Genomic DNA, 121,896 nt, shown 5'->3' with positions numbered 1-121,896 from the left:
TTTTGGAGCATGTGGAAAGTGACATTCTGTTGGGACTGACTTATACATGCTGAGAGTGCTAAGTGACAGGAGGTCACACACTGCAGCGGGCCTGGCAGGCTGGCCACCTCAGCGTAAACAGCTTAGAGCAGGAATGGTCCCCAAGATGAGGTAATTTGCTAGTGGGCTCGGAAAATGTGGCTATGCTCACAGTTAAACTATATCACAATGAAAGGCTAGAGATCAGGACATAAAGGGAAAAGGTGCATGGGGCAAAGTCCAGGAGAAATCAGATATGAGCATCCAGCTGCTGTTCCCAGAGAGAGTACGTCTCTCAGCAATGCATACAAAGTGCCAGCCATGAAGGAGGAGGCTCTCACGAGCTCCAGGGTCCAGGGCTTTTATCGTAGTTCAGTGACACAGTTAGGCAGACCTCTGTTGAGTGACCAGTGCTCACAGAAATCAAACTGATACAGTGAGGCCTGGGATCTCCGGCACATAAAAGCAGGTTGTCACTGCAGGTCTCGGCTAACTCCTAGGCCCAAGGCTCCTCTAGGCAGGATATCCAAAGCTTCAGAGCCCGTCCTCGGCCGTTCTCTTGTGAACGTGCAGTCTGAGTAGCTCCGAGTTGCTTATTTAACCCTTCGCTGCACAAACCATCAAGACTTTTGAATTAGGGCACAGGCATAGGAATTAGTCACGTGCATATGAATGCAGCACTCTACAAATGCAGCCTCTGTCTCCCTCTCTCCTCTGTCTCCTTTGTCTTCCTCTGTCTCTCTCTCATATACGCATATACATGTACAAACACACCAGTGGGGGACCACGTATACCCCAAGCTGACCTCTCACTTGCTATGTAGCTGAGGCCGACCTTGAAATCCTGATCCTCCTGCCTCTGTCTTCCAAGTGCTGAGATTACAGGCACGAACCACCATACCTGGCTTATATCTCACATTTTATGTATGTGTATTTTTTTTCTAGGTAGGATTTCACAGTTTTTCTCATATAATCAGTACACCACAATTCCAAAAAGTTAAGAATCTAGATTGAGGTTGGCAAGATAATGGAATAGAAGGCCATAGGCCATAGACCAACTTTATCACAATATACAGTTTATAAAGATTTAACAAAAACTCTAGGAACTAACTGAAAGTCACCAAACCCAACAAAGTACGTAGGAAAGAACGAATAGGTAAGTCTCCATGGCTTTCACAGTCTTCTACAAGCCAGACAGCTCTGTGTGACCAGGAAAGGTGCCCAGTTCTTGTTTCTTCTTTTGGAAGGAAAGAATGGAACGTGTGCCAACTTTCTGTCTTTCTGGGAATCTTCCCAAGGATTGGTTTTTATCTTGTCTGATTCTAGTTGTAACTAGTAAAGTCCAGGAGCCCCTGGGAACAAGGGGACTCCTGGTGGCAACTACCTACCTATCTGCAGTACTGCGTGTAGACACCAGAGGGAGCCAGAAGCTCAGATTTGCAGAACCCCCTCCACAGCGGGTATGGGTACACACAGAGAAGCTCCAGAGAAAACAAGAGAGGCACAAGGAGCCTCTACCTGGGCCGACAGTGGAAGTCTGTGAAGACTAGGCCAAGTGTTTCTTCAAATGCTCATGAGCCATCAAAGTAACACTGCATACGGTATAACGGGGAAACACAGCCCAAAGGACCAAGATAAATCTTCTGAGATCTACTTTCTCTAACACATAATTCAAAAACCTTGTTTGAAAAGAGCTCAGTGAACTATAGAACTGAGTCAACCAAAGGAAATACGGATACGAGTGCAAGACTAAAATGAGAATATCAACAAAAGGGGACACCACAGACAGGAACCTGACATCCGGGCCCTGAAGACTACAATAGCTGAAGACCGCACTAGACGGGCTCGGCAGCAGCGTCCAGCAGGTAGTGACCTCCAAGAAAGTCACTAGACATGGTCAAGTAGAGAAGCACGCCACTTCTCACTGCTGTGACCAAAACACCCACTGAATTTTCGGCCTAAGGGAGGACGGTGTATTGTCTCCGCGTGCATGTGCATATGCTTGCGGAAGACCTAGTCTACCGCGGTGGGAAGGCATGGTGGACCACGGCAGTTCTTACGGGGTGGCAGCCACCAGGAAGAGGGCATCCTGGCACTTCCCAAGCTTTCTCTTCTTCCCCATGGGAGGGCACCACCTACATCCTGGGGCTTGTCCTCTCACTTAATACCCTCTGGAAATACCCTCACAGATAAACCCAGGGCCTTCCTGCACTGTCTTCTAGGTTTCTTGGTTTTCTTTTTTGTTGTTGTTGTTTGGTTTTTTTTTGTTTGTTTGTTTTGTTTTTGTTTTTTCGAGACAGGGTTTCTCTGCATCTTTAGAGCCTGTCCTGGAACTAGCTCTTGTAGACCAGGCTGGTCTCGAACTCACAGAGATCCGCCTGCCTCTGCCTCCCGAGTGCTGGGATTAAAGGCGTGCGCCACCACCGCCCGGCTGGTTTCTTGGTTTTCTGTGTTTGTTTTTTGTTTTTTAAAGACAGACTGACCATGTGGCCCTGGCTCGCCTAAAACTTGCTAGACAGACTAGGTTGGTTTTGGAGTGGGAATCCTGCGTCCGCTACCCCTGAGTGCTGAGATTACACACATGTATCGCCACACCCTGCTTTTCTTGGTGATTCTAAATCTAATCAAGTAGACAGTGCAGTGCAGAGTGAGTTCAAGGCCAGCCTAAGCTAAGTACCCCAGTGAAACTAGGTCTCAAACATTAAAAGTCAGATGGTAAAGCATTTCTACAGAAGCATAAGGACCTTAGTTCAGATCCCCAACACCACTGAGAAAAAGCTGGGTACGGCGGCATGCACCTTTAATCCCAGCACTGGGGAGCTGCCAGCAGGAAGATCCATCCATCCCAGCAGCTTGCTAGCTGGCTAGGCAGGCACTGAGTGGGTGGATACCCTGTGTCAAAACAAAAGGGGAGGAGCACTTGAGGAAGATATCTGACCTCACCCTCTGGTTTCTACGTGTGTGTGCGCGCGTGCGCGCACACACACACACACACACACACACACACACACACACACGCAAATAAAAGTATAAAAGGCCTGGTAATATAGTTCTGCAATACAGTGCTGGCCTTGAATGTACAAAGCCCTAGGTTTAGTCTTCAGAACTGCAAAACAAATATCTAAAAAATAATAATAAACAACCAAAATAGGACATTTATGATATTTCTTTTAGAAGATAAATCTTACTATGCTGAATTTGAATACATCCCTGAAAGTTACTTGGACAGTATTTAGGATTCTTCCAACAACAAAAATGTGTCAGGTCAACATGTCTCATGTCTAAACACTCTTCATAAGAAAGTGTGGCAGAACAAGTTATTAGAAAGCAGAGCTCTCCTGAGTCTCCCCTTCTTGCCACAGCATAACCTTCCGTGCTGAGTACTGGCAGACGTGGCGCTAACAAGTCCCTGGCACATTTGAAAGCATAGTACTTGGGATTGGGAAGATAGCCCAGTCAGTAAGGCTACTGCCACAAAAGCACCCGAGTTCCACCCCCAGAACTCACATAAAAAAAATTCAGGTGTGGCGGTGTATGCCTGTAACCCCAGTGTTGGAGAGCGGAGACAGGCAGGTCCCTGGGGCTTGCTGGCCAACCAGCCTAGCCTAACTAGAGAGTCCCAGACCAATGAGAGACCTTGTCTGAGTAAACAAAGGAGGTGGCTCCCGAGGAATGGATGACACCTGAGATGGACCACTGGTCTCTGCATACATACACAAATGGGGGAACCCATGTGAACATACTTACACATGCACATACGCGAGCACTAAGAATAGGGCACCCACTAGCTTACCGGGAAGACGACTGCCCATCCAGCAAACATCTGAACAACGCCTTTGTTGCAACCTTTTCCTCCCACTCGAATGTGAAGTCGGTAATTTGCCTGTGATGGCTCATAGTTTCAGCTGTTTAGCTTTCTTCCTGGCAGTGAGGAACTAATGTCGTTTTTCTCTAATCAGAGAGGATCTTTAAGAAGCCTGCTTCACATTTCTTGCATGATTATGTTCTGCCTATGCTGCGATCTTAAGAATTTTACATCTTAAATTACAGACTCTCTCAATTGGAGACTATAAATTTAATTATCACCTGTTAAGAGTGAATTAAGGAAAGAAAAAGAAATCTCCCAGGCCTGAGGCTGCAATATGGCCTCACCGGAGCTCTAGACCACCTTTTGGTGGCTGCCATTTTCTGTTAGCTGTGCAGATATTCCTGGTTTCAAACTGGAAAGCCAGTTTCAAAACTATTTTTTTATTTGAAACTTTCCATATCAAGCGATGATCATTAAGAAGAATAACATTGTTTTACATGTCCCCAAAACTTGATACTCAGTGGAAAACAGAACCAAGTAGCCAAATATTTCTATAATGTGGGAGTATTCAGCGTTTGCCTTGATGTCATTTCTTAGTCCTGGGCACTCAAGCAGGCAGTAGAGCAGCCTGTCACTCAGCGCCGTCACTTCCTGTTCCAGCTCATTAAACCTGGCTTTCCTAGAAGCATACAATCCACATGGAGAGCTCTGCCAGTCAGAAAAATCAGCCCCCAAGGAGGCAGGGGTTGATCTGCACCTCTGAGGGGCATGAAGGCCACAGTAAATTGCCACTTCCACAGGAAGCCATGTTTTGTAGGTTGACAGGGTGAAGGCAGAAGGCGCAGGCATTTGTGTTTAGACTTTACAGTTGGGAGTTTGTTTTATATCGATTGGCTTCTCTTTAGCTGCCAGAGGATGAAGAGAGTTCAGAAGTTCAGCTAAGATGGCAATTATAAATATATATATATATATATATATTTATATATACACACATATATCTATGTCACACATACATATATATGTATAATCGCATAGATATACACATACATATCTCTCTCCCTACACACACACACACACACACACACATCTATATTGATGTTTTTCTCTCTTCTCTAAAGGAAAGAAATCCCAAGTAATCTAACCATGTGGTCAGCTTCATTCAGAACTTCGGATCTTACAAGAATTTGCTTCCCCTTTCTTTACTGCTAAAACTCCTAGGTCTCCAGAATCACCTCACAAATTCACCGTGAGCATCGAGGACTCTCGCTCCTGACAAGCCACATGGCCACTTTAGCTAATACCGGAGAGAAACAACTTTTGGGCATACTTTGGCTCATCATTTCAGCTGTCTGGTTGGCACTTCTATTTCTCAGCCCGAGGGGAAGCAGTGCATCGCAGTGAGGACCATGCAGTCTGCTCACCTCACTGCTGCTGGGAAGCAGAAGCAGAGTTAAATCCACCCCACAGTGACCGTCCTTCCTTCCTTCCTTCCACCTGTCCTTGCCTCCTAAAAGTTTTACCAACAGTGACAGGCTGGCAACCAAGCCTTTAGTATATGGAGAACATTTAAGATTCAAACCACAACACTATTGAATGCTCCCATGGAAACCAAAATAAAATAACATCCCAACAGAAATGAGAGTGCTTGAAGCGATACAGCTGGCACCGAAGGGCCACAGTCACCTTAACCTTGTCGAGGAAGAAAACACAGACGAGAGGGTTTGTCCACTCAGCTCTCTCCTAAGTGTGAGTGAGACACTTGAGATGGCAGAGGCTTTACTTAGCTTTCAGGAGCACGCTGCCATCCGTCGACACTGGAAGAGCTTATACCATCTTTTCTCTCTTGGTTCTCAAGTGGGGGTAAAACGCCTGCTGTTGTCGGGGTGATGTGAGCTAGTCATCACCCAAGAAAGGGAACTTGCTTGCTCTTCGAAAACGCCTTTCTCTGCGAAGCCATTTGGACTGCACCTGTGGAAGGTTTTTCTTCTTTGCCCCATGTCACACCCTTCTGCCCCATCACTATATACAAACTATGTTCTGTGTTTCTAATGTGTTTGCAGCTCCCCCTTTCTCACTAAGCTCTAAACTTCCCAGCCCAGGGTCTGAGTCGTCCTCTCCCACGTCCCCACAGCTAATCAGCCAGCTTGCAGAGGAAGGACACATGACAGTACCAGCAGCAGGACTGGAGGCTAAGGTGATGACAGCCATCCTGATGAAGGTTGGAAGCAAATGTGTTAATAACTCACCCTTCCTATCTGGCGGCTAACCTCTGCCCTCTGTACTTGGTATTGGTCCTGTACTCTGAGAGGGACGTGCCTCTAGAGATGCCATCCTCTTTGGGATATATAGTTTGTCTGCAATATGATGTCTATTGTGATAGCCCTCAAATGGTTCCCCAGATTAAACTAAATGTAACGTGCCGGTCTAAGTAGCAACCTTTCGGTAACTAGCTGCTCTTCCTGTGATACAGTATGCCATCACAGGCCTTGAGAGAAGACTTTAAAACCCCATGCGATTCTGCTAATGCCTTTAATCCCAGCACTCAGGAGGCGGAGACAGGTGGATCTTTGAATTCAAAGGTAGCCTGGTCTACAGATTGAATTCCAGGACAGTCAGAGCTACACAGAGAAACCCTATCTCCAAAAAGCCAAAAACAAATAAAACCAAACAACAACAACAACAACAAAAACCCAATTCCCCCAAAACACAACAACCAAAATAAAAAAAAAAAAAAAACCTCATCAGCATGCAAGGGGCAAGATTCTGACTAGAGACTGAGGGGATGAGTCAAATGATACAAAGGACTCTGAACAGGAAAGGTTGGGCTGTGAAGTCCTCTCAAAAAGGATTTCTCCCCACTTCTCTTTTTATCTGTTTCACATGTCATTTTACTTCCAGATGTCAGAACGTTAACAACTGCCAATTTCTGACAAAGATAAAAGTTCTGAGAATGTGGCTGTTTCTACATGTTGGTCAGTCTCTAAAGTGGTAAACACTTCCGTCCCAAAATGAACCACGTACTTTGCTTTGGTAGAGACAAATTCCAGTCTTTATTACTGAAAGGAAAGAAAAAAGAGGAAGAAGCAGAACAGGAAGAGAAGAGGAGAAGGAAGAGAAAAGGAGGAAAGGGAAAGAGGAGGAAGATGAGGAGCAGGTGTTGGTGGTAGCCACAAAATTGAGGGTATCATATTCCACTTTTGGGTTCCCTGGGTCATTATCCTAGTGTGGACTTGATCTAAGAGCACCAAGCTCAAGCCTTTAGTAGACAAGAAGTACCTTGGTGGGGGTTTCTGTTTGAGTTGCAAGTTGGGCTCACAGAAAAGTAATTAGAAACTAGCTTGGCTAGGGACAAGAAAAAGCCTTGCAATGAGAGATGGGAGCCAAGGGTTGTGCTTGCAATCTGCTCTCCTAACAAGCCCAGGGACCAAGAGCAAATACTTAAACCCTCATCTGTGAAGCAAAGGAGGAGACGAGGATGGTTTCTAAGGCTTCCTCGAGCACAGCCAATTTTAATTATCTAAACATTTTTCCTTAAGTCAGTGATCAGTTCATTCAATTATCTACTTGTATGCCTTCAATGAACATAAAGGAAGAAGTAAAATTAACATCCCCTCAAGAGTTTACCAGTAGTGGGCACCAGGCAGGCTTTACTGATGACAGTTGCTTATCCATCCACTCACCTTCCAAATGGAATTCCAGGGAGCCGGCAATGGGAAGGAAGAGAAACACTGACGACACGATGAGGAGGAAGAGAGGGTGCGTGATTGCGTCATCTCACTGACGGTGCAGCGTTTATTTATTTGGGGATCTGAGAGTTTAGCTGAGGGCTGCATGCTGAAGAGGCAGGTGTTCTACTGAGCTATATACCTACACTGCCTCTCCCACCCACCCACCCACCCACCCATCCATCCATCTATCTATTGGCAGGACCTTACTTACTAAACTACTCAGAGTAGTTCTCCTGTCTCAGCTTTTCCAAATGGCTGAGAATTATAGGCACCCACCACAACCCCTGGCTCACCAATATTTGCCAAGTGCCTACCATTTGCCAGGGACTATACTGAATATTGGAAGACAGGTCCTCTGATGAAACTTGTTATCTCATGCACATTCTAGGTAGAAAGGACAGGTTAACAAGGAAATGAAACCCATATTAAGTTCTGGGAAGAAAACAGAATAATAAAAGTGAGAAAAAAACAACTGAATATGATAGACACAGCCATTAGTGGAAAGGCAAGGAGGAAGGTCTTTGACCGTGGTGGTGGTTGGCTGAGCTCAGACTGCAAGGTAGATGACAATTAGGATAGTGGCCTGGTTACACACACACACACACACACACACACACGTACACACACACACATACACACACGCACACTGGTCAAACTGACAGAAGCCACAATACACACACACATCAAATTGACAGAAGACACACACACACACACACACACACACACGTACACACACACACATACACACACACACACTGGTCAAACTGACAGAATACACACACACACACACACACACTGGTCAAATTGACAGAAGCCAGCATCATCCGCTAAGAGGAAACTTCAGCTGAGAGACTGGCCTGTGGGCAAGGCTGGAATTACCCCTGGGTAGGCTGTCTTGGGTTGTGTAAGAAAGCAAGCCGAAACAGCAGTCCTCTGTGCTTTCTGCTTATCCTGCCTCTAGGCTCCTGCCCTGCTTGAGTTCCTGCTTTCATTTCAAGACAGAGTGGAAGCCTGCTTGGTGAAACACACCCTTTCTTCCTCCACGTTGCTTTTGGTAATGATGTCTGTATTACAGCAACAGAGAACAAACTAAGACAGACACCAGCAAAGAGGGGAGGTTAATGGTCCGGTTAGGAAGCAAATTAATTTTGAGACTGGAAAGGGCTGTGGTTGGAACTTAAAAAGAAAACAAAAGGTTATTTCTGGAAAGTAAAGACCCAAGCAGAACCGAATTGAATGCGATTTTGCCCCTTAGGGGACTGCTGGCAATCTAGAAACCATTTAAATTGTCAAGATTGGAGAGAGGGGTACCGCTGCTGAGATTGAGAAAATCCAGACTATTTTAACCCAGATGGTGGTTTATTCATTATGTTTTAAACCCGTGTTCTCAAGAACCTCATTTTTTCCTTTCCCGTGGGGATAAAATAAGAAATGTCAAGTATTTCATTCATTTACAGCCTTGGGAAATCCCACCACAGAGGTTTAAGGAACTTCGGATAGTTCTGGAAAGTTCCATAGTACACAGACGGGAAAGGTCTGGGGAGTCTCGGGTTAAGATAAGCGCAAAGTAAGGTTAACATAGCCGTGTTTCAGTTAAACACCACGGTAAAGAAGGGTCCCAAAGACGAGGTCAAAGATGCCCTCCAGGACTGCAAAGCTCTGCTCCGGTGGAGTCCAGGCCTTTCCGGCTCTAGCCAGGGGCACCAGCTCTGCCCTCGGACCCCAGGGAAACCTGGTCTGGCATCCTGGCCCACAGCAGCCACTCACCTTGGCCAGCCAGCCGGGTAGAAGCCCCGCCCCCTCACGCGGCCCCCACGCGGTCTCTGGGCGTTCCCCACGTGTTCTTCAGGGCACAGCACACGGCCCCGCCCAGAACCAGGTGGGCGGGAATCGCCGGGCCTATTTGCATATTCATGAGGTGGAGTTGCGTCGCCTGAGGGGTAAACCTTGGAGAGTCGTCCTGAAGAGGTCTTCCTGAAGAGACCTGCGGCCCTGCCCGGAAAGCGGAAAGCGTCATTGGTTATCCGTAAGCCTGAGGGGCGGGTTTTCCTAGCAAAAGCCGTTGGCTGCAACTACTGGCCGAGGTGAAGGAGGCAGAGGCGAAGGAGCCTGAGGTGAAGGCCGAAGCCTCCGGTGTCCACACCCGAGGAGGCCGAGGTGAAGGCCTGAAGGCCGAAGCCTCCCAGGGTCGCGGGAGGAAGGCATTCGGGTGGGGTTCTGTGAGGCTTCTCTGTTGCTCTTTTTCCTTGGGAGGCTTGATTTGGAAGTATTTCGTGGAAGTGGAAAGCCCTCTGAGGAGAAGTAGAATCGGGGCCAAGAGCGGAGGAGGACCTGAGGAGGACCAGAAGCATCAGGTAACACAGTTTTCTACCCTGGATGGTGAAAAATTTCACACGCTAAAAACAAAGAGGAGAGAGTAGGGAGAACTAGACTGGTACACCTTGAGTTTCCACAATGAATAGCTCTTGGTTGTTTTAATTGGAACAGGAGACCACTATGTTAAGTGAAATAAACCAGACTCAGAAAGATAAATATTATGTTTTCCCACATACTGGAATCGAGTCATATATGGCATGGGATTTAGGTTGACACCTTGTCCTTTTCCTCTGTCCTGTCGTCACTACTCCTGTGGTTGTTCCTGTGTTCCAGCACCAGTTTTTGAAGAGACTGTCCTTACAGCAGGCAGGCAGGCAGGCAGGCAGGTAGGCAGGCAGGCAGGCACTGAAACACTAGTCAGAACTTATATCTTGTTCTACAAACACAGGGTAGGATGGGGGGGAAGAAGAGGGAGGAGAGAGAGAGGAGGGGCAGGGATGGGGAGAAGGAGGGGAGGGAGGAGAGGGAAGCATAGGGCACAAGTGCAAGAGAGTGAAATAGCTCCCATGAGACAGCAAGACAGCAAGTACTGGGAATGGTGTGACTATTTGAAACCTCAGACAGCCCAACCCCCAGTGACACACCTCCTCCAACAAGGCCATACTGCCTGATCCTTCCCAAAGAGTTCCACCAACTGGGGACCAAACATTTAACTATAGGAGCTGGTGTTCTCATTCTCACCCAAGTATCACAGATAATGAGTCAAAACAAAACAGGTATTCTCTGAGAGAGGATGATCTCTTAAGTTCATACATATTTCCTGGGGGCTCTGGGCTTGTGAGCTCAAAAATTAATTGGGTTGTACTTGGATAGGAGACCTCCATAAAACAGTTGTTCAAAGAGAGAGAAATAGCAATAACAGAGTAATTAGAAGTTAAAAGGATTTTGCCTATTTTGAAAAATCATTTGGGTCTTTTTAGTATCTTGAAATAAACTTCTAATCCCAGAAAGAGGCTATAATATTTAAAAACAAGGGAGTAAGTCATGTGCATGAAGTGAAACCAGAGGAGAATTTCATCTGGGGAGTCACTATTATAGTACTCCTTTATTGGGTGTCCAACTTCTTGTGTTTTAGACTCTGGGTAAACCAATGATTTTTTGGGATTTGGGTTTTCTAATCTACAAAGATAGGTATTTTAAATAAATTATATTTAGTGTTCTCTAACTTAAAATTTTATCATTTTCCTGGAACATTAATTCTTTTTCTAAAATATTTATTTTGTGTATATATGCATGTGTCTTTATGAGTTTATATGTACGTGTGTGTTTGGACGTCCATGGAAGCTGGAAGAGGGCAGAAGGGCTACTTGGAGCTGGAGTTACAGCATGCAGTTGTGTGAGCCTGAAGTCATAGGATTTAAACTCATGGCTGAGAAATAAGTACTCTTTACTGCTGTGCCATCTCTCTAGCCATTTGGCCCAAGCTCTTTCTTTTCCTATAGAGTTTCCTCATTGAGTCAGGAGATATTGAGTAACTATTTTGTTGCAGAACTGTAGTGATTCTAAGAATTAAAAATTCATCTAAACAATACACAAAAGTCACAAGATTATGTGATTTAACTAGTGTCCAGTAGATACAAAACAATAAGCATGAAAAGTGGATTAGAATCCAAGTATATTGGCACATGATTGAAATCCCAACACTTAGGAGGCTGAGGCAGGAGGATCATGAATTTGAAACCTGCCTTGGTTGCATGGTAAGGCCTTGTCTCCAAAGCAAAACAAGTATATTTATATTTAGTGGTTACCAGGGATTGATAGAAGGCAAGAATGGGAAACTGCTAACAGAAATGTGGCTTCTTTTAGAGGTGACGAATTAGTGTTGATGGTTACATGACTTGGTAAATACACTAAAACCCTTTGAATTGCACTTTTAAAAACCTTTAAAACCAGGCTGTGGTGGCACATTCCTTTAATCCCAGCATTTGGGGGATAAAGGCAGGCGATCTTTGTGAGTTCAAGCCCTGTCTGGTCTACAAAGCAAGTTTCAGGATTGCCAAGGCTACACACACAGAGAAACCCTGTATCGAAAAAAACCAAACCAAAACAAAAAACCCTTTAAAAATACCAAGCACTTGGCGGAGGTGGTAATGGAAACTAAACCATCTTCAGTAGATAAGTAAGACTTTGAAGTAGAAGAGGATGTTTCTGATCAGGAGAATATTGTGAAAGCCTAAAGTCAGAGAGTAGAGGTAAACAATATACTAATGGCCAGTGCACAGAAGACAAGGGAAATGACTGACGAGGTTGGGGAGGCATGAGGCAGGCAGATCTTAACCATGGTGAAGTTTTTCTGAGGACAGTGGGAGAGCTATGTAAGAACTGTAGTTTGGAAATAATATATAATCAAGGTTGTGATTAGAAAAGTCTGGCTGTAGAATGAGACAACAGAGATGGCAGAGTGCAGCAATGGATAGATGGGTTGTTGGAGGAATTCAGGCAGGAGACAAACCTAATCTGATCTGAAGTAGAAATGTCAGGCCCAGCATGGTGGCATACACTTGTAATCCCAGCACTTGAGAACTGGAGGCAGCAGAACCACCTCAAGTTCAAGGCTGTCTGGGCTACATAGCAAGTTCCAGGAAGTTGGGGCCATGTAGTGAGAGCCTATAAAAACAACAGTAGAGGGATGGAGAGATGGCTCAGTGGTTAAGAGCACTGACTGCTCTTCCAGAGGACCCAGGTTCAATTCCCAGCACCCACATGGCAGCTCACAACTGTCTGTAACTTCAGTTCTTGGGGAAATGATACCCTCACACCAGTGTACATTAAATAAATTATAAAAAAAACCCCAAAAACAGCAGTAGCAGCATCAACACTAACCACAAAAGAAGACACCCCCCCCCATAGAAGCTGACAACAATGTAGAGAAAGTGAGTAGTTGATACATTTGAGAACTACTAAGTTGATTGAACAAAGAAATAAGAAAAGGCAGAGTTGAGTCATACATTTTCAGATTGAATTATTGTTTCATGATGAGGGGCAAGAATTCACATTTGGATGTGCTAAGGACATCAAAGTGGGGATTTGTCTAATGGACAGAATTGTAGGTCAGTAACTCCCAGAGTGACCTGGGTTGGGCATATACATGTTTAGAAATGAAAAAAATAGAAGACACTAGGACAGAAGCTTTTGGAATACTAAAATGCCGGAGGAAAGTAGGCCAGAGAAAAGACGGGAGGACAGTGGGAGGGAACTGCTAGTCTGGAGAAACACCAGCCGGAGGCTAATGCTTCTGGGAATTGAACCCCAGTTCTTTGAAAGAGCAGCCAGTGCCCTTAAATGCTGGGTCTTCTCTCAAGCCTGCCTTCCTTATTTCTTAAAATGTAAGGGAGGCAATAGTTGTGTTGGGCCAGACTTGACAGTTACGTTCTGAAGACAACAAAAGAAAACAGCCTTTAAGGACTACTCAAGAACCATCAGGTAGATTTCAGACGCATATAAAATATTGTAATAGTGTCACCTAGTGCTGTTTTGAAGAAATAATTCAAGAGAAATTAAATAGTTTCTGCTTATAGTCTCTATCACCACCTTGTGGCACTGTCTTCAAATAATTCTAACCTCTTATTTGTAAAAAAAAACCTTCCAGAGCCTTGCCTTAATTGGTAATATAACAGGTAACAGCCCTGGGTGAGCCAGAGTGGAATTTCTTTAAATGGGTTATTACAAGTAAGATCCAAATCGAAATAATTTAAGATCTTCAGAAAGAAAATAGAAGATTTACTTTTAAAAAAATTCCACTGAAAAATACACTTTTAATTCATAACTTTTAAAACTTTTTAAAATGATGATTTAGTCTTTGAGTATAAATTTGGGTCCCCCCCCAGCTTCATTAACTTTTTAATTGTGATCTATTATGCATAATGTGTAATCAGTCATGTGAGCCATTCTCAGTGTACAGTCTAGCAATGCTCAGCTGTCATGTGACAAAGCCAACCATTTACCATTTCCAAAATATTTCATCGTAGTGAATAGAAACCTCTGTCCTACTGAATTCCACCGCTCTATCCCCACCACAGCTTTGATAACCTCTCTTGTACCTTTTGTTTGCATTTTTGCTTAATTTATTGTAGGTACTCATATGTGAGATCATATATTTGTTCTTCTGTACCTGGCTTTGCTTTTATTATTTTTTTAAACATAGTATTGTGCTTGCAAGGTTCCATTGTGGCATGTAATTTCATCCTTTTCTGTAGATTGAGTAGCCCATATATATAATATATATATATATCACATTTTTGTTTATCCATTCATCTATTCCCCCCATGCCCCCCCTTTTTTTAAAAGATGATGCGATGTTATCTAGGCTGACTTCAAACTCCTAGACTGAGCTGATTGCCTTAGCTTCCAGTGTTGCTGGGCCTACATGCCACTGCCCCTGGCTGTTTGTCCATTTGTCTATTGATCGACTTTTGGATTGTTTCCACCTTTTGACTGTATGAAGAATGCTGCTATGAGAGTTGATGAACAAGTATTTGAGACCCTCCCTGCTTCTTCCCTTCCTTGTTTATTTCTTTTGGCTATATACTTAGAAACGATAATGCTGCATACTAGGGTATTAAGAAACTGAAAAACTTCATACTGTGTTCTGGGTTGCTTTACATCTGAACCAGAAATGTATAAAGACTTTAATTCTCCATCTCTTCACCAACACCTGTTACTTTCATTTTTTGAATAGGTTTTGAGTTTTGTAAACAAATAAGAAGTTAGTCTAAGAAATGTTTTTGAGCCCTGCTGTGCACAAGAAGACAGTTACTGTTTGAGGGAATAACAAAGATAAATGAGATATATTGCATCTTTAGGGGACTTTCTTCTGAGAATGTGTTTATGAATAAGTAGATTATCTTACAGTTTTTTGTGTGGTTGAAAAATTAATACAGAGACTTCATACCAGATTTAGAAAACGCTTGTAGTGAAAACTTAAATGATTCTTAAAATTACTTGCCAAGTTATAGTTGATTTGGAAAGTTCAAAATAAGAATTTTTCTAATTCAGATTTTTATAATTTTTGATAAGGACAGGTAGAACTATTTTAGCTTCATTCTCCCTTTGTGTTTTCAAAATTGAGCTTGGTAAATTTCTCTTGAAACAGGAAAGTCTGGGAAACAGTCTATCCTTAAACTTACTTGACTTTAAGTTTTGATTTTAAAATCAGTTTCATCTTTGGAAAGACAAGATAGGAAATATTATGTTAGGCCAAATCTCTAATTAATTTTTTAACAGGTTAAAATTGTTGAAAGAATCCTGACTCACTCTCATGATGACTACTGCTCAGCTCGCTCACAACACCAGAACACTAGAAGCATCTAAGGTATTTGTTAAGAATTAAAAGAAAATCAATAGCCACTTAGTGAGTTACTTAATTTAAAATTTTGTTAGCAGTGGTTTTATCAGTTAATTGGTACATACTCTGGGAAAGTATGTCTACATTTTAATGCCTAATGGACAGGGGGATATTTGGAAAATTAAGACCAATTACACAATGACTTACTGGGTGCTTATTTCATGTTTACTAGAGTAAAAGGAATCAGAAACAAAGAGATGTTCAAAGAGAATGGTCCTTCGTTAGACATCTGCTTCCTGAAGCAATTAGGAAACTTGTGATGTAATTTTCAGAACTAAATAGGAGAGCACTGTGAGAAGCTTTGATGCTAGGAATCTGGGCGAGACTGTGTTAGTCACTTCCTGTGTGGTGATAGCATATGAAATAATAAACTTAAGAGGAAGAAGGGTTTGTTTTGGCTCACAGTTTGAGAAGTTGATTCTATTGTTTTTGACTCAGTATCAAAGCAGAACATCATGGGGACATGTAGGGGAAAATACAGTAGAACAAGGTGGCATACCCATGGTGGCCAGGAACGGGGTGGGAGTGGGAGGAGATTCACTTGATAATCTAATGTCTTTTCATTAGATTCTACCTCTTAAAAGGTCTACCATCTCTCAGTAGCACAACAGGTTGATGACCATGTCTTCAATTTTGGGGGACATTTATGATTCAGACTTAACAGACTACAGTATGTCAGGCCAGTTGCTGGATATACCCAGGCTGATTTAGCATATCCCAGAACAGTCATTAATTCATCATTTATTTATTTAGGTTCAATATATACTATATATGTAATAATGTATTGTTTTATGAGAAGATACAAAAATGATCTTTATCTTAAAAGTTCGTAATCTGATTAAGAAAAATAAGATTCATGTAATTAAGTTAATATACATATATGTATAAATATTTACATATATATGAAGAAGAGTGAGAGACCCCAGGAGAATTGTTACAAGCTTGAGACCAGTTTTACTACATAGTGAGTTCTAGGTCACCTTAAGCCAGATTGAGATGCTGTCTCTACCTCAGAACCCATAAGAGAATACAGTAATTCAGACTGTAGCAATTTAGGGATTTTGTATACTCTGAAATGATGAAAAAGCTCATAGAGGAGAGAGAATTTCTTGAGGAAACATAGCCTATGCCTTGGCTCATAATAAATAAGCATGGCATGTTTTAGGGAAAGCTACTTTTTCTGTAGTAAAACACTCATGTTAGCCAGGAGAAGGAAACAAAATGGAATAGGAAATTGGGGAACAGATTAATTTGGATCTTAAAATCTAGGCTAAAGAACTGATGCTTTATTCTGTAGTCAGTGCAAGGTCAGAGGTTTGTTTGATTAGAAGAGTGAATATAGACTTGTTTCAAGGAGTATTAAATTATAGGAGAGAGAGAGAGTAAGAAAAAAGTTTGGAGTTGAAGGAGAAATCAGGCTTAAAGCAAGCAGTCATCTTTCTGGCTTTGCTCCAGTGTACTCCCCAAGGCAACACCTAATCTCATCTAGGTTCTTAAATGTGTACTCCCTCCTGGGGGAAACGTTGAGCTGGGTGTGTAAACTGCAGTCAGCGTGGCAGGCATTTTTCTCACTCTAAATTAAACAAATTGACTTTTTTGCTTCGACTGTACCTTTGTTTGGGTTACATGAAGTGCTTTTCCCAGTAAATTTCAAGTGACAGTACGGTTCTGTTATCTCATACTACAAACAATGATAATAACTACAGAAGTCAATATTTATTCAGCACTTAACTATGTGCTGGGCATTGTGCCAAGGGCATTATGTTATTATTCAATTAAATCTCTCAGAAAGGAAGAAACTGAGCAGGGCAGTAGTAGCACACACCTTTAGTCCCAGCACGCAGGAGGCAGAGGCAGGCGGATCTCCGAGTTCTAGGCCAGCCTGGTCTACAGACTGAGTTCCGGGACTGCCAAGGCTACACAGAGAAACCCTGTCTCAAAAAATGAAGGAAGGAAGGAAGGAAGGAAGGAAGGAAGGAAGGAAGGAAGGAAAGAAAAGAAAGAAAGAAAGAAAGAAAGAAAACCTGAAGCTCCAGGTCACACAACTTAGTAGTTAAATTGTCAGCAGCAACATGCTTTACTACCAAAACATGATAATGCTTTCTATTTCAAACTATAGTATTTTCATATATTAGATACACAAAAACATCACCAGTAACATTTAAATTATTAGACTAGCTTAGGTAAAGGGAAATATCCCTGGAGTAATAAAATTGCAGAGGCTTTTCCAGCCATCGGTCTTTCTTACCACAAATGGCCTTTTACTACCTGTATTTAATGTCTTTATACTTTCAAATTATTTAGCTTCACAAATGAGTTATTCATATCACTTTGCCATTTTGGAGTGTTTTTTAGTGAGTTATTATGTGCATTCCATGTCAGCTATTACCCAATTACTTGAAACCCTAACTTTTCAGGATCTATAGGTTCAAAACCCCCAATTTTGTTTTTACTTTTTAGAAGTACAGTACATAGTCAAAGTTCACTATGTAGTTTAGGTTGGGTATGAGTTTATAGTCCTTCTGCTGGATTACAGGTGTGAACAACCATGCCTGGCTTCAATTAAAATACCTTTAAACTAATCACTGAATATAATGTGATTTGTCAAAAACATAAAGTGATAACTCATTGTCATTATATAGACTACTAAAAGAAGATACATTCTTACATGTGGCAAAAATCACATCTAGAATGTACAGAAGGTGTGTGTGTGTTGTCCATTTGTCTCTATGTGTACTCATGCATGTACACTTTTTGGAAGTTCTTTTTTATCTAAAGATGTTTGTGGGTAGTAACTACTTCTAATTAACTTTATTAGAATTATTAGAAGTCCAGCTGTTGAGCTGTATAATATAGTAAAAGGACACTAGTAACTTGCCAACTTTATGATATGGTAAATCACTATTTTTCTAGACTTTCCTTTAGCGCCTATGACATATGTACATTTAGTTAAATGAGTTCTAAAGTCTTTTTAATTTAAAAATACTGTGCAGAGCTCCCCCAAATTAGATTAAATAAGTTTTAATTTGATGAATGTTACTTTTCTATTGCCATGATAAGACACCATGACGAAGGCAGTTCATAGAAGGAAGAGTTTAGTGGGGGCTTACAGTTTCAGAGGATGAGTCCGTGGCCCTCATGGCTGGGAGCATATCAGTAGGCAGGTGTGGCACTGGAGCAGTAGCTAAGAGCTTATGTAGTGATATTTTATTTGTATTTTAATAAATAAAGCTTGCCTGAGGATCAGATTGCAAAGCTAAGCCACTAGAGGCCAGGGAGTGGTGGTAACACCTTTAATCGCAGGACTCAGGAGACAGAAGCGTATTGATCTCTGTGAGTTCAAGGCTACCCTGGGTTACACAGGATTGATCCAGAGGTGGTGGTTCACACCTTTAATCTCAGTGTTGGGGAGTCACACACCTCTAATCCCAGCACCAGGGAGGTGGAGTCAGGAGCAATATGGCTGGGTGTAGAGAGGAATATAAAGGGGAAGAGACAGGAACTCAGTGGATTGTGGAGTCTGAGGATTTGTGGAGACAGGATCTGAATATTTGGTAGAGGTAAAAGATTGGCTTCTTTACTTTTCTGATCTTAAGCTCATTTTAAGCTTGAACCCCAGTATTTGTCTCTGGGTTTTTATTATTCATACTACAAGCTTACATTCTGGTCAATAAGTATGAGAGAGAGAGAGAGAGAGAGAGAGAGAGAGAGAGAGAGAGAGAGAGAGAGAGAGAGAGAGAGATATGCACTCTAACTGGGAATGACCATAGGTTGTTGAAACCTCACAGCACACCCTCAATGATGTAACTCCTTCCACTAGGAACAAAGATTTCAAACATGATCCTATGAGGGTAGTCTCATTTAAATCACCACATTGAGGAACTTGAAAGAGGGTTTTATTACATTAATTTATTTATTAATTTTATTTATTGTGTATGAGTGCACATGCTTATTTATATTATATTTATTTATATGTGTACTGGCTATTATGTCAACTTGAAATGTTAGAGTCATTAGAGAGTAGGGAGCCTCAATTAAGAAAATGCCTCTAAACACAAACTGAGGGAATTCTGGAAATGGAAAATCTGGTGGAATTACAGGAATTACAGATGCAAGCAGAACCAACAGAATGCAAGAGATGGAAGAAAGAATTTCAAGCATTGAAGATACGATAGAGGAAACAGATTCATTGGTCAAGGAAAATGTTAAAAAAAACAAATTCTTAACACAAAACATCCAGGAAATCTGGGATACCATAGAAAGAAAAACCTAAGAATAATAGTGATAGAAGAAGGAGAAAACTTCCAGCTCAGAGGCACAGAAAATATATTGAGTAAAATCATAGAAGAAAAGTTCCAATCTAAAGGATATGCCTATGAAGGTATAAGAAGCTTATAGAACACCAAATAGATGACCAAAAAAAGTCCTCTCTCTATATACTAAAACACTGTAAACATACAGAATAAAAGGAAAAAGGCTAAGTAACATATAAAGGCAGACCTATCAGAATTATACCCGACTTCTCAATGGAAACTCTGAAAGCCAGAAGGTCCTGAACAGGCAGAAGGTTTTGCAGACCCTAAGAGACCAAGGATGCCAACTCAGACTACTATACTATACCATCAATCATCACAGATGGATAAAATAAGATATTCCATGACAAAACCAGATTTAAAAAATACTTATGTATAAATCCAGACTTACAGAAAGTACTAGAAGAAAAACTCCAAGCCAAGGAAGTTAGCTGTATTTGTGAAAACACAGGCAATAGAAAACCTCGCACCAGCAAACCCCAAAGAAAGGAAACACACACACACGTGCACACGCATACGCACACACCCACACTATCATCACCACCACCAAAACCAAAAGTAACAGGAATTAACAATCACTGGTCATTAATATCTCTTACTATCAGTGGACTCAATTCACCTTTAAAAGAACACAGGTTAACAGAATGGGTATGAAAATAGAATCCATCCTTCTGTATATAAGAAACACACCTCAACCTCAAAGACAGACATTACCTCAGAGTAAAAGGTTGGGAAAATGGACCTAAGAAACTAGCTGGTGTAGCTATCCTAATATCTAACAAAGTAGACTTCAAACTAAAATTAATCAAAAGAGATTAGAGGAAGACATTTTATATTCATCACAGGAAAAATCCTTAAAGATAAAGTCTCAATTCTGAACATCTATGCACCAAATACAAGGGCACTCACATTTAGAAATATTACTAAAGCTTAAATCACACATCAAAACCCACACACTAATAATGGGAGACTTCAACACCCTACTCCTACCAATGGACAGGTCAGCCACACAGAAACTTAGCAGAGAAATAAGGAAATTTGTTGGGTAGTGGTGGCACATGCCTTTAATCCCAGCACTCAGGAGGCCAAGGCAGGTGGATCCCTGTGAATTCAATGCCAGCCTGGGCTGCAGAGCAAGTACCAGGACAGGTTCCAAAGCTACAAAGAAAAACCCTATCTTAAAAAACAAAACAAAACAAACAAACAAAAAAAAGCCCAGGCGGGGGGGGGGGGGAACTAACAGATGTTATGACTTAAATGGACTTAATAGTTATCTATAGACCATTCCACCCAAACATAAAAGATTATACTTTCTTCTCAGCTTCTCAGCACCTCATGGAACCTTCTCTAAAATTGACCACATACACAGTAACAAAGCAAACCTCAACAGATTAAAAAAAGAAACTGGAATAACCCCTGTATCTTATCAGATCGCCATGGCTTAAAGTTAGAATTCAACACACTAATTGCAGAAAGTCTACAAACTCATGGAAATTGAACAATGCTCGACTGAATCATTACTGGGTCAAAGAAGAAATAAAGACTTCCTAGAATTCAATGAAAATGAAAGAACAACATGCCTAAACTTATTGGATACCATGAAAGCAGTGCTAAGAGGAAAGTTCATAGCACTAAATGCCTACATAAAGAACTTGGAGAAAGCTCACACTAGCAACTTAATAGCACACCTGGAAGCTCTAGAACAAAAAGAAGCAAACTCACTCAAGAGGTGTAGAGGCCAGGAAATAATCAAATTGAGGGCTGAAATCAGTAACATAGAAACAAAAAGAACAATACAAAGAATCAGTTCTTTGAGAAAGTCAGAAAGATAGACAAACCCTTATCCAAACTAACCAAAAGGCAGAAAGAGAATATCCAAATTAGTAAATCAGAAATGAAAAGGCGATATAACAACAGTCACTGAGGAAATCCAGAGAATCATTAGGTCATGCTTCAAAAACCTGTACTCCACAAAATTGGAAAATGTAAAAAAAAAGACAATTTTCTGGATAGGTATCATATACCAAAATTAAATCAAGACCAGATAACCAATTTAAATAGACCTATAGCTCCTAAGGAAATAGAAGCAGTCACCAAAAGTCTCCCAACCAAATAAAGCTCAGAGCCAGATAGTTTCAGCGCAGAATTCTACCAGAATTTCAAAGAAAGTCTAATACCAATACTCCTCAAATTGTTCCACAGAATAGAAACAGAAGGAATATTGTCAAACTCTTTTTATGAGGCAACAGTTACCCTGATACAAAACCACACAAAGACACAATTAAGGAAGAATTACAGACCAATCTTCCTCAGGAACATTGATGCAAAAATACTGGCAAACAGAATCCAAGAACACATCAAAAAAAATCATCCACCATGATCAAGAAGGCTTTATCCCAGAGATGCAAGGATGGTTTGACATATGAAAATCGGTCCATGTTATCCACCATATAAAAAAACTGAAAGAAAGCCCGGCAGTGGTGGTGCATGCCTTTAATCCCAGCATTTGGGATTAAAGGCATGATCTCTGTGAGTTTGAGCCAGCCTGGTCTACAAGAGCTAGTTCCAGGATAGGCTCCAAAGGCTACAGAGAAACCCTGTCTTGAAAAACCAAAAAAAAAAAAAAAAAAAAAAGAAAGAAAAAAACCCCACATGATCACCTATTAGATGCTGAAAAAGCCTTCAACAAAAATCCAACACTCCTTCATGATAAAGGTCTTGGAGAGATCAAGTATACAAGGAACATACCTAAACATAATAAAAGTAATATACAACAAGCCAACAGCCAACATCAAATTAAGTGGAGAGAAATGCAAAGTGATTCCACTAAAATCAGAAATAAGACAAGGTTGTCTAATCTCTCCATTTCTATTCATTATAGTACTGGAAGTTCTAGCTAGAGCAATAAGACATCAAAAGGAGATTAAGGGGATACAAATTGGAAAGGAAGAAGTCAAACATTCAATATTTGCAGATGATATGATAGTGTACATAAGTGACCCCCAAAACTCTACCAGGGAACTCCTACAGCTGATAAACACCTTCAGTAATGTGGTAGGATACAAGATTAACTAAAAAAAAAATCAGTAGCCCTCCTTTATAAAAATTATAAATAGTCTGAGAAAGAAATCAGAAAAACATCACCCTTTACAATAGCCAAAAATAACATAAATATCTTGGATTAACTCTAACCAAGTAAGTGAAAGACCTGTATGAGAAGAACTTTAAGTATTTAAAGAAAGAAATTGAAGAAGATATCAGAAAGATTTACCATGCTCATGGATGGGTAGGATCAACAGAATAAAAATGACAGTCTTACCAAAAGCAATCTACAGATTCAGTGCAATCCTCATCAAAATCCTTACACAATTCTTCACAGACCTCTAAAGAGCAATACTCAACTTTATATGGAAAAACAAAAAACCCAGTATAGCCAAAAAATGCTGTACAATAAAGGAACTTTTGGAGGTATCACCATCCCTGACTTCAATCTCTACTATAGAGCTATAGTAATTAAAAACAGCTTGGCATAAAAACTGACAACGTGGATCAATGGAATCAAGTTGAATACCCTGATGTTAATCCACACACTTATGAACACCTGATTTTTGATAAGCCAAATTATACAATGGAAGAAAAGAAAGCATCTTCAACCCATGGTGCTGGCATAACTGGATGTTGAAATGTAGAAGAATCCAAATAGATCAATATCTATCCTTATACACAAAACTCAAGTTCAAACAGACCAAGGACCTCAACATAAATCTAATTACACTAAACCTGATAGAAGAGAAAGTGGGAAGTAGCCTTGAACACATGGGCACAGGAGCCCACTCCTAAATATAACACCAGTAGCACAAACACTGAGAACAATTAATAAATGGGACTTCCTGAAACTTAGAAACTTCTGTAAGGCAAAGGACATGGTCAATAAGACAAAAACGGCAGCCTACAGAATGGGAAAAGATCTTAACCTACCCCACATCAGACAGAGGACTGATCTCCAAAATATATAAAGACCTCAAGAAACTAGACATCAAAATACCAAATAATCCAATTCAAAAATGGGGTACAAATCTAAACAGAATTCACAACAGAGGAATATAAAATGGCTGAGAAGCACTTAAAGAAATGTTCAAAATCCTTAGCCATCAGGGAAATGCGATCAAAATGACTCTGAGATACCATCTTACATCTTACATCTTTGTCAGAATGGCTAAGATCAAAAACAGCAATGATAGCTTATGCTGGAGAGGTTGTGGAGTAAAAGGAACACTCCTCTACTGCTAGTGGGAGTGCTAGCTTGTATAGCCACTTAGGAAATCAGTATGGCAGGTTTCTCAGAGAACTGGGAATCAGTCTTAATATCCAGCAATACCACTCTTGGACATACACCCAAAGGATGCTCACTGATACCACAAATACATTTGCTCAACTATGTTCATAGCAGCATTATTTGTAGTAGCCAGGACCTGGAAACAACCTAGATGCCCCTCGACCAAAGGATGGATGAGGAAGATGTGGTACATTTACACAATGGCATATTACTCAGCAGTAAAACACAATGACATCTTTAAATTTGCAGGCAAATGAATGGAACTAGAAAAAAGCACTCTGAGTGAGGTAACCCAGACCAAGAAAGACAAACATGGTATGTACTCATAAGTGGATATTGGACACGAAGCACAGTATAACCATGCTACAATACACAACCCCAGAGAAGCTAGGTAAAAAGAAGGACACTAAGAGGATCACACATGGAGAGCCCCAGGAAGGGAAATAGTTAAGATCTCCTGTGCCACCTGAGAAGGGGAATAGAAGGGAGAGGATAGGGGATGGGAACATGAGTGCTCAAGTTGGACGAGGTGAGGGAGAGATGGAGAGGGGAAGCAATGAAGGAAATATCTTGATAGAGGGAGCCATTATGGGATTAGGGAGAAACCAGGTGCTAGAGAAATTCCCAAGAATCCACAAGGATGATCCTAGCTAAGACTCCTAAAAGTAATGGGGAGGTGCCTGAACTGGCCTTCCCCTATAATCAGATTACTAACTATCCTAATTGTTATCATAGAACCTACATCCAGTAACTGGAAGCAGATGCAGTGATCCATAGCCAAGCACTGGGCCCAGCTCCTAGAGCTTAGAAGAGAGGGAGGAGGGACCATATGAGCAAGGGGGAATCAAGATCATGACTGGGAAAACCACAGAGACAGCTGACCTGAGCTAGTGGGAGCTCATGGACCCTGACACCCAGGGATCCTGCATAGGATTAAACTAAGCCCTCTGAATGTGGGTGACAGTTATGTGGTTTGATCTGTTGGGGGAGGGCCCTAACAGTGGGACCAGAACTTATCCTGGGTGCATGAAGTGATTTTTTGGACCTCATTCCCTGTGGAGGGATACCTTGCTCAGCCTGGATATATAGGGGAGGGGCTTGTTCCTGCCTCACCTTGGTATACCAGACATTGTTACTCCCCAAGAGAGGCCTTACCTCCTCTGAGGAGTGGATAGAGGTGGGATAGGGGGAGGTGAGGGTGGAAGAAGTGGGGAGGTGGAACTGGGACTAGTATATAAATTTAAAAAAAAAAATTAAAAAATGCCTCTCTAGCTGGGTGGTGGTGGCACACGCCTTTATTCTCAGCACTCTGGAGGCAGAGCAAGGTGGATCTCTGAGTTCAAGACCAGCCTGATCTATAGAGTAAGTTTTAGCACAAGCAGAACTGCAGAAGGAAACTCTGTCTTGAAAAATAATAAAATAGGAGATTGGAGGGAATAAGGAGAAGAAGAAAACACTTCTGTAAGATTGGGCTGTAAGCAGACCTTAATTAGTAGGCATTTTCTTTCTTCTTCTTCTTTTTTTTTTTTTTTTTTTTTTTTTTTTTTGTTTTTCGAGACAGAGTTTCTCTGTGGCTTTGGAGTTTGGAGCCTGTCCTGGAACTAGTTCTTGTAGACCAGGCTGGCCTCGAACTCACAGAGATCCGTCTGCCTCTGCCTCCCGGGTGCTGGGATTAAAGGCATGTGCCACCACCGCCCGGCTAGGCATTTTCTTAATTAGTGTTTGATAGGGAGGTTTTATAAGAAAGCAGGCTGAGCAAGCCACAAGGAAACAAGCCAGTAAGCATCACCCCTCCATGACCTGCATCAACTCCTGCCTCCAGGTTCCTGCCCTGCTTGAGTTCCTGTCCTGACCTCCTTCAGTGATGAGCAGTGCTGTGGAAGCATAAGACAAGTAAACCCTTTCCTCCCCATGTTGGAGTTGGTCATGGTGTGTCATCACAGAAGTAGAAACCCTAACTAAGAAATTGAGTAAGGAGGGTGAGCAGTGTGCCATGTGTACTTGCATAGATCAGTTGCTGGCTTGCATCGGTGAATTTCTTTCCACTTTGTGGATCCTGGGGATGGAGCTAAGGCCATCAAATGTGGTGCCCTTATACAAGGAACAATTTTGCTGGCCTGGAAAGAGAAATTCTAGCGTGTTTATTTCTAAAGTTCTGATGACATACATTAGTGTAGTCTCATTCTAGTAACAACAGCTCAGAGAGCTTATTCTGTTGCTACATTTTGGAATTTCCCTAACTTAACCAAATACATTGTATTATTTGGAGATTTTCTTTTAACAAAATGTTCTAGGGATGACTTGGTCTTAAAAAGAACTTTGTGAGCTTTTTAGGACCTAGTACTTTGCCGTTTGTAATCTTGGCAAGGCTCAGCAGTTCTCTAAAATATTTCTGGTAGTCCCAAAGACAGAATTTAAAAAATATTTAATTAAAAATTAAATTTATTATCAAACTTTCATGGATCTACCGTTGCTTTAAAGATTAAATACAGCTTTTTTAGTATAGTGTCCTAGATTTGGAGCATCTTGACTTCTCTTTGATTCTCTCCCATATCTACCCTTCTTAAACACTCAGCATTGGTTATCTTGATCTGACAGTCATGCCCCTGATATGACTACAACATTTCTGCCCCCTTGCCTGTACTAGTAGCATTCCTTGTCTTTGCCACTTGTCTGTAGGGCCCAGTGTAGTCTCAGTTTCCCACAGCTTTCCTACTCAAGTCAACCACTGCTCCTGTCTTGCATGTGCAGCCTCTGCTCCTCCTGTCTTTCATGTGCAAACTCTAGTGTCTATCCGTTCATTTGATACCCAGCCTCTGCTCTTTTAGTCCAAGTCTTTTCTCTCTCTCCACCTGGGTTGTAAATTCCATTAGAGTACATACATTCTCTTTTGGTTTTCTTCTTTTATTATTTTTTTTCCAGACAGTATTTCTCTGTGTATCCTTGTCTGTCCTGGAACTTGCTTTGTAATTGATGTTTTACAAATTAACAGAGTAATACATAACAAGTGAAGCTACACACATGCACACATGCACACATGCACACATGCATGCAGACACAAACCAAACCAATAACAAAACCAAAACCAAAGCAAAAATGATTGAAATAGGGACCATAGAAGCATTTTATAGACTTTAGTCTATTTAATCCTCTATAAAGTAGGTTTTAGTATTATGCCTATTTACAGATAAAAGGATTGAGGTAGAAAAAAGATGGATCAATGCAGAATCAGGTACCTGCAACAATTTATAAGCAATAGAGTTTTATTGTAACACAATTACCTATTTACAGTGTCTGCATCTTCTTTTATGTTGCAGGGAGAGAATTAACTGCAGAACCTAAAATATTCACTATCTGGACATCAACTATACAAGGTTGCTGACCTCTGCCCAAATCATAAATCATGATAGTAACACAATAATGATTTGGACCTGGCTGTTGGGATGCAGAGTCTGTGCCCTTAACCTCTTCATTACACTGCCTCCCTCTTACCAGTCTACTCTCAAGTGACTAGGGCCTGTAACTTTACATTCTGCAAGCATGAGGGACTGAGTTTGATCCTAGGCATTGTGCACACTTATAATCCCAGCACTGGGGAAGTGGAGACAGGTGATCCCTGGTGCTTACTGGGATTCACCTAATTAGTGAATCCCAGGACAGTAAAAGACCCTGTAACAACAACAAAAAAAAACCCCACACCTTAGGGGTAGCCTTTGGTGTTCACATGCATGTGTATATACATGGTTGTATAACTACATGTATGTCCTTGCACACACAGGAGCATACATATAGCACAGAGAAAACTTTTCTTGCTTCTTTTCATGCTTTTAAAAAATTGTTTATAAAAAGAGACAGTTTGGTGGTTTATATATGGCATATGATAGAGGGAGAAAAGTCAAAGATGAATGAAATTCAAAACCTGGTAACTGGAATAATAAATGATTTACTTGTCTAGAAATGAAACTGGGCACCATTCTTAGAGTAGCAGAGATAAATTGAATTTCAGGGTCTATAAAGCAGTATAGGAACAGATGTCCAGATATTAAAAGTGTAGGCAGAGAACATAGGTTGGAAATTGAAGTCTCTACAGGCTGGAACTGAAGCTGTGAGAAGAAGCGAGGTTATCCGAGAGAACTGAGTAGAGGGGAGGACTGAAAACAGACTCCTGAGGACAGCTGGTTAAGAAAGAAAGGAAAAAGGAAAAAAAGAAGGAAAGAAGGAAGGAGGAAAGAGAGAGAGAGAAAGAGGGAGAGACAGAAGGAGGGAGGAAGGGAGGGAAAGAAAGAAAAAAGGAAGGAAGAAAGAAAAGAAAAATGGACGGGGTGTAGTGGTGCACTCTTCAATCCCAGCCCTTGGGAGGCAGAGACAGGACCTTTGAGTTGGAGGTCAGCCTGATCTACAGAGTGAATTCTGAATTCCGGCCAGCCAGGGCTACACGGGGAGACCTTATTCAAACAAACAAACAAATGAGACTCAGGCGTTAGGGTGGGGTGGGAGTCAGGTGTGTACGGAGGGATGAGAGCTGAAATAGTTTCAGCAGGTAGAAGTTTAGCTCAGTAACAGGTTTTTGTTCAGCATGGAACAAGGTTCTAGGTTTGATTCCCAGTTCTGCCAAAACAACAAAACAAAATAGTGTTAAGGTAACTTGTGGGAGAAATACAGATACAGTGTAAAATGCTGCCAAGAAGCTACACATTGATATGGGACAGGAAGAAGCAGCGGTGAGATAGATGGACATAGGTACTTTGGAGAGAGCAGTGTAAATAATCGAGTAAAATTCAGACTCCAGAGAAGCCTGAGGTGAGTGTGAAGTTAGATGATTGTATGAGGTTATATAGAGTAAAACTTCCTATTTTGCCTTAGATCAATGGATCATTGAAATAAATTGTTTTAGTCCTGAATTATTTGTGTAATTGCCTGCCTTTCTGTTCTGCCTTGCTTGTGAGAAGATCTATTTTAACAGAGTATCCAGAGCCCTGTTTTCTTTTGATTACCTATAAATGTATCAGATTTGAAATCTTAAAAGTCTTTCCATCTGATCTGTGGCAATTGCTTGGTGGGCTGAATATAGTCATGAATACTGATTTTTTTCTTCTTTGTTTTTCTTCCAGAGCACAATTTTCCCAGCCCAAATCACTAATGAACATGAGTCACTGATAATGGTGAAGAAACTTTTTGTTACTTCCATCTCATGTATAACATATTTGAGGGGCCTGTTCCCAGAGAGCTCTTATAGAGATCGCCATCTGGATGGTAAAGTTGAATTAAATGATTGTTTTGGCTAGTGTCCCTTTTCTACTTAGCAGGAGCAAACCTTCTCTCTTTCACAGAGTGCATTCATTCTAACTCAGGGGCATGTTCTTCAGAATCAATTTAATAATTCATTTTCCACTTTAATTTTGCTGTTTGTTTTGGTTTTACTTATAGGAGCCATTCACTTCTAGCTAGCTATCAAATGAAAAAAAGAAACGTATAGAGCTAAGTTTAGTAATTCTAAGCCATCCCTATAAAAGTCAGAACAAAAATCTGACTTAATGGTGAAGATTTACATTATTTTGTGCCTCAGTTGAATTTGTCCTTTGAGGTATGCATTTTTGCCCTGAGGAAGTTCAAAGAAATCCGTTAAGAAACTTCTCCTTATTAACATATATAAATATGCCTGGGAGAGGCAAATCCATTTGTTGATTAGTATGGTTATTTAGACAGTTATTTTAATCAGTTATGTTCTTTTTACAATAGCCAGTCCTACCTCTTCGTTTATTATTATTATTATTATTATTATTATTATTATTATTATTATTATTATTATTATTATTGGTGTGTGTGTATCTCATGTATAGACATATGCGACCATGGAGGTTAAGGACCAATTTTAGTCAGTTCTGTCCTTTCATTGTGGTTTCCTCAGGAGTGAACTCATCCTGTGTAGCAAGTGTTGTGTTCTTTTAAAAATGCTACGGAGTCCCAGGCGGCAGCTGTAGGCAAGCAGCAAATGCTATAAAGTCCCAAATGGTGGTAGCAGGCCATGTGGCGGCAGACAGTGGACCCTGCGAGCAGCCAGTCCCAGACAGAGATGGCTGCCGGTCCCTGAGCAGTGGCTGGTCCCAGGCAGGGAGACACATGGCGGGCTGCGGGCTGGCAGAAGACAGAGACATGGTGAGGTTGAATATTTATTCAAGGGAGTTATGAAGGGGGAAGGGAGGGGAGAGGGAGAGAGAGAGGGGGGAAACAGAGAAGTAGGGAAAGAGGCAGAGGCGAAGCTGCCTCTCCGAGAGGAAGATGGAAAAGAGAGCAAGCTCAGGCCGGAAGCTGAAGATCAGCCTGCCTCAGCGGATGGGGAGGGAATGGGCATGGCTTGTCTCTTAAAGGGACAGGGACCAAAACCATAACATTCCCAGGTCTTCCTTATAATAAAAAGCAGGAGATTAGACACCACAGTTTGAAGGAATTGGGGCGGCAAATTCTCAAGACTGCTTCCTGCTGATTGTGGGCCTCGTCTTTGGGGGAGGGAACCTGAGAGAAGGCTGGGTGCTGGTCGCATCCTGGCATAGCTGGTCTCTTTGCTTCTGACTGGTGTCTGTGGTATGGAAATGTCTGGTGTCTCTAAGGTATTGGCAGAACAAAGAACAAAGTTAAATTAAGGAAAAAAATTTAAGATCAGGGAATTGAGGGGGATGTATCTGACCTGTTTAAGGTGGATTTTTTAATTCGGCTCCCTGGAACTCACGAGAACTCCTTGGGTTTGTGAAAACAGAAGTTTTAGACATATAATGACTGTAGCATAAGAGATAAATTTGATTTGAAATTTGTTTGGTGAGGTAATCTGGGAAAACCTCTCAGCTATCAAACTGTCAGAGATCTTTGAGAAGGATAAAGTTTTACTTGAGTTACTGATTAAAAGATGACAGAGAACTTACTTGGTTGGCACCCAGAGCTTCTCTTTTTAGGTCCTTCACAGTCGCTGAAGGTTGCACTTGACCTTTGTTGGTTAGCGCAGGCCTGCCAGGCTCCAGAAGACCCTGTGGGCTAAGAAATCTGTAGGAAGACAGGCCTACCTTGACCTGAGCAGCTAGGCTGTCAATTCCAGCGATCCTGTCCACTGAGCCATCTCATTGGCCCCAAGTTCTTTTTTTTTTTTTTTTTTTTTTGGTTTTTTCGAGACAGGGTTTCCCTGTAGTTTCTAGAGTCTGTCCTGGAACTAGCTCTTGTAGACCAGGCTGGCCTCAAACTCAGAGATCCGCCTGCCTCTGCCTCCCAAGTGCTGGGATTAAAGGCATGCGCCACCACCGCCCGGCTGGCCCTAAGTTCTTTAACTCTTACTTTTTCTGTTTCTTTGTGACCTTAAATTTACCCTATTATGACTTTATATTTCAAGCTGTATCTGGCTCCTTAGAATAAATTGTACCAGAGGCTCTTCAGTTTTTCAAAATCTTATGATTTGTTTGAAAACCTGAGTTGTGGGTCACATGTGGTGGTGTATATTTTTAATTCCAGCACTCAGGAAGAGGCAGGAAGAGCTCTGAGTTCAAGGTCAGTCTGGTTGATGTACAGAATCCTAGCCCAACCAGGGCTACATAGATGACCCTGTCTTAAAAATACCAATCAATCCAGATATTGTGGTGCTCGCCTTTAATCCTGGTACTTGGGAGGTAGGTGGATCTCATGAGTTCAAGGCCAGCCTAAGCTACAAAGTGAATTATAGGGTAGCCAGAACTGTTTTGAGACAGAAATTTTGTCTCAAAAAAACAAAACAAAACAAAAACAAACCCCAAATCAAAACAAAACAAAAATCTAGCAAGATGGCTTATCTGGTAAAGGTGTTTACCATCAAGCCTGATAACCTGAGTTCAGTCCGCAGAACTCACATAGTGGAAGGAGAAAACTAGCTCTCCAAGTTGTCCTCTTACCTCTCCATATGCGCTGTAGCACCAACTGGTAGGCTAGAGAGATGGCTCAGTAGTTAAAATCACTCTTCCAGAGGACCTGGTTCAACTCCCAGCATGCACATGGTACATCATAACCATCGGTAACTCTAGCTCCAGGGGATGCAACACTCTATTCTGGCTTCTCTAGCACCAGACACCCATATGGTGTACAGACATACATGCAGGTAAGACACCCATACACATAATGAAAATAAAATAAAATTTTAAAAAGCTTTGTTGTAACAAGATTAGTCTTGTTGACTAATCACTAAAATGGGAACTATCATTTGGGAAATATAGAGAACCACACATTTCCTTTTAAAGATGCTACTTTTTCAAAATTTAATTTGAAATTTCTCATGTTTATATTTAATAATATACCATGGCTTCATTCCAGTGTAATTTTCTTAGCAATATTGATTCACCAAATGAACACTAGTGAAATGCATGTTTGCTGTAAACACATAAGCTTGGGACTTGTAATCATGGCACCTTTCTTTGTGTTAATGACTTCTTTAAACTTATGGGATTGAATCTTACAGATCTGTTTACAGGTATCATATAATTAGTTTCCCCTCCTGTTTGGAACACAGAATTATAAAATAAGACATGCTTTGGGAAATTAAATACTTGTTATATGTAAATTACTACTGTTGACAAAAAAACAAGAAAAACACAGCTCTTAACCTCAAAAGTTAAAAGAGATAGTTTATTCTCGAGCCAAATATGAGCGATTAAAATTTATGTTGCTGCCAAAACCAAATTCCATGTTCTAGTATGGAAGTAGTTTTATGAAGTTCTTATAGTAACAGAAAAAGAAAGTCACTAATCAAGACACTTTTCAAACACTTTTATGGTAGGGGGTATAGCAAAGTGGGGAAATGTCTGCTTATTAGCCTTAGGTGCTGTCTGCTGACAGTTTCAACTTTTATGTTGGTGTAAGCTAGCAAGTCTGTCAGTACATTCCCCAAAAGACTCACCTAATATACCCAAGAATGTTATCTCATAAACAGGTAGGCAATAAATGGGTATTAAGGAGACTAGTGACAGCATAAAATATTTGTAGTTAGACTCTGGACCTGCAACATTCCAAGCTTTCCACAATCATTGAAGTTTTAATCAGTCAGCCTTGTAAAGGGCAGCTTCTTTCTAGGAGTTTTGGCTCATACTTCTCTAGGCATGGAGACAAAACCATTTCTCATAGTTTCATTTTTTATGACTGTTATAGTAGAAGTGAGTCTTCCTCAATGTTTTTGTATTTAAAGTGACGTGTCACAAAAATGTTCAAATGTAGGTGGAATTTTTCATTGGGACCACTGGCCAGCTCCCAAATAACCACAAAGAGACTTATTAATTATATATGATCGCCCTATAGCGTAGGCTTATTACTAACTAGCTCTTTCAACTTAAATTAACCCATATTTCTTATCTACACTCTACTACGTGGTGGTACTTTTTTTCAGCATGTTCATCTTGCTTTTCTCCTCATCCTCTGAGACTCTGCCCTCCTTCTTCCCTGCACTCTTTTGGTCTGAAAGTCCTGCCTAACTTCTGCCTGCCCAGCTATTGGCCAATAAGCTATTTATTAACCAATGAGAGTATTACGTATTCACTGTGTACAGAAAGATTGTTCCATATTCCATGTTTGTACAACACTCTTCTTTTTAATAATCTCTAAGTATTTGTCAAATTAGGATAATTTTCATATCCCTCAACAATAGTGGAAGTGATGTTAACTTTAGTATAGGAAAACAATATGAAAAGATGAAAGACAGAGAGCTGGTGACTCATCAGATATAAAAGTACTTGCTGCCAGAGGTAATGATAATAAATTCAATCTCTGAGACCAACACAGCAACACAGCACAGTAAGTTGTTTAACTGCTACACATGCAACGTGGCACACACTTTTGCACTTGTATATACATATACACAAATCCATAAATTAATAAGTATTTCAAAATTCAAGAAGCTCCTGTTAAATCATATATGAGTCAATGATTTTATACTAATTTTAACCCAAAATAATGTCTTTCTTTTCTTTCCTGTTATGAAAAAGTAGTTATATTTCACATGGAAATGCTTGAGAATAATATGTACATTTGTGTTTAATTTTTTTCACTGAGAGGAAAAGAAATAATAAAGAATTAAATTTGGACTATGTTTAAATTGTCAGTTGAGATTTATCTCAGTGACACCTTAGATTTCTTAGAAGGAAACAACGAAGTAATAGAAACCAACTTTGCAATAAACGCGGTTGGGCTACACTGTAGAATGGGAAGTCTGCCAAAGTGCTTCCAAAATTCGTACTGAGATAATTATTAACATAGAATTTATTTTTAAAGTAGGTATTTAGAAATTTAAAAATGTACCTGGTGGTGGTGGTGAATACCTTAATCCAAGCTTTCAGGAGGCAGAGACAGGTGGATCTCTGTGAGTTCGAGGCCAGCCTGCTTTATAGAGTGAGTTCCAGGACAGCCAAGGCTACACAGAGAAACCATGTCTTTAAAAATGAGAGAGAGAGAGAGAAAGAGAGAGAGAGAGAGAGAGAGAGAGAGAGAGAGAGAGAGAGAGAGAGAGAGAGAGAGAGAACAAATGCAGGAAATTCACTGTTGGCATGGATTTTTCAGTACAATAGTTGTGTTTCTATTTTTTTAGACCTCAGTTTAAAAATTCTCCGGGAAGACAAAAAGTGCCCTGGGTCATTACATATTATTAAATGGTAAGCAAATTCTGTAAAATTTGAACAATATTTTTTTGTCATGGCTGAAATTACCCATAAGACTTTATTTTGTAAAATCATTTCCTTAAACCACTTTTCTTAGTCCTCTTTCCTGGAAAACGTAGCAGCTATTCAGTATTATTTTAAACTATTGATTTAGTTTTAGAAGAAAATGGACTTCTATAAAGAAAAAAATTCTAAATTTGATTATTCATCTTAGGTATATCTGTGTACTAACATTGTGGTGACGGGAAGAGAAAAGACTCTGTGCTTCAGAACTGCTTGTCTATTTTTATAATATTCCATTAACATATGGAAAAGTATTGGGAGAATTAAAATGTGACTAAACAGAAAAGGCAAAATGATTGTTAATTTATATACTTCAAAATAGAAGTACAAACTAATTATATACTTGGATTTATTTTTTTGGCTAGTGACATTGGATATTTATTTCTTTGCAGGATTCAAGGTTGTTTTGATGCTTTGGAAAAGAGATACGTAAGAATGTTTTAAAATTTACATCAGGATTAAAGACTGTCTTTTATCCTTTAAAAAAGTTTAAAAAGTGTTTTGACTTTGTGTCTTGTAGTATTTAACAGTGCCTACCTTTGTATTCACCAGTCAACTTTCTTTTATTTTGTCTTTGTTGTCCCAGTGATGTCTCCCTTAACATCAATTAGAAACTAAAGTTCCATTCTTCTCTTTATATACTCATATCTTTTTAACCACAAAATTTCCTCTGAAGTCACTGGACAAGATCCACAGGATGTGGGTTAGGGAAGACGAGAATCTGGTAGCACATTGAACATGTTCATAATAGTGGTAATTCAGTTTGCAGAAGGGAAAGGAAAAAATAGTTAAATAATGAGTTTTTACTCTATTTTATTTTATTCTATAACTCATGTATAACTAATTTTTTAAAAACACAGCTCAAATTTTACATACAAATGATTGCTCATGCTTCCCTAAACAATTATGAAGAGTGTGAAAAATGAAGGTGTGGGGGCTGGAGAAATGGCCCAGTGGTTAAGAGCACTGCCTGCTCCTCCAGAGGACCCAGGTTCAATTCCCAGCACCCACATGGCAGCTTGCAGCTGTCTGTAGCTCCAATTCAAGAGAATCTGACATCATTATACCAATGCGCATGAAATAAAGTTAAATAAAATTTAAAAAAAACAAAAAACAAAACCGAAGGCTCTAGGCCTGGTTGACGAGATCAGATGCGTATAAATGAAACTGCTGCCTTTATGCTCCCTTCGCTCTTTCTTGTGTCTTTACTCTTCAGCTCCAGTTTAAGAACTGTTGGGGTGACTAAGCTTTTATTTAATTATTTAGTGTAGTTATACATTCCCTCTCTTGAGTGAAGTTATTATTCACAATTTATTCCATGTTGACCTAGAGGATATACAGAGATATACAAAGATAAGACAGATAAGGGAAGGGCCTATAGACTGTAACAGAAGGTGAGTAGTGCCCATGTGAGTGTTGATGGTTGGCAGTTACACACTTGCCCAGCTGTACCTGTTGCTAAACTATTGGCCAGTACTTCTGTATGAATGGGAAGTTGCTTTTTGGAGTCCTTGTGTGAATTCCTACCAACACTTTCCTCCTTGCCCCACCAGAGTTTCTTTTGAGACTTTCCAGACTTCTATAAAGGTCACCAATTAAAAGAGTCTAAAAGTTGTTCATAGGAACCCAACTTGAGAGCTAAGTTTGCACCCTTTCTGATTGGTCAGTACTTTTGTCATATTGGACTTGATGTTTTCCATGTCAGTTTGATACTTAAAAATGCAGAGAGATTTTGACATCACCCTATCACAGTATAAGTAAAAAACAGTACTACTCCTAACTGCATGCCAAAGGAAAGGTGGAGAATTTATGCATCAGGAAAACAGAACAATAGAGGGGCTCAACCCAGCAGAGAAATTTAAGGGGAATCTTTATAAGAAAGAATCTTTGGGGATGAGTACAGGACAGCTTCACACATCCTAGTCTAGTGCTGTGCCAGCAAGCTGTATCTCTAGCTTAAGAAGAAATGACTATTGATCTTTGAAGCCTCTGAGCACTTGGACAAGTTGAGAAGGGGTTGAGGGTCATCACAGGTTTTAACAACATTAGCAACATATCCTGGGTGTTCATCATCCAGAGGCATTACAATGTAAGCAGGCATTCTTGGGCTGGAGAGATAGCTCAGTGGTTAGAAGCACTTGTTGCTCTTGTAGAGGACCAGAATTCAATTTCTAGCCCCCACATGGTGATTCATAACCATCCATCTAATTCCAGGGGCTCTAAGAGTTACACACATGGTGCACATACATATATGCAGACAAAATATTCATGCTCATAAAAATAAATTTAAAAATAATAATACTAAAAAAGATCAGCATTCTATAGTCAGTCTGAGGTGAATCCTGATTTTGTTATTTACATCTTTGTGACTTTGGGCAAGCAACCTACCACAATATCTTATTTTTTCAACAAAAATGTGTTATAACAGAACCTACCTTGTGAAAGTTATTTTTGAAATGGAGTGATTTAGAGGCAGGCAGGATGGGTCAGCAGATAAAGGTACTTGTCAAACAAGCCTGCGATCTACTGATCCTTGGAATGTATGTAAAAATGGAAGGAGAAAATTGACTCCACAAAGTTGTCCTCTGACTTTTACATTCTATGGAATGTGCACTCCAAACACTTGAATTTTACACACACACACAGAAATAATAAATGAAACTTTTAAATTAAAAAATATCGAGTGAGTTAATAATAGAAAACAGTAGTTGAACTGTTCTGGGAACATGAAAACACAAACTCTGGAGCTGGAGAGTTGGCTTAATAGTTAAGAATACTGGTTGCTCTTCCGGAGGACCAGCCTCCAGCATCCAGCTACTAGCATCAGTAACTAGTTTCAGGGGACCTGACACCCTCTTCTGGCCTTTGGGCACTTCATGCAATACTGCACAGATATACATGCAGACAAGAACCTATACACATAAGTAAATATGTCTTAAAAAAATTAAAGAATAGGCAAAACCTTAGATACAGATGTGCCCAATCCACAGTTTGTGGGCCGTGTGGCTCAGGATAACTATGAATGTGGTCCAATTCAAATTTGTCAACAAATAAAATATCAGACGGTCGTGGTTTTTGTAATTCAGTTATGTGGTTTTCCAGTGTGCACTTTGTAGACGAGAGTGTCGTTTCACAGCCTCTTACATGGTATTGACATTATGTTTGATTGCTAGTGTTTTATAATTTTTCTCATATGATCTTATTGCAGGGAGTATATAAAATTAAGTAGTTCAGTGGGAGATTGGGGCAGAAAGATCATGATCAAGGCTATCCAGGCTATGAAACAAGACCCTGTTTCTTTAAAAACAAAAAAATGTAGTTTCAAGTTTTGATTAACTAGAGCCCTTGGAAGATGTTCTGTTGAAGAACATGATATTAATAATTATAAAACTCTAGGTGCTTTTTATTTTATGGTAAATTTGAATTCTTTAAAATAAGCATATGTATGTTAAAATAATTCTTATAAAAGGAATTATATAATTTTCCTCCTTATCCTCACTCTCATCGTGTACAGTCCCGCCCACTTTCCACACTACATTCTTACAGAAACTGAAGTCTGATCATGTTATTATTTACGCCTAAAAATTTTCCAAGAATTTTAAAATAAAGTTTAAAGTCCTTCAAATAATCAAGAAGGTCTGAAGGATCCCTGTTTTCTTTCCAAAACAGCCCCTCACTCTCATGTTCGAGCTACATAAAGACTCTAGAGCATAACAGTTACTTTATCTTCACACATACTGTTCCTCTTGCCTGAAAAATTCTGTTCCAGACCCCATGTGTATGTCCTGCCTAACTCCAGTTTGTCCTTTTTTTCCTGCAGCTAAAATTGTCCCCGTCCGGTGTTCTCCTTATACCTTGTGTTGTTTCTTCACAGAAAAAAAAAAAAAAAAAAAAAAAAAAAAACCATGAATGTAATAGTGTATCCATGTGATTTTTTTCTTAATGTTTGTCTCCCTTGCTAGTCTGCATGTTTCTTGAGATCAGTGATCAGATTTTTAATGTATAATTAAAAAGTTATTACATTTTATAATGCAATAAACGATTAACAGTTTTACTATGTGGCTATGAAAATCAGTTATATACAAAAATAGCCACATGGTGGCACTAAAGAGTTTTAGTCAATTGCTATAGAATTAATGGTCCTCAAATTTTATATTTTAGGTTTAAAAATTTATCATAGACTTGATTGTATATATGTCTATATATTCAAAAATTTGTTAAAGCTGAGAAAATGTCTTTATGTTTGTGTGGAATATAGAGAGACAAGAATTTGTAAGATATGTCAGACTCTCTAATATTTTTAACTTGCTAAATCAGTTTCAAAAGTACTTTTAAGAGATTCTTGTGGTACAATTAATTTTGAGCAATAATGAATTGTTTTGCATATAGTTGGTTCCCAAATTAGAAAAATAACAGCTCTTTTTGGTATCCTTCTTCTGTCCCAGTAAAGATAGTGTTTGTAATAGACATTGTTTGAATAAGGAAAATTATTAGTTCCTTTTTCTGGCCTTCTGAATATTTTCCCACCCAAGTGTTTGGAACCTCTCTGAAGTAATATTTGAATTAGTCTCCATCAGAAATGACAATACAATAGTACAACCATATAATAACACAGTTTTCTTTTCTCTTGAAGCTTCACATGGCAGTGCTAACAGTAAGTATATACGTGAAGACTAAATCTCTGACTCTGCATTGACTTTTGGCAAGTGAAGCATTTAGACAGTAATCTTTCTCTTTCTCCCTTTTTGAGATTTATGGCATTTTAACATTTAAAAATTGAATATATCAATCAGGAGGGGTGGCAGACGCCTTTAATCCCAACACTCAAGAAGCAGAAGCAGGCAGATCTCTGTGAGTTCAAAATCAGTTTGGTCTACAGAGTGAGTTCCAGAACAGCCAGAACTACACAGAGAAACCCTGTCTCAAAAAACAAAAACAAACAAGCAAAAATTTGGATATATCATAGCTTTAGTAAGATATTATAAATATTCAGTATATTTCTTTGACATATCACATGAGAGAACATATAGAATATACCATTATGGACACAGTTTCATTTTTTTTTAGTTATGTAACAGATTTAAAGTTTATTGTTTTTGAAGTTTTTTTGGACTTTTTTTGAAATTTTATATACCCATGGGTATAAAATGATGGTAGAAAATTGAGATACCATTGATAATGTATATTAATTATTTAACTATTTTATAGTTCAGTCATATCTGTAATTTTACTTACGGATACTTTACATCAATTTTAAGGAACTTTCTTGAGGGATGGAGAGATGGTTCAGAGGTCAAGAGCACTGACTGCTCTTCCAGAGGTCTTAAGTTTAATTCCCAACAACCACATGGTGGCTTACAACCATCTATAAGGTCTGGTGCTCTCTTCTGCTGTGCAGGCATACATGCAGGCAAAACACTTTATAGCTTAGTAAATCTTAAAAAAGAAACTTTCTCATATTTAGTGTTCATAGATAGTTCTAAAGATTCTGTGTTCTTGCTGGGTGTGGTGACACATGCTTTTAATTCTAGAACTTGGAGGCAGAGGTAGGCAGATCTTTGTGAATTAGAGGACAGCCAGGTCTACAGAGTTCTAGGACAGCCAGGGATACACAGAGAAACCCTGTCTTGAAAAAAATAAAAGATTCTGTGTTCTTAATAAAATGAAGGTTAATCCTATCTCTAGCTTGAAATATGCCAGGTAGTACTCAGTTAACAGCACAAATTGAACCCTTTACATAGACAGTGTATTCAATGAGCAGTAATCTAGTAAATTTTGGAAATTAAATACTCTATATTTTCTCTTAAACAGCTGTACACAAATCCCAAGGAACCTGAGGTAAGATGGTAATATATAGATGGTAATGCATGTATCATATATAGGTATGTTTATCTGAATTGAGGCTGTAGATTGTTACTAGACAACCACAGGAACAGAACAGTTTATTGTGAACTTTATATTTTATTGTATATGGAACCAGACTTTTATTATGTAATTTTTTTTAGAACCTGTGTAAGAGTGTTAGAAAAAAAGAAAAACAACATTGATTAGAGCTGATACTTTTCTGTAACATGTCAACATTAATCACAAATGTTCAATGACCATACTTTATCTATTTTAATTATTTCTTTTTATGATCTTTTGGAAAAATAAAAGATTCAGAATAATTCTGAGCTCTTTACCACCAGAATTCTCCTTGTTGATGTTTTTACAGACTTTGAGAACATTAGTTTTCTTTCTTTCTTTCTTTCTTTCTTTCTTTCTTTCTTTCTTTCTTTCTTTCTTCCTTCCTTCCTTCCTTCCTTCTTTCCTTCCTTCCTTCTTTCCTTCCTTCCTTCCTTCCTTCCTTCCTTCCTCCCTCCCTTTCTTCCTTCCTTTCTTTCTTTCTTTTTTAAATTTAATTTAAATTTTTTTAAGGCAGGGTTTCTCTGTGTATCTCTGATTGTTCTGGAACTTGCTCTGTAGACCAGGCTGGCCTCGAACTCACAGAGATCTACCTGCCACTGCCTCCCAAGTGCTGTTATTAAAGTTGTGCACCTCCTCCACACTGGGCTTGAGAGCATTAGTCTTTACTCCTATCTTTAGATTCTCCAACTTGCTTAGTGATTCCTAAACTTCGCTGGCCTGCTGGTATTCAAGTCTTTTGTGAAAGCCTCTTCGACTCACTGTAATAACTTCTATCTTTTCTAAAGTTCTTTCCCAGAAGAGCCCCACAGTTTAACCCTCTCAGTTGATTCATATATTTCCTAAGACTATTTGGAGTTCTTGAGGATAAGGGTGTTTGTTGTTTTCTACCTTTCAGAGTGCCTAGAACAGCCTTAAACAAGTTACTGCACCACTTTCATGACTTTTGTACCTGTGACAGAGATGGAGTGAGAAAGCCCTTTGGCTTTTCATTCTCTTTTGTCTCTCTCCTAGCTTTCTTTTCTTTTTTTCCCCTCGCTTTGAATTTTCCTTCTCTAAGCCTGTGGGTTTAGTTTAACTGGTGATATATAAGACTAAATTGTTTTTAAGTTCTTAGTATTTTCTCTTTGCAAGATTACAAATAACCATGTAAGTAAAGAGGGAAATGGCTGCACACAAGTAAGTGTGTAGCAATTCCTTTATGGCCAAACTGGTTTTAGGTTCTGCTTCCTGAATCTCTCTCCCCAACCTTCTGTTTTTAGAATTCACTGTGTAGCTAAGGATCACCTTGAACTTTAGATCCTCCTGCCTCCACCAAATGCCTTAGTTGTTTATGTGAGCGTGTTGAGATTACAAAGCACCACATGCCTGGTTTTCTCCATCCTAGGGATGGAACCTGGTCTTTGTGTATGCTCGATAAGCCCTCCACCACCTGAGCTCCATCCGACCCCTGATTTTTTTCTCCAAGCTCTCTATGACTCAACGAAAATATTTTGAATACTTAACCAGTTATATGCTATAGTAGCAGTCCCTAAGTACTAGGTTTTCATGGCACACCTCTCATTACTAAAAAATGATAGAATAGTTGAGTCTTTAAAAAAAACTGAAGCTGGGCAGTGGTGGCACACGCCTTTAATCCCAGCACTTGGTCTCTAAGAGCTAGTTTCAGGACAGGCTCCAAAGCTACAGAGAAACCCTGTCTCGAAAAACAAAAAATAAAAAGTAAAACAAACAAAAATAAAAATAAAGATCTTCAAACACTACAGGTTAATTTAAAAACAAAACAAACCAACTCAAAACAAAGTATTTGTATTAGTTACTTTTCTGTTGACATGATAAAACACTGTCACCAAAAGAACTTAGAGAAAGTTTATTTGGGCTTACAGTTTTTGAGAAATGAGTTCCTTTTGGCAGGGAGGAATAACAAGTAACAGGCATGGCAGCAGGAACAGGAAGCTGAGAGCTTACAACTTCAACCACAAACAAAGCAGAGAGAGCAAACTGGAAGAAGCAATGAGGTTATAAGCTACCAAAGTCCACCCCCAATGGTACATTTCTTCCAGCAAGGTTCCTCCTGAAGGTTCCACAACATTTCTAAACAATGCCACCAACTGGGGACCAAGTTCAAATACCTAAGATTATAAGGGACATTTCTCATTCAAATCACCATAGCAATGATGATTACAGTATCACTACTACAATAGTTCTACAGTGTTCTTGGCTACTGCCTAACATCAAGGCACTGAGAAAATTGTGTAGCTCTCTGATCTTATTCTCATAAATACTCATGAAACAACATTTTCAGATAAACAGTATCTGGCTTTTATTGATACTGTGCCAAAGGTTTGAGTCATACCCCTGAAAGGATAACCTTCCACAAACAAAATGGCACAAAATAAAACTATTCTTGTTTATTTGGAAGAAAAATAGACTTTACCCATGGTGTTAAAATTAACAGCACTCCTGAGAAGAATAGATCATAGTACAATAATTGAACCATAGATTAAATCCAAATGTGTTTAGTTCAGAAGTAACAGAATTGGGATCAGTGTACACAATTGTGGTACATTTGCACTTACAGTTTTGTTCTGATTGCTTTCTTTAAAGAGATAACTTAAGCCAGGCAGTGATGGCACACACCTTTAATTCCAGCATTCAGGAGGCAGAGGCAGAGGCAGGTGGATCTCTGTGAGTTAGAGGCCAGCCTGGTCTACAAGAGCTAGTTCCATTGCAGCTAGGACTGTTAGACCGAGAAACCCTGTCTCAAAAAACGAAAACAAAATCAAAACAAAAGAGAGATAACCTGAGAAAAGTAACTAAATTAGTGTAAAGTTATAATGAGCTTTTTTCTACAAGCACAGACTGAAATGTAGGAGAATATTAATAAGGCACATAAGTCTTAACTTGTTATAAATAATTAAGAACTATGTGTATGAGTTTTGTGAGACTAGCAATCTTACTGTTTTATTATAGTCCTCAGAATTGAACTCAACCCTGGCTTTTTTTAAAACATTATTTTGAGTTTGGGTATCTCGTTATGTTAACCTTAAACTGTGATTCCCTGCCTCAGCATACTGATTAGCTGGGGATGCAAGTATGTGTTATCTATACCTGACCTAATTTGTACTTTCAAAAACTATTGACTAGACAACAGAGAATAAAGAGCACATGGATTTGTGATCCACTTTGGAGACAGACTTGAGAAGTCTTTCTAGTAGATTTGAATGTAGAGTGAGAAGAAGCCTGAGCATGTTTGAAACTATCAAGAATTACACTTTTAAATAATTATTCTTTAAATTTGTATGCATTTGTGTCTACTTGTCTGTATGTGCATCGTGTGTGCAGTGCCCTTAGATGCCAGCAGTGGGTGTCAGGTCCCCGGAACTGGAGTTCCAGGTAGTTTTGAGCCTCCTGATACAGGTGCTGGGAATTGAACCCAACTCCTTTGTAAGTAATAAGTGTTTTTAACCAGAGCCTTCTCTCCACCCTTGCGATTAACATCTTTTGTAAAGCAGTTATATATCTCTACAGTAAAACAATCAGTTTAGGAGTCACATAATAAAAAATTACCAACTCCTTAAAGGTCCCTTTTATTTACAAAATACATTCTCATCGTATTAAGAGGCTAGAGTTGACTAGAAATGTGGGCAGGCAAGAAAAATAGGCATTGTTTGCTTAAAAATTACACTTACCACTGGCTAAGAGGACACTGTGTATCTAGCCATCCAGGGGGAACCTGTTGCTTTTAGGCACCTGCAGCTATGTCTAATCTGACCCATCTCTTCTATTGTATTCACAAAACAGCCTTCTGAGCTTCCTTTGATTTTGTCCAAATAGGCTGACCAGTTATAAAAGCAATTCTCTTTTAAAATTAACTTATTACAATCAGTCTTTTAGGTTCAGGCAGTATGAGCCAATTTCCCAGGACCTGCTCACCTGTGATTAAGTTGTATGCTAAAGTATAAGATTAGCAGATCTATGAGACCAAATCGTAGAGAAAGGTAACAGGAACACTAAAGCTGCTCTTGGTTACTCTAACATCCTCAATTCCACATTGTCAAGGATTTATTCTGAACCAGATGAATGAAGGTCATATTCTGTGTTCTGATTTCGACTTATACTCTATCTGCCTTTAGCACCTTCAGCTCTGTCTACAAACTATAAATTTATCTGAGTGAAACATTTATTTTTAAGCAGAAATCTTTTAAATTAATTTTTATTTTATTTATCCATGTATATGTGCGTGTGCACGGGTGTGGGTGGCAAGAGCGGGGAGATCAGAGGACAACTTTCAGGAGTCAGTTCTTCCACTGAAGGTCCCTGGATTAAAAATTGGGTCATCAGGCTTGCACTGTAAACACTTTTTAAAAAATTTATTATACATAGTGTTCTGTCTGCACGTCTACCTGCAGGCCAGAAGAGGGTACCAGATCTTATTACAGATGTTGAGAGCCACTATGTGGTTGCTGGGAATTGAACTCAGGACCTCTGGAAGAATAACCAGTGCTCTTAACCTCTGAGCCATGTCACCAGCCTGAAAAGAACTGGTTTATTTTCAATAGTATATATTTCTTATGAGGAAATTTGTTCCCTATATTCTACCAAACCCTTAAGAGCAGATAGCAGTAATAGTTTTTAGTGCAGGAAATAAGACTTGATACTATAAACCATAGTTCCTTTTTCCATTTTTTAAATTCTTGTTGCCATTCACACTTCCCCTAAATTACCACAATGACTTTCTAGCTGTTCTTATGACTTCTCTGTCTGTATTCCTTCCTTTCTCCCTTCTTCCTTCCTTCCCTTCCTTCCATTTTCCTTCCCTCCCTCCCACCCTCCCTTTCTTTTCCTTTTCTTGAGACATGGTCTCTCTATGTATCCCTGGCTGTCCTGGAACATGCTATGTAAACCAGGCTGGCTCCAAACTCGCAGAGATCTGCCTTCCTTTGTGTTCCAAATGCTGGAATTAAAGGCACATGCCACCACACCTGGTTCTTCCCTGTCTGTCATAATCACTGCTCTTTTGTTTTCAAGCAACACCATGACCAAGGTAATTCTTGTAAGAAAAAAAAAACATTTAATTGGGGCTTGCTTACAGTTCCAGAGGTTTAGTCTGCTATCATCATGGTGAGGGGCATATCAGAATGCAAGGGAGTGCTGGAGCAGTAGTTGATAGCTACATCCTGATCCAAGAGGGAGTGGGGAGATATAGACAGACACTGGGCCTGGTATCACTGGTGACACACTTCCTCCAACAAGGTCACACCTCCTAACCTTTCTAATCCTTTCAAATAGTTCCACTCCCTCACTGGTGACTAAGCATTCAAACATATGAGTCTATGAGGGCCATTTTTATTCAAACCAACATACTGTCTGTATTCTTAAGGCATACAGATGATCAGGTCCTGGGATCACTGACCTATTTAAACCTTCAATAGACTTTGATGATCTTAGAATAAAATCCAAAATCCTTACTGCTGCAAACAGTTTCACAACCACACCTCTCATTTCCAGCTAGCTGGCTTCTTTTTGGACTCTAAAAAAAATTCCTTCTCAATTAAGAGCTCTTACATTACTGCTCTGTCTAGACAAGGCACTGCCCCACATGTCTGTATATGACTGACATGTCATGAGGCTCATCTCAAAATACCACATCTTCAGGCAAGTCTTCCTTGGCCCCTCTGAATCTAGCACTTCTTTCTCTGTTATGTACTTCCTACCACAGCTTTATTTTTGTTTTTTTTTTTTTTCGAGACAGGGTTTCCCTGTAGTTTCTAGAGCCTGTCCTGGAACTAGCTCTTGTAGACCAGGCTGGCCTCGAACTCAGAGATCCGCCTGCCTCTGCCTCCCGAGTGCTGGGATTAAAGGCGTGCGCCACCACCATCCGGCTTCTACCACAGCTTTATATTGTTCATAACACCTATTTTATCTGAAATTACCTTTTCTTTGTTTATAAGCTAGAAGCTTTGTAGATTTGGTGGGATAAAAACTTTTCTGCCTTGTTCACCTTCCAGCTCAAAGTAGACATTTGATAAAATATTCATTACATGAATGAATAATTCCTCAACTGGTAAAATTTAATGGAAATATTTGCTACCTAACTTAATTTTAGCTGAGAGGAGGGACATTAAATTATCATTATACCTGGAACCATTACTCCTGGGTAAAGCAATGCTGTGAGACAAACATCCAAAGGAAGCATCAATGAAATGTTCCTTTTTATCGGGTAAAAATGGGGTTTTGTTTCAAAATTAACTTCTTTCTTTGTTCTCTTTGTTTTTTCTAGAAAGTAACTGAGATATACCAATTCAAATTCAAATATACAGAAAAGGGAACCACTATGGACTTTGACAGGTAGAATCTAATTGTTTAATGAACTCAAGAAATGTATAGGAGTAAAGTAAAATAAGTTTCTATATGGCCAGAGGAAAGCCTTAAATCATTTTCTCATAAGCTCTATAAACCCCACTACTATGAGTAGAAATGATAATAGTTGTTTTAACATCTGAAGTCTATAGACTAAGCTGGTAGGAGTAGAGGCAATGGTGGATGTCATGGCTCTTAAAATTATGTTAATAAAGGGACTGGAGAAATGGCTCAGTGGTTAAGAAAACACTCTTCCAGAGGACCTGATTTTGATTATAAGCACCTATATCATACGGCTTACAACCGTCTATAACTCCAGCTCCAGGGGAGTCATGCCTTTGAGGACACCTCTGAGGACACCTGTACTCATGTGCACATACCAACATGCAGACACACCTACACATAACTAAAAATAATAATAAATAAATATTGAAAACCAAACAACATATAATTAAAATATATTAATAAGGCTGTCAACATGATGTTAGGTAAAGAACCTATATGACTGTCTCTGGCTATTGTTTCAGTGGCTTTGTTGATATTAATCTGTTGGCTCTGTTGATCCTTTTCATCTTTAATGTCAACAGATTAATTTGCCTACATATACTGTCATCTGGTTATCCATACACATACCATTTTCTGTGTGTCACTCTTTGGGAAACTCATATGCACTGTGTTTCCTATCAAGTCTTAAAATCTGTGTTTTAGATACAATAACAAGTCAAAGAGCAAAACCAAGGAAGACCCTTGTGCACATGGAATGTTTGTTAAGGAACAACGTTCTTCTATCAGAAGCTTTTGACTTCAGTCAACAGGCATGGTGATCTAAGGACTGCTGATGAAATGTAATAGAAGTAGATGAAATAGATACTACTAGTAGGAAAGGGCTTCCAATAAGGGAGGTGGATACCCTGAAAGAAACAATTCTGAAGAAAAAAATTGGCAAAAATGCTGCCTTTTCTCTAGTTCTCCTGGAGAGCTGAGGGTTTCTCTCCAGTACTGTCGTAGGGTTTCTATTGCTGTGAAGAGACACCATGACCATGGCAGCTCATATAAATGATACATTTAATTGGGGTGACTCACAGTTTCAGAAGTTCAGTCCATTATCATCATGATGGGGAACATGGTGGCATGCAGGTAGACATGGTGCTGAGTAGTAGCTGAGAGTCCTACATCTTGATCTTGCAGGCAACAGGAAGACAACTGAGACACTGAGCAGTATCCTGAGCATAGGAAACCTCAAAGCTCACTCCCACAGTAACACACTTCCTCCAACAAGGCCACACCCACTCCAACAAAGCCACACCTCCTAATAGTGCCACTCCCTATGAGATTATGGGGGGCAATTATATTTGAACTACCACACTCACTTCCTTAATTTTCCTCTCATTTTTGAGACTTGCAGAAAGTACTCATATATAAGAAGAAAAGTCAGTTCCAGAAAGGAGATTAAAAGTATTAGCCACATTTAACTAGTATTTATATACTATTTTCTTGGAGGCATTGTCTCTAGTGGCTCAGGCTGACCTTGAACTTAACATGTGGCAAGGTTTGCTCTACGAAGCCCAGCTGCAAACCATGTATTTCACACTCTCCCCCACCACAAACAGTTGATCTTACTCTCCAAAACTCCAATATACATATTTTTAGCAACCAGATTAACCTTTTTTGTTTGTGTTAGGGACACATATTGAAAGGTTAGCAGTAAAGCAAATGGATAAATCTTTCCAATATTAAGGAAATGAGAAGTTAATAATAGCATATATTTCTAGAATGATTGCTTAAATGAGGGTCCTGAATATGATCTGATGTTTCCTTGGGCCCCATGGGCTATTATGTTTATATTCCTTCATTCTGACTGATTAAAAATCCTAGTAGACAAAACTTTTAGTTGTTGGAAATTGATAGAGGGGCTAAAATATCTACTTAGTATATGTTTACGTAGTGATTTTTCACTTTCTCCAAAAATCAGGGAAAGACCTAACAATTTAATTACTTGGATGATTTTTCATCACTTAGTGCCCATATGTGCAAGGTACTGCAAATAAATTGCAGGTGTAGCTCATCCTTGAAAGTACTTAAATGTGAGACTAATTGGGAAGAAATCTTTGGAGGGAAATGAAGATTTTGAATTAGAAGATAATTAGCTGAACTCTCATTTATTAGTTCAGCAAATATTTACTAAGTAGCTAGAGAACAAGCCTAGTGGTGTGGAAATGAAAGAGTTAGCCATTCATAGTCTGTATGGAGACAAATAATTCTTTGAGAGGAAGGGGAAGAGTATAGGGAAGACTTCCTTGAAGAGATGAGATGGCACATGAGCTAGATAGGTGCAGCAGGGCATCAGAAGAGAAACAGCACAGTACAGCTGAAGTCAATAGCATCTGCAAATACTTGTGGTCGGAACAAATTGGAGCGTAGCTGCAGGGGAGGGTAGAGGTGAAAATAATTAGTTGTATGTACACCATTTCTTTTATTTGATTGTGTGATGGAGGTAATAGATGAGTTTTAAGCAAGAAGGTGACATGAACAGACTCTCCTATTGGGAGTATTAATTTATGGAGAATGTCTTGCAGTGTAGACAAAAAGAAATAAGAATATATGCTTTAGCAATCCATGCAAGAATGAGGAGGGGATTTCTTTGAGAGACAATCATATGGTAGATAAGTGTAGCACTAGTGACTGATTTCATGCTTGGAGAGCTGCAGAAATGTGCATAAGCTTATCTCACAAATGGGCTAACTGACCTAGAATAGGTGCAAATGGTTTGACTGAGGTCATTCAGCTGGTTAACAGCGCAACTGATACTAGTTGCTAGGTCACCTAATCACAAGACCATTATTCTCTTTACTATGAGATGTGGTTATTTGAAAGCCAAAATTTTAAAATGATCATATTTAAAATGCCTTAGTGGTGTTTGTTATTCAGAAATCTTTTACATGTACATTACAGAAAGTACTATCATTCGTTAAGTTACCTCTTAAAAATTGTCTACAAAAATGTCCTCATGTTTAATTTATTAGATGACATAGTCAATAGTTGTATTGTTTTGAAGTATATTGTAAATATTATATATGATTGAAAGTACCACTTTTCTGTGATTATAGTAGTAGTACAAGCTTCGAAAGTGGGACAAACAGTGATGATATTAAGAAGGCCTGTTCCCTACTAATCCGTCAATTGTATATACTGATGCAGAACCTTGGACCCCTTCCTAATGATGTTATACTTACCATGAGACTCCATTATTATAATTCAGGTAGGTAAAGACCTTTGGTCAAATTCCTTCTTAATTGCTTAAGTGATGTTGTCTGTAAGTAGAAGGATTTTATAAGCATTCGAAAGATGTTTGTATTATATGTGAAGTATTACTGTCACTTGTTCTATTGAAACTTAATTTTTTCTGCCCTTTCTGCAGTGACACCATATGATTACCAACCCCCTGGTTTTAAAGAAGGGGGTAACTCACACTTCCTGCTGTTTGATGGGGAGCCTGTGAGCCTTCGCATGGGCTCAGTCTCCTCTGGCTTTCACAGCATGAAAGTAAAAGTTACAACCGAGGCCACCAGAATGCTTGATGGGGAGAACAGTCCCACTCAGGAGAATGGCACTACCGAGATAGCCCATCAGGGTCTTGACTGTGATGAGGAAGAAGAGGACGGCAGCAACCAAGTAAGGCCAAGTTTTAGTGACCCTTCACTGCTCCACTTAACACAGCTGACATTTTTCAGTGTGCGTTCAGGTCATGTCACAGTAGCAGAGTCCAGCGGAGCATGGCGTGTATGAAACCTGGAACAAAACGAGCCTCTGACGTCAAGGACTTTTTAGTAAAAAAAAAAAAAAAGTCTTCCAGAAGGAAATACATGTTTCTTATTGTCTAGCAATAAGAAAAAAAATCACAGTGTGCTTGATTTTTTTTAAGGTACCTATATATTTATTTTGTTTTTTGTCACATTTCAAAAATGACGTATTTTTAGTACTTAAAATATTTTAAGTATCTGGCAAGTTTATACTCAATAAAAGTATACATTAACTCTTGATTACTGTAGTAACTGGGCACAAGGGGGTTAGGTAAAAAATTTTTACAGATTAACCTGAATTAGAGGGGAAAAAAAAGAATGAAACCAACTTCTATGTCAAGCATTGCGATTTGATCATTGGGGAAAGCTGAAGGGTTGGTGGGCTTGCAGCCAGTGGGGCTGATAAAGGCATTGCTTAGAGCACTTGACTTTGTTTCTGTAGAGACTTAAAGCGGAGGCCTTGGCCATTGTCTGGATAATAATGTTTGCTTTGTGCTGACATCGTAGTTAAAAGATTCTGAAACAAAATTATTTTCAGGCTGTTTAGTGGGAAGGGATATTATAAAAATAATTCAGGAGGTATTTTGAAATTGAAACAACTTTTTTGTTTTTTTGCCTTAGAATCCTACTTTAAAAAGATGACTATAGGGGCTGTAGAGATGGCTTAGGAGTTAAGAGCACTCGTCCAGAGGACCCAGCATCCACATGGCAGCTCACAACTGTCTGTAACTCCAGTTCCAGGGGATCTGACACCCTGTTCTGGCCTCTGTGACTACCAGGCATACACATGCTGAACAGACATATATGCAGGCAAAACACCAATAATAATAATAACAATAATTGTTATTATTGTTATTATTACAGAAATATTTTTGGATGACTATGCTGGGTAGCTTCTAAAAGTACCTTCCAAATATTTAATTCTGCATTGTATTTAGTATATGGAATGGGAGGTAGTCCTAGTTTCAATTCAATAAATATGACAAATGTAACTAACAATAGGGTTTTTGTTGTTGTTGTTGTTGTTTTTCGAGACAGGATTTCTATGTAGCTTTGGAGCCTGTCCTGGAACTTGTTTTGTAGACCAGGCTGGCCTCGAACTCACAGAGATTCTCCTATCTCTGCTTCCTGAGTCCTGGGACCACAGACAGCCTAAACACTAGGATTTTTTTTTCTTTATTTTTCTTTTTTTAGGTTTTTCACAATGTTGGGTATGAAAATAACTAGATTCTGGTACAATTTTTTCTTTTGATTCTATGCCAAGGGATATATAGCTAACATGGAAAAGCTAGTAATAATAATAACAATACCACCACAACAATACTAATGGTTAAGAAAAGAATGAGAATGTTTTAGATTTTTATTTTTAAGAAAAAATTAGGGCTTAGTGTGATGGCACATGCCTTTAATCCCAGTGCTTGGGAGACAGAGGCAGAGGACTCTCTATGAGTTCAAGACCAGCCTGGTCTACATAGTGAGTTCCACGAGAGCCAAGGCTACATAGAGAAACCGTGTCTCAAAACAAACAAATAAACAAAAAACAAAAACAAAAACACGAAAGAAAGAGAGAGAAAGAAAGGAAATTTTTTTCAAGGGACTGGAGAAATGGCTCATGGTTCAGAGCTCATACTGCTCACAGAAGACCTGAGCTTCACTTCCAGCAGCTGTGTTTGGTAGTTCACAACCTTCCATAACTTCAACCTCAAGGGCATCTGTCACCTCTAGCCTCCATGGGCACCTGCGCTCACATGTACATACCTGTCCATACAGACACATATCCTTTGTATGTGTGTGAGTGTGTGTGTGTGTGTGAATGTGAATACTTTCTTTATAGGATACACATAATTAAACATAAATAAAAGAATAAATAAATTAAAAGGTTTACATGGTTACATGGTTCTACATGCTTCCAACTGTAAAAAAGCAAGAATAAGAGAAGTTCAAGACTATCCTAAGCTACATAATATGTCTGAGCTATCTGAGACCATGTTTCAGAAAGCCAAAAGGAAAAAAAAAAGAGATTTTCTTTTTTCTCTCTTTTGCCAAATAAATGTAAGCAGGACAGTCTGACAGGGGAAACTGTATTTACAAGGATCTATTTGTGGTAACTTGGTTAATGCAGTTTCCTCTCTTAGTGATCTAGTTATGTTAGAGAATTTAGTAGGTTAAGTCCTATTGACATTTTCCTACTAAGTATTTCTATTGTTTTTCTTCCTAGAAAGTATTCACAATTATACACATATTCACACAAATACATGGAACATTTACCTTAAAACCAACAAAAGGTTTTTGAGAAAGTTCTTTCTCTATAGCTCTGATGGTTCTTTGTAATTTCACCCTCTATGAGAATGCAAACATATATAGTAGTAATCAAAATCAAGAGTAATCAAAATCAAGTACTCTGTGATCTCTGTCTTTTGCTTGACTGTCAAAAATGTGATTTAATTACTGTGCATATTTATTTCATTTCCAACGGTGTGACCTACTCTCTTGTTTGTTTGGGGTTTTGTTTTTTATTTTTGTTGTTATTGAGACAGAATCTTGCTATGTAGCCCTGATTAACCTGGAATTTGCACTATAGACCAGACTGGCCTAGAACTCATGGGCATCTGCCTGCTTTTACCTCTCTAGTGCTGGGATTAAGTGTTTGTCCTATAACACTCAGATTGGCCCTTGTTTTTGTTTGAGACAGAATCTGTGTTGCCTAACCTAATCTCAGTTTCCTGACTTCAAATGATCCCTGGGTCTATGGAGATATGCTTTAGCCTCTCATGTAGTGGAACCAGAAATAGGTGTCACTAAGCCTGGCTAGTATTTTACTAGTTTTTCTTCCTTCTTTCCTCTCCCCTCCCTGCCCCTTTTGTTAATAAGGTCCCCCTCATCTAGATATTGTAGTCTAGCTGATCTTTTTTTTGTTGTTGTTGTTTTGTTTTGTTTTGTTTTCGAGACAGGGTTTCTCTGTAGCTTTGGAGCCTGTCCTGGAACTAGCTCTTGTAGACCAGGCTGACCTCGAACTCACAAATATCCACCTGTTTCTGCCTCCTGAGTGCTGAGATTAAAGGTGTGTACTGCATTTATATGCACACTTCCTGGTACACATGCAGGAGTGTCTGTAGGAAATATACTGGCTTAGTCACTGTTGACTGTGAAGAGACGACATGAAGTGTCTCTGTGACAAGACAGTTTATAAAATAAAGCATTTAATTGGGGGCTTATGTGCAGTTCCAGAAGGTTAATCCATTATCATCATGACAGGGTGCATTGCAGCATTCAGGCAGACTCTGGAACAGTGTTTGAGAGCTACATCCTGATCCATAAAGAGAAAGAGACCAAGCCTCGAATGGGCTTTTGAAACTGCAAAGCCTATCCCTAGTGACACACTTCTTCCAACAAGGTCCTACCTCCTAATTGGTCTGATTCTTCTCAAATAATGCTGCTCCCTGATGTATAAGCATACAATATATGAGCCTATGGGGGTCATTCTTTTCAAACCACCACAGACTTGCACATTTTAAACTTTGATTAAAAAGCACAAAATAGTGCTGTACCTGTATTTATTGTACCAACAGTGGAAGAGAGATCTTGTATTCTTGCAGGTACTTATTGCTTGAATTTATGTTTTTTTGTAGTCTGCTTGACATGCTAACACCGCATGATTTTAGTATATTCCCTTATTGCTGATGCTCGAGCATCTTTTCATTAGTCATCCTAGTTTTCTGGCGCATATGAGTTATCTTTCTTCACTGTTGTAAAAATGTTTGGGGGGTTAGAGTGATAGCTCAGTGGCTAACACTGTGTACTGCTCTTCCAGAGTACCTGAATTCAGTTTCCAGCATCCATGTTCAGGTGGCTCACAACTGCCTGTAACTCTAGCTCCAAAGGGACCTGTTGTCTAGCCTTTGAGGGTACCTGTATTCATGTGCATGTGCACATGCACACACACACAGATACACATAATTAAAAGAAAAAATATTCTTATAATCATTCTTTTTTACTCGGTTGTGTTGTAATAATTTGTCTACATTTGTGGCTTGTCTTCTCACTTTCTTTAAAAGGCCTTTTGGGAAAGAAAAGCTGTTTATTTAATGTCTCTTCTGATACCCTTAAGAAATCTTTCTCTATTTAAGATGATGAGTAATAATCTAATATATCTGCTTCTTGAAGTTTATTTTATTTATTTTATTTATGATATGAGATAGATCAGACCTCTTGACAGTTTTAAGTCAAAGTATTATATACATGCAGAAAAATATATGTCTCAGTAAATACCCACAATGTTGGGACATGGGTGAGTCTAGGAAGGTAGCTATACTCACCACTATACCACCAACATAAGCAAGATGTCCAGGGAGTTGGATTCCCTCAAGTGCCAAGAGTGAGAGCCTCCTTAAATTGTGCTTCTTGGATTATTGCTAGTCTCACCATGTCTTGGCACTACTGAATAATCTGATAACAACATCAGTCACATCAAGAAGTAGGGTACTACCTCCTGCTTAGATACAGTTTTAACCTCACAGTTGCTATGCTAGTTAACAAGAACATTGCCATCCATCCTTCTGTTAGCAGATATTTGTTCATTTTATTGCTGGTGTACATTTGAATATGCTTCAACTTGGGGTCATTGGGACCAATACTTCTGAGACTTATGGAACATGTTTTTCAGTCGGATACACACACATTTCTAGTGGGAGTCAGATTGATAGGAGTAGAACTGCTAGGTCAAAGGATATGTGTGCAGTTAGCTTTGATAGGTAGTGAAAAGCAGCTTCCAAAGTGCTTTTGCCAAGAGTTACATTCCTTCATATAGCTGTGGCCATGACACATCTTCATCTCCTTTGACTATTTCCATCACTTTTTTCAGGTATGTTTTGTATACCGAGTGTGTTTCATCTTGTTAGTGATAAGAATTCTGGTGAGTATGCAGTGGTATGGTGAGCGTGCAGCGGTATGGTGAGCGTGCAGCGGTATGTTGTTGTGACTTTAATGTTCATTTTTCTTTTCCTACTGAACCAGCACATTTGTCTGACTTACTGATATGTGGGAATTATATAGAAACATTGTACATAGAAGTAATTTGCAAAACGTGTGTAGTAAAATCTTATTTAACTTTATAAATTTCTTTTTAACTGTTTTGTGGAGATGTTTTATGAACAGTTCTTTTTAAAAGAAATATAAAACTATCTCTTGACCACTGTTCACCATTATTTACAATAAAGTACATAATACGTAACTGAATGGCGATTGGTACTATAAGATTATTTTCTTGACTTCTGTTGAATGAGTAATCCAAGTACTGGAAAGAAGTTACTCAGGGTTAAAAAAAAATGTGTGGATCAGTAATTTATATTACCAAAATTTTGAGCAGAATTTTTTAATTTTAAAAGAATCCAATTTGTTAGTCTTTTCAATTACAGTCAGCATCTTAGAATACTGCTTAAGAAATATTTGTTTAGGAAACTTAGACAGGAATCCAGTGCCTTCTTTTGGGCATTGTGGGCACCACCCACTCATATATACACAGAAAAAATTTAAATACTTAAAGAAAATAAGTACTTGTTTACTCCAGAGTTTACAGAGATCTACTCTCTATGACTTCTCTAAAAGGGAGGGGACAGTACCTACAGGAAAAGAAGTAGTTTGTTTGTTCTTTGTTTATGGGGGGTAGAGTCATTCCATAGTAGAGAATGTGTTAAGCACCCTTGAGGAACTGGTTTCAGTTTGCCCCAGTACTGGAATAGAGGTTGAGGGGAACAGAAATAAAAATCACTATAAATATTTATGTATAAATATATATACACATATGTATATACATATGAACACATATGAACATATAGTACCTGACACTGTGGAGTTATTTATGAATGCTCACGATTTAGAAATGTATTATGTTTCTGTAGTTGTTTCTTTTATATCAAGTGCTATTTGAGTCCCATTTTTTTTTATTATACATGCCCCAAATCAGTATTTTTATCAGTCTTTTCAAAAAGTCATCTTTTGTTTTGTTTTTGAGGCAGTTTTCTCTGTGTAGCCTTTACAATTCCAGAACTCGCAGACCAGGCTGACCTCAGGTTCAAAGACTGACCTGTCTCTGGTTCCATAGTGCTGAGATTAAAGGTGTGTGTCATGACCCACCTGGCTAAAAAGTCATGTTTTGATTGTGTTGTTCACATCTGTTGCTTCTGTTTTCTACTTAGCTCATGGTTTCTTTTATCTTTGTCTTCTCTGACTTCACATTGATCTTTCCATCAATGTACAGACCTGTATACTACAGGTTATTCATTTTATTATATAGCACTGCATATGTACAGATTCCTCGTAGTTCCATCCATGTACAGACCTGCATACCCATCTTAGTCACTGTGAAGAGACACCATGACCAAGGCAACTCTTATAAAAAGAAAGCATTTAATTGAGGCTTGCTTACAGTTTCAGGTTAGTCCATTATTATCTTGGCAGGGAGTAGCTGAGAGCTACATCCTGGTTTGCAAGCAGAGAGGATTCTGGACCTAGCATGGGCTCTTTGAAACCTCAAAGTCCATGTGACCACAGTGGCACACTTCCTCCAACAAGGCCACACCGCCTAATCCCTCTAATCCTTTCAAATAATGCCACTCCCGATAACTAAATGCGCGTGTGTGCGCATGCGTGCACACACACACACACACACACACACACACACACACACACACACTCTCTCAAATCTAGAGTCTCCATATGAGTGAATACATGGCATTTGTTTTTCTGAGTCTGTAATTTGCTTAGCATAAAATACTCCAGTTATATGAGCTAGTGGGAGCCATTCTTATTCAAACCACCACAGTACCATAGTACCATCAATGTACAGACTTGTATTACATACAGGTCTCTCGTATTCCTCTTCAAATAGAATTTCAACGTCTGACCAAACATCATTTTTCTCTCATGCTCTTTATCTGTGGCACTATCACTCTTCTGAGCAGCCTTCCCAAGAACATATTCAACCTTTATTTTCTCCTTGCACTGCATATCCTTTTGGATTTGTTTCCGTCTGATTATGCTTTGAAATACTTGTCAAGCCTGGCCCCACCACAGCTGTGCTGACTGAACTGTGTGAGGCATTCTTAGTGACAGATACCTACAGATCCTGATTGGGTCTCTCTTAACATCCAGTCTGTCTTTAAGAGGGCCAGATAATGAAATTAATTAAAATAATTAAAATGGTAATTATAATTTTCACATACTTCAAGTGTATTTTTTATGTAGTTTCAGTGCCTCTGAAAGGATCTAGTGGATGAAAATAGCAGTTGTGAGCAGAGCAGATAGCTGGGGAGGAGGTTGATTTTGGCTCTTTGGTTAGTTTTGGTGTTGAGAACGGAATCCAGGCCTTGTACATGTTAGGTTTATGTTCTACTACTGAGCTTTATCCATAGTCTGAGAAAAACTTTTTGTTTGTTTGTTTTTCGAGACAGGGTTTCTCTGTGTAACAGTTCTAACTGTCCTGGAACTCACTCTGTAGACCAGGCTGATCTTGAACTCACAGAGATCCACCAGCCTCTGCCTCCCGAGTGCTGGGATGAAAGGCATGCGGCATCACAACCTAGCTGAAAGAACTTTTTAAAATAATACATTAACAACATTAAAGTATTTTAAAAATTCAAATCTTTTAGTTGTTCTACTGTTCTATCAAAACAAATTTTACTTTTGTGTGCCCCATCCTTTCCAATATTTTCCGATGGATAGACTTATTTGTATATTATTTCAATCATGGCGTATATAGTTTTATTTAGCACTGATGTTATATGTCCTACCCTAGTCTTTTTATGTGAAGTTCACTGACTTTGTTGGTTCATTTGAATTTTCTGCTATTTCTCACTTTAAAATATTTAGGCTGGCATACTTGATTGTTAAATATTCCCCAGTACTGTGTATTTTACGGGCTTGGTTTGCAGGCTGGCATTATTGAGAACTGATGAAACCTTTTAAGAGGTGGAGCCTAGTAAGAGGTCCGTGGGTCACTGAGGCATGCCTTTGAAAATTATCCTCTTTTTTGCTTCCTGGTAATGAAGTGAACAATCTGTCCTGCCACATGCTCCCACTATGATGTACTCCTTGCCACAGGCCCAAAGTGGGACCACCAATCAGTCAGGTACTAGAGCCTCCAAAGCTGTAAATCAGAATCAACCATTTCTTAGTGACAGAGAGCTAGGTTAATTCCTGATAATGGTGTTATAATAGCATTGTAATAAATGCCTTTACAGGTGTGAAAGCTCCTTTCCTTATTTTCTATTGGATACACAGTGGCAAGAATGAAATTTACAGGGTTTCATCATGTAGCTCTAGCTAACCAGGAATTCACTAATAGATCAGACTAGTTTCAAATTACAAGATCTGTCTGCCTCTGCCTCTCAAGTGCTGAAACTAAAAGCATATCCCAGCATGCCCAGCTGGTATTTTGATACAGGGCTCAATGTATAACTCAGGCTGGCCTGGAGCTAACTTTGTATATAGGCCATGTTGACCTTCAACTGGAGCTCCTTCTACTTTAGTTTATCCTAGTGCTGGGATTACAGCCATATACTAGCCCTCCCCCCCTTTTAATTGCTGCTGGGGATTGAACCCAGGATATTACATATGCCAAACAGTCACCTTTTCATTGAGGTTACAACCCCTTATAAATCTTTTTTGAAAAGATTTGTCTGTTTTTATTTTGTATATGTGGGCATTTTCCTGCATGTATGCTTGTATACTACATACATGTAGTACTTACAGAGGCCAGCAGAGTGCATCAGATCTCCTGGAACTGGATTTATAGACAGTTGCGGGCCATTATGTGAGTACTGGGAATCAAACCTAGGTTCTCTGAAAGAATAGCCAGTGCTCTTAATCAGAGCCCCTTTTTTCTTAATGTGTACATTTTATGGTGTCAATGATTACAGAAATAAAAATTGAGATGTAGAGACCTAATTTTCAGGCAAAAATTTTGACTGGTGAGAGAAAAGGGGTTATGAGAAAGGGAGCAATGCTGATTATAGGATATTCAGCTGTCCAGCAACAGAGAAAAGGCATTGTATTTGAATTGTTAGAATGGTCTTGAATATGATCATTTTCATTAGATATCAGGATGGGTTTTTGAGGAAATCTCTTTCTAAAACTTGAGATAGGGCTCAGTGGAAGAGGACTTACATAGATAGATGCACAAGACCCTGAGTTTGATCTCTAAGACACACACACACACACACACACACACACACACACACACACACAGGAGAGAGAAAGAGAGAGAGAGAGACAGAGAGAGAGAGAGAGAGACAGAGAGAGAGAAAGAGAAAGAGAGAGAGAGAGAGCCACATAATCACTTTCTTTGGTTTAAGGAATTTCCTATGTAAAAGATATATCAGTGATCATTTTGTTAATAGAGACATATATATCCTGGGTGTTATCCTAAATCTATTGGTTTGTTGCTATTTTTCCTTCTGTGATAAGGAAACAAGGAACAGGCATATATATATATATATATATATATATATATATATATATATATATATGTGTGTGTGTGTGTGTGTGTGTGTGTGTGTGTGTGTGTGTATATACATATATATATATATATATATGGTTAGCAAGAGGGGAAAGAGATTCTTGGTGGATTATGGATTAGGGCTATGAGAACCTGTGTCTGTTGTCCCCAGGAGGACTCCTATTTCCATATCTTTCCTCCCTTGAGAATTTCTTTCTCTGTAATTCTGTGGGAGTCCAGAATTGCTACAGACCTGATTTGGGACTCTATAAGAGGAATGGAACTTCTGTTCCAATGTGGCATAGGATTTCCATAAGGCATCTGGAATGGGTTGAAAACCAGAGGCAAAATATCAGCTTGACTTGGCATTGACAGAGTCTATAAAATGTAGACTATAGTTTGTTGAGTACACACAGACCAAAACTTAACATTAAAATAATAACTGATGGCTCCCACAGTGGTAGAAGCCAGCATTTGGAACAATCCTTTCATAGATCTTTCGGTTCTCTTCGTGCAGCCCACATAGGATCAGGCAAGACTTTGTTTTTATACTCTAAAAGAGCTTGTTGGGTTTTTCTAGATTGATAGTATATTGTAGAGTGTGACAAGCATTGTTTGTCTTCAAACAAAAAGTTGTGGTTAAGAAGTGCCTTCTGGGTCTGGAGAGATGACTTAACAGTTAAGAGCACTGGCTGCTATGTCAGAGGCTCAGGGTCCAATTCCCAGCACCCATATGGCAGCACATGATTATATGTAACTGCAGTTCCAGGGGATCTGATACCCTCATACAGATCCCATGCAGGCAAAACAAGAATGCACATAAAATAAAAATAAATAAAATTATTAAAAATTTAAAAAGGGGGGCCTTCTGTACAGCTTCTAGAAAGGGTTTAGTTTTTGGTGGCTCATAATCTCAAGAAGGCAATAGGTGATAGCTTAATTCAGGGTTCCTGAGTTTTATGGAATAGTGTTTCTAAAGATTGTCTTGTTGTTGTTGTTGTTGTTGTTTTGTCTTGTTTTTTGAGACAGGATTTCTTTGTGTATCTTTGGAGTCTGCCCTGGAACTCACTCTATAGACCAGGCTGGCCTCGAACTCATAGAGATCCACTTGCCTCTGCCTCCCAGGTGCTGGGATTAAAGGACTGAGCCACCACCGCCCAGTTTCTAAAGACTGTTTTAAGTTGTGATTGACAGTTTTCACTTTTCCCAAGCACTAGAAATGCCAGGCAGAATGCAGCTTATAATTAATCCCAAATAGTGTAGAAAGATTACATTGACAATAAAAGTAGGCCCATCATCATTTAGGAACATTGATAGCCTAAATAGAAGAATAATTTAAGAGGCATTTGATATTGCTATAGTCTTCTCTATTCTAGTAGGGAAGGCTTATATCCATGCTGTAAAAATATGTGTAGACACTAGTAAGTGTCCAGCTTTAGGAGGCATTTGAGTAAAATGTAATTTCCAGTTTCCCCTTATTAGGTACCTAGGTATTGGACAGGTGTTCCAAGTTGTAGAGGTGCTGAGTGGGTTTGAGCCTTACTTTATATGCAAATTTGATAGCAATAAACACTTTTTAAGTAATTTCAGAAGTGCTTTTTCTATAGAAGTAGCTTTTTATTAGGTCCCTGGGGGCATGCCTTCTCTGGTGAGTGGCTTTATTCAAGTATTTAATAATATGCCTCTACAATCAACCTTTTGTCCATCTGTGAAATAGCTTGCCTCATTGATAGATAATCCCCACTTATTTCATTTTTATACACTTGATCAAGAAGCATTCAGTATTTTGATTAGGTCAGGAAAATCTAGCACTAAGACTATTAGTTTATGTAGTTTTGTGAGATCCTATGTTGTGAGCTTGGGTTTTGCTACATTCTTTGCAATCTTATCTGTCATATGCTATTATTTTGGCTTGCTAAAAATGCATCCTGTTCATGTTCCTTGTAATAAGTTATTTAATTTGTTTAGAGAGTTGAACTGTTGAAGAACCATTTTCTCTTCCAGAAGCCTGTAGACTTGCAGTACTAGAAATGCTTACATCAAGTCTACTTGATACTTGTAGCTACTTAAGATCCTTTATTGGCCTAGTTGTAGGACCTGAAAAGGGCAACGGAGCTCTGTTTTGGGGGCCAGGGCATAAGGAGGAAGGGCACTTGATTCTATGGTATCATGGCAGCCAACTACTGCACCATTGCTTAACCAACTTCTATAAAACTGCTGCCTTTGGTAAACAGTCAGCCTTAACTCTAATCAGAAGCATACCTTTCAAGTAGGATTGGCTGGGAAAGATTTGTCTAATGATCTCTATATATTTATAATCTAGAGGAATCAAAGTTGGGAGAAAGGTAGTTGAATTTTAAGGTATTTATTTATTTGTTTGTTTGTTTGTTTCCGAGACAGGGTTTCTCAGTAGCTTTGGAGCCTGTCCTGGAACTAGCTCTTTTAGACCAGGCTGGCTTCAAACTCACAGAGATCTGCCTTACTCTGCCTCCCAAGTGCTGGGATTAAAGGCGTGTGCTACCACTGCCCGGCTTAAATTTCAAGTTTTAACACACATGCAGGGCTTGATATGTTGTCAGTCTTCTGGTAAGTTAGTGGTGCCCCTTGATTTCTGAAACTCTAAACTGGGCAAAGTTTCTGAACTTCGTATCTTATCTCAAAGTTAATTTGTAAGCCTTTTAAACTGAAGTAGTTGTAGCTACTGCTCTTAAATAACCTAGCATTTCATACATAGAAAACATGAAAGGTTTAGGAATTTGGAGACCTAACATGGAGGTGTATGACTTAGTCTGGTCTTCAGTTGGCCAAATGCCCTCTGACACTCTTTAGCCTAGCAGAGAGGTCTTATTTACTCTCCCTTTAGAGCTTCTTACAAGAGAATATAACTAAATTATATTCAGCAGAATTCTTTCTGCCCATATTCAACAGAAATCTTTCAAGCCTAGAAACCCTCAAACATGTTTTTTAGATTTGGATTTAGACTACAAAATATTAGCCTGCTTTCCATTGGGGCCTAGTGTGCAGACTTCTAGGGTGAAAATGTTGGATTCTAAAAGGTAATCAGCAAGGAAATTTAAAGTCATTATGGTGCCCTGATATAGGGGCTTATACCTGTAACACTAGCACTTGGCAGGTTGAGAAAGGAGCAGGTATGAGGCCAGCCTGATCTACACAGCAAGTTCAGGCCAGCCATTGCTAGAGTGACTCTGCCTGTCTTTGTCTGTCTGTCTGTCTCTCTTTCACACACACACACACACACACACACACACACACACACACACACACGAAGGAGAAGAAAAATAAAAAGTAACTATGGTATAGTAGTCTGAATCTATCTTAGTGGTAGTATCAATAAGTCATTATCACTATATTATAACAGGATTCATTTTAAAGTTATAATGTCATTAGGTCTTGGGTATAGCATTACCAAGCAGGTGGACTGTCCCTAAATTCCTACGGCAACAAATCCAGGTATACTGGATAGTTTCTTGAATTTTGGAGTTCCTCCATTTAAAAATAAAGATAAACCATGTATCTGAGTAAAATAGTATGTAAAGTAATATGTGGTTTAATATTAAAATAGTAAAATATTTAGCTGGTATTCAAATAAAGTCTAGAATTCTGGGACTAAAAGATAGATGGGGAACAACAACTTCACTTATATCTCTAAGATCCTGTCATAGTGACGTTTTCCAGAGGACTTCTTAATGGAAATTGGCATGGCTTAAATAAACTAGTGGTGCAGAATTTTTGTAGTAGGGTCTGTATTCCATGAAGGACTTTGGACTTAAGGGGCACTATCTTTTCTAAGAGTGTTGGACCCAAAGTTTTAATTAGATATGACAGGGGAAAGTTAATAACATGCCCTGGGGTTGTGGTATCCCAGTGCATGAATTATGCTAAACCAAGTACTCCTTGAAAGATACTAAGAGGAGAACTTTTTCTCTTTAAAAAGGACTAGCCAATGAACACCCTGTTCTAGGGGCACCTCCAAACGTGACTTCCAGCTAATGAACTGCTTCTTCCTCATTTAGTCAGTAGATCCCTTCCTAATAGAGGGGTGGTGTGTTCCAGGACTCAAAGTACATAAAGATATTGACTTGGAATCTAGGCATGGTGGCACATACCTGTAATCCCAGCTGTGAGGCTTAATCAGGAGGATCAAGAGTTCAAGGCTAGTCTCTGATATATAATGTGGCGGCAGTGGCAGTTCTGAATATCAATTTCAAAAAGGTCAGTGAGCAAAATGAACAGATTCGGTATCAACAAAGTGTCAGGTGCTTTTACCTATCACATGGAAAAACCCCCATAAATAAACAAAGAAATAAATGTTTTTTAAAAAGAAAAAATAGCCATACATGTTGACACATGCGTTTAATTTCAGCTCTTCGGAGGCAGAGGTAGGCAAACCTCTGAGGTCAAGGCTAGCCTGGTCTATAGAATGAGTTCCAGGACAGCCAGGGATACACAGAGAAATACTATCAAGAAAAGCCAGAAAAAAATAGAACTGGATTTTCATCCCTTTTCTATATAATCTCCTAGGCCTTGTAATAAGTTGGTTTCATTATGCACTTCTTTATACACTTGGCAAAATACAGGTAAAGAAATGTTCTGTTTGTTCCCTGTGGGCATCACACCTGTGGTCCCATTTAGGGTTTTTGTCTGTGTCTAGTTACTGTTCTGTTGCTGTGAAGAGACACCATGACCAAGGCAGCTTATAAAAGAAAACATTTAACTGTGGTCTTGCTTACAGTTTCATTGGGTTAGTCTCTTTCCATTATGTTGAGAAGCATCAGGCAGGCAAGCAGGCATGGTGGTGGAGCAAAGAGCTAATTGTAGATGGAAGTTTCTGCCCTGCCTGGTCCCGCAGCCATTCAGTCCCAAAGAAAAAACAGAAACTTATATTAATTATAAACTGTCTGGGCTATTAGTTCAGGCTTATGAAACACACAGAAGTTTATATTAATTATAAACTGTCTGGCTTATTAGCTCAAGCTTATTATTAACTAGATCTTACAACTTAAATTAACCCATAATTCTTATCTATGTTTAGCTATGTGGCTTGGTACCCTTTCTCAGTACATCATTTTCATCTTGCTTCCTCTGCATCTGAGTGGCGACTATAGATTGAGCTTTTCCTCTCTTCCCAGAATTCTCCTACTCTGGTCACCATGCCTATACTTCCTGCCTGGCTACTGACCCATCAGTGTTTTATAAACTAATACAAGTGACAAATCTTTACAGTATACAAGAGCATTATCGCATAACACTTCCTCTTGTTTTCTTTTCAAAACAAGGACTCTGAATCTGTTTTCCTTCCTTGAGCTTTTTACCTGACCATTATCAATAAGAACTTGTAACCAACATTTTAAACAAAGACAAACATCCATAATTCATTTTTTTAGGATTGTGGGTGTAGTTTTCTAGGCTACTTGCTAATGATTGGGGGTGCTGATAATCTTATGGGGATCTAAAGAAAATTTAAGATTATGATCAAGTCCTGACTGGAGTATTCTGTGAGCCTGGATCATCTTGGCTAGCAGTCTTGAGGCTTTTCTGGACGTGGAACTCAGAGAAAACTGCAGCAGAGGTGCTCTGAAATGTTGGATCATCTGTGCCATCTGTTCCTGCTGGAGATTTTCCAGTGGGTCTTTCTTGATCAAATCTGATTTTTCTTAACCAAGAGTGAATCCACAGCCTCACATTTCCTATGGAAACAAAAGCAAAGCCTGCTCTTAAGTAAAGTAACATATCTTTACTTAAAATTTGAAATCAAGGCATTTTAAAAATATATATGTTGGATTAATCCAGTGGCATTTATAATCAAATGTCTTCTAGCAGTTGTTGCTCCTTCCTCAGCAGTCATACAATTCAAAGACAACACAAACACATACAGTATCCAGATTCTCTGTGTATTTTCCATCTTTATGTGGCTTCAACTTTTTTACTCTATTTCTTTTAATTTTATTTTAAGTTTTGCCTTTTAGACAGGGTTTCTCTGTGTATCTTTTGCTGCCCTGTAACTTACTCTGTAGATCAGGCTGCCCTTGAACTCACAGAGATCCACCTGCCTTTATCTCCCAAGTGCTGTGATTAAAGGCATGTGCCACCAAACCCAACTGCTCTCTTTTTTTCTGTCTTTAGACTTTCTCTATCCTTTTTCTTTTCTCTCCTAAGCCTACATATATTTTTAAACACACTGTAAACTGTCTAGAGGTTTTTTCAACTGAATCTGTCTTTACTGTATATCTCTCTTTTTCTGACCATGTGAGTCTTTAATTTGCTAAGCAATATGGCTAGGATTAACATCAAGGCTTTGGTACCTGGATCCACCCTACTCCTTGGCTTTCTGAGGGTCTAGCTTCATGCAAAGATACTGGAAGGAGCCATTTTTTTTATCATAACTCAGTGAAGTTTTTAGGTCCATGCCACCACCAAGAAGCATGCTGGTGTCTGCTCATAAACACCATTTAAGTGTTTCGTGGCAGGGCCTCTTAAAAGAGCTGCAAGGTGTTTGCTGCTAACACTGAGTCAAGAAGCCTCTCATAAATAATACACACTTGCCTCTAGCAAACAGCCCACATAGAAAATGCTGCTACCAAGAAGCCGTACTTTGTTCTTTTGTGTCTAGAATTCCTTCCCAAGATCTCTCAGGTTTCATGTGAATGTAGTTGCTCCACATTTGGGTGCCATTTATAGTTAGAAGTTTCTGTCCCTCCTGGTCCTGCAGCCTTTTAGCCACAAAGAAACACACAGAGACTTATATTAATTAAAAGCTATTTGATCTATTAGCTCAGGCTTATTATTAACTAGCTTTTACGACTTAAATTAACTCATAATTCTTATCTATGTTTATCCATGTGGCTTGGTACCTTTTCTCTTTTTTCTTTAGCATTTTCATCTTGCTTCTTCTGCATCTGGGTAGCTACTGCAAACTGAACCTTTCCTCTTCCGAGAATTCTCCTAGTCTGGCTGCCCTGCCAAAACATCCTGTCTGGCTATTGCCCAATAGCGTTTTATTAAACCAATACAAGTGACAAATCTTTACAGGGTACAAGAGCATTATCCCACAACAGCTAATGGCTTACATATTATCTGCAAGCTCATAGTAGAAAGAGAGTGAGACTGGGCCTCGCCTAGGCTTTTGGAACCTCAAAGCCCACCCCAATGACACATCTCTTCCAACAAGGTCACACCTCTGAATTATTTATAAACAGTTCCACTAACAGGAGATCTAGCATTCAAACATATGAGCCTATGGAGACCAAGCTCATTCAAACCTCCACAGTCTGGATGGCAAATCCTATATTATATACACTCTGACCTAGATAGGTAAGGACAAATTTATCTGCTATCTCTTTAGCAGTATAATGATTATCTAAGTTATTCTATTATTAGCCAGGTGGTGGTGGTGCACATCTTTAATCCCAGCACTTGGGAGGCAAAGGCAGGTGGATCTCTGTGAGTTTGAGGCCAGCCTGGTCTACGAGAGCTAGTTCCAGGACAGGCACCAAAGCTACAGAGAAACCCTGTCTTGAAAAAAACAAAAAAGTTATTCTATTATTAATAAAAAACTTGGGAGTCAGATATGGGCGTAAAACCTGATTGATCAAGAAACAGTGGAGAAGTGACCAATGACCTCCTCTCTCTCCTTCCTTCATCCAAACAATCCATCAATCTTTCTAACCCTACCCTACTACTTCCTCTTTTTCTCTATATTTCCTGGATCTTCCAGAACCTCTATGGTTGATTCTGGTTAGCTAGTAGCTTGTTGACAGAGGTTTCTCTCCTGCCTGGTCCTGTAGCTGTTCAGTCCCAAAGAAACACACAGAGGTCTACATTAATTATAAAATGGTTAGCCTATTAGCTCTGGCTTCTTATTAACTCTTATATCTTAAAATAGCCCATAATTCTTATCTGTGCTAGCCATGTGACTTGGTACCTTTTATCAGTGAGGCGGTCATATCTTGCTTCCTCTGTGTCTAGGTGACAACTGAAGACTGCATCTTTCCTCTTCCCAGAATCCTTCTCTTCTGTTTGTCCTGCCTATACTTCCTGCCTGGTTTCTGGCCAATCAGTGTTTTATTAAAGCAGTATAACTGACAAATGTTTACAGGGTATAAGAGCATTATCTCACAGCACTCCCCTCCTTTTTGTTCCAAACAAGAACTCTGAGTCCAGTTTCCTTTGTTTAGGTTTTTTTCCTGACAATTATCTATAATAACTTGTAACCAACATTCTAAACAAAGACAAAAATCCATAATCCATTTTTTGGGAATGTGGGCATACTTTTCTAGGCTACTTGCTGCTTTTTGGGAACACTGATAATCTTATAAGGACCTAAAGAAAATTTAAGATTATGACCAAGTCCTGACTGGAATATTCTGTGAAGGGCTTGATCATCTCAGCTAGCAGTTTTGAGGCTATCTGGATGTAGAACTCAGACATCTGGGCCATCTGCTTCTATCAGAGATTTCTCAGGGGAGTCTTCCTTGATCAAACCTGATTTTTCTTAACCCAGAATGAATTCACAGCCTCTCATTTTCTGTGGAAACAAAAGCAAAACCTCTTCTTCAAAGTAACATATCTTTTGACTTAAAATTTGAAGTCAGGGCATTTTTAAAATATATGTTGGATTAATCCATCAGCATTTAATCAAATGTCTTCTAGTAGCTGTTGCTCCTTCCTTAGCAGTCATACAATTCAAAGACAACACAAACACATACAGAATCCAGATTCTCTGTGTATTTTCCATCTTAATATGGCTTTAATTTTTTTACTCTATTTCTTTTATTTATATTTTTTGTTTTTTTAAGACAGGTTTTCTCTGTGTATCTTTGGATGTCCTGGAAATCACTCTGTAGACCAGGTTGTCCTTTGAACTCACAGAGATCTCCCTGACTCTTCCTCCCAAGTATTGGAATTAAAGGTGTGTGCCACCACACCCAATTTTTCTTTTCTTTTTTTTTTTTTAAGGACTTTATCCTTTTCCTTTTCTCTCCCAGGACTACATATGTTTTTAAACACACTGTACACCGTTTAGAAGGGTTTTTTTTTTGTCTGAATCTGCCTTTACTGTATATATCTTTTTCTGACTATGAGTCTTTAATTTGCTAAGTGATGTGGCTAGGATTAAAGCCATGGCTTTGACGGCTGGATCTACCCCATTCCTTAGCTTTCTGAGTGTATAGCTTCATGGCGGAGGTACTGGTGGGAGCTATGTTTTTTGCCACAACTCTGTGGAGTTTCAAGGTCCCTGCCACCACCAAGAAGCATGATGTCAGCTATTCATAAACACCATTTAAGTGCTTTGTGGTAGAGCCTCTTAAAAGGGCTGCAAGGTTTTTGCAGCTAAAGCTGAGTCAGGAAGCCTCTCTTAAATGAGGCACACTTGCCTTAGCAAACAGAGCCCACCCGAGAAAGTGCTGCTACCAAGAAGCTGTGCTTAACTCTGTTGTTTTGTGTCTAAAATTACTTCCCACAGTCTCTCAGGTTTTATGTGGATGTAGTTGTCTATGATTCAAGGTAAACTTTATTGGCAGCCTTGGGAATGTGAAAGTGTGATCTGAATATCCCACAACATCACAATTAATTTAGTCTTTATAGCTATTATGAGTAATGAACCAAAACTGTCATTACACATGCTAGGGGAAGAAATAGGAGAAGCTGTGAATTTTATTAATTCATTCTGGAACTTACTGGAATTGTGAAAGCTTGGCAAAGTTTTCTTTTCTTGTCCTAAATCTGAAATAGAGAAGACATATACTCTAATAAAAGCTACCCCACCTTTCCAAGTAGATATATCCCTTAATGAGAAAATTCTAATAGTTGATTCCAGCTTTGTCCAAGAGTCCCATAGGAGAAGTAAGGGCTAGCTTCTTGAGGAGTCTAGCAATGCAGAAGTGGACCAGTGCCACATGGAAGTAGTGATAATAGAGAGAACACTGTGGGGGGGCAAGATATCAGGAGGCCCTAAATCCAGCCATGGGCTCAGGGTATAGAATGTGTCACATAGAATATAGTATCTGTCTCTTCTGAAAGAAGTTTTTAAAATGGAAATTGTGAACTATGTAGATGCTATAGTTTTTTTTTAATTTTTCGATCTTGGATGACTGAACATAAAAGTCTGTATGTACAGATTTCCCATTTTTTTGTCTCACAGCAGCAGTTCAGGGAAAAATGTCATTAGAATATAGAGAGATATTAAGAGGCCATCTTTTCTTGCCATTAAGACCATATTGAGCCACGTGTGGTGGTATAATCCTTTAATCTCAACATTTGGGAGACAGGAACAGAAGGATCTCTGTGAACTTGAGGCCAGCCTAGTTTGCATATTGAATTCCAGGTCAGCCAGGGTTATATAGTGAAACTCTATCTAAAAAACAAACAAAAAAACACATATTGAGGCCAAGCAATATTGCAAAAGACAGTTATCTTCTTTTTCTTTATCTTTTGGAATAATTTCAGAGCCTCTATACCTAGGACTCCTATAAATGTAATGGTATAAAGCCCAGGAATGATACTCCTCCCACATACTTACAAGCTATGTTTATAGATCTGTCTCAATTGGACAAGGGTAGCCTGAGACAGTACAGGCTGGATCTCTAAAGAATCTATTCTGGTTCTCTATTTAGTTTTAAGGAAATCTAACAGGTATTGAGTCCATATATATTATGTGTATCCATATGTGCGTGGATATCTTAGGGCTACAACTGTTATGAAACACCATGACTAAAAGCAACTTGGGGAGGAAAGGGTTTATTTGCTTTTCGCCTCCACATTGCTGTTCATTATCAAAGGAAGTCAGAAAAGGAACTCGAAACAGAACAGAAACCTGGAGGCTGCAGCTGGTGCAGAGGCCCTGGAGGAATGCTGTTTTACTGGCTTGCTCCTCATGGCTTGCTTAGCCTGCTTTCTTATAGAACTGTGGGCCATCAGCCCACAAATCACTAATTAAGAAAATCCCTACAGGCTTGCCAACAGCAGATCTTATGACGGCAGTGAGGCTCTATCCACTCAAATAACTCTAGCCTATATCAAGTTGACCTAAAAACTAGCCAGCAGAATGAGTATTTGTATGTGTTGATGTGTGTGTGCCCACAGTTGGTGTGTGTCTTCCTTGGTTGCTCTCTATTTTATTGACTGAGCAGGATTTCTCAGTTGTATTCAAAGATTGCCAACCAACTAGTTTAGCTAGGAGGCTCAGGAGATTCATGGTCTGCCTTCTGGGAACTGGGATTACAGATGGACCACATTTCTAGCTTTTACATGTGTTTCGGGTCCACACTTCAGTCTTCATGCTTGTGCAGAAAACACTTTATTCACTGAGTCTTCTCTCCAGTCCACAGATAAGGAGTCTTGGTTGTGAGCCTAGCCTTACAGGCTGAGCTAGCTCTCTGACCCAACAGATGTTAATTTTTGTGCCAGTTCTCATCAAAACCTAAATCACAGTCCAATTTATATACAAGGTTAGAACAACAAATGAGGTGTTTGAGGTGGTAGGTGGCTTTTCAGAGAAAGCATGCAAGTGTAGCTGAGATAGTAGTACCATGTTCAATAAAATTGGCCTAGCTCTGAAAGACTCACTTGGGCCATCAGAGTAGATCAAGAGAGTTTCCCCAAAAAACAAAGTACAGAGGGTAGGGGCACAGACAGGTTTGTCTAAAGGGCTCCAAGACAGATGGGAGCAGTATGGCAAGAAGGAGGGGAAGAAGAGAAAAGGAAAAATAAACCACACTAAATAAATAACAACAAAACACAACAGAAGATTTGAGCCTGTCAGGTGACATACTAACCACGTGGTGATTTTCAACTAGGAGGGCTGACCCTGTGGAGGTCTTCTTATGGGACCAGCGTCTTAAATGAGGGCTAAGAGGAAAAGATGAAAGACACTTAAACCCTGATGTAGCTGGAATCTAGAAACTTCACCAGGTCCCAGTAATGGCATATTCCACTGCCCAACTGCCACTTACAAGTACAGGGAAGAGTAAAGAAGAGGGAATTTCTGCCTGCAGGGATGGAAGAACTGACAGAATCAGTGACTCCCAGAGACAGCATACTGGTTATGGTCACTCTGGAGAAGGGACCATGCAAGCAGCTGCTCAGTTGTTGGTGGAAATCATGTTTTGAGGCTCCAAGTTGAACAAGTCTTGCATGCCCTCATACTTCTCTGCAGGGCTCATAGGCTCATATTGGACAAAAGGGAACTTTGATCCAGTGATCACAGAAGTGACTGTGGTGCCGAGAGTGCACTGTCGTGGAAAAGTTTAGAGAAAGCAAGGTGGGTGAGGGAATAAGAAACAGTTTTGTGCCGGGCAGTGGTGGCGCACGCCTTTAATCCCAGCACTCGGGAGGCAGAGGCAGGCGGATCTCTGTGAGTTCGAGACCAGCCTGGTCTACAAGAGCTAGCTCCAGATCAGGCTCTAATGCCGCAGAGAAACCCTGTCTCGAAAAACCAAAAAAAAAGAAAGAAAGAAACAGCTTTGTCTGTCTGGATTCAAGCTGTCTGCTAACAAAGAAAAAGTTAGATTTTGTTAGGTGGTAAGGTAGTCTACTTTGTTAGGTAGATCATGAAGATGGTGGGATTTTAAATTTAATTTTCTTTTTCTTTTTCTTTTTTCTTTCTTGAGACAGGGTTTCTCTGTGTAACAGCCCTAGCTGTCCTGGAACTAGCTTTGTAGACCAGGCTGGTCTCGAATTCACAGAGATCCACCTGCCTCTGCCTCCTAAGTGCTGGGATTAATGTTGTGCACCACCAGTGCTCAGCTAGAGGGTGGTATTTTTAAGGAATCTCAACTTCTTGCTTTAAAGAGATTTTCATATAAGAGACAGTTCTGTGGCAGTGTCATCGGAGATATTTTTATCCTGTGCTTGGTTTTCTTTTTTGTTAGTTGTGTCTCTTGTGATGAAAGAGAAAATGACAGGCACATCTTGGTGGGTCACACATTTATACATTAAAGGCATGAGATTTCTGCTACATGCGCAGCAGTAACTTTTCCTGTGAACACTGTGTTAGCTGCATGTGTTTTGTTGTGTTTTCATTTTACTTTGCCTCATTGTTTTCTGCTTTCTTTCTGATATATTTGAATATTTCAGAGTATGTTGGTTGCAGATTTGGGCAACACAAACTGTCTTTGATAGGTAGAAAAAAGAGAATTGGGTGGGAAGGGAAGCAGGGTGAATAGATCTGGGAAGATTTTAGGAAAGGGGAGTATAGTCAAACTCATTGTGTGAAATTCCCAATGAACTAATTTTTTTGTTTGTTTGTTTTTTGAGACAGGGTTTCTCTGTGGCTTTGGAGCCTGTCCTGGAACTAGCTCTTGTAGACCAGGCTGGTCTCGAACTCACAGAGATCCGCCTGCCTCTGCCTCCCGAGTGCTGGGATTAAAGGCGTGCGCCACCACCGCCCAATGAACTAATTTTTAAAAAGGAGTATGTTGATTACTTGCTTTTGTTTATTTGTTTGTTTGTTTTGCAGAACTGGGAATTGAACCCAGGGACTTCTGTGTGCTTGGCAAGTATTATATCTACTATTGAACAATATCTCCAGCCTTGTTTGTCTGTATTTTAATTTTTAATATTTATTTGGTGTGTGTGTGTGTGTGTGTGTGTGTGTGTGTGTGTATTTAAAGGTCAGAGAACAACTTACAGGAGTCTGTTCTTTCCTTCTACCATGTGTGTTTCAGGGATCAAATTTAGGTCATCAAGATTGAAGGCAAGCGCCTTTACCTGCTGAGCCATCTCTCCAACCCAATTTAATTTTTATATAAGACTAGATGACACTCTGTATTTAGGCCAAGCTGGCCTAAAACTTACAGTGTAGCCTAAGATGCCTTCAAACTCATAATCCTTTTTTCTTCAACCTCTCAGTGCTAGGATTACAGATACATGGGCCAATTCCTCATTAGAGTTAATCACCACATATTTTTTAATATCCTAAATTTTATTCTTTATTGGTTTTTAATTTCATTCAGTGTAGTTAGAGAACTGCTTTATTTCTATTTTTAAAATTTTATCCAAGTTTGTTTTTTTAAAAAAAATCAAGCTTACAGTTGATGCTGGAAGATGTCTTATATTATGATATTGAGGGTTTTCTCTTCAGTTGCTTAGTCATCCTACTCATTACTGAAACTGGAATATTGAGGAATATGATTATTATTATTGTTCAGTTGCCTATTTCTCCTTTATTTGTATAAGTTTTTGCTTCCTTGCAACTTTTTGTTCTTTTATTAGACATGTGTATTTGTTATTGGACTGACCCTTTTATTATCATAAAATTCCCTTCGTTATCTCCAGTAACAGCTCTGCTTATCAATAGTTTAATCCAGTTCATTTAAGGCTAACATTAATACAGTGTAGTTATAGTTGCTGATTTAATTTTTCCTGTGTGTTTTAATACCTTTTGCTCATTTATTTTTTTCTACTATTTTTCTTTGCATGAAGTGAACATTTAAATTTATTTTATGATTATTAATATATTCTGAGTTATTTTAATGAATGCATTAGTATTATACATACAAACATGTAGAAAATATGTAAAATACACACACACACACATATATATATACCAATTTATCATTGTCAGCTTCAACTACATACTAGTTTAATTCCAGTGAAATATTTCAGTGTTACCCTTACATAGACCCAGTACTCTTCTTCTTTTGTGGTATTATTGCTTTATGTATATTAGACTGGTTAAAGTTAAAGTACAACCATTGTTACAATTATGACTTTACTACGAGTAGCCATAGCCATTTTCCTAGCTAAGTGCAACTTTTCCCCAGTGCCTCTTTTTTCTTTAATGTCTGTGTCTGTGTGTATGTATATGTACAATGTGTGTGTGTGTGTGTGTGTGTGTGTGTGTGTGTGTAGGTTCATGTGTGCCATGGCACTTGTGTGGAGGTCAAGGATGGTATTGTATGTCAGTCCCTTCTTTTACTTGATTTAAGGTGAGGTCTCTTGTCATTTGATGCTGTGTACATCAGGCCAGTGGTTTACAATCTTCTGGGAATTCTGTCTCCTCCTGGGCACTGTAGGAGCTCTGGGATAGCAGGTTTGGGGCTGCCATTTCCGGCTTTATATATAGAGTTCTGGGGATTAGAACGCAAGCCCTCATGCTTACACAATAGGCATTTTGCCTTCTGAGCCATCTTCCCAGCCCCCAGTATCTCTTTTTCTTATTAGTTAATTTTAATTAGCATACAAAATAACAGGTTTTGCTGTGACATTTTTATAAATGTCTATCATTGTGCTTTGCTCATATTCCCCCTCTTGCCCTCCTTGCCTCCCCTTAGTCTTTTTGCTAGGCTTTCTCCTCCAGAATAGTCACTTTCTGCTTTTCTGTCATGTGTGCTCTGCATTTGAGGAAAAAAATAAAAACAAATGATATTTACCCTTTCTGAGACCAACTTATTTAACACGATGATTTCCCTTCCTTCCTTCCTTCCTTCCTTCCTTCCTTCCTTCCTTCCTTCCTTCCTTCCTTCCTTCTTTCCTTTCCTTTCTTCTTTCTCCTTTTTTTTTCAAGATAGGATTTCTCTGTGTAGCCCTGGCTGTCATGGAACTTGCTCTGTAGATAAACTCACAGAGATCCGCCTGCCTCTGCCTCCCAAGTACTGGGATTAAATGTGTGCGCCACCACTGCCTGGCTGATGATTTCCTTTTCTTATTGACACTTGATTCCTTTGTGTTGTACAGGCAAAAAGAATATATTTATTTGTGTTATAGATGAAACTTTATATCATATGCACATTTTATATAATTTCTTTTAATAGGTGAAAGAAAATTATACATTTATACTGCTTTTGAAAATTGAATTTAAGGGCAGTTTTAGCAGTACTGTTTTCTTTAGATTATTTAAATAACTGGGACTTTTATTTTCAGCTTAAGAATTTTTTATAGTACAGTCATACACATTGCTGGAAACTCTTGTTAGGTGATTTCACTGTTGTATGAATATCAGAACGTACTTCAACAAACCTAGATGAGATAGCCTACAACATAGTTTAACAATATGGTGTAACCTATTATCACAGAATGCAAACCTGGAAAGGATGTTACTCTACTAATTGGTGTAGGTAGTGACAGCACAGTAGTGAGTATTTATGTATCTCAACATAGAAAAGTTACAGTAAAAATATGGTATGGCAGATTTTAGAATGGCGTGCTTCCATAGGGCACTTACCACAAAGAAGCTTGCCAGGCTACAAGTTGCTCTCAGTGAGTCATACCTGATTGGTGAGTGATTACCAGCCCCCATTACTTCACCTTACTGCAAACTATTGATTCCCATTCTACACTTAGACTACACTAATTTTATTAATTTTTCTTCTTTTGATTGTCAATTAGTTTGCTTTAACATTTTAGCTTTATAAACTTTAAAAACCATTTTGACTCATTTACAATAACGCTCAGTTTACTATACTCATTTATATAGCCATAATAGTGTTTCTTTCTATATGTTTCAGAAACGTTTCTATTAAGATTTGTTTTTATTATTTTATTTTGGAAACTTGTTTATAAAAACAAAAACACAAACTTATACATGAGCCAAGGGACTATACCAGATCAGAATAACCGGTATCATGATTTCCTCACTCCACATCTTGTCCATCCTCTCACTCTACATCATCTCTGCTGGGTCTTCAGGGTCAGCAGTTCTCTGGGAGCTGTCCACTCCTGTGACAGCATTGCCTTTTTCCAGGATCCTTCCTAAAAGACCTTCTGAGGGTTTTCTTGAGGATGTATCTTTATTTGCTTTTGTTTTTCATGTCAGGGCTGTGTGTAGCCCTAGTTGCCCTGGAACTCACTCTGTAGACCAGGCTGGCCTCAAACTCAGAGATCCTGCTGCCTCTGTCTCCTGAGTCCTGGATTAAGGTGTGGGCCACCACTGCTCATTTGAGAATGTACCATTTTAAAAACTATGACAAATTTTCTTTTTTATTTATTTCCCTATAGATTTGCTTGTATGTACCACAAATATTCCTCATAATTGATGAAAACCTTTAAGTTTTGTTATCTAGGTTTTTAAGTTCTTGTTTTGTTTTGTTTTGGCTCTTAAGCTTTTTAAGAACTTGTTAAGGCCTGCAAAAGCTTCTGCTAAACTGTTCATTATTCATTGTCTGGTGGTTCTTTTTCATCTGCAATTTTCTCTCTTTTTCATGCATGCCTTCACTAGGCATGTTACAGCTCTACTATAATCTGATGGAGCACCAAAATAGACACAGTTTGTCATTCATTTTCCAAACATTTTTCTTAATTTCATAATTTATATTACTGTATCTACAAGTTTGCTAATTGTTTTCTTCACTAGTTCAGATCTGCTACTGAACCTCTTTAGTGATTTTTTTTATTTTCCTTATCTCCAGAATTACCATTTGGTTAGTAATTTCTATCTTTTTATTGATATTATCTATTTAATGTAATGCTTTTATAATCACTTACTTTTATAATCATAGTTTTCTTTAGTTCTTTGAAAGTATTTTTTTATTTTATGTGCATTGGTGTTTTGCCATGGATGTTGGGTCTCCTGGAACTGTTGTTACAGACAGTTGTGAGTTGCCATGTGGGTGCTGCGAACCGACCTCTAAAAGAGCAATAAGTGCTCTTAACCACTGAGCCATATTTCCAGCCCCCTTGAACATATTTATAATGAGCATATTGAAGTCTGCATTTTATTTGACATCTGGTCACTTGGACACCTTGCCAGTTCAGGTCATGGGTTTTTTGGTGTGGTTTTTTTTTTTTTTTTTTTTTATGTTCCACAGCATTCTGTTTGAAATTTGACCTTTTAGATAAAGTAACAACTCAAGTTCTGGTCTTTTCCCTACTCCTTAAGGCTGATTATTGCTGTTTATTTATTTAATGACTGGCTAGATTATTACAGTTAAATTGACTTTTCATCTGCAGTACTATCTCTGATTTTGCTCTTCAGGGATTTTGCTATGGCTTTGTCCATAGTCACACTGGTGATAGTAGGCTGTTCTGTTGTGGTGGTGGTGGGGTGGCTTACCATTGACTGGCCTGGAACTTCCTGTGAAAACCAAACTAGTCTCAAATTCAGAAATCCACCAATTTTTGTCCTTCAAGCACTGGGATTTAAAGGTGTACTGGGATAAGAATAATTTAATATGACTTTCCACTGTCTCTTTACAAGACCACACTCAGGATTTAAAATTGCTAGAGACTGATATACTGTTTTCCACAGTGCCCTGCTCCCTACCCCAGTCACAAGTTGTTAGCCTAGTTCAGTCATGGTTGAACTCATTTGAAGAGATGTGTCTGGAGTTTTGTGTTTGAAAATTGTTCTGACTCCAGAAAAAAAAAAAAAAACATGACCCATTTTCTGAGTCTTCCCCAAGAAAGAATCATCTTACAGTGTCTTCTACATTTATCTACAGTAAACCAGCCAATCTCTTTTCAGCTTTTACTTAACTTCCTTAAAATGGTCTCTGATTCACAGCCTTGGGGCTAGTGGTGAGGACAATACCATGTTTCTCTGAGTAACAGTGATGCTTCAGAAGCTGTATTGGGTTAGTATTTCTTATCACTGTGGCAATGTTTCAAATGGAGACAACTTAAGGGAAGTAAGGTTTATTTTGGCTTGAAGTGTCCATGGATGTAGTCTGTGATGGTGCAGGATGCTCTGCAGCTCCTCACATCTTGGTGGATCAAGAAGCAGGAAGACTTGGAAGGAGGGCCAGGCTGTAACTCTGAGCAGCCCATTCCTGTGACTCACCTTCTAGTGCCAGCCAGAGCCCAGAACCTCCTAAAACAAGACCATCTAGGGACCACTGTTCAAACATGTGAACCTGTGTGGGCATTTCACATTTATAACAGAACGGTGCTAGGTGGAGTGGGGGCAGTAGACTCAGATCTTCCTTACCTGCCTATCATATCATGGAGGCACTCACTGTCTTACAGGCCAAGGCAAAAGAGGGACTGCAGAATTTCAGTGATGCTATACACAGAGCTCATCCATGTGGGTTGGATAAAAGAAGGATGCCTCCATATGACTGTACTCTCTTGGATCTTATGGCCAGCAGTACGTATTTGAGAATAAAGTAAATGTTGGTGTTTCTTGGGTATGATGATAGCCCTCAGTGTTAGAATTTAGCAGCAAGAGCCTCTGTTCTTGGTTGAGCTAGTCTGTGATGGAATAGAGCAGAATAAGGTCTCATTGAACTGAGATGGTGGGGAAAATGGTCTTAGTTCAAATATCTTAGATTTTTGTTATTCTTAGCAATTTCTAGTAACTATTCTTGAATAAAGACTTCTTCATTTGTTGTATGTACTTAGGGTGCTTCAAGAGACTTTATTTTATTCATACAGGATCTCTCTATGAAGCCTAAACAGCATTAAATATTTGATTATTATGTAGAGCTCAATAAAAATCAATAAAAAATATGTGATTCGCTTGCCTCAGGACTAGGATGACATGCATGTGCCTCCAAGTATGACTGAGACTTTAATTTCTTAAAAACAGTGTTATTTCAGCTTTGCCGAACAGTCTATGGAGTTCCTTACATGGATACTCAAGAAGCTGACCTCTTATACAATATTTTGCAAAAGAAAACTGTAGAGATAGAAAATTGATTTGAAAGCTGAATCTGAGACTTAAGAACAAAAGAGTTGGTTAATAGAACTGACTTTGATTGTTAATGTGTATGCATTTACCAAAATTCACAGATGGTTTTTATTTTATGGAGATTAGACATCAATAAGATAAATGAAAAGAAAGGTATTATAAGTATGATCACAGATTTAAAGAAAAGCATGATATAATGAGGAAAGAAAATATGAAAGTGTTTGTTTTTAAGAGAAGCACAAAGTGAACCACAGATCTGAAAAATACCATATTTGCAACTTGAAAACATCACTGGATAGGTTTAGCAGATAAGAGGCCATAATAGGTCAGTGAATTTGAATTGTACAGCAAGAGAAACTTAGTTGACACATACCGAAGAAAACAAAACAAAAGCCCAAAATAATCGTGTCTTAGTGCTTTGTGCAACGACATCAAGCATTTATGAACATGTACTTACTACATGATGTAACAGTTTTTATTCTTGGTATTTAGCAAAGGAAATGAAAGCATATAATCTTATAAAGGTTTTTATGTGCACATTCATTACAAGTCTATTTATAATAACTTCAAACTGGAATCAACCCAAATGTCATTAGTACATCAAAGAATAAGCAAATTTTGATGTCTTTGGAAAATGAATTATTACTTGCAATAAAAAAAACAACTGATACAGGCAAAATTTTATGAATTTTATACGTTAGTCAAACAAAAGAACACATTTGTATAACGTAAAAGAAGTAAACTCTGATTAGCTAAGTGGTGCACTCCTTTAATCCCAGCGCTTGGGAAGCAGAGGCAGGCAGCTCTCTGACTTTAAGACAAGCCTGGTCTACATAATGAGTTCAAGGATGAGCCAGAGCTAAATAGTGAGACATTGTTTAAAATATGTATATAAATAAAAGCAAACTGATTTATAATGAGAGGGAGCAAATTCATATTTGTCTGGGCTGGTTGATGAGAATGACTAAGGGAACATTTTTAGAATGATGAATGTTCTATATCTTCATTGTGCTATGATTATCATTTATCGAAACAGAAAAATAAATACTCTTAAAATAGATGCATTTAATTGTGCATTTCTTTGTGGTTTTCCTCATGACCATGGAATTTGTTTTGAGACATGGTCTCACTGTGTAGCTCTGGCTGGTCTGGAACTCTCTGTGTACACTAGATTGACCTTGAACTCACAGATCCACCTGCCTACAGTTGAATGTGAAAAAGGAGTTATTCATAGTATTTTTATTTTTAAAAAATTTATTTATTATTTATGTGTGTGTGTGCTGAGAGCATATGCACATGTGTGTGGTGACTGAAGAGGCAGAAAGAGGCTATCTGACCCTCTGGAGCAGTTGTAAGCCAACTGCTATGAGTACTGGGAACTGAATCTGGGTCCTCTGGAAGAGCAACAAATGACCTTAACCCCTAATTCATAGTATTATTATTAAAGTTCTATTTATAATTGTTCTAAATTAGGAATAACCTGAATGTCCCTCAGAGAAGGATTGATTCAATAAATTTTGCTAGAGCAATAAAATAATGGCTTCAGTCTGTTGATGTTTGTGTTTGCACATCTGACAAACTGTTGCTTGTAGCTACTTTGTTAGACAGTATGCATATGAAAACTCCCATCATCGTAGAAGGTTCTGGTACACAATGCTGGTCAAATTCTCCCAGTTGCTAACATCAGTTTCATCTTTGATCAGCATCTCAGGTTTTCTGCCTGGTGCTGTTCTCATTCTAAAATCATCCTTTACCAGCTTTCAGGGAATTCTTTGCCAATATTGGGTATCTTGTTTCCTGCTCTTGGATTTGTCCCACATTTTAGTGGTGCATATTTTCTCTTTGCCTACTTAAAGATAACTGAACAGAGCTCAGGGCCTCTGGAAGGGCAACCACTGCTCTTAGCTATTGAAGCATCTCTCCAGTCCAGCTATTGTCTTCTTATGCTTTCTGTCCTTTTTGCCTTTGGAATTTATCACATTCTGGTGAAGTTTTCCTGTTTTGTTTTATTTTGTTTTGTTTTTCAAGACAAGGTTTCTCTGTGTTGCCCTGGATGTCCTGGAACTCACTTTGTAGACCAGGATGGCTTTGAACTCACGGAGATTTTCCTACCTTTGCCTCTGGAATGCTGGGTGTGTGCCACCACTGCCTGGCTCTAGTGAGGTTTGTAAAGGAAATGTCAATTCATCATTTCTGTCCAGAAAAATACTTCAAGAAATAGTTAGAGAACATAGCAGTGAAAGATTTTTATGTATTTTTATCTGACGAATGAATAAATATATAAATATGTTTTGTACAGGATTTAAGAATTGCCAAAGATTAAATAAAATTTTATATTAAAAAGACTTCCAAATAGTGTAAAAATACTACAGATATATGTAGAGAATAAGTCTGAATGACCTGAAGAGAAACTGTTAATACATTGTGCTACATTTGGAAATAAGTATCTTGGCTTGGTAGAAGGCCACTGGATATAAACTAGATTGTCTTAAAACTTTGAGCTGGATGGTGGCAGCACACACCTCTAATCCCAGCACTCAGGAGGCAGAGACAGGCAGATTTCTGTGAGTTTGAGGCCAGCCTGGTCTACAGAGCCAGTTTCAGAACAGACTCCAAAGATACACAGAGAAACCTTATCTCAGAAAAACAAAACAAACAAGCAAACAAAAACTTTGGCTTTTCTCACTCATTCAGAATTTTCTGAGAGCTTATCAGAACAACTCTAAGCTTAATTTTGGGAAAAAAAATCGTAAAAATAATTTCCTGTTGATTTATAAGGACAGAGAGGTCAAATCTTCCACTTGTTTTTGTATTATAAACCTGAAATTATTCAAAAGTTAGACTTTGAAATTCTCAGAGAAGAGGAACGTAAGGGAAATTTGAAGACGCTGATCTAACATTCAGTAGGTAGAACAAGAAATGTAGCCTTCAGCCAGCCCTGGTTACTAGTTGTTGTCCTGTTTCTTTCCCTGCCTTACAGATTCCTTCTAAGATGGCTCCTCCTCACCAGTTCTTCCATGCAGAAAATGAGCTGCTTCTTGCATCTCTACTTTTGTAGCCGTTTTCTTCAAACTAAAACAATTTTTTAATTAAAAAGTCATATAATCTTTGCTCCTGTTCCATTCTTCTGGAACTACTGTATGATATTAATTATGTCCTTTTTTCTCATTTTTTATTAAAAATTTCCATCTCCTCCTCCTCCCCCTTCCCTCCCCTCCCTTCCACCCATACCCCCATTCCCTCCCTCTCCAGGCCACATCCCTATTTCTGGAATTATAGGCTTCTCGTTTCCTTTTCATTTGTCTGACTTTGCACGCATTTCTCTTTTGCTTCTGTTCTTCTCCCACCTCTATCTGAGGGAGTGCTTGATTTACCAGATTGAAGTAGGTCACTTTGTCCCAAATGTCCATTTCTGCATCTTTAAGCTGTTATTCAGCATTTCTCCCTGTATGTCCCACTACCGCGTCAAATTCAGTATGCACGTCAGTTTTTTCACTACCACCCATCCCCTTCCACACCCAGAACACATTTTCCTGCCCAATATCCCTGGCTCTCAATATCACCTTCATCTCAGTGTCTCAAATTTCCCCCCAAGCTTTCAGTTTCCAGTGTGATCTTACTGAAAAAATGTGAATCCAAACATTCATCTACTCCCGTGTGAATCGTTTCCTTTGCCTCCAGACCCTCTACAGCTTCCTCATCACCATCTGGTCTGCTTTAACTTAACCATGACTTTGATTGTAGCACTTCTCTAATCAACAAGGTCTCATGGCTCCCATTTCCTACTACATCAAGTCTAAACACCTCTACCCAGCTTTCAGGCTGCTCCTAATCTGGTTCCACCCTACCTGTTTTCTTTTTCACTATTGCCCAACATGTACTCCTCCTTCCTGGAGTCAGGTTGGTTTCTTACTGCCATGAGAAAATTAGTCAAGCTCATTTATGCTTCCTTATTTTAACAAATGTATTTTATCTTGTCCAAAATGCCCTTTTCACTACATATACAAACTATTTCCACCTTGCATGATATTTTCTTAAGGTCTTGTATATACTTCTCTGCTTTCTGTTGTTTTTAACCCATTTTAATCAGGCTTTCATCTCCACAGCTCCATTATCTAGTCCTCAATTCTTTTCATTTTCCTATCGTTATTCACTTCTTGTCCTAGTTTCATTTCTGTTGCTGTGAGAAAATACCCTGACAGAAAACAGCTGAGGGGAGAAACCAGTTACATACAGGTCACAGTCTGTCATTGTGAGGAAGTCACGGCAGCGGGAGCTTGAAACAGCATCACATCTACAATCTCGAGCAGAGAGAAAATGAATGCATATATGTTCCCTTGCTTGGTGCTCAATTTGATTTCTCTACTCTTAATAGAATTCAGGAACCCCTGCCTAGGAAATAGCACTACCCACAGTGGACTGGAGTCTCCCCTACCAATTAACTTAAACATTCACACTGCCTAAGTCAATGATGACAGTCCCTGAGACTGCTTTCCTAAGTGATTCTAGGTTCTATCAAGTTGACAGTTGAAGATAACCATCACAATTCTTCAGTATTTTGCTTTCCAGTAAATAATACCATCTTTCACCTAGTTACTTCAGTCAAAGCCCTGGGAGCCATCCTGCTTAACTCATAACTCACATCTAGCTTTCAATTCAAGATATAGTTTAAATCAAACCAATTCTAACTACTGCCACTCAAGCAAATAGTACATAGCACCTCTGTAATGATCTCTCTGCCTTTATTTTTGCCCTTGCATGGTTTAGTTGACCTAAAACATCCAGAATTGTCTTTTAAAGATGTCTATGGTCTTAAAAGACATTTCTGATAGGCTCCAGTCCAGACTATAACTTTACATCCTTCCAATTTCTTCTCATTGTCTCCAATTTGTTTGGCACTATGCTTTTTTGTTTGTGTGTTTGTTTGTTTGTGTTTGTTTTTGTTTTGTTTTGAGACAAGGTTTCTCTGGGTAGCCCTAGCCATCCAGGAACTCAGTCTGTGCACCAGGTTGACCTTGAATTCACAGAGATCCACCTGCTCCTGACTGCTAGGATTAAAGGCGTGCACCACCACTGCCCTACTAGCATTGTACCTTTTGATACCTCACTTGTGCGTGTACTTATCACAGAGCAGTCAGTAGGTAGGTTAGAAAAGAATAAGTGTCTTCATTTTCCAAAATATTTGTCAAAAAATGTGTGTAGCAGAAAAAAACAAGTCCTTTTCCTAAAAATATTTTCCTTAAAAAGTCAACATTTTTCTGTTTACTTTATTTTGAAGTAATGTCATGTTTATAGAGAAACTGCAAGTTCATCCCAAATCAGGTTTTTGGGTTTTTTTATTCTTGAACAATTTGCTTTATCACCCCTGAAAACTTAAACAATTCCCAGAAATAGGACCATTCTCCTACATAGTCACAACAGAACCATCAAAGCTATAAACTTCTATGAATTACTTTTATTTAACCCAAGTTTTTCCAATTATCCTAATGTTCTTTATTGCAAAGGGATTCAGGTCAGATTCCTGGTGGTTCATTTAGTTGTTAAATTTCTTAAGCATCCTTTAGTTTGGAACAGGTCTTCAGTCTTTCCTTGACCATCCTGATACTGGCATGCTTTAACAGAACAAACTTAACTGCTCATTCATTATGCATTCAGCTGGTGTTTCCTCAGGATTAGTTTTAGGGTATGTGTGTTTTTTAAATATCCCAGAAGCAGTGTTGAATAGTCACTATTTCCTTCAAGTGGCAAATGATTTTGATTTGTCCCGTTGTTAATATGTTTACTTGGTAATTTGATTAAGGTGGTATCTGCCAGGGTTCTCTATAACAAAGTCAGTCTTTTTTGTTTTTTAATTTTTTGCAACTGATCAGTACATGGAAGTGCTCTGAAACTCTGTACATTATCTCTATGCTCATCAAACTTCTCATTTATTCATTTTTATCAGTATGAATTCATGAGTTTTTATTTTATCCACTGCTGACTATTTTGAAGCTCAGATCATCTCTAAGATTTGGTAGTGATTGATTATTATTCTACCAGGAAGGCTTTAAGTGTTTTCCTAATTTTTTTTTTAGTACTTCCTTACATCAGGCTTAACAAGCTGTCCCAGATTTATAGTTTACTTGTTCCAGTCCCAGAATCAGCCACTTCTCTGAAACTTCTGGGTTTGTAGTGGTTTCTTTTAGTAGCAAAGCTGTGGGCTTTCTCAGTGGACAGATACTGAGAATACATGTCAGTGCACAAGTGAATGAGCACAAACACACACCCACACCTTTGTTTATGTATCTGTGTGGAAGTCCATGATTTCACATTGCCAATTCAGTGAGAAAGATCTATAAAGATCATTCTGGCTTTCTCACTTTTCATATTTGTAATTTTTTCATTAGTGAGGGCTTGGGCTCCATCAATCCATAACATGTTTAGTTAGTGCCCTGGAATGTAACCGAGTTCCTATCCTCATTTTTGGTACACATTCACATATACCTGTATCACTACTTCCCACCCCAGAATTCTTGACTCTCCACGCAAACTGCTTCTCACCCCACTTGATCTTTGATACTTTACATTAAGCCTTTTCTTTATGTAGATGAATTCTACAAAGGAATCCTAAACCTGGTCATGTTCTGACACCCAGCTGTTGGTCACCCTCTTTACACCAATCCTGTCTTCCTTGTGAATCCTCTATATATTGCTTACGCTCCATTCTTTTCATGCAGTTGCTTAGACACACCTCACATCTGCTTCAGAATTAAGCTGATGAAGATTAGAAAGAGGAAGAAGAATTAAGGTCAATGTTTTATTTAGAAATTATATCTTTACTATGTTGAGAAGGCTATACCGTTTCTGTTCCCTTTACCTTAAAGTTTTTTTCCTGTACTTACCAACAATCTGTCTAAAATACCATACTATTCAATAAAAAGTCAAGCCATTGAAAGAACAGCTAACTAGAATAAATGTAGAGGCAAAGCAGCCAAATAAAAGGCTTGCTTGTATTTTTTTCATCTTCTGTTTAAATGTTGTGGTATTACAACAGTCTCAGCATTACTATTGAGAGGTAATGATTAGTTATATTTATGAACCTCAAATCTTGAAGATCTGATGCCTGAAGCTTTTGGAGCACAATTCATTTTATCTTTCAAGACTTAGAAATGCAAATATTTTACATAATAACATTACTATCATTCAGTATACCACAAGATTTTACAAAGCAGTGCCTATGTTGAATTGATTGTCCCTTGGAACATTAAAATTAAAGTATCTGCAAGATAACCCTGATAACCTTACCATAGAAATAAATGAGGAGGAGTCAGTGTCCTCCAGTGAAAGACATTAAACTCTTAGACATTACAGTTAGCCCAGGAAACAGCTAACACCCTTAAGTTTGCCTCCAAATATTTTCAGTATATAAGCCAACCATTCCAAGAAGCTTTATCATTCCTATACTTACTCCAAGGTTTCCTTGTGTGAATCATAAATTAGTCTTTACTCTAAGTCAGAATAATGATAAGAATTTTGTTGAGCCAAACTCCTACTGCATTGCTTGGAAACCCTAAATCAGTGATTCTCAGTCTGTGGGTCTTGACCCCTTTTGGGTTGAATGACTCTTTAACGGGGGTCACCTAAGACCATTGGAAAACACACACACACACACACACACACACACACACGTTGTAATCCATAACAGTAGCAAAATTAAAGTTATGAAGTAGCAACAAAATAATTTTATGGTTGGACTAACCACAAACATGAGGAACTGTATTAAAGGGTCACAACATTAAGAAGGTTGAGAATCACTGTCCTAAATGCTGTGGAAGTGTTGTCTTGGCTACACCTTTTTCCTTTATGGAATCAGCATTCCCCACATGTATCCTCTTGGAGCCATGAAGAAGGAAAACTGGCTCTGTGATTTTTTTCTCTCCAACCAGGTGGCTCATATTGGCTGGGCAGTCCACTTATGAGGGCATTAAAAGATTGCTTGGTGGGTATTTGAGCACATTCTACAGAACTGCTGATGACCTCATGTACCAAAGAAACCAGGTCTCACATTGTGGACTAAGCCTAAATATTATAACTTTATATTTATGGTAGAGTCTGTTTTCCGAGGAACTCCAACCTCTTTACAGACATTATGTCATTAATCCTCAAAGCATCCCTGGTTGCAACATGGCAAATATGAGTCTCTTTCCTTTTTTGTTTTTTCTGTGTGGAAACTTACAAGTCAGTTATGGAACCCAGCTTCCAGATTCTTACCTTATATCCTATAACATGAAAAGGGCCAGAGGACTAACTTTTCACAATGCCCCTTGCTTCTTGGTGGGATTTAAAAGGATGTCTCGGTTTATATGCTGTCTGGTATTCGGTGTCTCCAGTTTCATTTCTCCTCTCAGAATTTTCTTCATTGTGGGTTCAGCATGCTCAAGCATGTGTAGTTTACCTCCACTGTTGTAATATGGGAAGAGTAGAAGTTTGCAGCTGGGATTTAAAATGAGAAACTTTATAATAGGACGTGGACTTTCACTTGCCACTCAGAGATCCCTTACACTTCTCATCCCCCAAATAAAGTTAATTTTAAGTCACCATCCCAACTCAGAGTGTATTTCATTTTATAGTCGTCTTATGTTCAACAAAATCAGATAATGTTCAACTAGATGCATCTAATCTGTATTGAATGTTCAACGTATACTAGCCTTTATGTCAAACATTTGCAAACATAAGATCTTATTTTACATATGTAATATTGCATGGGAACTTTTTAAGTCCTACATGTGTAAAAATATTCACCTAGAGTCACGCGGGAGTGGTACATGACTTTAATTCCCGCACTCACAAGGCAAAGGCAGGTGGATCTTACAAGTTTGAGGCCACCCTGGTCTGTCTATGAAGTGAGTTCCAGGACAGCCGGGGCTACATAGAGAAACCCTGTCTCCAAAAATAAAAACAGAAACAAAACAAAACCCAAAAATCACCCAGTGTAAAGCAATCAAAACTGAGGGCCATCGAGATGGCTCAGCAGGTGAAGACACGCTACCAAGTTAACTCAATCCCTGAAGCCCACCTGGTGAAAGAATAGCACTGACTCCTATAAGTTCTCCTCTGACCTCCACATACACAGCATGCAACACACACACACACACACACACACACACTGCACATTTTAAAAGAGGTGCTATAGCAATATCTCCTGAGATACATCTCCCTTCTCCAAAGAACTCCCTCAGTTAACTTTTCATTACCTTAGTGGAAATCCCAAGGGTAACTTTTCACAGAAATTTGAGTAAATTATAAAAATTGCCAGGAGTCAGCTCTATACCCACAAAGTCAAAACTCAAAAGGTCAGTTGCAGTGCAATTAGTGGAAAGCATGGAAAAGAGAAAGGAGCACAGCTGACGCTAAGGCTAAGTATTTCTTCATATCACTTGGATAGATGACTTCTGAACAAGATTATCAGAACTCAGAATTGTGAACTATAGTGGCAAAAAATCATATCTCATCTCTTTTTAAAACTGTTGTGTATCCTAATGTCACGTTCTTAGTACTTGGCTGGCTTCGGCTATGGTAGTAGATTGAGAGACAGTAGGTAAAAATGAGAGACGCTCTTCTAAACCCTGTTGGAAACTTTCCAGTCTGCATTAGTAAATCCCGAAAGCCTCAGAGTCAAAATGTCACATGCCCTGCAACAATTCTGTTCCACTCAGCGCTCCAGCTTTGCTAGATGTGAAATGGCCCTGCATCTAAATTGTGTTTAACTGGAAACTGAGCAGCCCAGACACATCATGGAAAATCTTTATAGGCTGGAAAACACATGTCACACTTTAGGTGTATAATGTAGCTGTGTTCTGAAGCATTGCTGCATTGCAGTGAATATTCAACAGCCTTAGGTTTTAAAGAACTTTTCAAAATACTGCAAACAGTTTTTCCTGTTATAGGAAATGCTAGACAAAGGGATGTTCTTTGTATGCCAAACAAAAACTTAGTGATGGGATTAGAAAGTATTTTTAAAAATTGATGTTCGGGGCCAGGAGTGTGCTCAGTGGCAGAGTGCTTGTCTACTGTGTGTAAGGCCCTGGGTTTGATTCTCAAAAGTGCAAACAGCGGCAGCAGCAAAATAATGCTTATGTTTGCTCCAGCAGGATTCCATGCATGCTGTGATGATTCATCTTGCACACTTTGAGGGACACCTAAAACACAGAAATGTAACTGGGCATCTCTTGAGTAGAACAATGTCTGGCAGCCCTAATTTTAACTAGGCAGTCAAGCTTCAAAAATTCTCTGACATGAAGCTGAAGACCAGTTGTAACTGTAGTGGGTCTCTTATTGTTATTTCTACATTTGTGTGTTTGAAGTTTTCTTAAACTTTCCCCTTCCATGTTGGTTACAGAAGACTTCCTTCCCAGTCTTTGCACACTGCTCTGGCATAGTCTCAGCTCAGTTTTCATGAGTCAGGGAAAACTTGTGCACTCTGAGGAGAATCTTGTCAGACATGTTCAGCCAGCTCCAGGCTAATTTATGAAGTCCTTCCCTCCATTCCTTGCCCTTCTGAATTCCTAAAGCATACTGCTTGTACTGTTTTTTAGCCCTTTCTTCATTTTATTTGTGTTAGATGTTGGTTAGAGTTTGTGGTTTCTAAGTCTTACTACCTTGAAATGCTCTAGTGCCAATTTCTGTCTTCTTGCTGCCGCCAGGCCCTGCTTACCACCTCAGCACTTAGCTAGGAAATTTGAGTCTTCTGCCTTTCCCTCCTCTACCTTCCCTTTCATCTCCTTTAGATAGGGAACCATGTGGTTGCTAGATGAGACTCCATCTCAGGGACTGAGAGTATCTCGGTTGACCTTGCATATTCTCACTGTAACGAGGTCTGATATAGTTTTACATTAACAGTTTTGGAAAAGAATAACATGAATTTTATATAGCAGTTTTATTTTATTTATATTCAGTTTTTAATTGTACAGATGACTTCAAAATGAGAACAGGTACTGATGGGTATTTTTGTATCCCCATAGTGGCTTTCTCCGCTGACACAATAAGCCAGATCAAGCTTAATTAAAAATCCAGGTTTAATAAGCCAAGCACTCTTGAGTGACTCTCAAGACCCCCAGAGGTGAGGCGGAGAGGGAAGAGGAAGATAAATCACTGGCAGGTCTAGGGACTGGAGCTTAAATACCCTATATGCATGGTCTTGAGCAGCTTCCCAGGAGGAGCCACTGCTTGGTGGGTTTCTGTGAGGGGCAAGGTTTAGAATGGGGGGAGCCCGAAGCAGAGCTCCCAACTGAATAGGTACTTTCTGTAAAGATTCATGAAAATGAAAATTTCAAGACATAAGTCTCTTACCAGAGTAATTGGGTAGGTAACTCCAGGATACAGACCCACCATAGACTTTTCCTAATTAGCTTTTGTGTTGCATACTACATGAATGTACTAGACATAGAAATAGATAAATAATACAAAAATTTAAACAAGAAATTAAATAGATCCCAACAAACTTAATGGCAGAAAACTCACTGATTATATAGAAAGTGGTTTAAATGTATTAATAAAATTTTTTAAGGAAATTGCAATTTGTTTATTAAGTGTCCACAAAACAATGGTGTTACATTCTAAGTGGATTAGCAGGGGTTTTCTTTTTCCTTCTCAAGAAATTTAACATTTCACGGAGTACTTACACTGCATGGGACCACGACTTCATTGTTTGTCATGACCTGCATTTAATAGACAAATAAGTCAATTAGTCAATAGGCATGGTCTAGTCCCATTCAGCTTATTTTAGGAAGGTCTGATTCCTTAGCATTAACATTACAGCTTGTAGGAAATGAAATCTGGCTAGGAATTATTTCCCACAATCCTTTCTTACACACAACATTTTAATATTACCTTCCTCCATAAGCCTTTTCTGTTTCTCAGTCACATACTGGGATCAGAATGCATGGTCCTAACTTCCATTGCCCACAATGCACATTCATGTGTTTAATCCATATCTCACTCTGTGTTTTGACAAATGAGCATGAGTTGAGGAAAACAAAGGCAAAGAATAGTGTAGCCCAGCCTACACTTGTGACTGGCTTTCAGTGTTTGGTAACTCTCCACATGTTGATAACTGACCCTGAATTAGAGAATCACTAATTTGAAGGTTGCAAAATAAAATTAATCTGTAAAGGTTCTTTAGTAAATTTAAAAAAACATAAATGTTTAAGCAGGACAGAGCAAATTTAGATTTTAACTTGTGCAAATACTATGGGAAAGGAGTACACAAAAATTAAAGTTCTGGTCACCAGTAGATCTGTTGTCCAAATTGGAGGTCAGAGAATGACAAGTTACCCAATAATTTCAAATTAGTAGATCATATTTTTATTGTTTAAAAATGCACCGACTATAATATACTTCCCAAATAGAAGCAGTAGGTATCCAGTCTGCTGACAAGGATTTACTGTATTAATAAATTTGATCAAGAAAAAAGTATAATTGTTTTAACTTTGTATTAGGAACTTCTTTTTAAATATTTTTGAGTATTTTTTCCAATTTTGGGATATATGTAGTTGACAGAATCTCACTATGTAGCCCCAGCTAGCTTGGAACTGGCCTGGAAGTCACAGAGATTTATCTCCCTTTGCCTCCGCAGTGCTGGGATTAAAGAAGTAGACTACCACACCCAGCTGGGTTTTTTTTTTTTTTTAAGACAGGATCTCACTGTGTATCCCAGTCTTGCCTGGAACTCAGGATCCTCCTGCCTCTGCTTTCTGAGAGATACAATCAGGAGGTGAGCTACCTAGACTGGCTTTCATTTTGTGTCAAAAACTTTGATATGAATGTTGAATGTGGGCTCTGAAGAGATGGCTCAGCAGTTAAGAGCACTGGCTGCTGTTGCCGAGGACCCAGGTTCAGTTTCCAGCACCAACGTGGTGTCTCACAACTATCTGCAATTTTAGTTCCAAGAAATCCAGTGCTCTCTTCTGGTCTCGATGAGTACTAGTGTACATATAGGCAGGCAGGCAGAACACTCATACACAAAAATAAAAAGAAATAAATCCTTTTTTAAAAAATTAAGTTTAGGACTAGTGAGATGGCTTGGCAGGAAAAGGTGCTTCCCACCAAGCCTGATGACCTGAATTCAAACCCTGGGACACACAAAGTAGGAAAAAAGAATCTACTCTTGCACGGTGTCCACTGAACTCCACAAGAGCATTTTGATATACCCTCTACCACCAATCAATAAATATAATTTAATATTTTTAAAAAGAATATTGTTTAGATGCCTACTCCTCTTTTGACAGTTGTCTTCAGCCTCTTTCTTCTTTCTCTCTGAGATAGAGTCTTGATATGTGGTACTGGCTGTCCTGAAACTCCCTGTGTAGACTGGTTGGCCTCAAACTCACAGTGATCCGGCTGCCTTTTTCTCCTGAGTGCTGGGGTCAAAGGTGTGTGCCACCACCCAACCCTCTTCTTTTGTTAGAAGAGTCAACAAATGTATGTCAGATGTGATATATCTAATAACGTCATCATTATCATTCATTGCCTGAAGATTTCTTCTATTCGTACTACAATCCAAACACAAACTTTTTCTTTTTTTTTTATAACTACTTAAGTATGTGTGTGGGTGAGCTTATATGCTTTGTGTGCCCATCTTTACCACCAGAATGCAAAATGAATTACTAGGTAGAGAAATAATTTTTATTTGTTTTTTGTTTTGTTTTTCAAGACAGGGTTTCTCTGTGTAGTCCTGTAACTCTCTCCATAGACCAGTCTGGCCTCAAACTCACAGAGATCCATCTTCCACCTGCCTCTGCCTCCCTAGCGCTGAGATTAAAGGCATATGCCACCACTGCCTGGTTTTAAAAAAAAAATTACTTATATTGAAAAGCATCTAGTAATATTTTAGAATGTTACGATTTTTTAAAGTAAACCAAATAGCTGGGCAGTGGTGGTACACACCTTTAATCCCAGCACTCAGGAGGCAGAGGCAGGCAGATCTCTATGAGTTCAAGGCCAGCCTGGTCTACAATAGCTAATTCCTGGACATCTAGGGCTGTTACACAGAGAAACGAAACTCTGTCTCAAAATGTAGACAGAGACTGCTCATACATTCCCAGCCACCCAGACCCAAATAATAACACAGAAACTATATTAATTACAACACTGTTTGGCCTATTAGCTCAGGCTTCTTATTAACTAACTTTTACATCTTAAATTAACTCATTTCTATTCATCTATGTATCATTACAAGGTTGTGGCCTACCGGTAAGTTCTCATATCTGTCTCCTTCAGCAGCTACATGGCGTCACCTTGACTTTGTTTACTCTCTTTCAATATCTCTGTTCAGATTTCCTGCCTGGCTTTACTCTGCTAAGCCATTGGCCAAAACAGCTTTATTCATTAACCAAAAAAGCACCACGTATACAGAAGGACTTCCCACATCATAAAAAAAAAAAAGTAAGCCAAATAACCAGGTATCCTAGCACTTGGGAGTCCATGTCCATGGAAGCCAGAAGAAAGGATCAGATCCCCAGGACTGGAGTTACAGATGGTTGTGAGTCACTTGGAATCAAACCTGGGACCTCTGGAAAACATTCCAGCCTGTACTCTTAACCACTGAGCCATTGCTCTACCCTTAGGCTTGAAAATATTCTTATAGACAATCCAAACTGTCATGGAACACAAACACACACACACACACACACACACACACAAATAGTGATCCCTTGGAATATGACTAGTTTGGGGACTATAGAGTGGTTCACTCAGGAAGGTACTTACTGTGCAAACATTAGGATCTAAGTTCAGATCCCCAGTACCTATATAAAAATTTTCCAGCTAGTCTTGGTGCATTAGTGATCTCCAACTTTAATGAGAGATGCTGTTTCAAAAAATGTAGAGATCATTAGAGACACCCAAATTCAACCTCAAGACTCCACACATGCACTCACACATGTGTATACACCCTTCCACATACATGTTCATATTCATATACGTGTGTCCATACACAAATGTGTCTAATTTTAATTGGGATGTTTTATGTATAAAATATACACTGGATTTTGAAAATGTACTATAGAGAAGAAATGTCAGATATCTCAATAATTTTTATTTTGGTCACATTAGAATGATAGTGTTTTGATATATTGAATTAAATAAAATATTATTGTGCTGTGTATGTAGCTCAGTGGTAGAGTGTATATTTATTATGTGTGAGGCACTAAATTCTAGCCCTGGAAAAACTGTGTGTGTGTGTGTGTGTGTGTGTAAAATCTGTTTTTATTTTTTAATATGGCAGAAATCTGAAATTATATATGAGGCTTTTAATTACATCTTATATTCTATTTCTGTTGGATAGTAATCTATGTATAGACACATAAAAATATACCAAGGTAATATATTTAATGTTTGAACATAAAATTAGACAGTAATGTCTTTTTCTAATACAGGAATTTTTTTCCTTATAGCATATTTAGATGAATTTCATTCCTTTTAACTACAACATGGTATTTCTTAAATTTATGCTCTTTTGAGCCGGGCGGCGGTGGCGCACGCCTTTAATCCCAGCACTCGGGAGGCAGAGGCAGGCTGATCTTTGTGAGTTCGAGGCCAGCCTGGTCTACAAGAGCTAGTTCCAGGACAGGCTCCAAAGCTGCAGAGAAACCCTGTCTTGAAAAACCAAAAAAAAAAAAAAAAAAAAATTTATGCTCTTTTTTTTTTTATTCAAGACAGGGTTTCTCTGTAACTTTGGTGCCTGTCCTGGAACTAGCTCTTGTAGACCAGGCTGGCCTCAAACTCAGAGATCCGCCTGCCTCTGCCTCCCGAGTGCTGGGATTAAAGGTGTGCGCCACCACCGCCCAGTTTAAATTTATGCTCTTGAGGACATATTTAAATTTTACTTTTTTGGATTGGCAAGATTGTTCAGTGGGTGAAAATACTTGCTGCACACGCCTGACAACCTGCAATTGATCCTGGAACACATGTAAAGGTAGAGCAGAGAACTGACTCCACAGAGTTGTCCTTTTGCCTCCACATGCACACTATGGAAAGCCTATATCCATATCACACACTCAAACATAATTAAAATAAAATTAATCCATTAAATAAAATGTCTTAATTTAAAAATTATGTTTCCGTAGGAACATTGCTTTGGGAATGTCTTTGAGCTTGACTGTGTAGGTATGGAATCATTTCTCTAAAACTGGCCCCTTGTAAAATTTCTGTACCTGGTACTGTCCTATTCAAACTCTGCTACAGCAAGAAATGCATTTTCCTTGTGGTTCTGTCTTTAAAAACACATCATGAACATTTGTTGTTGTTTGTTTGGGTTGAGAAAAGTCTAATAGTCAATCTTTTAAACTGCAAATATAACCCCCATTAGTAGGGATTAGGTGGAGGGATTCAAGCATGCTAGGAAGGCACTGCACCACTATGCTATATCCTCAGCCCTTTTTAACATTTTTGAGACAGTCTCACTAAGTTACCCAAACTAGCCCCAGAAACACTCTGTTGCCTAGACAGACTTTGAACTTGCGATCCTTAGGCCTTAGTCTTCCAAGTAGCTGGTACTAAAGACCTATGCTGTCAGACTCAATGTTATTTTAACCATTTTTATCTGTGTAAGTTGAGTAGCATGAACTATATTCACATTTTTATGTAACCATACCACCCTTTGATGTCTTTGTTTACCAAAACTCTCTTTCCATCAAGCAGTAAGTAGTTCCCCTGTCCTCATCATCCTCCCTCAGCCCCTGGAAACCATCATTTTATTGGCAATCTCTATTGATTATACTATCCCAGAGAGATCATACAAGTAGAATCAAGCAATATTTGCTCATTTGTGACTGACTTATGTAACACAATGGTCTAAAAGTTCATATGTATGTATGTATGAATATATATATATATATATATATAATATTAGAAATGCCTTAATTTTTCAAGACAGAGTTTCTCTGTGTAGCTTTGGAGCCTGTCCTGGCATTATCTCTTATAGACCAGGTTGGCCTTGAACTCAGAGAGATCCACCTGCCTCTGCCTCCTGAGTGCTTGGATTAAAGGTGTGTACCACCACTGCCCAGCTATTTGGTTTACTTTTAAAAATCGTAACATTCTAAAATATTACTAGATGCTTTTCAATATAAGTAATTTTTTTTTTAAAACCAGGCGGTGGTGGCATATGCCTTTAATCTCAGCGCTAGGATTAAAGGAGTGTGCCACCACCTCCTGGCAAGAAATGCCTTCCTTTTTAAGGTTTAATAATGCTATATTTTAAATAATATCTCTCCAGCTGTAGACATTATCCTGGCTAGTCTTATGTCAACTTGTCACAAGCTAGAGTTTTCTGAAAAGAGAGAATCACAATTGAAAAAAAAAATGCCTCCATAATATCCAGCAGTAAGGCATTTTCTTTTTTAATAATTTATTTGTATTTTATGTGCATTGGTATTTTGCCTGCATGTATTCTGTGTGAGGCTGTCAGATCTTGGAGTTACAGATAGTTGTGAGCTGCCATGTTGGTGGTGCTGGGAATTGAAACTGGGTCCTCTGGAAGAGCATACAGTGCTCTCAACTGCTGAGCCATCTTTCCAGTCACCTATAAGGCATTTTCTTAATTAGTTACTGATGGGGGAAAGCAAAATCCATTATGGGTGGTGCCATCCCTGGGCTGGTGGTCCTGGGTTTTATAAAAAGCAGGCTGAGTGACTGGAGAGATGGTTCAGTGGTTAAGAGTACTGGCTACTTTTCCAGATGACCTGGATTCAAGTCCTAGCACCCACATGACACCCTCACACAGACATGCAGACAAAACACCAATGCACATGAAATAAAAATAAATAAATTTAAAAAAATTAAAAAGGGGCCAGGTGGTGGTGGCACACGCCTTTAATCCCAGAACTTGGGAGGCAGAGGCAGGCTGATCTTTGTGAGTTCAAGGCCAGCCTGGTCTACAAGAGCTAGTTCCAGGACAGGCTCCAAAGCTACAGAGAAACCCTGTCTCAAAAAACATAAATAAATAAATAAATAAATAAATAAATAAATAAATAAATAAATGAGCCGGGCAGTGGTGGCACACATTTTTAATCCCAGCACTTGGGAGGCAGAAGCAGGCAGATCTCTGTGAATTTGAAGCCAGCCTGGTCTACAAGAGCTAGTCCCAGGACATGCTCCAAAACTATAGAGAAACCCTGTCTCGAAAAACCAAAAAATAAAATATAAAATAAAGTAAAGAAAGAAAACAGGTTGAACCTGCCATAAGGAACCTGTGAACCAGTAAGCACTCCTCCATGGTCTCTGCAATCAGCTCTTGCCTTCAGGTTTCTGCCCTGTTTGATTTTCTGTACTGACTTCCTTCAGTGATGAACAGTGATTTGGAAGTGTAAGCCAAATAAATCCTTTTTTTCCCAGATAGCGTTTTCCCTTCAGGTGTGGTGTTTCAGTACAGCAGTAGAAACTCTGTCTAGGACAGACATGTAGACTGCTTCCACTTTGGCTATTGTGAGTTATACTATAAATGGTGTGCACATATCAGATGGTAGAGAAAGGCTCCACTATGAGCTATGCTATTATACCCCATTATAAATCTTAGAATAGCCCTATTTTTATTTATGTAAGAAACATTATTGAGCTTCTTTTTTCATTGTTTATTAGGGAGGAGGCCATGACACACATGTATAACTTAGAGGACAACTTTTGGCAGTCAGTCCTTTCCTTCCACCTTGTTGGTTCCAGGGATTGGACCAAGGTCATCAGGATTGGCAGCAAACACCTTTACCTGCTGAGCCATCTCAGTTAATAATGAGCAATTCCATTATTGGAATTTTGAAAGAATTTGCTTTGAATCTATGGTATTGACATTGGTAATATCAAGTCTTACAACCCATGAATGTGGATGTATTCCCATTGTTTCATTGATATATTTTTTAAGAAACTCTTCCCACTAGGCATGGTGATGCACACCTTTTATCCCAGTACTGGGGAGGCAGAGGCGGGGGGATGTCTGTGAGTTTGAGGTCAACCAGGTCTACAGAGCGAGTTTCAGGACAGCCAGGCTATATAGAAAGGCCCTTTCTTAGAAGAAAGAAGAGGAGAAGAAAAACAGAGAAAGAGGAGGAGGGAGAGAAGAAAAGATAAGGGAAAACACTCAATGCTAAAGTTGTAATCAAAATATTCTATATTTACTTCTAGTACTTTTTTGGTTTTTGTGTTTTGTTTTTCAAGACAGGGTTTCTCTGTGTAGCGTTGGCTGCCCTGTAACTCACTCTGTAGACCAGGCTGGCTTCAAACTCACAGAGATCCAACTGCCTCTGCCTTCCCAGTGCTGGGATTAAAGGCGTGTGCCACCACCGCCTGGGTTAATTTTTTTAATTTGCTTTTTTTAAAAAAATTGACTCTTTAAGCTATCTGAATTTTTTTCTAGTAGGAAGACTTTTTCCACTGTATTGATAACCACTCCAACAGTCTACTCTGCCCTGACAAAAACTGTAATGTCATGTTCTGAGACACAAGTAGGTGCTCTACAGTTGTTATTCTGTTAATCTACTCTTGGGACATTGTTACCATTCTCTAATTCTCACTTTGTGGTTTGTCTTGGTATGTGGAAGTTTAGCTCCTTTTTTTTCTTTCTTTTTTTTTTTTTTTTTTTGGTTTTTCGAGACAGGGTTTCCCTGTAGTTTCTAGAGCCTGTCCTGGTACTGGCTCTTGTAGACCAGGCTGGCCTCGAACTCAGAGATCCGCCTGCCTCTGCCTCCCGAGTGCTGGGATTAAAGGCGTGCGCCACCACCAGAAGTTTAGCTCTTTTCCTTTATAATTCTCCTCTTTAAATGTTTCTATAGTAGTCTTTGTCTTCTGTATGGTTATTAGAATCCATGTAACAAGGTTCAACATGCATATTATTGGATTTTTGGTCAGGATTATGTTAATATGATAATTCCTTTTGGGAACAATTGTTTTTACAATAATCTTCATGTCTTAAGGAATCTTATTTATTTGTATCTATATCTCTGCTACTGCTGTGATCCTTAGGAAGCTCTGCATGTATGCTGTACTCGGACAGCCTCTACAGAGCAGTTCTTTACAGAACTGTAGCCACTGGTCTTCTTTGAGTTGTGCCATAGCACTGCACCCTCCCTGTGTGCTCACCAGTGTCTTCGGTGTTCATGTCCCTCCATGTTCCCTCTTTTAAGCACACGTATGATCATCTAAACGCACCTGGGTAATTAAGACTGCTCTCTCCATCTTTAGATTGTTAATGACATCAGCATCTCTGTACTTCCCTTTCCCACATAAAGGAACAGTCACATGTTTCAGGGATTAGGACATAGACACCTCTTGGGACCCAATTTTTAGCCTGCCAAGGAATGCAGTATGGCAGGAGCGTCTTGAGGCAGTGAGAGTGATTGCAACTGTCAGTCACTGGATGACTTGTACATGTGAGATCCTGGGTTTTTTTGTTTGTTTGTTTTCTTTTGTCTTGTTTTGTTTTGTTTTTAGGCACTCTATCTGTGCCATTCCATTTACTCATTACAAGAATGCTGTGTACACCGTTTTGATGACAGGGAAATGATGAACAGAAATTTAAGAGTCATAAGGAAAACTTGGGTTTAAAATAAGAGTAGTAATTCCGTTTCATCTGTGTTTAGGTCACAGTAGACTATGCTCAAGAAAGGAGTAATCCCCAGTAGAAGCCTGGAAGACCTAACTTAGAGTTCTGATGACCTCTCCTAAAATGAACTACCTTTGTTTCCCTCCTTTTGGATTGAAGGAGTAAATTATAAGGAACACTGAGTTTGATATCAGGAGACCTGGATTATACCTACTAAATGTGTGAAGTGGATATGCCATGTCAGTCCTCTGATCTTCATCTCCATATCTGTAAAAGAGGAATTTTCTAGTTTTCTTTCTGTGGTAAATACCATAACCAAAAGGAAAGGATTTATTTCAGCTTACAGGTTATAATCCATCATCAAATGAAGCCATGGCCAGAGCTGGAGGCAAGAACTGAATCTGATACCACAGAGGCATGCTACCTACTAGCTTGCTTCCTCTGGCTTATATAACTATTTTTTTCCTCTTTAGATTTATTTATTTGTACTCAATGTGTATGGGTGTTTTGGCCTGCATATATGTCTGTGCATATGTGTATAGTACCTAGGGAGTTCAGAAGAAGGTGTCATATCCTCTGAAACTGGAGTTATAGATGGTTGTGAGCCATGTGGATGCTGGGAATCAAACCCAAGTTCTCTGGAAGAGCAGCCAGTGCTTTTAACCACTGAGCACATAGCTGATATTCTTATATAGCTAAAGTTTACATTCCTGGAGATGGTACTGTCCATAGAAGGCTGGGTATTCCTACGTCAATTAGCAGAAAGAAAATACCCCCCCCCCCACACACACACACAGAGACATGCACACAGGCCAGTCTGAAGGACATAATCTTAAAATTGTGGTTCCCTTACAATTTGTGTCAAGTTGAAAAAAGCAGCACAAGGAATAAGGATATAACAAAGGGAAACACTTATTCACTGCTGGTGGGAGTGCAAACAGGTACAGCCACTATGGACATTAGTGTGGAAGTTCCTCAGAAAGCTAGAAATAGATCTGCCCCGTGATTCAGCTATACCATTCTTGGATCTACTCCCAAAAGGATTCTATATCTTACTATAGAGATACTTAGCTCATCCAGGACCGTTGCTGCTGTATTCACAATAGCCAGGAAATGGAAACAGGAGGGAATATGAGGAAAGATAAGGAACACTAGAAACTTTTGAAACAAGGCATAAGTAAACCTACTATGGTAGAGGCTTCCTAAAATATATGCAAAAAGGAGTTAAAACTAAGGAATGGATAAAATGTGGTGCATTTTAACAATGGAATTTTTAAATTTGTACTTAAATTTATATGATACATTTTGATTATATTATTTTCCCTTCCCCAACTCCTCTGAGATCCTCTACCCAACTGCATGTATTTCTTCTTTAAACGCAAACACACACACACACACACACACACACACACAAATGGAACCTGACAGAATATTGGTTGTGCCATTGGAGAAAACTAATTTTCTTTTTATCAACAGGTATCAATTGCAAGTAGCTTCTTGGTTAGAGGTGGGTCTTTGTGTCTACTTCTCCTTCTCAGTGCTGGTATTTTGCACAATGAAATGTTATTTGACTGCTAAAAATGAAATCACAAAATTCACAAGTAGTAGATAGAGCTGAAAATCACCATTTTTACTAAGGTGACCCAGACACAGAAAGACAAATGCTGAATGACTTCTCTCATTTGTGGATGTTAGCTTTTGAATCTTCAAATATCTATGTCTCATTTGGAATACTCACAAAGGTCAGGAAGCTAATAATGAGACATGGGAGGTTTCTAAGGGAGGAGGATAGAATGTATTAGGGGGGCAGTTCCTAGGGGAGGGGAGATAGACGCAATGATATGAAAGGAGTAATATGGAACAGGAAAGGCTAAATATGGTGAGGGTGGGAGGACAGAGAAGGAATATGGATAAAGATTAACACCGAAGACTTGGAAGAATCATAAGGAAACCTACTACTGTAGATGCTTCCTAAAATAAATACATACACATATATAAAAATAGTTAAAAGATTTACTCTATGCCAGGGCACTAATGCTCCTACTAGATACCACAGGCTAAGAAAAAGCACAGTGCCAGATGTAAGTTTCCTCTTAAAAGTTGTTAAGAGTGTTCCACTTTTGTAGTTGTTAGCTAGCAAGGGTACATAGACTCCCAAACATTACAGGTTCTTGCCAGTATTCTTGGTTACCTTCCAGAACTTGATAGTAAGGCCGTATTGCTGAAGACACTGTGTACTTGTGTCATGGATCATGGAGAAGTCAAACTGGTACTGACCTGAGATCTTCATCCGTATCAGCTAGCTTTCATCGTGCTGGAAGGCACTCCACGTGCTACTGGAGGAGAAAAGTGAACATCAGGTTTACTCAGCTATTGTGGCCTGGAGAGGCATGCTCACTGATACAGTAAATGACCTGAATGTCATGGGAGTAGCCATTTTTTTCTTGCATTTAAGGCTCATTCCACAAGATGAAATCCATACCTGGCACCATTATGGAAGCTAAAATATGTAGCTAGAAAGGTCACAGGCCCTAGGGGAGAACCTACCACCATCATTCTGCTAAATAGACATAATATTAAACTAGCTCCTAAGGACTTGTCCTTATACCCATAGATTTATCATATTTCAACCCTCATCAGAGAAACTTCTCTCAGGAGATGACAAAAGAAACCCACCCAAAAGTCAAGGTGCAGAGAATGAGAGACTGGAATGCCCAGCACTAAATGAGGCATTACATCACATCCCCTCCTCCCAAGGCTCCGGGGTCATTGCAGAAGATGGAGTGAACAGATGTGAGGTGGTTTGAATAAGAAAAGCCCCTGTAGGCTCTCATATATTTGAAAGCTTAGTCACCAGGGAGTGGAACTCTGGAAGAATTAGAAGGATTAGAAAGTGTGGCCTTGTTGGAGGAAGTGTGTCATTGGGGGTGGGCTTTGAGTTTTCAAAAACCCATGCCAGGCTAAGTCTCTCTCCCTGCTGCCTTTACATCAGGATATAGAACTCTCAGCTCCTTCTCCAGCTCCATATCTGCCTGTGTGCTGCCATGCTTTCTGCCATGATGATAGTGTAAGAGAGCCCCCAATTAAATGTTCTCTTTTAGAAGAGTTGCCTTGGTCATGGTGTCTCTTCACAGCACTAGAACAGGTTGTGAGAGTCAGAAGTTACGGATGACTACAAGGATGTTTTCTGGATATGACAGAGCAGTTGCACATGTGAACTGAAATCAGTTGTGACAGCACGCACAAGTCCTAGACAAAATCCCGGCACTGAGAGGGATTAAAACATGAAGTCTTATCTCTAAGATATTGACCATAGATAGCTTCTGGGAGAGGGAGAATCAGTTTTCTTCAAGGATGTGACTCCTAATAGATTGACCACACACCCAAGAGTATATGGGCAGCACACATTAGACGAGAGAGACAGAGAGAGAGAGAGAGGGAGAGAGAGAGAGAGAGAGAGAGAGAGAGAGAGAGAGAACACAGATTTGTGTTGGCAGGGAGAGGGGATTGGTCTGGGAACCAAGGGTAAAAATAACCAAATAACATTGAATCAAATTCCCAAACAACTAAAAAAATTTTAAAACCTAATTAAGAACTCAAACAACTGGCCAATAAATGGTCTAATAAACAGTTCACAAAAGATGATATATAAATGGTAAATAACCATATGGTGGTATAAAATGTCTAGTTGGGACATTGTCTACCATTATACGGTGATTTCATTTAACTTTATATTATATATAGGAAGCTTCTACAGTAGTGGGCTACCATATGACTTCAAAAGCTTTGCTGTTAGTTATCTCTCCCCATATTCCCTTCTTTACCTTGCCTTTTATTCCTTCCCCCATTTAATCCTAGCTTCCCATTCATTCATTCTTTTATTTATTTTGGTTTTTCAAGACAGGGTTTGCTACCTAATCTGTGTGATCATTCTAATTGAAATACACATATCCAAAGCTTAAAAGCTAACCTACACCTATAAAGAAATAATTTGTTTTGGGGTGTCTGGGTTACCTTACCCCTGGGGTTGATTGTTTCTAGCCCCATTCATTTACCTGCAAATTTCATTTTTCTTACCAGCTGAATAATAGCACATTTTGTTGATGCATCACATTTTCATTATCCATTCATCAGCTGATAGATACACAGGCTGTTCCCAACTCTAGCTATTATGAATAGAGCAACAGACAAGGATGAGCAAGTGTCACTGCAATAAGATGAAGAGTCCTTTGGAAAGACACTCAAGAGTAGGATAGCTTGATCTTGTAGTAGATTAATTTCAACTTTTTGATAAACTTCTACACTGATTTCCATAGTGCCTGTACCAGTGAGCACTCCCACCAGCAGTGAATGAGTGAGTGTTCCCTTTTCTCCACACCCTTACCACCAATTGCTGCCATTTGTTTTATTAATCTTGGCCATTCAACTGGGGAAAGATGAAATCTTAAATTAGTTTTGATTTTCATTTCCCTGGTGACTAATGATGTTGAACTTTTTTAATAGTGTTTTTCAGTCATTTGTGTTTTATCTAATGAGAACTCTCTATTTAGATCTATACCTCATTTTTAATTGGGTTATTTGTTTTCTTTTTCAGTCCCTTGTACATTCTAGAGATACTAACCCTCTATCAAATGTATAGTTGGTGGAGATTTTTCCCCATTTGGTAGTCTGATGCTGTGAGTGATGGCGCCCTTTGCTGTACAGAAACTGGGTCTTTTCATGGTCTTAGTATGAGGGTAACAGGAGCTTCATAGAAAGAATTTGTAAATGGTTCTTCGGTTTCTAATTTGCAGAATAATTTGAGGAGGATTGGCATTAGTTCTTTTTGAAGTTTGGTATTATTCTGCACAGAATCCGTCTGGCCCTGAGATTTTTAGTGTTGATTACTTCTATTTCACTTGGGGTTATAAGTATGTATAATTGTTTACTTTTTATTATATATCAAGAAATTTATCTTTTTCTTTTAGTTTTTACAGTTTGATGAAATATAGATTTTAAAAGTATATCCTTATGCTTCTCAGCATGTTCTTGGTGTCTGTTGTACTGTCTGCCTTTACATCTTTAATTGTTCTGATTTGGATTCTCTTTCTGTGTCTTTTGGATGGAGCAAAGAGTTGGATCATGTTTTCTATGTCTTTTTATTAGGGAATTGAGATAGTTATTATTGAGAGTTAATATTGAGCAGAGCAGTGCGTATTAATTTTTGTTATTTTGTTGTGGTGGTATGTTTGCCCTCTCCTCTTTTTTTGATTATTTGTTCTGTGATTACTTGTTGTTTATGTCCTATTAGGTGTTGTTAACCTTTTTTTTTTTGGATTGAAGTTTTCCTTCTAGTGCCTTCTGTAAAATTTGATTGGTAGGCAGAAATTGATTAAATTTATTTTTAATGATGAAGCTTATTTTCTTTCTCCATCAATTGTAATGGGAAGCTTATCTGGGTATAGTAGTGTGGGCTGTCAACTGTGGCCTTTGAGAACTCATAAGACAAAGTCTAGACTTTGGTGTTCAAAGTCTCCACTGGAAAGTCAAGTGTTATTCTAATGGGCCTGCCTTTTTCCCTTGCAGGTTTTAAAATCCTGCATTTTAGTGTTTTGAATATTAAGTGTTGTGAGAAGTTTTATTTCTGGTTCTATTTGGTGTTCTCTGTACCTCTTATGCCTTATTGAGTATCTCTTTAGATTGGGGAAATTTCTTTCTATGCTGTTATTTAAATTGTTTTATGCTTTTGTCCTGATTTTCTTCTTCCTCTATTATCTACAAGTTTAGTTTTTTCATAGTGACCCATATTTCCTGGATGTTTTGTGCTTGAACTTTTTTTTAGATTTAACATTTTCTTTGACTGAGATACCTATTTCTTCTATTATGTCTCCAAGACTTGAAAGTTCCTTTTCTATGACTTTTAATCTCTTAGTGAGGCTTCCCTATAAGGTTTTTGCTAGGCTTCCTGAAATTTTCATTTTGAGTTTTATTTAAGTTTATCTTTTAACGATTCTATTTCTTTGTTGAGTTCTATTTTTATGTATTTATGTTGTTTTCATATTTAATTTTCATGGTCTTCATCAAGACATTTATTTGTGATATTCTTAAGGTCATATTTAATTTTCATGGTATTCATCAAGACATTTATTTGTGATATTCTTAAGGTCCTTGAACATATTCCTAATGGCTATTTTAAAGTTCTTGTGCTTCAGCTAAATCGCTTTTATTGGGGACTGTTACAATATAGTTGCTGTCTTCTGGGGAGGTATATTGTCTTGGTTGTTCATCCCACCTGGTCCTGTAGCTGCTTTTAAAATAACCACTCAGAGGCTTGATATTAATTTCAAATGTTTGGCTGATGGCTCAGGCTTATTAGTAGCTAGCTCTTACATTTAAATTAACTCATTTCTATTTATCAAATATTGCCACATGGCCATAGCATTACCGGTCTCCTGGGATGTTGTTCCTTTAGCAGCTGGAAGGTGTCTCCCAGACTCCACTTTTCTTCTCCTGTATCTCTGCTTGCATTTCCCACCTGGCTCTATCCTGCCTTGTCATAGACCAAAGAAACTTTATTTATCAACCAATCAGAGCAACACATATTCACAGCGTACAGAAAGATATCCCACAGCACTAGAATCTAGACATCTGTAGTTATGATGTTTGAGGTGTTTCTTGATGTAGACATATGGTCTTACCATCGATGGGTGGGTAGCCTTTGATGGATGGGTTGCTGTTGCCCCAATCAGGGTCCCAGTCTAGTGTATCAGCTATAGGTGTCCCTGAGTCCCAGCCAAGTATGGCAGCTGTGAGTCTTTGTAAGACAAAGCAGTTCTGCGGGTTCCCAGGGAATCAAAAAGGAATGGGGTTGGGCTAGAAAGAAAGGTTGAAAGGGGCAGGAAGGAAGAACTAGGGAGCCCTGACTCCATACCAAGAGGCCAAGTCCAAAGGGAAAGAAGTGAGCAGGGAGAGGGGGCCCAGGCAATCAGGCATCAGCAGGTCTAAGAATAGTATGCAGAGACTGGAATAGAGGAGGGGAAGGAGGATAAAGCCAAGGATGGGACTGTGGGTCCCCTATAGGGAGCCATTCTGTGGATTAATGTGGAGTCACAAAGGAATGGAGATGTGCTAGAAAGGGGTGGTAGGGAAAAACTAGGGGGACCTTGTGTTAGCACCAAGAGGCTAAGTGAGTCCCAGAGAGATGGAAGTAGGCTGAAAGTGATACATCTTAAAACTATCTGAGTCTTAAGTCACCTGAACATTATTTTCACAAGTCTTTTATTGCCTCCTTTGCCTGCATTCTTGTGTGATGCTGGACAGGGCCATAAGCCACAGCTCTCGGCTGACCACAGTCAACTAATACTCTGTAGTGTACTGTGCTGCTAAGCTGTGACGTCCATTAGCTTGGGTGTTTTAAATACATTTTTGCCTTAGTATATTTTCAGCATAATAGCAGATTTGTCATAATAAAACTCCATGATCAATCAAGAAGTATCTGCATTGTAGGTAGAGGGCATATCTCTGTGAGCTAAGGGCCTACCCGATGGCAAGTTCTAGTCAAGGCGACATGTTGAGAGGAAGAGGAGAAGAGGAGGAGGAGAAAAATCTATAAATCCACTTTATCTCTTTTCTTCCAAATGTCAGAAAACACTATCCCTTCCTTTGTCCCGAATACTTCTTTCAGTATGTGCTCCTGGTACAGTCTCCTCTACCACTTACTTCACTTGTATGGGTGTCTTTCTTTGGGATAGCTCATCTCCCACTCAGAATCTTGAAAATGCACTCAGTTTTTTCCCACCCATCCTAGTCACCCTGTTCGCTGCTCTTATACCCTTAGCTTTCTCTGTCTCTCACCATGGTCGGTAGCATTACCAGACACAGCTACTTTGTCCTTTTTTCATTCTTTGCTTTTCCATCCTTGTGCTGGTTCCAGTGAACAGGTAGGTCCACGTAGGGCTTAAGTTTAGGCTTTCATTCTCGCCTTACCCTTCTGGCCTGTCAGTGTTCCCCCGGTGACCTTGCTGCTACTCTTGCTGTTGCTCAGGTCACTTCTCCTTTGAAGTAGTGTCACCGCTTCTCAGCTCAGCCTCTCCCATCACCTTCACACTACTGACCTAGATATCTGTCTGAAACTGATGAGCTTTGGGAGCCATTTCAGGGCCACGTCCACACTCCAGAGAACGATGTTCCCAGTCCATTACCCCATCCCTTCCTGTGCTTGTGTTCCTTCTGTCTAGTATGTCTCCTCTGCAACCCTCTTTCCTGTGCCATTTGTCTGGTGAGTGTCTGTCTACTCGTAATTCTTAGTTCAAGCTTTATGTCTTTGAAACCTTGATATTTCTCTAGAATAAAAATGATTCAGATCTTTATGGAACGTCTTGTTGTTGTTTTATTTTTGTTTTTGAGACAGAGGTTTCTCAGTGTAACAGCCCTGGCTGTCCTGGAACTCGCTCTGTAGACCAGGCTGGCCTCGAACAGAGATCTGCCTGCCTCTGCCAGGCCTTAAACATGGCTGTTATATTATCCATCCTGTCTGTTTTTCCTCCCAGGATCTCTTTAAGGACATAGGGTGTATTTTGATTATCTTTGGCTCTATAGTACTTAGCACAGTGTCTGCAACCGAAAGAGTTCTCAAACAGCATTTATCAGATTCAGTCATTATAAAACGTTACTTATTTAGACAGGGTTTCACTATGTAACTCTAGCTGCCCTGAAACAGGTTATGTAGGCCCTGGCTTTGAACTCACAGATGTCTGCCTTTCTCAGGCACAGTGGTTCTGGAATTAAAGACATATACCACCACACCTGAGTTCATTGTGAGGCTTTTACCTTAGGGAACATGAAAAGATAATTTATATAATAGCTTCTTGAGGTAAATGCAATTATCTAGTTAAAACCCTATGAAGAATACACATTAATCTCTTAAATAAAACTAGTCTTGGTTCAGAACCCTTTTCTGTAATAGAATATAAAGAAATTAAACAAATGAAAAAAGTTTTCCTAAGGCCCCGTAACACATCGGCATTTCCATAGCTCCCCTGAAGTTGGAGATAAGTGTTCTCTGTAAGCATTTGCCTTGACACTGTTCATTCATTATAATGTTAACATGACCTACATTTATGCTAATATCATTTATTTTTAAATTGCTGTTAATCTTTTCATGATGCCAAAAAGATAAATGGGAGAAGAATCAAACTGATTCTTAAGTGCAACTTCCTTATAGTTGCACAGACTCTGGACTGTAGAACTTCTTAACTTGGGAAATGACAAAGAATTCATAGTTAAAGTTTGGTTATGAATTCACACCAGATAAATAACATTTTATAGAAAAAGCATTTTTTGCCAAATCTGACCTGAATATTAAGTTTAGAGTAAACAAAATTTATTGCACTCTCATCCAAAGTATGTAAGTTCTCAGTGTATTTCCTGGATGCCTGGAACAGCCCATCCCTTGGTTCCCCATGCAGGTCTACCTCCTGATGCAAGATAATTACTGTGGCCTGAACTGCTCACTCTTGCTATATGGAAATATATCGTTTTCTTTCCAAAGGCTGAAAGACCTGGCTTCCAGCTGGCTGACACCTGGAGATTATTTGATAAGTTAATTTATACTAACATAATATTGAGTAATAATTGGAGGATATATAAAACCTAGCCCTGCGAGCTGCTCTTATAGAGGGACGTTTCTCACTGTCCCATATACTTTTCTTGTCTTTTTTTTCTTTCCTTGTTTTTTTATAACTCAGCAATTTTAAATCTGCTGAACTCTGTTGCAAGTGACCTCTCCTGTGTCTCTGCCACCTTCAGCCTGGCAAACTGCTGCCCATTCTTCAAGACACAAATCAGTATCTTTTCTGTGTTCTCCTTATTCCCCAGGCTCTTGGCTTTCATAAAGTTTTATGGGTTTTTTTGCATTTATTCACTTTTCAGTTGTCTTTTACTCAGACCAGTTCAGTGCACCCAGTAGTCTCTGGGGCCCCGATCACCCTTTGCCTCTCAGCAGCACTTGACACTGCAGACCACCACCTTTGTATCTTCTCCATCTCCTTTTTCAACATTGCTTTCCCCCTGGGTTTCTCAACATAACATTCTGCTAGAAGTTTCTCTGGTTTTTTTTCCTCCCTCAATCTTGTTTGTTGGCTCCTCTTACCAGCTAATTTCTAAATGTTGGAATTCCTTAAGGCTGTGTCCTGGCCCCTTTTCCTTCTCACGCTCTGCTCTCCTAATAAGCAAACACTTCCACACCCAGGGCCTTAATTATTCAGGCAGCTGACTCTCAGATTTACATCTCTAAACCAGAGTTTTCTCCTGATACTCAAACCTCTGCTTACCTCTGTTCAGTATGTCCCTGTGGAAATTTTGTAGGTACTCTCTCTGTTCTCACCAGGTTCAAAATCCCCATTGTTCTTTAGCTTAGAGAATATCATCTTCATTTACACATTAAGCAAACTAGAAGCCAGTGGTTATTGCTGATGTTCCAAATCTCTTTTACCATCACATGCAGCGACCAATCTTCCGACTTCTAAATATTTATCTCATGTTTGACTTCTGTACATCTCCACTGCCACTCAAGTTATCACCTGATCACAACAGTATGCAGGTCCATCATCTTGCACTCACTTGATGCCTCTGCTACATTTCTACATTGCAAACATAGTGCTATTTGAAGATTCATTCATTCTTAAGTCTCTTATACATTCAGGGCACTTCCTAGATGTTGCTGATTCAAATGTGACAAAAACTGCATGTTTCTAATCTAGAATTCTATAGATTGTATGATTGGTGAAACCTAACTTGATTGGGATTGTGTTTGTTTAAATAATGCAAACTATTTTTCTTTGCTTTCACACCTCAACACAAGACTTCTTCCCCCTTTTCTGTGTATGTGTGTACATTATATGTGTGTATGTGTTCATATGTGTTCCAGGATACATGTATATGTATTGTGCCTCTCTGTGTGTGCACATGCATGCTAACAGTCAATATCTGGTACCTTCCTCAGTTACTCTCCAATTTATTTTTTGAGACAGTGTCATTAGGACCTGGAGCTCACCAATTCAGCCAGACTGGCAGACCACTGAGCTCCAGCAATCTACCTATCTTTGACCCTCACCCAGAACTGGGGTCATAGATGTTACTACTGTACCCCGCTTTTACAAGAGTGCTTGCAGACATGAACTCAGGACTTTATGCTTGAGCAGCAGGTACTTTACCCACTAAGCCATCTCCCAGCTCCAACACAGAAGACTGTTATGACTTGAAAGGTATGAGGATTTCTCTTTAGCAAAAAGCAAGCTATCATTTCTGCTTGCTCTAACCAATCTGGTGTCCTCTAACTCAATTCAATTCTGACACTGTCTATGTAAAGTAAATCCTGAGCCCCCAAGCACACACACTTCAGATACCAGTTGCAAGCTACAGATATTTCTTTTTCCTGTGCCCCTGACTCATTGGCACAATTTATGATTCCCACAGCTCCCTGAAGTTCAAATAATTTGTTTGAATGGCTCGTAGCATTCGTGGGGACACACTATGTTTATAAAGAGTATTAGAAGGTGCACATGGTAGAGTATAGGAGAAGGGGCACAAAGCTTGCATGTTCTCTATGGGTCAGGAACCTCAAGGGCTCATCTGGGAATATAATGCTAACAGACTAGATGAAGGAGACAATTATCTCTTCATTCAGTCTTCTTGACTTCTCTATGCAGCTTCCAGTTGAGACAGATCACTGTCTGAAATGAAGATAATATCTGCTGTTGTTTACCTATCATCTACTATCAGAAAAAGGTCAGAGAAAGACGGAAGATTTGAGTTTCTATGACATGCCTTGAGGCATTAATTAGTAGCTAGACACTGGAGAACTAGATATATGTCTGTAGTAATATCACAGGGATGGGCAAAATTTCTTTGGTGAAATAATTTTTCATCAGAGTCAGAACCTACAAGATATAAGAAAAAGTATTTTAGGCTGAAGTATCACATGCAAAGGACTAGAATCAAAAGGGAGCAGGGTATGAAATCAAAGCACAAGGTTGCATTTCAGATATGACCTGAGAAGTCATAACTAATTAGGAGATACTCAAGGGGTCCAGTAAGCTCTCACCTGGCCTGCCAAAGTGTGTAGCACTGTGAACACTTTCCTGAGGAAACAGGAATTGTAAAGAAGCATTACTTCCAAGCAGACAGCCAAACCTGTAGTGATGCCACTGGAAATTACTAAGCCAAAAAGTAATGTTGTCAGATTGCACAATCCATGGGACAGGGACTTTTTATCACTCTTGTTCACTTAGATTTGTGTCATAGACAGTAATTGCTGAAAGGATGGATGTCTGTTTGGATAATATAGCATTATATTATATTGTAATCATGTGCTTAATGACTCTTCACAAAGCTCAATCCTGAAAATTGACTTTGATTATTTTCTTTATATTACTAGATATATTATTCTAGTGCCTGGCTAAAACATCAGTTTCAAAGACTGGGAGAAATCTCATTCAGTACAAGCTTTGTCAAACACAGACCTTAGTCTAATCCCCAGAACTCACTTGTTAAATAATAATAATAATAATAATAATAATAATAATAATAATAATAATGATAATAAAATCCATACATGGTGTAGGTGCTTATAATCCCAGGACTCAGGAGGCAGAAATGGGCAGATCCCTATAGGACTTGCTGATCAGCCAGACAAGCCTAATCAATAAGCTTTAGGCCAGTAAAGAGACCCTGCCTCAAAAACAAACAAGATGGATGGTACATATACACACACATACATGTCTACCTCCAAAACCACAAATGCACACACACACTCAGTTGGTCAATTTCAGTATTGCATGCGTTCATTCCATTCAGGGAATAATTAAAGGGTTCCTGCTTGAGGCTAGAAACTAAGAATGCAAAGATGACTAAGATATTGTTTCTTACCACAAAGACTGGGAGGAAGACTAGTAAGAAAGACTGGTAATTCTTTGTAGTAAATGCTACAAAGGGGTAATAACACAGTACAGCTGTCAGGATGGCAAGGAAGATAGTAGAAGCTGTAGGGCTACCATGTGCCAGATGAAAGGAAGAGAAAATAATAGGACTGAGCATAAAGGTGGAGTCTGAAAGGATAGAAGGGCACATTTGGAGATCTGCAAGAGGATAAATAATGTGAGGGCAAGTAGAAGCTGTAGAGAAGGGCCAAGGCAGGAAAACACTGAGCTTCATCCTGGTGAGTGGGGACTTGTTAGGGGTGAATAATGATACAGAAGAATGACTAGTCAGATGCAATGGGTACAACACTGCTTATATTGAAGACTGAAGAGCAGGATAGCCAAACAGCAACTATAAATGGGAAGAAATGACATTGGCCTGCACTAAATTAGATACAGTAGAAAAACACAGATGGGTGGAAAATTTTTTCATATAATATATTCTGATCATGCTTTCCCCTCCCCCATTTTCCTCACTTCCCTAGCCATCCAACTCCAAGTCTGTCCTTTCTTTAAATAACAAACAAAAAAAAAAAACAAACACACACATACAAAACCACAGAAATACAAAATCAGAAATCATAATATACAAGCAAAAAACCAATAAGACAAAAAAATAGCTCAAAGCAGTATGAGACAAAAGTTTATAACAATGCCATCGAGTTTGTTTTTGTTGGCCACACAGATGGATTTGAGCACTGTTAAGATAAAATCAACAGGATTTAATATATCAGAGTGAGAATGACAAGGTGGCCACGGATGAATCACAATTTTTTTTTTAATTTAGGGTTTTTTTTTAGATTGGAATATGATTGTGTTATTTCTTCCTCCAGACATTCTCTTGCCCCATTTGCTCTCTTTCAAATTCGTGCTCTCTTTTTCTTTGCCATTAGGCACCCGAATGCATGGTGGGGTTGTGAGGGTGTGGGGGTATGTGTGGGGGGTGATATATTCTTAAATATATAAAGACAGATTGATCAGTCCATATAATGTTACTTGTATGTGTGTTTTCAGGGCTGGCCATTTGGTATTGGATAACCAGTTGGTGTACTCTTCCCTGGGGAAGACTATTTCTCCCACTCAATATCCCTAGTAACCTTTAGTTCTTTGCCTAGGGTTGAGGCCTCATGAGCTTTCTCATCTCAGACTTTTAACTTGAATACCTTAGGTGTAAACAAAGAAGCAGGTGTGAATTCCAATCTAAGACATAGTACGGTTGGGTTTTCTTTGGAATGACTGTGTAGAGACTTATAGTGGGCTGTTAGATATACATGCAAATGTGGGGTTTAGAAGAGATCTACATTGAACACTTAACTATAGGGGCTTGTTGCTTATGAAATGTAATTGATTCCTAGGAGATAAAGTCGCTGGGGTGGGGGATAGAAAACAGAAAAGACAGCTAAAGAGAAAAAGATGGAACAGTATTCAAATAAAAAGCATTTTTTAAGACAATGAATATACAGGGAAGTATAACAGTCATTTACAAAGAAAGGACCTTTCACAATGCTATCTAAATACTGCAGATCAGGTGGCTGTCCTATCTGTGCATAAGGCAAATCCTGTTCTTAGGCTTCTTAAGTAGAGAATGTTACTAAATTAACAATGGAAACTAGTGAAGTACTGCAGAGCAGAAAGTGTATCCTCTTGAGATTTTTCAGGCCCATGTGAATTTTGTGATTTAAGTTTTACTCTCTTTGAGACACCGAAGTCCAAGGTGGCCTTGAATTTACAACAATCCAACAATCTTTCAAGAACTGGGGTTAGAGATATGAGCCAACATGCTTAGCTAAGAAACATCTTAAGAACTGTATGTTTAAAAATACAGCAAGGCTAGAGATATGGCACAGGTTCACTACATCAGCTAGCTGTAGTGATATACACCTGAAATGTCAAAACTTGGGAGATGGAGACAGGAGGATGAGAAATTAAAGCCATCCTCAGCCTCAAGCCTAGCCTGGGATATACTTGAGACATTGTGTCAAAAAATTCCATATAAGGGCTCTCCAGAGAGATGCTCAATGAAGAAAAGCAGTGCTGCTCTTATAGAGAACAGAATTTGGTTCCCAGCACCCACACTGTGGCTCACAGCTGTCTGCTACTCCAGTTCCAGGGTATTGGACTCCTTCACTCTCCTCAGGCAGTAGGCACACATGTGTTGTACACACAAACACTCGTACACATAAGAACAAATTTTTTATTACACACACACACACATATATATATATACACATATATATGTATGAATTGGAAATCATTTGATACACATCTAGTGTGGTTTAGAGATGATCGGTCTGGTCTACCTAATTGCTTGCCAGTTGACTTTTGGCATCAAAGGTACAAACCTAACCAGTTAGAATATACTTTATTTCTTGGCTTACACAATTCATACAGATAGATCATTTATCTAAGTGGAAGTGCCCCTGACTGATAACAGACTTGCTTTTGAGCACACCAGCTTTCTACAATTGTTGAGAATATACACGCTTCCCTGGTGGTCATAAAACTATACATTATTGAAGATATTTTGATTAACTCAAATAAATTGTTTATTTTAAAATAAACAGTTTAAAATAAAACTCTAGTTTATTTGACAATAGAAGAAGAGACTAGTGATTGGTTAAAGCATCAGGCAAATTTGTCATTTGGAGTTGTTCACCCATCTTTTCTCTTTTTCATATGTTCCCAGGACTGATAGAAGTGGGATAGCATGTACCAGCAACATTTCCAGACGAGATGAACTTTATTAACTGTTTTTTCTTACAACCAAACCATAACAAATTCATCTCATAGATTAAAAATCTGGCTTTTTGTTTTGTGTTTTGATGTTGCTATTTATTTTTCTTCAGTTTCTGTTTCTAAGTGGTGCTTAAAGGCTTTACTGCCATTTTCATTATTTTATAGTTATACTGTTGACAGAGATTGCTGTCCTGCCCAATCCCGCAGCTGTTCAGTCCCAAAGAAACACACAGAAGTCTACATTAATCATAAACTGATTGGTCTGTTAGCTCAGGCTTCTTATTAACTAATTCTTACATCTTAAATTGGCCCATTATTCTTGTCTGTGTTAGCCACATGGCTTGGTAACTTTATCAGTGAGGTGGTCCCATCTTGCTTCCTCTTGGTCTGAGTGACAACTGCAGACTGCATCTTTCCTCTTCCCAGAATTCTCCTGTTCTCATCGCCCTGTCTCTATTTCCTGCCTGGTCACCCCTCCTATACTCCCTGCCTGGCTACTGGCCAATTAGTGTTTTATTAAAATACAAGTGACAAATCTTTACAAAATACAAGACCATTGTCCCACAGCATTTCCTAATGGCCCAGATGTCTGAGTTCTATGTCCAGAACAATCTCAAGACTGCTGGCCAAAATGATCAAGCCTCACAGAATACTCCAGTCTAAATTTTCTTTAGGTCCCCATAAGATCAGTGCCCCCAATCAGCAGGAAGTAGCCTGGAAAACTATGTCCACATTCCCAAAAATATATATTATGGATTTTTGTTTTGTTTAGAATGTTGGTTACAAACTGTTATGGATAATGGTCAGAAAAAAAGCTAAACAAAGGACATTCGATTCAGAGTGAAATGCTGTGGGGCTAACACAGACAAGAATAATGGGCCAATTTAAGATGTAATAAGAAGCCTGAGCTAACAGACCAATCAGTTTATGATTAATGTAGACTTCTGTATGTTTCTTTGGGGCTGAACGGCTGCAGGATCAGGCAGGACATCAATCTCTGTCAACAGTTATACTATATAATAATAACCTGCATCTACTACAGTAGAAAAGAGGGATAATGTTGGAGCCTCTTTCATTTATTCTGAGAAGTCTGGCTTTAAAATATACTGGATTACATTTTCTTTTCACAGCACCAGAAGATGGGGGGGGGGCGTTATTCCTTTCTAGCAGCTGAATAATATACAATGCCCTTTATACCCCTCTTGGAACTCCAGGCATCAGGGGTTGTCTGGCAGAACATATATACCTCTACTTATTTATTCAGTTGAGCAAAAATAAGTCCTAAGATCTTCACTAAAATCAAGTCTTATTGTTGATGATTAGTAATAATTCACTGATCAGCTCCCCTGTCATCAATAATATATCCTTTTCTGCAGCTGAGTCACTGTCCTTTGTAAGTCTTTGTCTAAACAGTTGCAGAAAAGACAAGGTTGTATTCTCTGCTAGCTGAAAAAGGGAATTACATTATGTCTGCCTCTAAGTAATCAGTGCCCTAGATCTCCCTTGACCCTTACTTGCTCCTTGTTGGCCCCACACCTTGATCAACAAGCCTTCCCTCAAGAGTTGAATATGCTGAATTCACTAGAGAGAGCCAAGACACTGTCCCAGAAACTGGCTGCCTCCAGGGGACTTCAGTCCTGAAATTTGGAATGCCAAATTCTGATACTGGGAGCAGGGTTATGTGCCAGGCCAAACAAGCCCACAGGAGAGCAGCAGGTTTGGATCCATTATGCACGCTTAGTCTTCCTGTCTTCTACATGTCTTGTGTAGATGTCACATCTTTGCTGAATTATACCTCTCTCTGGTGATTCTCACAGATTCAAAGAGTGAATTTTGTGCACATTGAGTCAAGTTTTGAAAGCTCCGGGAAGAAGAGGAAGGTCAGTGAGCCAGTGAAAATCCTCATCCCTAAAAGAAAATGAAACTTCGGTGCCTTTAACTACGTCTGTTCTGCAAAAACATGTATGAAATAGTGTAACAGGAAAGTAAGTTCTTATCACCAAACTTTTTTTTAAATTTTTGCTCAACTTTTTTTTTACTCAGTTTATTAAGCTGCCAGACTGTTGAGAAGGACATGGGTTCAGTTTGCCAGAAGGAAACAAGATCACCAGGGCTGCTGTGGGATGGCATTACCTCATGGCCAAGTTAGAGATGAGACAGACTTTGTATTTACAAAAGAACCACAGCAGCTATTTTGAAAAGAAATGAGCTGCTATTCTTAAAGAAGAGGGTTTTTCTTTACATAATTAAACTCCCCAGGTATCTGAACTACTGAGAGATATTCTGACTTGCTGTAACCTGTGTGTTGGAGTCCTTCTATAGATTTATTAAAACTCGCACAGAATAGCATAGGATATGCATGGAGGTGATTAGCCGGGTGTGATTTACATGTTGACTTCAATCACAAAGTTGACCAGCAGCATGTGAACCAAAATGCCCTCCCTGTGAAATTCCTCAGCTCTGGGCCTAGGCCCTGTTTTGTTGGCCAGTCCCAAACAGCTGACATGCAACAATTCAGGAGCTTGGTTCCCTTGTAAGACCTATGTTGAATATTTTCCAAAAAATATTTGAGTTTATCAGTCTGTAACTTGTAGGTGATTCTATTTGTCCTCTCCCTATTCTAGAAGAATTTTGATAGGCTTAACAATTAATGTGATATGAACAATAAATGACTTAAAGAATTGTTTTATGATTTATGTAACATTGAATTTAATAATTGAACTTAATAAATGGGATAGATAAGTATTAAATGTGTATGCTTTACATGTGTGTGTGTGTTGTTTTACTTGCCATGGTGTATGGGTGGTAATGAGAGGACTACTTGTTAGAGTTGGTTCTCCCCTTCCATCATGTGGATTCTGGGGACTGAATTTAGGTCATCAGGTTTGGCAGCAAGTGTCCTTATCCACTGAGCCATTCACCAGGCCTGCAAGGCGTTCTTTACTCATCATATCTCACATTTGGTACTCTTCTCACTTAGATCAGTATTTCTCCAAGGCAGTGTGGCTCTCAGCATTTGGAGTGCTTATAACACAGTATGGTTTAACTGAACCTAACCAAACTGTCAGGGCTGAGTCCTGTGGAAAATTCTTAGTATTCTATCACAGAAGTTGAGATCGTATGACCTTTGACAAAAGAGTATCTCTGGGACATATGTACCTTAGTCTGCAGAAGTCTGTGGTACAGAGGAAAGTCAAAGTAGCCTGCCTGTCTAGCACTGCCCTTTGCTGGACTTTCGTTTGTTCTGAGGACATAGGGCTGAGTATCAATTGAAGCCTTAAGCCTGAGTAAAGCACCAAGGACTGTGGTAGAAGAGGGGGTTGGATTTTCCCTGCCTAGCGTATTAAGTAGATTCATGTAAGCCTGCTCTGCCACTAAAAGGAGCAAGAGGGGAAAGGTAATTGGGTTTATTATATCCTTGATAGAAATGTAGCCTGAGTCATCATAATTTCTTTTAAGAGAATCACATAAGGAGATTTGCTGTCTAGTAGAGGGATTAGGTTTATTTTGTGTCTCTCCAGAGGGCAGATCCAAGACCAAATCTGTAAAAGTGTCAAGAGGTCAGTTTGGCTAAGAGTAAGGAAGAGCTCTTGAGCTGCACAAGTCGTCAGGATTTTGCAGGGGGCTGTCTCATAAGTTGACGAGCTGAGTCACCACAAGCTGTGAACACACAGGGACTTCACATCTCTAGGGTCTTTGATTTACAGAGCAAATGAGTTATACAGAGTAATTAGTCAATCTGGATTTCAGAAGGAACCATTTTGTTTAAAAGAATTTAGCTCCCAATGTATGTTTACTTTTATTAGAAACTTAGCCTAAAATTGACAGTGATCCTTAAAGTTTAAAAATTGTCTGTAGTGATCTGACTTTATCTTTTAATTCCCCCATTCTCAGCTATAGAGCTTCTCACCGCCATTGGGTCCAGTGTGGTTTTGATGCAGTGAGTAGAGTACATGAGGTGGGGGAGAAGCTGCTGGATACCTGTCCTTGGCAGCCACGCAGGGAAGGGGATCTGTTATCAAGAAGATCTGAGAAACAAGAACGTGTGAAATAGCTGGTTTTACACTGCATAGCTAGCTCTTATGTGCTAGTTATCAAGGACTGAAGACATTCAGTTTCATTCACTGAAAGATTTATTTAAAGGAAAGAAATCCTTTAGTCTTTCATTTCTGTCCCTAGCTGTCAAAAAATGAATGAATACAATACATCAAAAACTAGAAGAAAGTGAAAAGAGGGAAGGAGGGAGAGAACGGTGGGGAAGGGGAAAGGAGCGGTGACACCATGAAAAGCTAGCTGCAGGGCAGGACACCTGCCTTGTGCTCTGCTGGCCCTTCACTCACCCTGGCTGTGCTTACTTCCTCAGCACAGTTACAAAGATTAGAAGACGATAGCTTGGAAACTGGGGCATTGTTAAACTAAAACTCATGTGGGGAAGTTTGACTTTGGCGAGTGGTTTGCTCTCTGTACAGAAATTAGTCTAGCTAAAAAGAAATAGGCTGGGCTCAGCGTTGCCTCTAGCCTTTGAAGCCAGGCACCAAAACCACACCTTCGTTTCCCCTCCTGCAGGTCCCTCTGGTGTCTAGGCTCTTTCACTCTCAGCTCACATCTGCCAGGAAGAGGCTGGAAATGGTATCAGTGTCAAAGTTGCACTGAGATAAGTTCAAACTTCTGTGGTATTTAAAATTCTAGAAACATCAGAGCTCATTTTGAGTGTAACTGAGAACTGTTGATGTATGGCTTCAGAACCAGCAGTGTGAGGTCTTCAGTGACTTCCACAGATTCTCACAGTAAAAGCAATGCTCAGTTGTAATGATGTCATTTGGAGGAAGCCCAAGTGACAGTCTAGCTCTGCACACGTGAGTGAGTACCTAATCGTATCCCCTTTGGAAAGTTCTGGTTTGTTTCTGTGGTAACATGCTAACTGTGATTTGTATATTGAGGTCCTTGCTGAGATATGATATACAATTTTCAGTATCCATAGACTACAAGGGTGTAGTTGAGGACATAATTGTTTTGTTTGTTGAAAACTTTTATTTTAATGCCATGGTGAGGTTAAGCTGCTATCCCGAGAGTGAGACTTTAAGGAGCTGTAGAGCACAAGTATTCCCACAGTGCCCACCTGCGTGGACAGTGAGTGTCTCTGCAGAGAGGCTTCACTTTGGGGGCGCTCAAGGGTGCTCATAGTTGCTCTTTTTTGTTGCGTTTTAGTTAGGGGGTTTGTTTCCTTTTTGTTGTTATTGTTGTTGCTTTTTTTGAGACAAGGTCTCTCTACATAGATCTGACTGTCCTGGAACTTGCTATGTAGACCAGACTGGCCTAGAACTCAGAGATCTGCCTGCCTCTGCCTCCCTGGTGCTGGGATTAAAGGCGGGGGCCCACATGCCCGCTGAGGTTACTTCTTGAGGGAGATGATGTCTTCAGGTGTCCCTGGCTCACTGTGTACAAAGTCAGGAAAACTGTCCTGATACCCAGCTGGGAATCGCATGGAAGACCTGCTCTAAAGGTAACCCTGAAAAATCTTGCCCGGCAGTTAGGAAAATAGGCTGACCTATTCAGGGTCAGGATTTTTCTGTAATTCCAGTATGATAACTTTGAACCTTCAGTGAAGTCTCACTCGGTGTTCTAGACTGACCTCCTCTTGACCCTGGTGTTCAGCTCTACAAGCCCTTCTCCCCAAGGAGGGAGACAAGCTGAATGAAAAAGCCAGAAACATCTGGAAGGCACCGAAGCACAGAAGCTTTCTTTAGGAGTCTCAGATACTTCAGAGCAGAAATCTAGTGTAAAAATGTCTTTGAAATGTTGACATCTGGTTCTTTCACACTCCTAAAAGCCGTAGAAGCTTGGTTCCATTTG

At 39.2% G+C, this 121,896-nt stretch overlaps 1 protein-coding gene across 1 annotated transcript; it reads left to right on the top strand.

Moving 5' to 3' along the window:
* The first annotated feature begins 246 nt into the window (after window positions 1-246).
* On the top strand, window positions 247-117,965 carry Hormad2 (HORMA domain containing 2). Its single transcript, XM_042055021.1, has 12 exons — window positions 247-385; window positions 1,344-1,556; window positions 5,886-6,043; window positions 29,034-29,175; window positions 34,505-34,568; window positions 35,030-35,066; window positions 39,271-39,291; window positions 40,449-40,475; window positions 46,825-46,892; window positions 50,012-50,163; window positions 50,323-50,576; window positions 117,861-117,965. The coding sequence occupies exons 1-12, from the start codon at window positions 247-249 to the stop codon at window positions 117,963-117,965; spliced, it is 1,380 nt and encodes a 459-aa protein (XP_041910955.1).
* Window positions 117,966-121,896: the final 3,931 nt, after the last annotated feature.

Source organism: Arvicola amphibius, chromosome 1, assembly GCF_903992535.2.
Source record: "Arvicola amphibius chromosome 1, mArvAmp1.2, whole genome shotgun sequence".
Classification (NCBI taxonomy): domain Eukaryota; kingdom Metazoa; phylum Chordata; class Mammalia; order Rodentia; family Cricetidae; genus Arvicola; species Arvicola amphibius.
Note: the sequence above shows the minus strand (reverse complement) of the source record. Positions and strands in the feature narration are given on the sequence as shown.

Bases quoted from the DNA above. Each gene is read 5' to 3' on its own strand.
- Hormad2 (XM_042055021.1), top strand. From the start codon at position 247: ATGGGGCAAAGTCCAGGAGAAATCAGATATGAGCATCCAGCTGCTGTT. The intron at 6,044-29,033 runs GTTGGAAGCAAA...TTTTTCTTCCAG, and splicing joins TGACAGCCATCCTGATGAAG to AGCACAATTTTCCCAGCCCA. The intron at 50,164-50,322 runs GTAGGTAAAGAC...CCCTTTCTGCAG, and splicing joins ACTCCATTATTATAATTCAG to TGACACCATATGATTACCAA.